Raw genomic sequence first — 113276 nt, 5'->3', positions numbered from 1 at the left:
GTCGAGTTACCGTACGAAAAATTTCAAATGAGGTCGGGGCATCATTAAATACTGTATATAGAATAAAACAGGAATATCGTGGTATGAGTTAAGTTAGTGCGCGATGGGTCCCCCCGTCTGCTGTCTAATGACGACAAGAGGAGACGAATGACAGCATCACGGGAATTTCTCCGACGCTACCGTAGAGAAGGAGATGAATTCCTGGACAGGATCATTACGACATAAGAAACCTGGCTATGGTACTACGACCCAGAATCAAAGCTCCAGTCATTTAGCTGAAAAACTACAGATGAACTTCAACCCAAGAAGGCATGTGTCTGACGATGTGGTGGGAAACACATGTCTGTGTTTTTCATGGACCGGCGCGGCATGATACTACAACATCAAATACCAGTCGGGGAGACGTAAATGCGGCTTATTACTCAAAGGTCAATACTTTCGAAACGTTTACTACTACTACTACTTCTGCTGCTGCTGCAGCTACTGCTTCTACTAATACTTATTATAATACAAATAATAATTATGATAATAATGACAATACTACTACTACTACTACTACTACTACTACTACTACTACTACTACTACTACTACTACCACCACCACCACCACCACCACCACCACCACCACCACCACTACCACCACCACCACCACCACCACCAGCACCACCACTACCACTACTACTACTACTAATGATAATAATAATAATAATAATAATAATAATAATAATAATACTACTACTACTACCACCACCACCACCACCACTACCACTACCACTACCACTACTACTAATGATAATAATAATAATAATAATAATAAAAATAATAATAATAATAATAATAATAATAATAATAATAATAATAATAATAATAATAATAATACTTATTATTATTATAGTAATAATAATTATTATTATTATAGTAATAATAATAATAATAATAATAATCAACCCTGCTGGAAATCAGTCTCCTGGAGTGTGCATCCCTCTTACAGTCCTGACCTTGCCCCGATGGATTTCCGGGTATTCACAGATTCCCAGAAATTAAACGGCAACTGAGGGGACGGCGCTTTGACGATGTCAACGAACTTAAAAATTGAAGCGCAGAGAATTGTTGGGTCATTTCAAGAAGACTGGTTGATGGGAACATATGCCAGAAAGATCTCACGCCAAAGCAAATCCGTGCAACTAAATGGTGACTATGTAGAAAAGTAAAACACGTGTTTGTTCTTTTTGACATCAAGATTTTTTTGCCGACGTCGTGTTCGGGTGTCGTTTATGTACTGTATTATTCCAGTGCTATTTGTAAACCATTTTATGTAACTTTAATTTGTATTATATTTAATCAATGTTGATAAGCATGCCCATATAAATTTCATAACGAGGCTCAGTTGTTTTTACCTTCAATAAACGTAGTCCGCGAACTTATCATACAGCCCTCCTGTATAGATATCACTCTTTATTTCAGTTCTGAAATGATTTTGAGAAAGGCACGTGCATAACGTGTGTCACTAGTACTAATCACAAGTACTTAAAGGAATGCCAAAACGGAAGATATTAGCAAAGTGTGGTTTCTTTTTGTTATTTAAAGTACAGGAACAGTCGGTTCGCAACGGCACGTCTGTTTAAGTCTGAGAGGAAAACGTATGAAGTCGCAGACGACATTTCACCTGATAAAATCCAATCACCAATTTTTCCTCCAAGGATAGGTGTGTCGGTGTCTGCCCCTCAATCAGACACTCTCTTTTTGGCATAAGCATATCAAGATAAGGACATCATTAACAACAATTTCATCTTGTCGTTTTAAATTATTACTTAAATGAGTCATTTATACTGCAATTTGTATATACTTGTTATTTTTATACCTGCTTCATAATTATTAATGTACTTCTAGCACACGAAAATGACATAATTCAGCTGCCAACCAAGCTTTTGGCTACCGGGGACACGTTTTTGGCATACATAATACCCGCCGGGGGCTGTATTCCGACAACCACCATATTGTCCACCGGTATCGCCATAAATGGGGAGCAAATGTTTTATCACATCACGCCGAAAGACGCGGTTAATAGCTTTTCAACGTCTTCCGGGTGGTTCCGTGGTTTAGTTCAACATATTTTAGTATCAATCCAGGAACCACATGACATGTTCGATTCCCCGCCGCAACACTAATATACTAATCATCTTCCGTGATAGACGTTAAATGGGGTCCCTTGGACAGTGCTATACTTTGCCGCACATCAAAGTATTGGATTGACTCTAACTAGGGTTTTATTGTGTCTGTGCACCATTCTCGAAATAATTTAAATAACAAACACTCTGACCAGAGCACTCGTCGAATGGGCAATGCCCGGCTGCGAGTGTAAAGAAGCTTACACACCAACGGGTAGTTGAAGCAATTAAGCAACCTCGTCATAATTGCAAACAATGCTGCTTTTTTACAAGAGTAATGCAATGATGAAAACGGCAATAGAGCATGTCATTGGACAAACAACATGTATGTGGTTAAAAAATAATGACATATATTTTGTTGTTATTGTTTATAAAGGTTCATAAACCTTCGTCTTAGTGTGAGAGTAAGATCACAACCTAGCCCGACTTTGAATTAAAATTAGCTTCAAATGTTGTCGTGAACACAGCAAACACAATGCAAGAATTACTGATTTGAAAATATATTGAAAGGATTGAAGAGATGGCTACATAAATCATGGTTACCGAACTGGCCTCTTAACGTTGTCAGTTGGACTAAAGTATTAGGTTAACCGATATTCACAGCTTTAATTCGAACAGGGTCTGCCGCAAGGCATTCAGACTGCTCTACCGACTGAGTTAAGTAGTCAAGTTACATTATATATCATATTGAACCTTTTGGCGACATATACAGTACAACCTTTAAGGTACTTCTCCCAAAGGTTGTACTTTTTCATGAACCTCCGGCGCTTTACCTTTAGGCGACAGTCAAAAATTGTATATTCTCGATGGCTAGTATTTTTCGAAAAAACATGATTAATAATGCTTTATTACATTTATTTATGCATATTTTATGAAGGAATATGCAAAGGATACGTTATTATAGGATATATAGCATGTTAATGATGATGTCTTCCAAAGGTTGTTCAAACAGGCAATATTTCCCAAAGGTTCAATTTGTATATATATATATATATATATGAGTTTGAGTTTGATTGCAACTGTTTGAAATAGAAAAATAATATTGTATACATTTAGAATTGACCAAGAAGCCTACTTTATTACTCCATGTTACCCAGTTCCAAACTAATCTAAGATTTCATCAAGGCAAACATTCTGAACAAGTTTCATGAAGGTTGGTCCAGATATATGCAAAAATATAGCCTCTAGAGTGTCCACACGTTTTTTTTTTAAGATTTGACTCAGTGACCTCAATCTTGACCCCACATGACCTACTAGTTGTACCCCCGACAAACGAAGTTTGAAGGGGGTATATTGGAGTCACCCTGTAGTTGGTCGGTCGGTCGTTTTGTCGGTTTGTCAGTCGGTCCGTTGCAATTTACCTTGTCCGGATCATAACTTAAAAACTACTGGATGGAATTGGATAAAGCTTCATACAATCGTAGAGCATAATGAGAGGAAGTGCAGTGTACAATAATCATAACTCTATTCTTGCTTATTACTGAGTTAATGCCCTTTGTTACTTTTTTTTGTCCGGAGTTTAACTTGAAAAGTACTGGATGGAATTCATTGGAACTTCATACAATGGTAAAGCACAATTAGAAAAAGTGCATTGTTCAAGAACAATAACCCTTCTTTAGCTAATTACTGAGTTATTGCCCTTTATTTGTTTTTTGCTGTCAATTTTTTCCAAACATTAACTTGCAAACTACTAGATGGAATTTATTGAAACTTCATACAATGGTAAAACACAATGAGAGGAAGTGCAGTGCACAAGAACCATAACTCTGTTTTAGCTAATTACAGGGTTATGGCCGTTAATACTTTTTTCTTGTCCCGAGCATAACTTAAAAACTATTGGATGGCATTTAATAAAGCTTCATACAGTGATAGATCATAATGAGAGGAAGTGCAGTGTACAGGAACCGCAATTCTATTTCAGCTAATTACAGAGTTACTGCCCTTGGTTACTTTTTCTTGTCCGGAGCATAACTTGAAAATTATTGGATGGAATTTAATAAAACTTCATACAGTGATAGATTATAATGAGAGGAAGTGCAGTGTACAGAAATCGCAATTCTATTTCAGCTAATTACAGAGTTACTGCCCTTGGTTACTTTTTCTTGTCCGGAGCATAACTTGAAAACTATTGGATGGAATTTAATAAAAATTCATACAGTGATAGATCATAATGAGATGAAGTGCCGTTTACAGGAACCGCAATTCTATTTCAGCCAATTACAGAGTTATTGCCCTTTGTTACTTTTTTCTTGCCCGTGCATAACTTGAAAACTACCGGATGGAATGCAATAAAACTTTATACAATGGTACAGCACAATGAGAAGGAGTTCAGTGTACATGAATCATTACACTATTTTAGCAAATTTCAGAGTTATTGCCCTTTTCTGTGTTTTTTTGTCAAACTTTTGTCCGGACAAAAACTTGAAAACTAATGGATGGAATTTAATAAAACTTCATACAATGATAAATCAGATGAGAGGAAGTGCAGTGTACAGGAATCACAACTACATTTTAGCTAATCACAGAGTTATTGCCCTTTGTTTCTTTTTCTTGTCCGGTTCAACACTTGGAAACTAATCTCGAAAAGCTGATGCAGAGAATTCTTCAGAACATTGCTACATTTATTGTAGGTGACTTCAACATTGACATAGGAAAAACAAGCCGAAGTACCAAAGACTTGTTGTTTCTTACTCGATATTACGGCTTTTGTCAGTTGGTACAACAACCTACACATCGTAAAGGCGGTATTCTGGATCTCCTGTTTGTGAATAGAGATTTAGTTGGCAGAGCTTTAGATATTATCCCGACGTACTACAGTGACCATTTGATTGTTTCGTTGGCAGTTCCACTCATAACTATATTATAAGGTGCACTAAACCCACAAGAGCACTGCAGTAACTGCTCCATACTTATTAACAGAGTGTTTCAAATATCAAAACTATGATGAACATATGCTATTTGTTGACATACAATTGCATAAATGTTCAAAACTTTCAAGTGCTTCAAAATCAATGTAGTATTGTTTGTAATACATTGTATACAAAGACTCCACAAATGCCAAATGTTTATAAACTGTCTTCTTCTTAAAAAATGGCCATCAGTGTTAACAGTTTAAATAAAGTTCATGGAAGAACCAAGTTGATGAATACATAAAGTTCAGGCAAAAGAGGTTTGTTTATATTTCACATACATTTTTAGTGCTCTTTTGTTGTTTCTCTTCAATCAAAATTTTGTCCCTCAGCATAACTGGAAATTTTATAACATTTATTGATTGCCATGTAAACTTGTGCAATGCACAGCAATTATAAAAGAGTTATTTTCTAATTTTAACAATATCAATCGGAAATTGTACAAAACAAAAATAACCCCATCCATAAAAATATACAAACCATTAGGCCTTTTTTTTTTTTTTTTTTAAATATTGAAAAAAGTAAATTAGTTGGTCTTTTGGCGCACATGAAATGATGTTAAACCTGTTGCCTGTTCCTTTGCAACATTTGGATACAGTTTTAAAAATTGTTTTCAAAATGGCGACCTCAATTGAGCTGAGATCATACAAAACAAATAAATTCTCATTTTCAACATACCATCTGCATTTAAATTGTTTTTTTTTGGAATAACTGACATCAAGGCTGATGTCTGTATCTATGGTAACAAATCACATATAAACCATCGAATTGATAAAATATATTGTCCTGTGTTTGTCCCAGGGGGCATAAATTGTTAAGCAAATTATATGGAGACTACTATTCAAGTAATCAAGATCTGGGGTAACTTAAATTTTGTTAAAGCTGCAGAGAAATATGTTAACTTCAAAGAATTCATTACTGAATATAAAGTAATTTTTAGCTCGACTATTCGAAGAATAAGGAGAGCTATACTACTCACCCTGGCGTCGTCGGCGGCGGCGGCGTCACACCTTGGTTAAGGTTTTGTAAGTAAGCACCTTTATTCTTGCATTCCGGACGTGTGTTTCCGGTCATGTGACCAATGCTGGAAAAACCCATCTTACATACCCCATGTAAGATGAGTCACGCGCAACAACGCGCCACTTCTTATTTCAATTATTGTATGGTTTATGAAAGATATATTATGCCATTTCAATAAAGCGCAATCAAATATATATGTTTGCAAGACGTTTAATTAAAATTGAAAATAATTCATCTTAAAAAAAACGAGAGTTTTAGTTATTTGAAATTACTGCCCTCTATGACGTCAGTAAACAACGTCGCACGCATTTTTTGGTGTAATTGTACAAAAGTTCGTTTTCTACGTCGTTTTTTCCACATATTCATTATTTCAGGTATGCAAGAACATATATCAATCATGTTTTTCCGGTCTGGATCGAAAAATCCGACCCTCGGGCACGCTGCGTGACCGTAAACTCGGCAAGCCTCGTTACCGGCTTACGCGCATGCCCTCGGGTCGGATTTTTCTATCCGTACCGGAAACACATGATAGATACTTATAAGTCATTATCTCAGTAAATTCATCAGTTATTGCATTGAAACTTTGGATATGTATTCCGAACTATCTTACATACTAAATTAACGAAGTTAGATAACAATTATTTGAATATAATGCAGATAATAGGCCTTTATTATTCGACTTAGAAATTCTGATTAAGGTTTTGCGTGTAAGCACACATAGGTTAATATCTCAGCAACTACTTGAGGTATTGCATTGAGACTTTATAAAATGGTAGTCAACCATCCAACCTACTTAATTAACCAAGTTAAATAACTCTAGTTTACATTTAATGCAAAATAATTGCCCTTTTTTATTCGACTTAGAAATTCTGGTTAAGGCTTTGCATGTAACCACACTTAAGTCAATATCTCAGCAAATATATCATGTATTGCATTGAAACATTAGATATGAATTCCCAGATAACATCTTTTTGAATATAATGCAAATTATGGGCCTTTATTATTTGACTTAGAAATTCTGTATAAGGTTTTGCATGTAAGCACACATAGGTTAATATCTCAGCAACTACTTGATGTATTGCATTGATACTTTAGACAATGGTACTCAACTATTCAATCGACTGAAATAACCAAGTAAGATAACTACAGTTTGCATTAAATTTAAATAATGGCCCCTTTTTTATTCGACATAGAAATTCTGGTTAAGGTTTTGCATGTAATCACTTTTAAGTCAATACCTCAGCGAATACATCATGCATTGCATTGAAACTTTACACACAGGCTCCCATCTATTTAACCTTCTTATTTAATCAAGTAAGATAACTCTATCTTTCATAATATATAACTTTTGCCCCTTTAATATGCGACTTAGAAATTCTGGTTAAGGTCTTGCATGTTAGCACACATAGGATAATATCTCAGCAACTATTTGATGTATTGCATTGAGACTTTATACAATGGTATTCACCCACCCAACTTAATTGAATAACCAAGTTAGATTACTGTATTTTGCAAATAATGGCCCTTTATTATTAGACTTAGAAATTCTCATTAAAATTTTACATGGAACCACATTCTTGTTAATATCTCAGCACACCATGTATTGCATTGAAATCTAATTTAACAGTGATCCATGCATGTTTCACCAAAACTTTTCAATCCTTACACTGAAAAGCGGAATAGTCGAGCGCGCTGTCTCTGTGACAGCTCTTGTTATTATTTACATTTCATATTCCATTTAATAAATAATTGAGTCAGTGAAATTTGTTGTGCTTTTTCTGTTGAGAAGAAGTAGTGCCTAGCCATAAGGAGACACAGGCATATTCATTGTAAGGTTGATATGTGGAAATAGTGTTGAAAATAGAAAAACTCTTGCAGTCAGGATGTGCTTCAAAAAACATCAACAGAAAGTGACGGTAAAATTGAAAGTATGTAATAATATTGGCTTAAAATGTAACACTATTATAAGGTGGAAGTGTATAAAATGCTTATATAATGATTACATTAATTTGAATTTGAAATTGGTAGGAGGGAAAATTTGACTATAAAGCCAAACATATGTGTATGACAAAGTGAGCATTTCAGCATATCAATATTCATTATAATATTAAGGCATTGAAGACATTGGCTCGATTGTTCAGAACTATGTTAAAGTTAACAACGTGATTTTCGACATTGTTGTTAACTTTCAAATCGTTACTGCTCTGGAAGTTTAATAGATACCTCTGTGATATGCAGTGTTATTAACAATGATTGAAATGACTGTTTTAGATGATTTAGTTTTATTTGAATATATGAACACGTCATGAAAAAGTTTGAGTTTAAGCTTTAACAACGATGTCGTTTATCAAGTTGTTAACTTTAACTAAGTTCTGAACAATCGGCCCATTGTGTTGCATAGAAATTAAAACATACTTTTGCATTTCAAATGTCATTCTTATGCATCTATGAATTAACATGTCTTTCCTGTTTGTTGTTATTTTGATCTTTTGGTTTTGGGTTTCGCCACAAAAGCTATGAAAAATACATGTACATGTATTGTAAAAGAATAAGTATGAGTATTAAATCCTCTTTTTTTTCGCACCACCCGTCCAACATTTAAAAAAAAACAATTAATAAAAAAATGGCCTTACTTTTAAACTACTGGTATAAAAATGTAACTTAACTCATTTATAGATGGTCATAGACAATCGTATATACTGTGCTTTACAACATCAAAAGTATCAGTATTAACATCTCAGTATTAGCATCACTGATATTGTTTAAAGCCTTTTTTCTAACTTTTAAAAATATAATCAAAACATGAATAACTGACGATAGTCCATTAAATAAAGTTGTCATTTATAGGTTGGCTTTCCAAATAGTTGACCGCAATTTCATATCAGGGCGGCGTTCGGGGGTATTAATCACCTTCAGTGATAGCTCTAGTTTCAAACTATTCCAAGATTTCATCGAAGCATTCTGATTAAGCTTCATGGAATTTAGAGCAGATGCATTGCCTCTAGAGTGTTCCCAAGATTTCTGTAAGATATGACCTAGTGACTTAGTTTTTGACTCATATGATTTTCTTTTAAACGCAGTCAAAATTTAACCTAATGAAACATTCTAACCATGTTTGAACTATATCAATCCAATCACCACCATCAAATAGTTTCGGGCAAGATTTTTGAAAGATTTGAACTGGTGACCGAATTTCTTATCTCATGTGACCCAGTTTAAAACATGTCCAAGAGTTCATCAAGGTAAATATTCTGATTTAATTTCATGAATATAAGACCATACATATTGCCTCTAATGTGTTTCAAAGATTTTTCTAAAATTTGACCAAGTGACCTAATTTTTGACCCCATATGCCCCACTTTTACAAACGGTCCATATTTCATCAAGGGGTACATCATGACCAAGTTTGAACATAATCCGACCAATCATTTCCATTCCGGACAAAACAAATGACATAGTGACCTCATTTTTGATCATTTGTGACCCAGTTTTATTTACGACCAAGAGTTCATCAAGGAAAACATTCTGATTAAGTTTTATGAATATTTGACCATGTATAATGCCTCTAGTATGTTCCAAAGAGTTTTCTAAGATTTGACCTAGTGACCTAGTTTTTGACCCCATGTGACCCACTTTTAAAAGTGGTCGAGATATGATCAAGAGGAACATTCTGATAAAGGTTGAACATTTTCTGATCAATCCCTACCAAGATATGGTACCGGACGGACGGAAGGACGGAATGACGGACGGACAACGCCAAAACAATATCTCCCTCCCGAAATCTTCGATTCGGCGGGGGATAATAACTATTCAATAACTCGCATTCAACTTAAAATTAATATATGTCTAGATGAAATATCTTAAATTTGCCCAAATTTCAAATAAAACAGAATATATTTCAACTGATAACTATGTACACCTTATGTTTTAAGGTTTTAGTTTAATAATAGCGTATGTAAACATTTGCAGAGAATCTGGGTTCCCCTTGCAAAAGAGAATGAGGGAGCATTGAGGTTATTTACTTCACTCTTTTGGAGGATCACATGCTAGAGTTTCAGTTAGCTTATGAGACAAGGCTGACTGGTTTCATGGAACTGATTTTGCTTCCGAGTCCTACCTTGACAAATGCTGATTAGCTGAAGGCAGAAAGAAGTGTTTATTTTCATATTCAACAAAACAGTTCTGACATCACCAATTTTGTCAAAATATAACTAAACAGCTCAGAATGAGACCCACGTTCTTCTTTAACACATATTTAATGTGTTCTTGGACATTTAGTATTGAACAACTAAGTTCTAAACATTATTGAACGATAAGCCGATTGACATTTTGTAATTTTAATTGTCTGCATATCCTTCATGTACTTTTTTAAAGATTGAAGTCTGAAGACTTTTATGAAAAACAGTCTCTATCATGGATGCCTAGAAATATTTTTTAAATAAAATATGATTTGAATAACAACTACATGTACTCAAAACATATTGTTTCGTCAACTTACAGAAAATATATTACAAATATTCTCCAGTTACGAAAATTGCTTTTGGACAAACATTTCGGTAGTTTAGTTTACAGTCCAAAACTAAAAGAAATAAATGGGACACTACTTTTAATAAATGATTGTTTACTTCAATAAAATTATTTCTACGAACTGAAAATATTTACTATTATTATGTGTGTTATGGAATTTGTTAGTACAAATCGCTGTAAAATACTTGACGTTGTTTGTTAAGCTAGTTTCACTGCTGGAATGCATTGATTTCTGAGTGAAATGCATAGATTATTGACATTTTGTAACATTTTCACCTTGCTACATGTGCTTCCTTCTACAATGTTTTTGTGCTTTCATGTGTATCATGCGTATTTAATTGTTTGCACATAATTAATCCACTCATGATTTAATGTCGATCTCATTTCATGCTAATTTGTTTTTGTCCAATACAAATGTTACTGGTACTCAAAATATTGTAATGGTGGGTGTACTTTCCAGCCCTTCGTGTTATGTGATAATTTTCAGCTGCATCTTTTCATTCAAGAATTGCTTTACCTTAATTTATTAGCAAGCCACCAACTCATACTTTGCCTCATATGTAATAATATGTATCATGGCCTTATGTGGTTGCTGTCAGAACAGGCACTAATATTCATCAACACAATAGTCAGTACATTAGGATTTTGTGATACTAGTTTTTTTTAAACAAATATTGTATTAGAGACGGGTCAATTGCAGTGTTAAAATACTTTTTTTCAAATTTGGCCTATTTTCCAAAACAAAATAATCCTGTGATAAATCCTTTATATTGCATCCGTCATTCACCAAGCTTTACATTGTCTTAGCACTTTTGACTTTTCAGGTACAGATTACTAGAAATAATTGTTATTTTCAGTTTAACTCTTCATAAATCAAGAAAATGAAACGATAAGTGCTGTTATCCAAATGGTGCTCATTTGCGTACTGACAGAAAAATATGTTACTTAATAAATTGAGAACACCTCTACTCTCAACAGTTATTCAGGTATTAATTCTTTAATAATTACTTTATTGTTGAAATACATTGCAAGTAAGCTTTTTGTTAATTCTGTAAATTAATCTAATAAACCCTAGCATAATTGATATTATCAAGAAATATGGGCTCTTCATAAGCAGTTGTGAATTGGGCTCATATTCAGACCCATAAAGATTAAGAGACAAATACTGGACTAAAACTTAAATCAGAGACCAGTTAAAATGCAGTTAGGGGAACCTTGCATGTTTATATATGCTTTTTGTTAATTTTTCATTATGTTGTTATAAAAGTTGAACTGCACTATGGTTGTTTAGGCATTGGTCTATCACAGTGGTCTATGTGTTTGGGTGTTATGAAGGTTCATTTTACATTCATCAACTTTTACTGGAAAGCATTTACAACTTTTTCAAATAATCTATACAGGTTTGCACTACACAGTCTCGTGAGTACGTGTTTTATTCTTATCAAAGACAAACATTTCAGTTGTTGTAATAGCCTTTGCGTAGTTTCTTTTCCAAATTTTTATATCCCCCCTTCGAAGAAGAGCAGTATATTGCGTTGCTCATGTCAGTTTGTCAATCCAACGGAAGACCAAAGCTTGTATGAGTGATAACTGGACAATTCATGGACCTATAGTCATCAAACTTTACCTAAGGCTTTGGTCTCACCAGTAGATGTCCCTATTGATTTAAGGGGTCATCGGGTCACGGTCAAAGTGACCTTGAATGCTTATAGATTCTCCGAGTGATAACTTTACTATGCCTGCACCCATGACCTTCAAACCTGACTTGGAGGCTGTGCCTGACGAGTAGATGACTTGTATGGATAATAAGGGTCATCAGGTCAAGGTGACCTTTAATGAAAACTCCACAATTACTGGACCTATGGTCATGAAACATGACACGAAGGTTGGATTTCACTAGAAGATTACCACTATCAATGTTTGGGGTCAACGGTCAAGATCCCAGTGACATTGATTTCAAAAGGTTGTCCGAGTGTTAACTTGACAATGCCTACTACCATGGCCCTCAAACTTAACTTGGGAGGTTGAGCCTGACAAGACATCTATTGATTGTTGGGGTCAAAGGTCGATGACCTTTAATGCAAAAGCTTGTGTTTGTGATAATTCGACAGTCACTGCACCCATGGCCCTCAAACTTGACATTTAGGTTTGGGGGATGACCAGTAGATGACCCCTTGTGAATTTTAAGGTAATAATGTCAAAAATCAAGGTCACAACTCACATTGCCATACAACATCGATTGTTCCTTCGAAACAAACAGACCAGTAATGTTGTTTAGTCCAAGTCACTATCGTTCTAGCACATAACATCATTTTCACTTCCAGTTGTTGCATTACTACTGCCAGCTTTAAGCAGTACCGTCCCTCCGCACTTTCAGTGCTTTGATTAAAATATGTTAGTAAAATACCGTTTACTTCTTACCATGTAAGAATTTAGTTTTCTCAGGCTTCTTTAAAAAAATGTTCTTGTAGAACATATATCAAATTAAAATACTAGTATGTGGTCTCATGTTTTGTAATAGTAACTTGTAAACATGAAAGGATAGTTGCGATCTGAATAAAACAAGAATTTATACAAAGAAATGTACAAACAATATTGTAAGGGGACATTGGTGCTTAAAACTGATGCATGTACTGTATCTGTTTGCCTTAAATATGATGACCAAAGATAATTAAATAATGATTGAATCGATTAATAATCGGTCATTGATCGGTTTCATAAACCGATTATCGATAGTAATTTTTGTGTCCGATTCCCATCACTATTCACCTATATACGTTAATGACATTAATCTGAATTTTGCTAGTTATAAGTATATTTAACAATTTATTCTCGATTCAATATCATGTAAAGTTGAACTAATATTTGTCAAATAAATAAACATTTTTTACAAGGACGTTTTGATTGTATTCTGGATAAGGCACCTACGTGTTCTGGTGGTACGGTTACTCGTTTCTCGATTCTTATACGGCCGACATGATTTGATTCTCATTTGAAAAGAAGTATATGCCCTGCCTTTGTTTCCCAAACTACAGCTTTTCACGTAAGAGTACGCCGCCTTGTCTATCAATTCATTCTTGTCCAACAATGCCTGCAATTTGCTATAAAAATTTCCATTGATAATTTTTTGTTTCTGTATCAAATTTTAATGTATGCTTGACATAAAATCCCCATCTTTGACATGTTTGCTACCGTACGATTGGACTCGTTGTTCTCTATTTTTTTGTCTATCGTCTGCTAGTTTTTTACACATGCGTTTAGAAATGATGCTAACTGGTGAACCACTACCTAGATTCAAGTCAAGTCAAAACATGTATCTCTCAAATTCATGCACAACATGAAAAAATTTAGGTAATTGATAAAGACAATACATTTCAGAGGCTCAAATTGAGGATTTAAAGACATAACATACATTCAAGTGTATCAAATATTTAAAGACCAGATAGTCCCATTTAACAGGATAAATATTGCACATGGATCATTGGATTCAAGCAGTGTTATAGTTTACGAGTTATAAAATGGATTAAGTACAATGGGAGAGTCAACTAAGAGTCTTAGATAAATAAGAACAGTAATGTTTAACGAAATTGTTTAAGAATAACACATATTCAAAAATCCTTTTTATTAGTTGTGTTTACCAACTGTTCAAGTTTATATATGTTTGGATGTCTGTTAAAATATGGTTTTATATACTGCTTACGCTCGTTATCAAAAATGTTACACTCGAAAAAAAAAATGGAATTCATCCCCTAGTTTGTTACATGTTTGGCATTTCATTTCATTGACTGGGATTCTATTCCAATTGCCCGTTTCTATTGGTAGTCTGTGGTTTCTTGTTCTAAACTTGATAAGTGGATATAATAATGATTTTGTTGTTGAATGAAGATTCTTTTCATAGCAGAATGACGTTTTCAAGATTTTATAAAATTGACTGTTTCTAGCATTTTCAATAAGGGAGTACCACGATGTTAAGAATAGATCTTTCAGCTTGCGCTTAACCGCAAGTTAAAGCCATTTAGGATTTACATCTTGTTGATATTCACAAGTTCCTATAAATCCACACTTTGTTAGTATTGACTTTATATTGAAGAACCATTGATATCGTGTTCTTATTATGTCTGGAGGTAAAGTCTGAACTGTTTTGTATATGCATTTATATATCATCGATGATAGTTTACTACTACTACTTCCACTATTCTTCTTCTTCTTCTTCTTCTTCTTCTTCTTCTTCTTCTTCTTCTTCTTCTTCTTCTTCTTCTTCTTCTTCTTATTATTATTATTATTAATATTATTATTAGTATTATTATACAAACGTACCCAGTATGACATCATTTTCTCTTCTATATCTAACGCTACTGGTGTTGTTCCAGTTTCGCCATAAACCATATAATTTGGAGTTGAACTTTTTAATATGAGAATATACTTTAAAATTTCAGCTGAACACTTTCTATAATATTAAGATTTTCGTAACCCCAGATTTTTGCGCCGTAAAGTAAAATTGGTGTAACTGTTTTATTGAATAAGTCTATTTGAAGATCGATCGGTAGATTGAGTCTATTAGAGTTTCTGAGGAGACTATAAGTTGCTCTAGTTGCCTGCGATGCAACATGTAATTTTTTTTTTATAAAAAGAACCTGTTGACCTAAACAGCACACCTAGGTATTTACATTCCTTCACTATATCAAGCAGATGATTGTTTGTTAAAAAAAAAAATTGGTTGTCGGCCTTTTGAAAAAAATAGTATTTTTGATTTTGTTGTATTGATCGTAAGTTTCCAGTCATGACTAGTAGATGACCCCTATTGATTTTGGGGTCACTAGGTCAAAGGTCAAGGTCACCGTGACCTTAATGTGAAGAAACGGGTTCCGCTCAATAACTAAGGATCCTTTGGGTCAAGGAACTTCATACTTGGTATGCTAGTTGTTCATGACTAGTAGATGACTCCTATTGATATTGAGATCAAAAGGTCAAAGGTCAAGGTTACCTTCAGGTAAAAAACGATATGTTGGTGGTGACCTTAAGTTTAAAAATGGTTTCTGCTCAATAACTAAAGAACGCTTGTAACCAGGAACTTAATACTTGGTATGGAAGTTGGTCATAACAAGTAGATGACTTCTATTGATTTTGAGATCGGTAGGTCAAAGGTCAAGGTCACCCTGACCTTGAGGTTAAGGGACGGTTTTCGCTCAATAAATAAAGAACGCTTGCACCCAGGAACTTCATTCTTGGTATGCTAGTCGCTCATGTAATATGGGTGAATAAACCAAACTTCACTGTTGGTTCGTTTCCAGTCCAAAATTGCAAATTTCATGTTCGTCATTTTTTTTTTTCAGCTACGACCACATAATAGGGGAGACAAGCGCTTTTTCAAAAAAAGCAATCTCTAGTTAGAATGGGCATCGAGAGCATTATGCCGGTCATGTGCCGTTTCTGGCATTATAACTGTGTCATCTGCATATAACAGAATAAAAAGCTTCAGGAACTGGGGAAGTTCAATGTCTTCATTGAGTCGGATTGAAATTCCGTTTACGGTTGGCTTTGACTGCAAGTATTCATGTCGATCATTAAGAAATAATGAAAATAAAAGAGGCGAAAGATTTTCTCCTTGCCAGACTCCTATATGGGAAGGAAAATAATTTGAATAATTTGAGTATTTTGCAGTAGATGAAGAGAACACACACGATTTGATATAATTGTACGTATTAGTTATAACCCTTAAGCATTTTCCTGAAATATTGCAATTTTGTATTTTTTCCCCACAATCCAGATCTCCATACTTTGTCAAAGGCTTGTTTAAGGTCAATAAATGCACAAATAACTTCTTTTTGTGGTGATTCAAATTAGCTATTAGATGCTGTAGAACAAACATACGATCTGATTTCGAGTATCCTTTTCTAAAACCAGCTTGAAAGTTATTAATGACATTATCTTCAACATAATTCGATATATATATATATATATATATATATATATATATATATATATATATACCATATATTTCATTGCTTTTTCTATTTTATCTTCTGTAATAGGTGAATTTACATTATTTTTGTTATTATTATTATTATTATTATTATTATTTTTATTATTATTAATATTATTATTATCATTATTATTATTATTATTATTATTATTATTATTATTATTATTATTATTATTATTATTATTATTATTGTTATAATGATTTTTATTATTATGATTATTATGATTATTATTATTATGATTATTATGATGATGATTATTATTATTATTATTATTATTATTATTATTATTATTATTATTATTATTATTATTATTATTATTATTATTATTGTTATTATGATTATTATTATTATGATTATTATTATTATTATTATTATGATTATTATTATTGTTATTATGATTATTATTATTATTATTATTATTATTAATAATTTCACAATCGTAGTTTACATTCTTGAAAAAATTATACAAGCCTTCAACAGATGCTTCTGTTTTACTCTCATTACCTTTGTTAATGATTTTCCAGAATTCTTCCGGATTATTTCCTTTAAATGTTCTTAGTTTGCTTATTTTATTATGATTGTGAATTGACTTGTATTTACTTAAAGTCTTTTTATATCTTTTACTTTCATTCTTAAAAGTATTTGTGTAGATAAGGATTCTATTTAGCTTGTATGCATACTTAGCCTTATGGAAACTTTTTCTGGCTTCACGACAATCGTGACCAAACCATGCGGACATTTTCCTATTTACAATTCTAGTACGATGGTATCCAACAGTAGATACAGCTGTGTCAACAAATAGATTAGTAATATCAGACACGATCTCATCAATTTGATTTTGGCAAGTGTTTTGGTGGTTTGAAATGCTCACTATTGTATCATATTTAACTTGATCTAAATTGAAGTTTCTTAAGTATTCGTTTGTCTTCTTAGTATCCCATAATTTTATACTTGGCGCCTTGTCGATTTGCGCTAGCTCCGGTCAAAACGCACATATTAGATATAGTGCGATTGGGTTATGCCCGCCTGAATAAAGGGGGCAATACTCTAATACTTCTAGACATTTAACTAACTTGAACAATGACGAACTACAAATAAAATAATCTACAACACTGACGCCTTTACAAGTAAACTGTCCGTTTTCATCGCCTTCGGTTCTACCAGTTAGTATATTGTAAAAATTCTGAGAATCGATAACCATAATTATTTGTTAATTAGTCGAAACTTTTCCTAACCCTGTTTACTTTATACGTTAAATCGAATTTTAACATTTCGTTTTCATATTCATCGTACACCTGGGGTATATTATGTAGTTCTAAGAACGATTTATCGGCGGCAATATAATCCTGTGTGTTCTTAGTAAGAGAATTAAAGTCACCAAAAATACATATGTAATCATATTTTTTACTCAGCTCGTTCAGTTCAATACGTATATTAAGAAACGGATCATCCCGGGCATAGTCGGAGTTTTCATGTTACACCACAAAGCAGATCCGAATCGGTTTTAGTAATTATTTTCGAGATAGTAAACCAAAGTACGAGGTTACTTTCTGTCTCGAGCGTTGAGACGTATTTAGAAACCGTTCTATGAACTGCTATCGCTATCCCTCCTGATTTCCTCCTAGTTATTTTCTTGCGTTTTTTTGTAAATAGTTCAAAGTTTTCACAGTCAAGGTCGTCGAGCTTTGTTTCTCGTAGCCCTATTATTAAGTACTTATTTATAAGGTCAATAGACTCAGGGCTATTGAGTTTACTTTTTCAGCCACAGACGTTTAAACTAAACACATTCAAATTAAATTGGTCATTATTGTTGCTTGTAATGTTGCTGCTATTATTGTTAAAAGTAATATATCATCATTATCATTATTATCATCATCTCCATTATCATAATCATTATTATCATTATCATTATTATCCTTATTTTTATTATCATAATTATTATTACTGGCATTATCATTATTATCATTATTATGATTATCATAATTATCATTATTATCATTGTTATTGTTATCATTTCCATTATTAATATCGTTCTTTTCATTATCCTGGTCATTATTATAAATATCGTTGATAATGTTATCATTTTTATCATTGTCATTATTATCATTATTATAATTAACATAATCATAATTGTCATTATGATTATTATAAATATCATTATTAATAAAACTATCATCAGTGTCATTATTGATATTAATACTATTTTTATCATTGCCAGTGACATCATTATCATACGTAACAATATTTTCTTGTGACTGATATGGTTCTTTGTAATAATAAAAATCTTTAGTATTCACAGTTATTGAATTGTAAAAATCAGTTGCAACACAATTAAAAATATTCATAAATTCTTGAGCATAGTATAAATTCATAGCATCATACAACATACCACATACACTGGTTGAGTATTCACTGATAAAAAAGGTTTTAAAGATTGCTAATACATCAACTAGTTCATTCATATGCACTATCAATTCCAAAGTATACATATTCAATGTTACATTTAAATCTATGTAATTAAACCATTCATATTTATAGAACTGCATTTTGTTTAGTAAATACAACACATTTCTAACAATTGAATACTTTAAATTTGACATATCAATGCTTAAAGTACAACTAATCCGATACATTTCGAACAATACGTAAGGGATGACATGCACTACTAAATTTACAAATATATCAAATGTATCTAAGTGCATTACTACTTTGTCAGAAATTTGGTTGTAAAGAAAATGATAAACCGTATTCAGAGATATATTACCAAATATTGTGCAAAACAATTCATAACGCGTGATTTCCCATCTGTTCAATAAGTATAACAAGAACATGGTGTTGTAAATTAAGTTGTGAATGCAGTAATACATAACATGGTTTATGTAACATTGAACACATAATAGCAATAACATAAATTATTATCAAGTTTTTTTATAACTGAATGTGTTTAAAGTATGCTTCGAATTACTGTTAAACACCTTAAATATGGATACATGTTTATAAATCTCTTGGTCGATTATATGACAAAAGAAACAGTTTTCACGATCACGGGTATCGTTCCCGATCAGTTCACACTTGGTCAGTGACTCTGCGTGCCTGGCCTATTTCTGTGTGGTCAAATGGTCAGTGGGATTTTGAGGTTCCACGGGGGTTCGTTGGAGGGGCCGTCATCAGAATTCCAGGGATAAGATGTGGCCTCCTCGTCATTTGCCGAGGTGATGGTAACGATATTGTCTACAGTTTGACGTTTAATGTTGTCATTCTCGAGCGGGGACCTCTCCTTTCGTTTTGCTGTTCTTTCGACTACTGCTGTTCCGTTATCAGCAAGTACTTGGTATCTATTTGGGGTTTCAAATAGTGTACGGGATTTTGGTAACGGATCAACTCTGGGGCCACCCAGTTGCTGTCTGGACGTTTGCTCCTAGTATGGTGGGACGCCCGTTCGATGGGCGTTCTTGTATTGTTCGCGCTGTTCGCCGTAGAGTGTTGGGTTCGACTGATGCACTTGTCGCCGGTCGCCGCGTTTGTCAATGTAATGACCCGTATCAATTTCGAAAAGGGAATGGTTAACATATAGTCTGTCTTTCACCAAGTTGACTTTTCCCCCTTGTTCGGCAAGTTTGCGTACCACTGGGTATAGATGCCTACATCTATCATAAATTTCTTTTGGGAAGTGTTCGTGTATTTAGTATTCTTTGGGTTCTGTTAAGTACTATTCCAGCCTTACTATCAGTAATGCGATCAAAAATGGCAACAATAGGTATATGCGTTCAAAAATGGCAACAATAGGTATATTTCTGTATGAATTGGCAGCTTTTTTAGGATCACCTTGTCTTCTAACCTTGTTGAATGTAATTTTATCAATGTCAAATGGGTTTTCGCCCGAAATGTACTCATTGTTTTGTAATTTTTCTCTCAGGAATTTTCTGAGTGTTGTTTCTTGGGTCTCTCTTTGCTGTTCTCTTTGCGTGTCCGGTGGATACGAAGGACGGGCCTCTTCAATATCGAAGAATATTAGATTGTTTTCCATGATTGTAGCCAATCGTAACAACTCGGCCATCTCCGGCAAGCTTCGAGATAGACCTCGTAAATAGTAGTAAGGATATACGAAAGTGCGATGCGGCTGCCGGCGATTAACACCGTTTTCAATCCGCGTAAAGAAGGCCCATTGTAACAACAAGGAAATGGATTGTGTTAAATTAAACGTGCTTGTTTTAGAGAAAATATTTATTGTAACCTCAAAGAATGTTCGTTTTATGAATATTTAGATGTTTCCTTATAGTTGAAGCACTCTATTTCCTCTAGAAAAATCGTGAGCACGCAGAAAATGTACTTGACAGTCATTGAAATGATCATACGGTTCATGGCATGCATGAATCATTACATCGGATTAAATGCATGCATGGACTAAATGTCAACATTTTCTCAACAGTTATAGGAATACCCTATGAAATGTAAGTTTTAAGTCATACTTTGCCGTGTTATTTTTCACACCATGCCTTGCCATTAAAACAACATTACTATTCTGTAAAATCATTGATTGCCTTGTGCAGAGTTTTGTGGGTTGTGGTAGGATGGGTGTGAGCTTGGCACCCAGTCAGCTTTACCAGCTGAAATTTATGCATGCCTTTACTTCAGCATTGTTGGGTTTGGGCTGCAGATTTTTTTTGTGTAAACAGTTCTGTGGGGTTGGGGTGGGGCGGTGACTATCCACGCAGTAAGCTCAATTGTTAGAGTACCAGTACAACGTTCATGTGGATATGCACCAGACAATTGTAACCACGGCCCCCCAGGTCTTGGGAATAGTGGGGACTTTGACTTTCAATACAGCCAACCCCGGCTAAAATCCCCACCCTGCGCGGACGATCCAATGGCAAAATCCCTGCCAAATGCCCCCACACCCCAGGGACTCTAGGTAAAGTCCATTCCCCTCTATATTTTAAGCGAAGATAAAACCACCGCATTCACCCAGCACTGCAGGGCCACCTGATAGGTAAAAACACGGCCCATTTCTTCGGGTTAACCCCAGTATTCTCCCGGACCTGGGGTGGGGGGGGGGGTTACAATTGACTGGTGCACTAAGTTGACAGAACTTGTATTTGTTCAAGGCAGATCATGCTTCACTTTACCTCCTAAGCTGTGGATAAACCCACTCATTAGAAGTTTCCTTACACATTATATTTGTCTTAATCTATAATTATTAGTCTCAATATCTTTGAGTAAATTGTCATTTTTTATTAAAAACAACAACACCAAAAGAGTAACGAATAAGATACTCAACTGATTTATCTTTTTGTAAATAAAAGCCTTAAACAAATATTTAGCCAGGTTACTAAGCTTTTCAGCAATGTATACCAGACTTTTTTCAATAATACTTAATCTATTTTGAATAATTAGCCTTTAGATCACTCTTCACCAAATGACTCTTTTATGTCCAACTCCATAAAATGCAAACAAGAATAATTACAGTTTGGATGAACATGTCTCTTAATTTTATTTTTAATATAAGTCAAGTAATAACAGAGCCATCTGTATGCAATCCAATGTAAAATTAATGATAAATTAGGTTTTGCTCCAATTTTTACTTTCATTTCTGTGCCAAGCCCTTTTAAGTGCATTGAGTATTTTGGGAGACTTCACAATATTTCTGGCGTTTAATCCCCATATATGGCTTTAAGTTGCCATACAAATTTAAGTCTTCATTATAAAAAATACTGTATGTCTCCACCTTCACCATAAACACACAATGAGAGGACTATTTAAAGCATTACCATGTGTCAGAATTATAGATCTTTCTTTGCATTTTATTTGTCTAAATGTATTACCGGTCTCTTTAGCAATATCCTTGTGCCTCTTTGACTTCTTGGCTTGACAGTTTGGTTTTAATTACATTGCTTTGAATGTTTTATTTGTACACAACAATGATGATGATGGTGATGACACTATGCTATGCCAAAACCTCAACACATTTTCTTCAAACAAAAAAGGACAGTCATTCAGAATAACTTTTATTACATCATTTGAGAAAATAAACTCATGCAATCAACGAAATAAACATGCATCTCATAAAGAAAATAAATCGTGGTTGCAGTAAGCAATGCGCATCACTTCTAATAAACATTCCAACAGACTGAAAAATAAATCAACACATGGAAAAACTGTTTGCAAGTCAGCTAGCATCTTATTTTATGCCTTATCAGATTGCTATGCAAGCTGGAAGCTTACAAGATCACTCTTAAGTCTGTTGCCTAAGAAGAAACAAGTATGGACATCCTTTTCCTGAGGTCAAGAGAAAATATCTTGGAGGTCTTGAACTCACAACCTTGAATTTGAGGCTTATCCTCTAGACCACTTTCACCTTTTCACTTTTTAAAGAGCCCAGTTTACAATATGGCATTTGCAAGGATGTGCCCTATTAACGGATTTTCTGAAGTCTTAAAAATTGAACTGAACATAATAGTTCTCCTTTATTTGGTCTGCCGATGCCATCTGTTTCTGTTTTTGTAGTTATCTTCCCTCCATAATATAGGAAAACCACTTTAAGCGTAGATATATCCTTTACCATATTACCCTTTTAAAATATATGTTCGGATTTATTTAATAATCACAGACCAACAGATGACTTTTATCTTCAACTTCACATCAGTATGTAAGTCATCAAATATTTGAGATAACAAGATGTTCCACTGAACGCTTTGTTTCCATCTTGCACTCATTTTTCCAAGGTAGGCATTGCAGTTGTGTTAGATGATTTCCATGCATTGCAGGTCAATCCTCATACCACGGCATTTTTGATTACATTCGGATTCCAGTGCCTGAAATAGAAAACAGAAAATACAACAATAATAGGAATTATATTTTCAGATCAATTATTTTAAAAGCTGGTACAACAACAGAAAAGTATTCACAAAACATTAAGTGCAACACCAATTTAAAGCTGCATCCTCACAGTTTTACTGTTCTGACACCTTTTTTATTTTTATCTTACGAGCCAATTGGCAATTATTGTGCAAATGTATGGAAACCAGTGATATTAGACTGCTGACATAATATCAGATCACAGTCTTTCATATACAAGTTTGAAAATTTGGTAAAAATTCCTCCAACTAGTCATATAAGGTCACACATAATAGAACAGATTTCAATTGTTTGGAAACTACTTTTTTGCTACTGCTTTAAGCCATATAATTAATTATATGTGTAAATTTAATTTAATTACTCCTTTGGGCTTTTGAAGAATGACCAAGAAGAACTGTCAATCTGTGAGAGAGCAGCTTTTAGCTGTGGACTACTGGTATATTAAAAAATATGAAATGAAATTGTTATCATGTTTAAATTCATCTACAATGTTGATATTTTAATACTGTCAATCCTTGTTGGTTAATTGTACAAACATGCAGGTACTTTTGGGCTTAAACCAATAGGATACTTGACTGTTAAATTATTGTCCGAATTTCGAAAATAGCACAACCATTACCTCATCTGCCTTTTTTCATTAGAAGAAGCCGGGAATCAGAGTCAGCTGTACCCCTGGTACCATACTCTTCTCTGAAAATGACAAAAAGATTAAAATTGAAATGTCTGCATTTCATTGGCACAGTAAAAATGTCAGCATTTTTCAATGTTTCTGCATCACCACCACTGGTGGATATCATAGAATTTAGTCTTGAAAGAAATGTGTGCTGGTTTATGCGTTCAAACTCATTTTGTTAAACCAATAGAATGAATTTCAAGATCTAATTTATTTAGAGAACTATATTAGTGAGCAGGCCGAGGCATTCAATTGTGCCATTACATTAAGTTGTTCGATACCAACACTCACGGCATATAAACCATACATCCTTGGTTAAAAGAATGTAAATTTTAATTATAATAATTAAAAATAAAGTTAATGATATGAAATGTATGAGATAAATACACTGAGAAAGAAAGTCTAACCTATTATCGATCTACATGTAAGTAAAGTCAGATTCAGACTGATTTGTTATTAAAAAAATCAAATAAAGTATTTGTTTTCTTATTTTTTGCCACTGATCACTGGAGCTTCAAAATTGTTATTTACTATATTGGAATCTGTCAAATGAAAGAAGACTTTACCCCACCCACTAAGAATTAATGACATTTCCAATTAGTTTCTCATTAGGGCTCTTTTAAAACTATTTTTATATTTTATTAAAATACAATAAGTATAAAAATAACACTTACACACAAATAAGTGGTAAAAGTTCGCTCCTCATTCTGTCTTTGGACTAACATATCTCTTGGTTGTTTGAACATCTTCTTGGTCGGCTATGATGGACTATTTTCTTACGACCCGTATTATATCCGAGGCCATATCTTGATACTAGCCGAGGAGTTCCGATTGGATTGTAGCATGTATATCAAGGTGGCGATTGTTTATACGCTGATTTTCTTGTTCTAGTTGTTCAATTCTTGAGGAAAAAAAAGTGTTATGCTTACTCAAAGAGCGGATTTCGTGTTCAGTGTACCTTCAAACGTGATGGTATGCCGTATCTTGATCCTGGTAAAACCAAAGTGCCTCGAATTTCGGTTACTATTGACAATAAATGTGTTGTGATCATGCTCGCAGTAATTGTTCATCAGTCCTAGCGCATTACGCTACTTATCAAAACTTTATCATTTAATTTCAATGTTTGTATACGTTCCATGCGTTTAAGGTGAATGCGTATAGAAACAATACCTAAATTGAAAACAATAAATCTTTGAAATTATATAAATCATTATCATGATACATATGCCACCCGCTTAAGATCTGTTTAAAAAATATAATACCATAGGCTCATATTAACCATCGGGAATATGCAAACACATATTTGTGCTAGCCGATATCAGTTCATTTTTGGTTCCATGCATTTCAGGTAATTCGATACTCAGTATTCGTTCGTCGTTGTAAATTCTATAACATGCACTTATGCATCTTTTGATGACGATGACTAGAATGGCAAGGTATAGTTTAAGGAATGCAGATTGCAATAAGATTATAGGGACTCGCTCATGCTTTTGTAAAATGCCTTTTTGTATGACGAAATAAAATATGGCAATTATAAAAGTAAGACACTCATGACTGGAACACTTCAACACATGTTGATATTTCCTTACATATTGTCAATGAAGTCCACGATTTTGATAAACGTTAGTAATTCTTTTCAACACAATTCTTAAATGTTAGGTTAACCTTAAGTCTGTGTATGGGTCCTTGTGGGCGTCTGCTTTTTGTTGTCTTTTTTAAATTTTTCCTTGACTGTACAGGCGTGGATTCGCTCCCAACGTAAACTGGAATATTATTTAATACTTAAAGTGTATTTTTCGGCAATTTCGGTAACAAAGAGTAAAATTGTTATAATAGAAGTGTTTTCTTTCAGATGCATTACCAGGAAACAAGTTTGGTGCAAAGCATGAGCGAGTCCCTTTAACAAGGCGACAAGAAAGTTCAGTTTGTGGCACTTCTGGGTAACAATCCTTCGGCAAATCGTTTGAGCCCCACATCCGGCACTCCTTTTATTAAAATTAAAATAATTATATGACACATTTTATACCATATTACAATAATAAATTGGTACGATGCAAGGACTATACCGTACGTTATTGGGTGTGAAAATATACATCTATGCACACAGGACTTCGATTGTATCTATAATAGCTTCACGTCTTTTTGCTTAGTACGTATTTTAACGTATTCCGATACCTTTTCAGAACCATGCTTTCAGGGTTTATTTTCATCAAATATACAGTGACTTGCACATAACCGGAATTAGCAATTGCTAACATTTTTGAAAAGGGTAAGCAATTTTATTTAACATGTTTTAAATATCAAAAGTACAGAACAATTTTGGTAAAAGTACCTTTTTGTCAGAATTCCACATTTTGAGACTTTTTAGGCAGCAATTTCTTTTGTATTGTATTATATATAAAAGAATAATTTTCAATAATCATTTTGCTCCATATCTTTTAGTCTAAAAGTTAAAATGGTTATTTCATTTACTTTGGTGTTGATCCACCTAAAACACATTTTTTTTGAAAATAACAAACAATTGTTTTTATTCATATTTTTGTATTTAACCCCCCCCCCTCCCCCATGGAAAAAATCTTTTTTTTAATACTGTTTTCATAAAGCGAGTATCAAAAATCTTTCCTCAACAAACTCACTACCAAGTGAACTTAACTTGATAATGTGTCTAGCGATATATCATTATTTAAGCGTGGCCTGAAAGATAAATACAAATCAAGTTGTCGTGTTTAAAAGTATAGCAGTCATCGTTTAAATTTGTATTCAGTATTTACTTCCTTAAAGAAGTAGAACTTTATGTGAGGTTGCTTATTTAGTTTGTGCGAAGATGCAGGCATGTGGTTGTAATATGGAGCTGTTCATATGTCTGGGAATTATTGTTCTTTGCCCTCAAGGTACCGATTAAGATATTTAAATGAACGTTTTAAATATTACGTTAAGCTTAGCTCAAGTAAGTTAAACTGTTCAGAAAGTACTGATTCTTTTTTAACTAAGTACTATGTGATACTATCTTCCAATACCCATAACGTTACTCATGTTTGACACTTTATAATTAGCTTCTAAAATTAAGTGATCTTCCTTTGCTTTTTTCCCACAAAGAATATTATTCTCAATTCAGCATATAAATCAGACTAAATCGGTTGGTAAAAATACAACTTATTTAAGAGGTAGAATGTTGAGAAGATGTGTTCAACTGTGCAGATGAGTTATAAAGCGAACCAAGATTATAAAAATGTATTTTTAAACACGATTTTGTTTTGATAGAACTGTGAGTTCGAAGTTTGTTTACATTTCGAAGTTGGAGTTTCTAGTTAGGGATGTTCTTTTCACTTCGCACCTAAGACAGTTTATTGTTTTTGTTTGAACACCTTTGTTTCGGATGCTATAAAATGTGCTTGGTGATCGATGGAAAAGCCGTTTTAAATCTTATGTCTTATTAAAATTTCGTCTTCTTTCTAGTTGGACATAGCATCACTTTCGTTTTTAAAAGAACTGGTAATTTGGCTTATCTTACATTATTTCATGCCTGTCATTGTATGTGACATTTTTGTGCAGCTAACGGGTGTCAAATTAAAATGCCAATTTAATTCAGAAATAAAAATGATTATACCAGTTTGAACAAAATACTTGCTCTAAAACCGTGTTTACAAGCGGAGGAATTATAAAATAAATGAAAGGTTAATGATCAAGATGTTTAAATGTAATAAAACACCAAAATAGTGAAGTTTCCTTTTATTTTCAGAATATGTAGATATGGAATCGATTTACCTTTACATATTAGACATCCTAAACATGCTTATTTGATATGTGTCAAGAATCAAGCAAAATGCTTTAATATTTTTGTGAGGTGTTTAGTAAAGGGGGATTTTTTTGGATGCCCAAACGACAATCGCAAGCAAAGCATTAAAAGCCATTTTTCAAATTTATAAGTCCACTTGCTTATCAGTCAAGCATAGACTTGATCTATTCGACAAACTCATTGCTCAAATTTTGTATTCATTAGGTGTTTGGGGCTTTGTTCAAGGTAATCCAGTTGAAAAAGTGCATCTACAATTCTGAAAGCGTCTACTCGATTGTTTATACGCTGATTTTCTTGTTCTAGTTGTTCAATTCTTGAGGAAAAAAAGTGTTATGCTTACTCAAAGAGCGGATTTCGTTGGTAAAAATACAACTTATTTAAGAGGTAGAATGTTGAGAAGATGTGTTCAACTGTGCAGATGAGTTATAAAGCGAACCAAGATTATAAAAATGTATTTTTAAACACGATTTTGTTTTGATAGAACTGTGAGTTCGAAGTTTGTTTACATTTCGAAGTTGGAGTTTCTAGTTAGGGATGTTCTTTTCACTTCGCACCTAAGACAGTTTATTGTTTTTGTTTGAACACCTTTGTTTCGGATGCTATAAAATGTGCTTGGTGATCGATGGAAAAGCCGTTTTAAATCTTATGTCTTATTAAAATTTCGTCTTCTTTCTAGTTGGACATAGCATCACTTTCGTTTTTAAAAGAACTGGTAATTTGGCTTATCTTACATTATTTCATGCCTGTCATTGTATGTGACATTTTTGTGCAGCTAACGGGTGTCAAATTAAAATGCCAATTTAATTCAGAAATAAAAATGATTATACCAGTTTGAACAAAATACTTGCTCTAAAACCGTGTTTACAAGCGGAGGAATTATAAAATAAATGAAAGGTTAATGATCAAGATGTTTAAATGTAATAAAACACCAAAATAGTGAAGTTTCCTTTTATTTTCAGAATATGTAGATATGGAATCGATTTACCTTTACATATTAGACATCCTAAACATGCTTATTTGATATGTGTCAAGAATCAAGCAAAATGCTTTAATATTTTTGTGAGGTGTTTAGTAAAGGGGGATTTTTTTTGGATGCCCAAACGACAATCGCAAGCAAAGCATTAAAAGCCATTTTTCAAATTTATAAGTCCACTTGCTTATCAGTCAAGCATAGACTTGATCTATTCGACAAACTCATTGCTCAAATTTTGTATTCATTAGGTGTTTGGGGCTTTGTTCAAGGTAATCCAGTTGAAAAAGTGCATCTACAATTCTGAAAGCGTCTACTCGATGTCAAAAAGAAAACGCAAAATGATTCTTTTGACGGAGAATCATGGAAATAACGTTTTAAAACACGTATATGAATATACTTAAGCACTGGGTAAATCTGCTCTATACAGATAATGACAAGCACACTAAAAAGGTTTATACTTTGCTTATAAATGTTATGGAATGAAATCCAAACAAACCAAATTATTGCTCACTTATCAGATCTTCGCTGTAGGTAAGATTATTTGATGTATGGTTTAATCAATAAGTAAGTAGTCTTGAGATTTTTTTGTATTTGTAAAACAGCGGCTGAAAGATAAATTAATCCAATATTGGCATGGTAGACTTTATGCACCAAGTAGAGCATATATATATATATATATATATATATATATATATATATATATATATATATATATATATATATATATATATATATATATATAAAAACCAATATATATATATATATATATATATATATATATATATATATATATATATATATATATATATATATATATATATATATATATCAATGTTCAAGTAAAAGACTTCAGCCATATCAATACGAAAGGGATTTATTTAATAAGCTCCCATAAATCTGACGTTCTTCTTCTACATATTTTTGCATGTAATGAAATTTTTCAACTATGTTCACCAATTCTTCAACCATTTACCAGCACATTGTATTCCAGTTTCTGCCTTTTATTTAAATGCACGTTCGTGGAGCAACCATTGCTTCCAGCGATACTCTTGTTTTTCTTTAGTTTATAATGAAGCCTAATTGCAGTTTTAACTTGCTCGGATAACAATTGGATAGTTTACACAATTGGTTTTCATAGCTGCGACGTGATTTGAAAGGGTATTTTGTATAGAACTCATTTACAAATGTAAGACTCTGTTAGGTTAATGTATCGTTTTATTATAGTTTTTATCTGAATTTATTAACTCCGTCTGAAAAACTTCTACAGATCAGATCTCAATTTGTCAGTAAGTTATATTTATGTGTATATTAATGACATTGTATATGAATATGCCGATATGAACACCAATTGACAACACAAAATACTACCACTGGACATTCTGAAAAGAATTCTAAGATGAGTCGAAATTAATATTGACGTCTCCAACGATATTAAAATGAACGATTTACTTTAGAAAAGGTCGAAATCCAGTCCTTAAATGAGTATAGAGGCCGATACACATAGTTGATACAAATGAGCGTGTTTAAGAAAATATCATTTTAATTCTAATTCATTTAATAAGTTTGTATGTTTAAGTCTTATTTGTACTTAAAAGGTATGGATAGTTTTATGTAAACGGGTTTTCCGCCATCCTTTTATCTCGACGAACAATAGCATAGTGCATAACAAATAAATTCTAGTCACTAATTACAACATTTACAATTGTCTCACATTGTCCTAAAACATCTATATCAAAACAGTTAAGTATCTCGTTTTGCCATTACAAATTATCGCGAATTTGGAAATTACTGCTTACTGTTAAAATTATATGGTCATTCAGGGATTTTTAATTCCATTTAAAAAGGCAGAGCATCTTGATCCATGTAATAAATTGATCTGCCTTCAACTTCACTTACCGAAGATACTTCCGGTTGAGCGGTTACACGGTTGTTTACGAAGACGGACCTCCCATGCAAATTTGGCCTCTCGCGTACACTCTTAAATTCCCGCAAGTGTTGCATTTAGTGTATCTAGAGACGTTTCGTTGCCAATAAAAAAAACATTTTTCCCGTTTATCAAGCAAAGTATTGCGTAAAAACGGGCGATTTCCCCTAAAGAAATTTAAAACTTCACCTTCTATTTTCTGCATTTAAGTGCACTTATTTTTCCATTTTCTGCTGAAAAAATGGTCGGTTGCAATTCGGAAAACTGTCTGTCTGTCTGTCTGCCTGCCTTCCCATCCGTCCGTACGTCCGTCCATCCAGTCATCCATAGTTGTTTTTTCCAGCCTCCTTCTATTTCCTCCATTGTTATAAAATAAATCCATGCTCGTGAACTTTAACTTTTTGCTTAAGGCTTTTGAAAACTGAATCGTATGTAACAATTGCTCTGTTCCGACATCCGCAAAATTCCTATGTGCAAAAGAGACAGATTACATATTTAGCTTTGTGTCTTTGAGTACCGTCGGTTATAACTAAAGACGTACATGGTATTCACTTATTAACTAAACAATGATATTGTTAACAGAACAAAGATAACATCCAGTGAAAGAATGATAACACTTCAAAATAATTTTATACCAGTTTTGAGATCAAACAAATGCTATTTTTACATCAAGCAAATGTACTGCTATAAATTATTAAATAAAAGAAAGAATTCAAAACCACAGTTATCTAGTTTTCAAACATATTTGCAAAGTAATTTCAAAATACCCTACGCAATACTTTCTAAGTTTAAGCCTGGACACAAGAGCGCCAATGGTCACAGCCACTTGCCCGAACGACATACCAAAATTTTATAAATAAGAATTTCCAAATTTTCTTCGGAAAACCTTGTTAAAAAAGTATATTTTAAAAAATGTCAAATTTCATGAAATATAAATGACTAGACAAGGTGACTTGAAAAATAACTATAGGCATTTGCAATAAAATATATACTACAGCTATCACTCTTGCAATGACCACACGAGTGGCTTTGGAAGTCATTTTAGTTCCGGTAGAATTTACAAAAAATACACCGTACTGTGAACGCTTTCGGCAGTATATGTCACAGAAAATTCTAGCCAAAGCCAGGTTTATTTTAGGCTTTCTCAGATTATATATGTGGACAGCAGTTCAGGCGACGAATCAGGATGCGATATCGACCTTGACCCGCAGGGAGGTACTACTGGACATGCGATGCCTCGCGACGGCACGGGTCCTGTCCATACAGCCCCCGGCTATCTCCTTAATGTCCATCCAGCCATGAACACACAGGGGAGCAAAGTGTCCACGTCGCATGTATCCAACCCCACGTAGACGGGCCTCAAAAGTAAAGCACCAAGTATTACTTCCGGTTCGAACCCCAATGGCTCCCCCGATATCGAGTTGGCTCAACCTACCAGTATTCCTCATACGGAGAGCTCCAAGCTCTAGGGTTGCGCGGGGAGTGTGGCATTCTGTGACGTTTGTGTAACACGCCCGTGCTCATCTTCGAAACTCCATTGTGCCCATATCTCTTCTGAAGAATTCCAATCTTTGATTAATTCCCATAACGAAACGATGAAAAGTGATTCTCGTAGTATATAGCATCCTGAAAATAGAAATAATAATTTGTCGAATGACCTCTGTTATGATGCTTTAGATTTAAATATTGGTTCACTCAACATGTGTGGCCTAAAGACAAGGCTTAACTATCCAGAATTTGTTGATCTAATTAAGAATTTTCATATTTTCTGTGTCCAGGAGACTAAAATTGACAATTTTGATATCATAAGTTTGGATAATTATCACTTTTATTCTAAACCAAGGTCACAAAAGTATCTCCGGAAATCCGGAAATTTTCTTTCACAGCTTGATTATTTAATTGACTCGCTTCAGAAAACCTAGACTTCGAACAAAATAAATACACCAACTTGCAATCAAAAGTTTATTCAAGACAGTTGTTAGTTATAATTATAACGAGCATTTATTCAGCACTATTCTAAAGACTTATATCATGGAGATCAATGGCCGCTTTTAAGGGTTCGATAAGTTCCCATTGAGGCTGTATCTGAACCCTACGGAAATTCCACCAGCCCCTGATTGATCCCATATATTGTATAGTTAACTGTTCGCTGCTATAACATTTTATGTTCGTATTACAACCACGTATTTACCACAACCACGTAATTACCACAACAACATATTACCACGAACCACACAAGTACCACAAACCACACAAGTACCACCAACCACACAAATACCACAACTGCATTAATAGCACCACCTTTTTAATATTAGCACAACCACATAAGTACCACAACCAATTACAGCCAAATAATAGCCAAACATTGAAGGGATACACGGGACTCTCCTAGTACATAGACTTTACGAGCGAGACCCTGGCCCCTAAATTGTTACATTAGATTTTGAATTTAGGAAGCAGCGATTTATTCCATAGCCTATATAATTCATTTTTGCCTCTCTAGTTTTCCTAAAGTAAGGACTTTTGTAGAGAGAAAATGTTCCTAATTTGGGACCAATCCGTCCGGCTGCTAGAATTTCCGCCACAATAAATTCTACGAATTTATCCCCAAATTCTAGCCACGCATTAAAATTATCGACTTAAATTGGTACCTAAGAATTCGCGTATAATGAAAAAGGAACATAATTTTATCACATGCTTACCCTTGTTTTCCGAGTAATATTCCCATTACGAATATTTTTATCTTACATATGTGTAAGATAACCTATCAGACATTTCTATTGGCTAGACTTATCACACGCAACCTAGATATCCCTCCGCATTGTTTGTAAACAAAATGGTTTAAATGCCAACAAATACTTACCTCAATAATGAAGCTGAAAGACTTCCTTGAGACAAATGACTAACGAATCATAGTGCCAGAAAGCATCTTGTACAAAAACTTTCTGATAACAATGTTCCGCCAACCAGATAATGAAGATCATTAGTCACAGAAATATCCAGTCAGTCAACAAATAGTGAAATACAGCCACATTAGTGACAAACACCACAAGAACATTTCAAACATTTCCATCTTGACCAACACAAGCAATATGCAATCAATGCCATTTGCTTGCCAGTTTAATCAGCTGTCGGTTACCGAAAACACAAATACGAATTCCGCAGTACAGACATCTCCTTACACATCCCATGGCGGCTAGAATATCATGTTCTCTGGAAACGTTCTTGGTGGAACTTTTTCAACATCAACATCCATGTAGTACAGAGAAAGGCTTCGTCGTAATCATCTGCATGTTGTGAAACTCCAATTACACTAAGAAAACGCTGCAAAATCATCGTAGAAAGCGACAGCGAATAACTTTTAAATCCGTGAACACAGTTAAACTTGACAGACCGATGTAGGTCACATAGACCGCGTAAATGCGTGTACTCTAAGTGTGACGTCATCAAATTGTGTACTTATTGGGGTTTTTGGTTAAAATCGTTCTTTATTCATGCTGTTGGATATTTTACAACACATTTTTATATTTGTGACTTGTTAAGCGCTTTATCAGAATTAAAACTTGATAACTGCTAGTTACTTTTGTCATTTTAATTTGGAACTTTTTATATGGCGCATCGTTGACATTCTACTCTGAGTACTTTGGCTGTCAATTAATCGGTTCAGAAAGTGGAACTAAATTGGAAATAAATACACCGTTTTAAGCATGTGATAATAAAGATCTGACACTCGTTGTCATTTAATACAAGAATTTTATTAAACTCGTCCATGAAAGTTGTTAGTAAGCTCGCTTACTAACAAATTTTATAAACTCGTTTAATAAAATCTTGTATTAAATGACAACTCGTGTCAGATCCGATATATCTATACCGACGTCGGACAAATGAGCCCCGTCTGGTCTATAAAACCCGGCAGTTGTGTAGTCAATATCTACTGAAAGACACCTTCACCTATTATTGGACATGACGGCCGCTTTGCCGAACCCATTAACCCTTTTTCGTTTTCTTTCCATTGTTTGGTTAGCATTTACTCCCACACCACGCCATGCCTGACGTTGTAGAATATCGCACCAAATAATCGTTGTATCTGTAAACACAGAGTATAAGTGACTTATTTCGTGCTTTATAATACGACGTAATTTGTAGAGGCTCACAGTATCAAGATCATTCCCCCCGAGATGAAGCAGTATTGCTTTTGGTTGTATGTCGCTAAATAATGTCTCGCGTTGAATAATATGATGGACGGCGGTCCACTTTATTCCACGCACACCGTTCCATCCTATTACATTGCCAGGAAGCTTAAGGTTCGCCATGTTCCGGTCCATTGCTCTGCGCCCAGCCAAGTACAAAATGGAGTCGCCTATCATCCATATGTCTATAATGAACAATTAGTGTATATGGATGCAGTCACAACGGGCTTTACATTTAGTATGAATTATTGTCTGATGTAACGGTAAAATGCATTAGACTTCCAACGGCCGAGCCGTTGAATAACGTCCAGACTAACGCCCTCATTAGCTAACTGCGTGGCCCTGCCTATTCTTAAGCTATGAGAACGGAAATGAAGATCATCCAACTTAGCAGTTCGGATAGCTTTTAAAAGTATACTAGCAATTATGACCTTTTGAGCGGGGATCCGTCTTTATGAATGAACAAATAGCCAGCATAGGTTGGACGACAGTTTACGTAGTGTCGTAAACTACGGATCGGACAGAATTTAGCGTCTGTTTCGCAAGGTATTATCAATTCAATTGGAGACCCCTTATTTGATGTCTTTGAGATTCGGATTCTAATTTTAACGAGCTGATCGTTGTTTTGGAATGATATATCATCAATCATTTAAGTGCGATCGCTATGTAAGATTGTCGTAAAAACCAATTCACTGATGCGAAACATTCCAAAATAAGCCAGAACAAATGCTGCATTGTAGAGTAATAACTCGTACTTATCATAACAAAGAAGCGGTAGTTTATTACATATTAATTTTAACTTGTGCAGTAATATTGGGGCCCTATTGTCTTTTGACGTTTTTAATTTTGAACATCCCTCAAGCAATTTCTGAATTAAGAATATACCATTCGGGTCGTACCATTTACATAGTTTATGCTGCTAACCCGTTAACATATGTTCGAATTGTACTTGATGCGTAACCTTGCTCAAAACAATATGATATGAACAATACTATTTGTTCCGGTGGTGCCGGCTTTTGCGTTGGCATATTGTAAAGTATCCTAAACAAATTAAAGCTTCAATCGCAACGTTGTATGTCAAACTGGTATTAATGGCTAAACTACTGGACAGTAGCTTTGGAATTCTGCTTTGAAGACGTTCCCGTTATTCGTACTCGTAACGGTTGGACAGTATATGCGTGGGTGGGCTTGACCACACACTGTGCATACATGTAAATATTTACAGCTTGGCCACGGACAATGACTTTTGTTAAACTCAAAAAACTTTCCTATGGAGTTTTGTGACGTACGTACGTCATTGCTGGATTCCCTCGGTGACATACATCTTAACCACAAGTTGTGATTAATAGCAGACCATGCTGAAGGGAACATCGATTGCCTTAACCGGAATTGTTCGTCGTATGTACGCCAAGCATACCCCCTTGCCTCCTAGCACATTCTCTAATGAGGGACATATATTGAAGCATTTCGCATGCGCTGTGTGGATGTGTCTTTATGTAAACAAACATATACACGATGTAAGCATCGGTCCATTTTTCAATAGAGTTCAGTTTATCCTTGAATGCATTAGACTTAGATTCAAGCACGCCATTCTCAGCCAAATGCAAAGTTTCCCCCCTACATAAATCAGTCAACTCGACTGCCCATTTAAGCATCAATGCCAAATTTATGTATTCGCCCGCTTGAATCTGATTAACCAATTTATTTGGAATATGTACCGCCAAATCATCCCCAATACACCGACTTGGTTCTATTTCGTGAACCGTAGTGAATGAAAGAGATCTGTTATCAACCAGATTTGCCGAATTAGGCTGGTCAGTCATATTAGGTGGACAGACATTTGCAAAGGAGTTGGACTTTGGTCAACAGTTTGAGAGCCCATGGGAGAGCCCAGATAATTCACACCGCCACACCCAGAATTTTTGTCATTGGTTACCAAAGTGCGAAAATCAACAGAATTTGAACAAGAACGCACTATACCTGCTGGAGTCTCTGCAGGGCCCGACGACAACACCACGTGCTCAGGTTCGACTTTAGGTCCCACGCTAGGTTCAACGTCCCCATCAGTTTTCTTTCTAAGCTGCCTGCCGTTTCTCGTTCACCAGATTTGCCAAAGAGTCATATGGTTTCCTTCTTTTTACACCTTTGCCCCTCATTGTATCGTATATCTGACGATTACTTTGGATTTCGAAGAGAACAATATTTTTCTTCTTGTTCGGCTTCAATCGGTATTGAAAAGGAAGTACGGGGTCACGTGATAAACACTAGTCTATGACGTCACTTAAATGACGTAATACTTTTGCCAGTAGGATAACTCTTAAAGCTTAATTCACATTACCGATAGAGGTAACCTCGCATAAGTTGCTAAAATTATTATCCCCTCTTAAAAAACAAATAATATATAATTACGATAGCCTTTTATCTAAAACATTTTGGCGCCGTTAGATACAAATATTGTCTGACCCTGGCTGACAACAATTCTTTAAAATACTTGTTACACAATTCCTGCAAAAAACCTGATGTGAATATGTTTACCATGGGCTAATTACCCATGAAACATACAATAACTAGCATCCATGGTCACAGTTGCAACTGAACTCCTGCTACCCCATTGCCCAAACTTTTAATGAAGTTAAGCAAACGAACGCAAGGCATCAAACTTATATTTGTCAGACTTAGACTAACACTAGTACATCAAAGTACTTGTAACGCAATTCCTGCAAAAATCTCTGATGTGGACATGTTTCCCTCGTGCTTATTGCATATGCCACATACAATAACTAGGTAGGGTTTTATCCGGGTTTGAAAAAGCACAGGGTGTTACAGAAAACAAACAGGGTGCTGAGGGATAAAAGGTGCGATTTATTGTTCATAGTGAGTATGGATCAACCAAATCACTGCCTCAATCACAACTGTTGACCACTTTGTCCTTATAAGCCATAGACGAACATCTAACTATTCACGATATTTATTTTGTTTTCAGTCAAGGTGCATGTTTTTCTTCATGTAACATATATGCATTTAATTGTAACAGACTCTTTTACAAATTTGACACCCCACGATCCCTTTTATAAACTGCATTTCATATGATTTCACATACATGTTTATTCCATCATTTTCATTTTGTATTTACGAGCTTTTACTTACTTGTAGTTATTTAAGCGACAAATAAACAATTAAATGCAGTCTATACAAATTAAAACATAAATGTATACACTGCCTGCCACCTCCCAATATTAAAACATAACAATGATATACACATTGGTGTAATCTGTGCATGTATAGGCATTGAAAAGGCACTGTTGTGGTTGACTGTTGGTATGGATTGACCAAATCTCTGCATCACAGACGTACATTTACTTTATATTCATGTCTTTTACATTGTGCTTTTGTGCATTTGTATCTATGTTCTTAATTCTTTCTCGTAAAATTTTCTATTTGACTAGTCGCCAGTTATCAATCAATTGATTGTTTGGAGAATGAAGTTTACTTTGTAATTGACTAATTACACATTCTTAATTTTCACATTTTTAATTGAAACATCTTGCATAACAGCCAGCCTCAAAGTTGCTATCGGTAACTGGTACAGTCTCTCCCAAATAGAGACGATTATGTCTATGTATTATTTGCCGATCAGTATTGTTATATTTCTTTATAAATATAGCGTTGAAGGTGACATAAAAGCTTTAATAACATGTATTGCCAAGTCCGCTTGTTTATCAGTTTGGATATGTTTTCCTTCATTATTCTTAATCGGTGTATTACAATTTGAATATCTATTCAATTTTTCTTGTACATGTTTTTGATATATTCAGTTGTATGTCAACATAACTGGCATACATGTTCTTCATATTTAAAAAAAGTCTACCAATAGCAGAACAGCAATGTCATTCCATTTATTGCTTGTTTAAAAAATTATTTCGTCAACATCATTCATTGAACATTTTGTATCCCCCGCAAACAACAGTTTCAAGTGTTTTAATTTTTTATTGGCAAATCTGCATCCTGCCTTCGGCCATTTACACATAGTTATACAAACTATATCATTATTAATTATTGTCATTACTATCATTATCATAAAAACCATTATAATCACTATTATTGACATTACTATTATTATTAACACCTGTTTGACTGATGAAAACCATAGTTTTAGCAACATGCTTGACAAAAACTGGGGCTTACATACGTGGTCGACTGGAAAAACTGAGATAAAACTCTCCTTCCGGGGAAAACTCAGAAACCTCTGCCCGTTTGTCATCCAGGTTTACAGAATTTGTCTCGTACCACTAGATGTCGGGCCTCATCAACCATAAGCTCCTTAACAAAGATGTATAGAAAAGATATCATTTTCATTTTTTATGTATAAGTACTATATAAAGTTATGCAAATGTATATTAGATTGCTATGTTATTTGGAGAAAAATGAAAACAATTGATCATCCATATGATGACATTGCAAAGTAACAGAAAACTTTCGCAATGAAATTTTTATACCGTACAATTTAACAATTAATTGAATCGATGTGAACGTATCGGCTCGCCAAAGCAAAAAAACCTTTAAATTCATATGTGCACGAAATAATCGTGCTTATAATTCGCCACCTGGCGGTTATTTCATTTGAAACAAGAAGAAATAATTTCCTTCTGATTCGTTTCACTCAAACGTAGGAAATTATATTTCCCTGAATACCACTATATAACCTCCTATAGAAAACAACAAAATCAATATTTTTCCGCCACAATAAATTCTACGAATTTATCCCCAAATTCTAGCCACGCATTAAAATTATCGACTTAAATTGGTACCTAAGAATTCGCGTATAATGAAAAAGGAACATAATTTTATCACATGCTTACCCTTGTTTTCCGAGTAATATTCCCATTACGAATATTTTTATCTTACATATGTGTAAGATAACCTATCAGACATTTCTATTGGCTAGACTTATCACACGCAACCTAGATATCCCTCCGCATTGTTTGTAAACAAAATGGTTTAAATGCCAACAAATACTTACCTCAATAATGAAGCTGAAAGACTTCCTTGAGACAAATGACTAACGAATCATAGTGCCAGAAAGCATCTTGTACAAAAACTTTCTGATAACAATGTTCCGCCAACCAGATAATGAAGATCATTAGTCACAGAAATATCCAGTCAGTCAACAAATAGTGAAATACAGCCACATTAGTGACAAACACCACATGAACATTTCAAACATTTCCATCTTGACCAACACAAGCAATATGCAATCAATGCCATTTGCTTGCCAGTTTAATCAGCTGTCGGTTACCGAAAACACAAATACGAATTCCGCAGTACAGACATCTCCTTACACATCCCATGGCGGCTAGAATATCATGTTCTCTGGAAACGTTCTTGGTGGAACTTTTTCAACATCAACATCCATGTAGTACAGAGAAAGGCTTCGTCGTAATCATCTGCATGTTGTGAAACTCCAATTACACTAAGAAAACGCTGCAAAATCATCGTAGAAAGCGACAGCGAATAACTTTTAAATCCGTGAACACAGTTAAACTTGACAGACCGATGTAGGTCACATAGACCGCGTAAATGCGTGTACTCTAAGTGTGACGTCATCAAATTGTGTACTTATTGGGGTTTTTGGTTAAAATCGTTCTTTATTCATGCTGTTGGATATTTTACAACACATTTTTATATTTGTGACTTGTTAAGCGCTTTATCAGAATTAAAACTTGATAACTGCTAGTTACTTTTGTCATTTTAATTTGGAACTTTTTATATGGCGCATCGTTGACATTCTACTCTGAGTACTTTGGCTGTCAATTAATCGGTTCAGAAAGTGGAACTAAATTGGAAATAAATACACCGTTTTAAGCATGTGATAATAAAGATCTGACACTCGTTGTCATTTAATACAAGAATTTTATTAAACTCGTCCATGAAAGTTGTTAGTAAGCTCGCTTACTAACAAATTTTATAAACTCGTTTAATAAAATCTTGTATTAAATGACAACTCGTGTCAGATCCGATATATCTATACCGACGTCGGACAAATGAGCCCCGTCTGGTCTATAAAACCCGGCAGTTGTGTAGTCAATATCTACTGAAAGACACCTTCACCTATTATTGGACATGACGGCCGCTTTGCCGAACCCATTAACCCTTTTTCGTTTTCTTTCCATTGTTTGGTTAGCATTTACTCCCACACCACGCCATGCCTGACGTTGTAGAATATCGCACCAAATAATCGTTGTATCTGTAAACACAGAGTATAAGTGACTTATTTCGTGCTTTATAATACGACGTAATTTGTAGAGGCTCACAGTATCAAGATCATTCCCCCCGAGATGAAGCAGTATTGCTTTTGGTTGTATGTCGCTAAATAATGTCTCGCGTTGAATAATATGATGGACGGCGGTCCACTTTATTCCACGCACACCGTTCCATCCTATTACATTGCCAGGAAGCTTAAGGTTCGCCATGTTCCGGTCCATTGCTCTGCGCCCAGCCAAGTACAAAATGGAGTCGCCTATCATCCATATGTCTATAATGAACAATTAGTGTATATGGATGCAGTCACAACGGGCTTTACATTTAGTATGAATTATTGTCTGATGTAACGGTAAAATGCATTAGACTTCCAACGGCCGAGCCGTTGAATAACGTCCAGACTAACGCCCTCATTAGCTAACTGCGTGGCCCTGCCTATTCTTAAGCTATGAGAACGGAAATGAAGATCATCCAACTTAGCAGTTCGGATAGCTTTTAAAAGTATACTAGCAATTATGACCTTTTGAGCGGGGATCCGTCTTTATGAATGAACAAATAGCCAGCATAGGTTGGACGACAGTTTACGTAGTGTCGTAAACTACGGATCGGACAGAATTTAGCGTCTGTTTCGCAAGGTATTATCAATTCAATTGGAGACCCCTTATTTGATGTCTTTGAGATTCGGATTCTAATTTTAACGAGCTGATCGTTGTTTTGGAATGATATATCATCAATCATTTAAGTGCGATCGCTATGTAAGATTGTCGTAAAAACCAATTCACTGATGCGAAACATTCCAAAATAAGCCAGAACAAATGCTGCATTGTAGAGTAATAACTCGTACTTATCATAACAAAGAAGCGGTAGTTTATTACATATTAATTTTAACTTGTGCAGTAATATTGGGGCCCTATTGTCTTTTGACGTTTTTAATTTTGAACATCCCTCAAGCAATTTCTGAATTAAGAATATACCATTCGGGTCGTACCATTTACATAGTTTATGCTGCTAACCCGTTAACATATGTTCGAATTGTACTTGATGCGTAACCTTGCTCAAAACAATATGATATGAACAATACTATTTGTTCCGGTGGTGCCGGCTTTTGCGTTGGCATATTGTAAAGTATCCTAAACAAATTAAAGCTTCAATCGCAACGTTGTATGTCAAACTGGTATTAATGGCTAAACTACTGGACAGTAGCTTTGGAATTCTGCTTTGAAGACGTTCCCGTTATTCGTACTCGTAACGGTTGGACAGTATATGCGTGGGTGGGCTTGACCACACACTGTGCATACATGTAAATATTTACAGCTTGGCCACGGACAATGACTTTTGTTAAACTCAAAAAACTTTCCTATGGAGTTTTGTGACGTACGTACGTCATTGCTGGATTCCCTCGGTGACATACATCTTAACCACAAGTTGTGATTAATAGCAGACCATGCTGAAGGGAACATCGATTGCCTTAACCGGAATTGTTCGTCGTATGTACGCCAAGCATACCCCCTTGCCTCCTAGCACATTCTCTAATGAGGGACATATATTGAAGCATTTCGCATGCGCTGTGTGGATGTGTCTTTATGTAAACAAACATATACACGATGTAAGCATCGGTCCATTTTTCAATAGAGTTCAGTTTATCCTTGAATGCATTAGACTTAGATTCAAGCACGCCATTCTCAGCCAAATGCAAAGTTTCCCCCCTACATAAATCAGTCAACTCGACTGCCCATTTAAGCATCAATGCCAAATTTATGTATTCGCCCGCTTGAATCTGATTAACCAATTTATTTGGAATATGTACCGCCAAATCATCCCCAATACACCGACTTGGTTCTATTTCGTGAACCGTAGTGAATGAAAGAGATCTGTTATCAACCAGATTTGCCGAATTAGGCTGGTCAGTCATATTAGGTGGACAGACATTTGCAAAGGAGTTGGACTTTGGTCAACAGTTTGAGAGCCCATGGGAGAGCCCAGATAATTCACACCGCCACACCCAGAATTTTTGTCATTGGTTACCAAAGTGCGAAAATCAACAGAATTTGAACAAGAACGCACTATACCTGCTGGAGTCTCTGCAGGGCCCGACGACAACACCACGTGCTCAGGTTCGACTTTAGGTCCCACGCTAGGTTCAACGTCCCCATCAGTTTTCTTTCTAAGCTGCCTGCCGTTTCTCGTTCACCAGATTTGCCAAAGAGTCATATGGTTTCCTTCTTTTTACACCTTTGCCCCTCATTGTATCGTATATCTGACGATTACTTTGGATTTCGAAGAGAACAATATTTTTCTTCTTGTTCGGCTTCAATCGGTATTGAAAAGGAAGTACGGGGTCACGTGATAAACACTAGTCTATGACGTCACTTAAATGACGTAATACTTTTGCCAGTAGGATAACTCTTAAAGCTTAATTCACATTACCGATAGAGGTAACCTCGCATAAGTTGCTAAAATTATTATCCCCTCTTAAAAAACAAATAATATATAATTACGATAGCCTTTTATCTAAAACATTTTGGCGCCGTTAGATACAAATATTGTCTGACCCTGGCTGACAACAATTCTTTAAAATACTTGTTACACAATTCCTGCAAAAAACCTGATGTGAATATGTTTACCATGGGCTAATTACCCATGAAACATACAATAACTAGCATCCATGGTCACAGTTGCAACTGAACTCCTGCTACCCCATTGCCCAAACTTTTAATGAAGTTAAGCAAACGAACGCAAGGCATCAAACTTATATTTGTCAGACTTAGACTAACACTAGTACATCAAAGTACTTGTAACGCAATTCCTGCAAAAATCTCTGATGTGGACATGTTTCCCTCGTGCTTATTGCATATGCCACATACAATAACTAGGTAGGGTTTTATCCGGGTTTGAAAAAGCACAGGGTGTTACAGAAAACAAACAGGGTGCTGAGGGATAAAAGGTGCGATTTATTGTTCATAGTGAGTATGGATCAACCAAATCACTGCCTCAATCACAACTGTTGACCACTTTGTCCTTATAAGCCATAGACGAACATCTAACTATTCACGATATTTATTTTGTTTTCAGTCAAGGTGCATGTTTTTCTTCATGTAACATATATGCATTTAATTGTAACAGACTCTTTTACAAATTTGACACCCCACGATCCCTTTTATAAACTGCATTTCATATGATTTCACATACATGTTTATTCCATCATTTTCATTTTGTATTTACGAGCTTTTACTTACTTGTAGTTATTTAAGCGACAAATAAACAATTAAATGCAGTCTATACAAATTAAAACATAAATGTATACACTGCCTGCCACCTCCCAATATTAAAACATAACAATGATATACACATTGGTGTAATCTGTGCATGTATAGGCATTGAAAAGGCACTGTTGTGGTTGACTGTTGGTATGGATTGACCAAATCTCTGCATCACAGACGTACATTTACTTTATATTCATGTCTTTTACATTGTGCTTTTGTGCATTTGTATCTATGTTCTTAATTCTTTCTCGTAAAATTTTCTATTTGACTAGTCGCCAGTTATCAATCAATTGATTGTTTGGAGAATGAAGTTTACTTTGTAATTGACTAATTACACATTCTTAATTTTCACATTTTTAATTGAAACATCTTGCATAACAGCCAGCCTCAAAGTTGCTATCGGTAACTGGTACAGTCTCTCCCAAATAGAGACGATTATGTCTATGTATTATTTGCCGATCAGTATTGTTATATTTCTTTATAAATATAGCGTTGAAGGTGACATAAAAGCTTTAATAACATGTATTGCCAAGTCCGCTTGTTTATCAGTTTGGATATGTTTTCCTTCATTATTCTTAATCGGTGTATTACAATTTGAATATCTATTCAATTTTTCTTGTACATGTTTTTGATATATTCAGTTGTATGTCAACATAACTGGCATACATGTTCTTCATATTTAAAAAAAGTCTACCAATAGCAGAACAGCAATGTCATTCCATTTATTGCTTGTTTAAAAAATTATTTCGTCAACATCATTCATTGAACATTTTGTATCCCCCGCAAACAACAGTTTCAAGTGTTTTAATTTTTTATTGGCAAATCTGCATCCTGCCTTCGGCCATTTACACATAGTTATACAAACTATATCATTATTAATTATTGTCATTACTATCATTATCATAAAAACCATTATAATCACTATTATTGACATTACTATTATTATTAACACCTGTTTGACTGATGAAAACCATAGTTTTAGCAACATGCTTGACAAAAACTGGGGCTTACATACGTGGTCGACTGGAAAAACTGAGATAAAACTCTCCTTCCGGGGAAAACTCAGAAACCTCTGCCCGTTTGTCATCCAGGTTTACAGAATTTGTCTCGTACCACTAGATGTCGGGCCTCATCAACCATAAGCTCCTTAACAAAGATGTATAGAAAAGATATCATTTTCATTTTTTATGTATAAGTACTATATAAAGTTATGCAAATGTATATTAGATTGCTATGTTATTTGGAGAAAAATGAAAACAATTGATCATCCATATGATGACATTGCAAAGTAACAGAAAACTTTCGCAATGAAATTTTTATACCGTACAATTTAACAATTAATTGAATCGATGTGAACGTATCGGCTCGCCAAAGCAAAAAAACCTTTAAATTCATATGTGCACGAAATAATCGTGCTTATAATTCGCCACCTGGCGGTTATTTCATTTGAAACAAGAAGAAATAATTTCCTTCTGATTCGTTTCACTCAAACGTAGGAAATTATATTTCCCTGAATACCACTATATAACCTCCTATAGAAAACAACAAAATCAATATTTTTCAATGTATTATTTTGGAAGTCTCACTCAGAGAAGCACTTGGGAAGCAGATGAAATTTAAGAACGGGTAAAATGATATAAATAATCAAATCATTTATGGTGATCCTTTCAAATATACTCATTGTTGGCTATGCCTGTCACCCAAGTGCCTGTGCGTCTGTATTCTCTAAGGCGTTTTGGCCCAATATGCCATTCTTTGAGGTTTTTCAACTGAACCTTGACTCAAATGGCATTCTAAGCATTAAGTGGGGCAGTTCTACACATCTTTCCGCACGTTTCAAGTTCTCGAAGTCGAATTTTCACAAAATTTGGACATTTTCAGTGCCCGTAAGATTGCATACGACTCATTCTTTTTATTAAAAATGCGAAAGTTGTGAAAACCAGGATATAGCATATTTTGATCAACCGGACAAGATAAATGCATTTAATTGTGAAATTTTGCCAGAAATAGTGAAATGCAATACATTTCTTACCAAAAATGACACTTTTTAAACAAAGCAGTTTGGTCCCTTTTACTAAACCCGTCCCTGCATTTTTTATGAAAAACACTTTTGATTAGTCCTTCATACATAAATTTACCCAAAGCTAGCTCAATCGGATAGTCTGTGTCTGGTTTTCGAGTTTCACTGCCTGTCGCCCAAGTGCCTGTGCGTCTGTATTCTCTAAGACGTTTTGGCCCAAAATGCCATTCTTTGAGGTTTTTCAACTGAACCTTGACTCAAATGGCATTCTAAGCATCAAATGGAGCAGTTCTACATATCTTTCCACACATTTCAAGTTCTCGAAGTCGAATTTTCTCCAAATTTGGACATTTTCAGTGCCCGTAAGATTGCAGACGACTCATTAAAAAAAAAGAGGCGAATGTTGTGAAAACCAGGAAATAGCATATTTTGATCAACCGGACAAGATAAATGCATTTAATTGTGAAAATTTGCCAGAAATAGTGAAATGCAATACATTTCTTACCAAAAATGACACTTTTTAAACAAAGCAGTTTGGACCCTTTAACTAAACCCGTCCTGCATTTTTTATGAAAAACACTTTCGATTAGTCCTTCATTCATAAAAACATCCAAAGCTAGCTCAATCTGATAGTCTTTGTCTGGTTTTCCGGTTTCACTCACTGCCTGTCACCCAAGTGCCTGTGCGTCTGTATTCTCTAAGGCGTTTTGGCCCAAAATGCCATTATTTGAGGTTTTTCAACTAAACCTTGACTCAAATGGCATTCTAAGCATCAAATGGGGCAGTTCTACATATCTTTCCACACATTTCAAGTTCTCGAAGTCGAATTTTCACCAAATTTGGACATTTTCAGTGCCCGTAAGATTGCAGACGACTCATTTTTTTAAAAAAATGCGAAAGTTGTGAAAACCAGGAAATAGCATATTTTGATCAACCGGACAAGATAAATGCAATTAATTGTAAAAATTTGCCAGAAATAGTGAAATGCAAATCATTTCTTACCAAAAATGACACTTTTTAAACAAAACAGTTTGGTCCCTTTAACTAAACCCGTCCCTGCATTTTTTATGAAAAACCCTTTCAATTAGTCCTTCATACATAAATACACCCAAAGCTAGCTCAATCTGATAGTCTGTGTCTGGTTTTCCGGTTTCACTCACTGCCTGTCACCCAAGTGCCTGTGCGTCTGTATTCTCTAAGGCGTTTTGGCCCAAAATGCCATTATTTGAGGTTTTTCAACTGAACCTTGACTCAAATGGCATTCTAAGCATCAAATGGGGCAGTTCTACATATCTTTCCACACATTTCAAGTTCTCGAAGTCGAGTTTTCACCAAATTTGTACATTTTCAGTGCCCGTAAGATTGCAGACGACTCATTTTTTTTTATAAAAAAGGCGAAAGTTGTGAAAACCTGGAAATAGCATATTTTGATAAACCGGAAAAGACAAATGCATTTAATTGTGAAAAACTGCCAGAAATAGTGAAATGCAATACATTTCTTACCAAATATGACACTTTTTAAACAAAGCAGTTTGGTCACTTTTACTAAACCCGTCCCTGCATTTTTGATGAAAAACACTTTCGATTAGTCCTTCATACATAAATTCACCCAAAGCTTGCTCAATCTGATAGTCTGTGTCTTGTATTCCAGTTTCACTGCCTGTCACCCAAGTGCCTGTGCGTCTGTATTCTCTAAGGCGTTTTGGCCCAAAATGCCATTCTTTGAGGGTTTTCAACTGAACCTTGACTCAAATCGCATTCTAAGCATCAAATGGGGCAGTTCTTCACATCTTTCCACACATTTCAAGTTCTCGAAGTCGAATTTTCACCAAATTTGGACATTTTCAGTGCCCGTAAGATTGCAGACGACTCATTTAAAAAAAGGCAAAAGTTGTGAAAACCAGGAAATAGCATATTTTGATCAACCGGACAAGATAAATGCATTTAATTGTGAAAATTTGCCAGAAATAGTGAAATGCAAATCATTTCTTACCAAAAATGACACTTTTTAAACAAAGCAGTTTGGTCCCTTATAACAAAACCCGTCCTGCATTTTTTATGAAAAATACTTTCGATTAGTTCTTCATACATAAATACACCCAAAGCTAGCTCAATCTGATAGTCTGTGTCTGGTGTTCCAGTTTCACTGCCTGTCACCCAAGTGCCTGTGCGTCTGTATTCTCTAAGGCGTTTTGTCCCAAAATGCCATTCTTTGAGGTTTTTCAACTGAACCTTGACTCAAATGGCATTCTAAGCATCAAATGGGGCAGATCTACACATCTTTCCACACATTTCAAGTTCTCGAAGTCGAATTTTCACAAAATTTGGACATTTTCAGTGCCCGTAAGATTGCAGACGTCTCATTTTAAAAAAAAGGCGAAAGTTGTGAAAAGCAGGAAATAGCATATTTTGATCAACCGGACAAGATAAATGCATTTAATTGTGAAAATTTGCCAGAAATAATGAAATGCAATTCATTTCTTACCAAAAATGACACTTTTTAAACAAAGCAGTTTGGTCCCTTTAACTAAACCCGTCCCTGCATTTTTATGAAAAACACTTCCGATTAGTCCTTCATACATAAATACATCCAAAGCTAGCTCAATCTGATAGTCTGTGTCTGGTTTTCCGGTTTCACTGCCTGTCACCCAAGTGCCTGTGCGTCTGTATTCTCTAAGGCGTTTTGGCCCAAAATGCCATTCTTTGAGGTTTTTCAACTGAACCTTGACTCAAATGGCATTCTAAGCATCAAATGGGGCAGTTCTACACATCTTTCCACACATTCTAAGTTCTCGAAGTCGAATTTTCACCAAATTTGTACATTTTCCGTGCCCGTAAGATTGCAGACGACTCATTTTTTTTTAAAAAGGCGAAAGTTGTGAAAACCAGGAAATAGCATATTTTGATCAACCGGACAAGATAAATGCATTTAAATGTGAAAAATTGCCAGAAATAGTGAAATGCAATACATTTCTTACCAAAAATGACACTTTTTAAACAAAGCAGTTTGGTCCCTTATAACTAAACCCGTCCCTGCATTTTTTTATGAAAAACACTTTCAATTAGTCCTTCATACATAAATACACCTAAAGCTAGCTCAATCTGATAGTCTGTGTCTGATTTTCCAGTTTCACTGCCTGTCACCCAAGTACCTGCGCATCTGTATTCTCTAAGGCGTTTTGGCCCAAAATGCCATTCTTTGAGGTTTTTCAACTGAACCCTTGACTCAAATGGCATTTTAAGCATCAAATGGGGCAGTTCTACACATCTTTCCACACATTTCAAGTTCTCGAAGTCGAATTTTCACAAAATTTGGACATTTACAGTGCCCGTAAGATTGCAGACGACTTCTTTTTTTTTTAAAAAAGCGAAAGTTGTGAAAACCAGGAAATAGCATATTTTGATCAACCGGACAAGATAAATGCATTTAATTGTGAAAATTTGCCAGAAATAGTGAAATGAAATACATTTCTTACCAAAAATGACACTTTTTAAACAAAGCAGTTTGGTCCCTTTTAGGTTACACACCACCATTGTTATTCCCTATACAATTCAATGTAAAATTATAATTTTTAGACAACATTTAAAGGCATTTCGAGCGAATTCAGGCTATGATAACCATATATGTTCTTAAAGTATAAGCTTTAAATTACCTTTTAAGCCAATAAAAGGGGGGGGGGGGTCAAGTTATTCCTAAGAAAAATCGCTCCACTTGAAAAACAAACTCTAAAAATTGCATCGTTCGTCAAGACAGTTCTTCCAAAATGACCTTTCAACTATAGGGCAGCGGTTTATGCATTTATCTCTACTCTAAATGATAAATCTAGCAAGAATAGATACTTAGGGTATAAAAGTTTCAGGAATAATGATATTTTTGATTTACAGTGTATTGAGCATGTGAACACATGTCTATCAATCATAAGAACATTTTTTTATTGAGAATTTTCCACACAACGGAAGTACATATGACGTAATTGTGACGTCATTCCTATAACTAAACCCGTCACTGCCTTTTTTATGAAAAACACTTTCGATTAGTCCTTCATACATTTATACACCCAAAGCTAGCTCAATCTGATAGTCTGTGTCTTGTTTTCGAGTTTCACTGCCTGTCACCCAAGTGCCTGTGCGTCTGTATTCTCTAAGGCGTTTTGGCCCAAAATGCCATTCTTTGAGGTTTTTCAACTGAACCTTGACTCAAATGGCATTCTAAGCATCAAATGGGGCAGTTCTACACATCTTTCCACACATTTCAAGTTCTCGAAGTCGAATTTTCAACATATTTGGACATTTACAGTGCCCGTAAGATTGCAGACGACTCATTCTTAAAAAAAGGCGAAATTTGTGAAAACCAGGAAATAGCATATTTTGATCAACCGGACAAGATAAATGCATTTAATTGTGAAAATTTGCCAGAAATAGTGAAATGCAATTCATTTCTTACCAAAAATGACACTTTTTAAACAAAGCAGTTTGGTCCCTTATAACTAAACCCGTCCTGCATTTTTTATGAAAAACACTTTCGATTAGTCCTGCATACATAAATACACCCAAAGCTAGCTCAATCTGATAGTCTTGTCTGGTTTTCCAGTTTCACTGCCTGTCACCTAAGTGCCTGTGTGTCTGTATTCTCTAAGGCGTTTTGGCCCAAAATGCCATTCTTTGAGGTTTTTCAACTGAACCTTGACTCAAATCGCATTCTAAGCATCAAATGGGGCAGTTCTTCACATCTTTCCACACATTTCAAGTTCTCGAAGTCGAATTTTCATCAAATTTGGACATTTTCAGTGCCCGTAAGATTGCAGACGACTCATTCTTAAAAAAAAATGCGAAAGTTGTGAAAACCAGGAAATAGCATATTTTGATCAACCGGACAAGATAAATGCATTTAATTGTGAAAATTTGCCAGAAATAATGAAATGCAATACATTTATTACCAAAAATGACACTTTATAAACAAAGCAGTTTGGTCCCATTTAGGTTACACAACACCATTGTTATTCCCTATATAATTTAATGTAAATTATAATTTTTAGACAACATTTAAAGGCATTTCGAGCGAATTCAGGCTATGATAACCATATATGTTCTTAAAGTATAAGCTTTAAATTACCTTTTAAGCCAATAAAAAGGGGGGGGGTCAAGTTATTCCTAAGAAAAATCGCTCCACTTGAAAAACAAACTCTAAAAATTGCACCGTTCGCCAAGACAGTTCTTCCAAAATGACCTTTCAACTATAGGGCAGCGGGGTATGTATTTATCTCTACTCTAAATGATAAATCAAGCAAGAATAGATACTTAGGGTATAAAAATTTCAGGAATAATGATATTTTTGATTTACAGTGTATTGAGCATGTGAAAACATGTCTATCAATCATCAGAACATTTTTTTTATTGAGAATTTTCCACACAACGGAAGTACATATGACGTAATGGTGACTTCATTCCTATAACTAAACCCGTCCCTGCCTTTTTTATGAAAAACACTTTCGATTAGTCCTTCTTACATTAATACACCCAAAGCTAGCTCAATCTGATAGTCTGTGTCTTGTTTTCCAGTTTCACTGCCTGTCACCCAAGTGCCTGTGCGTCTGTATTCTCTAATGCGTTTTTGCCCAAAATGCCATTCTTTGAGGTTTTTCAACTGAACCTTGACTCAAATGGCATCCTAAGCATCAAATGGGGCAGTTCTACACATCTTTCCACACATTTTAAGTTCTTGAAGTCGAATTTTCTCCAAATTTGGACATTTTCAGTGCCCGGAAGATTGCAGACGACTCATTTTTTTTTAAAAAGGTCAAAGTTGTGAAAACCAGGAAATAGCATATTTTGATCAACCAGACAAGATAAATGCTTTTAATTGTGAAAATTTGCCAGAAATAGTGAAATGCAATTCATTTCTTACCAAAAATGACACTTTTTAAACAAAGCAGTTTGGTCCCTTTTAGGTTACACACCACCATTGTTATTCCCTATATAATTCAATGTAAAATTTTTAATTGTAATTTTTAGACAACATTTAAAGGCATTTTGAGCGAATTCAGGCTATGATAACCATATATATTCTTAAAGTACAAGCTTTAAATTACCTTTTAAGCCAATAAAAAGGGGGGTCAAGTTATTCCTAAGAAAAATCGCTCCACTTGAAAAACAAACTCTAAAAATTGCACCGTCCGCCATGACAGTTCTTCCAAAATGACCTTTCAACTATAGGGCAGCGGTTTATGCTTTAATCTCTACTCTAAATGATAAATCAAGCAAGAATAGATACTTAGGGTATGAAAGTTTCAGGAATAATGATATTTTTGATTTACAGTGTATTGAGCATGTGAAAACATGTCTATCAATCATAAGAACATTTTTTTTTGAGAATTTATTGACGTAATGGTGACGTCATTCCTATAAGGTAAAGAACTATTTCCATGTAGAGGTCGATATTGGCGAAATGATTTATCAATATAAATATTTGAATTGAGTACCAATTGTCAATAAATTATACATGACCTTCTTCTCTCACTATTCGCCCAGATGTTTTAGAAAAAAAACTTTGTAACAGCCAATTTAAATCAGCTGTGTATTCAAAACAATGATACGAACTATTTACTGTGCTGATTTTGGCGTGCTTTGGCTGGTAGTTGGATCGGCTGATGTGCCTACTTAGGACGGGCCCTGAGGGGCACCGTCCAAAAATCAAACGCTCGCAACATATGATCATTTTAGCAATATGAAAACTTATGGCTTGTTTCGTTCTTTTGAACACTAATTTTTACAATAGTCAAAACACGACTATTATATAACGATGTTTCCGGAAATGCTTTATAATACAAAACAACAACCTCGAACTAAACTGTTTATGCATTTAAAGTATTAGTTAACACTTGAAAAACCAGCTGTATTTCTTCCAAGTTGTAATATAGTAAATAGTTATGTACATAATGGGGCCAACTGGTCAACGGGCGTTCGCCAAAATATCGTAAAATCAAGACTTTGATTTGATCACTAAGCGAATGTCAGAAGTCTAGTTAAAATTCAACATGCTAATTTGATTAAACCTAGATTTATAGTTCTAGGCACAGCATTTTCCAAAGAATTTCCCATTTCAATCCAGAAAAAAAGAATTCGATAAATCGATGATATGATACGCCCATTGATCAAAAACTCCGCTTTTAATTTACTATTTTAGTAAATCTTCATTTCTCTCTTACTTTCTGTCACAAACTATGACAGCGAAGGAAAGCTCGCCATGTAAATATATTTGTGTTTATATGAGCTCGCTGAAATACTTAATTCTATTTTACAGTTCTCAGCATAACGTTGTCGGGAAACGGGACATCTGGAGGTTTCACAGTCCAGGAAAACTCATCCCTGAAGCTGACATGCTCTTCGTCTACCGATTTGAGCTATGCTACCTTTGCTGTAAGAGAATTGAAATTGCTTAAAATAATAACCGCAGTAGGATACGGCCCATCAGGCTGTGTCATGGACCCCCAGCTCTCTTACCTCAGCTGCTCATGTGTTAGTAAGCGAGAGTACGTCTGTGTCATCCGGAACGTCACCAGAGACATGAACGGGAACGTTTGGTTTTGTTTCCCACCAGGAGGAGATACAAACGACAACAGTGGTGATAAAACAATCGTCGTAACAAGTATGTATCAAGTCAAAAGTTTTAGATCATTGTCAAAGAATGTTTTAAAAGTACGTTTCTAAACGCTTCTAAAGTCTAAACACTCATCCCTTTGAATCTATATATACTCAAGTTATCGGTTAAGCTTTAAAGTTTGATTTACCTAATTAGGTTAATAAATTGTGTCTTTGTTTTGGAATACTAAATATATTAATTTATGTCGTTTATGTTGTGTATTATGTTAAACGTGTGTACAAGATTCAGCTGATATAACAGAAAAACCAACTTTGAATTCAATACAATTCTCATATCCAATGCTTACCATTCGAGCATGTTTGAAAACTTATTAATCAGATATTTTGTTTGTTTATGCAAGCTAACACAGATATGTAGAGTTGGATGAAATAAACCACATGCATTTGCATGTCAAGAACACACCAAATAAGAAAATAGTTTGGAGAGAATATCGTGTATTTCGTTAAAGTTTGCTTCATTTTAAAGCTATCGGAAATGACCAAGACATGGAATATAATAATTTTAGTTACAATACTTTGGTCACAAAGGTACATGTCATATTATGTTTTAGTTCTTAAAGTCAAACTAAAATACCTTCTGTAATTACAGTTGATAAATAAGGACATCAGCATATGGTTTATTTTTGATATACGTTATAACTTAAGAATACTAGTATTGCAAAATTACTGACTGATGATTTCTTACAGTTTCTTTTAGCAAAAAAAACCAACAACAACGCTAGTTTTGATAAAAACGAGATTAAACTTCATATTTTACATCGAAATGCATACAATTAATACATAATATTAATATATAATTAATACAGTAAATGCTGACGAAATAAATCAAACAGGTATGTGTTTCTAGTGTAAATGGTCACTTCGACTCTAGGGCAAATAACGTAACCTCTTCCACCGAACAATGAATTGGCGAGTGCACCCGTTTTTTAACAGGCAGGTTCGGGCTCGAGTATTCAACCAGCTTGTGTTGGTTTTGTTTGTTCACATTATCAAATATAACATTTCATGTCATGCATTACATGTTACATGCTGATCGTGATATGTACGTTTGTGTTTATGATTTAGTTTCGTTTAGGCTCTTGCCTTGTGCCTCTAATTTGGGTTTATATTTGAACGTCTGACTACTGGGTAAGCCCTGTAGTTTTCATTGCCTGAGTGATTTGAATTTCGTTTAAATCGTATATGAACGATACATTGTAATACTTTTTAACCAAATGTTGATGTTTATTGTGATGAACTGTATAAGTGGAATGATATGCATATACACCAATTTTCGTATTGCCTTAAAAATATAGTTCACCTTCTAATAATTTCATAAATACTTTGGATACTTGTACGATTCAGTCTGTTAACGACGCAATAATCAGTAAGCTGGTTCTGTGCACAGTGTAGCTGACTCCTTATTTTCAAAATGCTTCTAGTTATTCTTTTACTTCCGAGATATAAAACTAAATGAAAAAAAAAAACAGACTGGTTTGACTAAGACTGTACACATACTGGAAGCTTTGAATACTTAATCGTATGAAAACTGACCTTCACCTTTGTGTGAAAGCCTTTAAGAATACTGTTCTTAAAACGAAAAATATTATATATGTTATAAACGCAAAATGGGTGAAGTAGAGACCTTAAAGGAAAGTAAACCTCGAAAATTTCGGAAATATGTTAATAAAAAAATCACAATGTTAGAATTTTAATCACATAGTATACTTGTCTTTTTTCCTTTTATATGACGTTCTTGGAGGTGATGTTTTTAAATGTAAGAATGATGAAACGAATAAGTTTTAAAAAAAACCCAATATTTTTCTTCCAGAATTAGATCAACCAACTGTTGCCAATGAAATTTTAACGCGGTCAGATGTTTAAAACGAGGAATAGCACATGTTATTGATTGTTTCTTAAATGATTTACAATACTAGTAAAACTCTGAAAATGAGCATGACAGAAACATATTTTTTATTTCAGTGTAAGATCGTATTTAATTTTTACTCATGATCAAAGAAAAAGTTATGTTTTTTCTATGACACTCATGAAAAGACTATGATCTTACAATGAAATAAACATATTTCATCTATACACGTTTTAGTCAGGTTAAACAATGTAAATTTGATTGTGCAAGTGAAACGTTCTATTTATTTTGTAAGACTCGCTTTACAGATATCTGATATGTTTGATCTGATTGGTTAATGTACGCTCGTTAAGAAGATGACCTTAATTCCTATAATTTATTACAACGTGTTGTCTACAGTCGGTATAACTGCGGTGTCTATGATATCTCCGGCGGGCAGCTCCGTGTCCGTCATAGACAATACCGCCCGGCAGTTCCGGTGTGAGACATCTGCCGGAAACCCCCAGGCCATCGTGGAGTGGTACAAGGATAACGGTACACTTGACAGGGCGGATGACACTCGCATCACTACCGGGACAGAGACAGACACTAGAGCAAGTCGTACTCTCATTGTGACTATCGGTAAACTGACGTTGACTGTGCAGAGAAACGATCATGAGGTGGGCGTGTACTGCAGGGCAAACAACGGCGGGGATTGGGTATACTCGTCCAGTGTTAACTTAGATGTTCAGTGTAAGTACGTGTTGCTTTGACTGTTAGTCACTTTTGTTATATAGCACAATACCAGTCGTGCATTGCTCAGCAAACAACAACGGGAATTGAGTAAAATCAGGTTCAGTATATATTAATGATTTGTAGTTATTCTGGTTGTAAATAGGCATAACAAACAGAGTGTGACTGGCTGGGTTAACAAAGGCGAAATTCATTGGAAGTATACTATGTAGATGCATTCTGTTCTATATTTTAAATCATAAAACATTTTAATAGTGTAAGCTCACTATGAAGTTACTGACTTATTTGGATTTTTGAAAGGCTTTTACTTTTTATAATCATTTTTTTTCCGCGTTTGTTTGTGCATTCAAGGTTTTATGCAAGTGCAGATCAATACTGTAACGTTTGTTTTCATTTTTCAAAACGTTATGGTTTATTGAGCAAGGGACGAAACGGATACCGCTATGAATTTGATTTCCCACGATCCCTGACAAATACTGGCATTTTTGTATTGATGCTCAACATAACAACTTAGTCTACTTTGCACACACTGCTTGACGCCAATTCTGTACAAGTTTCTAAATGATGCCTATGGGCATGATGTGTGTTGAGCTAGTATATCATTAGGTTCATAATAAGAGACAGGAAGCGAAATATTTACTTAACAATACAACATCGAAAACAAAAGTATAATTACTGGTGATGACAAATCTTACGTTCTACATCTGTGCGACAACCTATTGAATAAGTTCTAATCTCTACTTAAATAATAATCTTAATAAAAAGACAAAATGCTTTCACCAGACGTGTTATTGCGTCAATACCGGCATGTACAAGAGACAAATAGTAATGAATACGTATTCGTTATACAGAAATGTATATGAATTCTCATAAAATTATATTTTGTATTTGTATTTGGCCAATTGAGCCAGTTTAATAGATCAATGAGAATGTAAACAAAATATATTCAGCTCTGAATCGCATCGCCCATGAAAAACCAGATATAAGGGAGGCTTTATGAAATACTCACTCTGGAAACGTGTTCCCGTTTAACCCTTACCGCCGGTGAAAGGTTTTAAGTCACCATGTCGAGCCTCACTTGCTGAATATGTTATCAATACGACAAAAATGAACTATCCAACATACGATATGAGGGTCTATGTAGATTATGAAAACTACAGAATAATGAAACATTTGATGTGTACTGTATGAAAGTCGTCCAGTAGAATGAGCAATAGCCAATAATACCTACCGGCACGAAATCCTCGTGCATAAACCTAATCCTTATTATAATACTGTACCGAATAAGATAATATTTTCATCGCTATTTCACGAAACACTTGACAATTAAATTAACAAACTAAATAAACTATCAATTGCATAATCTATGGCTTTATCTAAAAATTTATTGAAATGAATGTGCTTTAAATAGGTTAACGCGTTGGTCAGTAATGTTAGGTGTATGTAAAATAGGGCTTATTAAACACGTTTACATTAAGTAATCATACTGGTCGTAAAAATACTACTACTACTACTACTACTACTACTACTACTACTACTACTACTACTACTACTACTACTACTACTACTACTACTACTACTACTACTACTACTACTACTATTACTACTACTACTACTACTACTACTACTATTACTACTACTACTACTACTACTACTACTACTACTACTACTACTACTACTACTACTACTACTACTACTACTACCACCACCACCACCACCACCACCACCACCACCACCACCACAACTACTTCTATTACAACTTCTACTACTATCACCACCACCACCACCACCACTACTACTACTACAGCTACTACTACTACAACTTCTCCTACCACCACCACCACCACCACCACCACCATCACCACCACCACAACAACAACCACTGCCACTGCCACTGCCTCTGCCTCTGCCTCTGCCTCTGCCACTGCCACTACTACTACTACTAATATTACGACTACAACCCCCACCACTACCACTACCACTATCTCTGCCACTAACACTACTGCTACTGCTACTGCTACTGCTACTTCAACTGCTACTTAATAATAATAATAATAATAATAATAATAATAATAATAATAATAATAATAATAATAATAATAATAAACAAAAACGACGTATTATACCATAGTTCCGAGGCAATCGCCCTTGTATTGGTTTCATCCTGACTTTACCATTATCCTTAACATATATACTGTATAATACTTTATGCTCTATTTACAGATGAACCGTCCACTCCGACAGTATCATACAATGGTTCCGAGGTTACCTCCCCAGTACGGGTAATTTCCGGGCGTTCCATGAGGCTCACATGCAGTAGCACGGGGAATCCGAGCCCCACTTACACCTGGACATACCCTGGAGGAGGTTCATTTACTTGGCCCACGCTCACAATGGCCAGCGTGCAGTCAACACACGCCGGAACTGTAACGTGTACAGCAAGGAACACGTTGTCACCTACTGAAGGTTCAGCGGTTGATAGAAGTCAACAAACAACCATCAACCTTCAGGTTCTGTGTAAGTGAGACTTAGTTCAACAAAACAGTGTAAGTTCGTTGAAAAACAAGCGCAGCATCATATAAACAAAAATGATAGAATTGTGTAGAAACCATGGTTTTTATAATTTAAAATATGTTTCCATTAATACGTTTAAAAATATACTTTCAAACTTATAAATCACTCGGGAAAAATTTAAGATCTGTATGACATCTATAAGCAATAGCATACCTTTTTAAATGTATTGATTTGTCTGAAAGGCAACGCTTACCTCGAAACGAATCAATATTAATACGGAAAGATAAACTGCTTTCCGGAGATATATCCTCTCTTGAAAATAAGAACAAAGATACAAGTGTACTGAAAATTTTGAATTTGATAGTTATCCTATCAGCAGATTTGTAGAATGTTCGCGATTAAAGACAAATTATGAGATTCTTAATTATCTTATGTGAAAAACTAACTGTGAATATAATTAACGTTCTACTACAGGCTAATACGGACTCAAAACGACATTCGGAAAAGCTCGGTTCTGCCGTGTTTTTACCTCTTAAAACATATGCCTTCTTCCTTAGTAAGTTTATGTTAACCTCCTGTTCTAATTTATCTTGAGACTCAACGCCTTCGTCCCAACGATAAAGTAAACCTAATATTAGTGTTGGGAATCGGGCAGAACAATTACTATCGATAATCGGTTTATCAAACCGATCAATGATCGATTATTAATCGATTTAATCATTGTTTAATTGTATTTGGTCATCATATTTAAGGCATACAGATACAGTACATGCACCAGTTTAAGCACCAATGTTCCCTTACACTATTGTCTGTACATTTCTTTCTATAAATTACATTATCTATTGAGAACGCAACTATCGTTAAGAGTTTACAAGTTACTATTACAGAACATGAATGAGACCACAGACTCTATTTTTTGTCTTACATTTAGTATTGTATATATGTAATAAATATATCAATTTCGTTTTAATAATCAGTCAGTAACAAGTACAATAAGAAGAATATTCTATATGTTTTACAAAAACATTTTCTTTCATGGTAAGAAGTAAACAGTCACATGTTTTAAAAATCACTTTTAAAGCACAAACATGAGAAGTTGAGATCAAATCCTTTAGCAGTCCAATGACAAAGACAATTTGTAATAAGGTACTGTTGTGACTTACATACTTGATAAGAAAATGACTAGATAAATTAACATCGACACACCTTAACATTTCAACATTAACTAGCATTAACCAGAAAAAAATTCGGTAGCAGTTACGTCCTTTGTTTTCTATAATCGATTGTTCAAATTTACCTTTCGATTGTCGTCAACGTAGTCCTTTTCGATTAATTGTCGATTATAATCGATCATCGGCACAACACTAGCTAATATCAAATATTTATTGTGAGAGTAAGCCAAGTCGGAAACAAGCACATACTGCTGTGTTGGAAACTTGCTAGTTTCATTTTAATTCCCTTCTGAATTCCGTGAGAATTACACTGTTAATTCAAGCACGAACGTTTTAAAAATCTTATTAGATTTATGTTCGAGTAACTGATACTCGGCATTTAGATGTCTTAAATATTTAAAATTATTGAACATTAACTTGTTGCAAGCGAAGCCATTTTCAGTTGTAAATAATCAATGATGTCGGAATTTATGGACAGTGTTCTTAATTTATGGAAAAACTTAAGGTTGCAGCTTTGTTTTGATTTGGCAATGTCAACACAGCGAGGAATGGTGAAAGTATTTTCGTTGCAAACTATTAAATGCCGTAACTCCACAACAATATTGTACACAATAATGCACATGCAAATGTCTGTCAACGGAAGCCTGTGTACATCCGAGTATCTTAAACATTGAAGTTACAGGCAATGTCAAAGTTTTGCAAGACATAGGCTATGACAATACTGTGATTTTTGTGGGGAAAAAAAAGACTAATGAAACACATTGCAGCATCGATCTTAAACCGATGGTTAAGGTCATGGCGATGGGTAGCCATGGGTTAACCTTACCCGTCGATGAACTTGGAATCAACTTAAATCATTGTCTGCTTGCATGCATGACAAGCATGCACTCAGTACTTTTGCTACGCTCCTGAATAACGTTTGGTAGTTGGTCACTGATGATACCGTGCCTTGATTTGCCATAATAAGACGCATTTTCCCGTGCTAAGATTTACCCCGGAGAGCGCGATCAATATAAATATTGTTTCATTGTGTTCAATTTTCAGATCTTTATCACTGAATAATTTTGATTAAATATTTTCTTTCCCAAAGTTGGAGAAAAGCAAATTGTCGCGCATGGAAAGTGACTGCAGTTCAATACTACTTGGTATAAAACAGTTTATTTAAGTTTTGGATGATAACGTTTGATATCATCACAGATTGGGTTAGTTTTCAAATTAGGCGACCTTGACTTCTACTAATGTGACCGTGCCTGATACAATTTAACACTTTCTATTTTGATCAGCTGTCTGGCAAGTTTCAATGGAACACAATTTGGTCATAATTGCATTGAACTGCTCATTGTACATTGGGGCGTGGTCTGTTTGAAGTGTGTACTAACTGCGGAGTAATGTGCTAATTTGCGGAGTAACAGGCGTAACACTAAGTTACTGGAGGCTGTTTAATAAAGGATTTTGATCGTACTTTCAATAATCTTATAGCTGTAAACACGTCACAAACGGCAATATGTCATCATAGTTTAGTCTGGTTTAAGTTCAGTACACTCAAATATAACTTTGATACTAAGATAATTTCAATTTACGTATAATATCGACTAAGATCTTTATTGAAACGACCCCACGTATCCATGGAGATTGCTTTTGTAGTAAGTAAGGAACTGAGGTTCAGGTTGCATGAACATGCTAGCTAATGACGGAGAGGAACCATGGAAAAAACGTAGTTGATGCAGTAGGTGTACTGTCGGCCCATACTGTGAACCTTGTCAGGTTGTATGCACTCTTCCTTTGTTCGCCTTATTCCACTTTTTTCCCAAGGTTATTTTAAAAACATTGGCTAAATACAATCTAGTACACTACTCTTTCATTTTTGAACAATTTTGAAACGCCGTATTTATTTTAAAAAAAAACTGTCAATAAGTTGCCAAGCTTTTAACAAATTTCAGAAAGTTGGTAGAACAAACTGCAAACGTTTAGCAACAACCTGCCCTGTTAATATGCATAACCAATTTAGTTTTCACAACGTTTTCAGTAAAGTAAAAACAAAATATAAATATTATAAAGACATACATTTAAATAGAGAATACAGGATATCATTAAAGCATTTAATCAAATTGGTAGCAGCATATAGAAAGAGTTATAAACCATGTGGAACTGAGAGAACAACATAAAAAGTAAGAAGTGCTTAAATTGGGTAAACTGCCGTTTTAGCTTAATAACAAGCGATACCAATTGTAGCAATCGCGGTGCTATTCCCGCAGGCTTTACCGTTTTGTAAATAAAACTCATATTAAAGAGATAAAAGGCATCATTGAAAGCTCAGCACAGAATTTTAAACAACTTCATTCAAGCACACAGAAAATTCCAATGCAAAAGGATATTGACGAAAAGGAAATAATTAAATCGAATTTTGATTCAATATAAGAACCTGAAAAACAAACCAATTATGATGTGCTACTTGAAAGATATTATAGGTTACGTAGGTGACCGGTAATGGGATATACGGGACCAAGGAAACCATATCGGGTGAGAACGAAGTGAAACCAGTGAAAGGTTTAGCTCAACCACACTTATATACGGTTTCGCTAATCCACTCGAGTTCACAACATAACTTGTAATAGAAACATATCAAACCACAGAGGGTCATATGACGTTATAAGGACCAGTCGTTCAGTCCCCGAATTTGTATATACACCGAGGTGTTTGCGTTTGGGAGCTCATCCCACTGTCGATTGGCCATGTTGTATTGTTGCAATTGTTCGCCGTTGTGAAAATCGCATATCTGCACTCTACATTTTTATGATGTAAGCGGTCAATTTAAATCTAGTTTTTTTTTAAAAAAACAATGAAAGACGGACTGCTCGACACTATATATACACACAGAAAAGACACATTTATGTAAGGTATACTGTAGTGATTAACGAGCCGGTCGACCTGATATAAACAAAGAAGGATCACATTTATGCAAGATGTACTATCAATACTTATATTCTATCTGTAGATCCGCCATATACACTATCATGCAATATTATTACTCACATAAATGTGATCCTTCTTTGTATATATAAACTCGATCGGTCAGTATATCACTGTATTTTGATGAAAATCCAGTTTTATGACGTCAGCGGTCCATATCATAATTTTGGCCAGTCCGGACCTCGCCAAAAGTGTAATATGGACCGATGACATCATGCAACTGGCAGGCTTGCTTTTCTTTTTCACAACGACGTAGATTGGTCGCAAGTTAATATTATTAGCTTTGTTCAATAACACATCTTAAGTACATTACAAATAATTGATGGTACTATCAAAAGTTCGGTATAATATCTACTAGAATAACAGAGCTTACTATTAAGAAATATTAACACACCACTTCGGGTCAAATGGCATTATAAGGACCGACCAGTCAGCCCCCGAAGGTGAACGGACCTCGGCTAACGCCTCGGTCCATATACACTTTCGGTGGCTGACTGGCCGGTCCTTATTATGTCATATGACCCTCAGTGGTGTGTAATATTTCTTAATAGTAAGCTCTGTTATTCTAGTAGAGGATACATCAGCAATATCAGTTTCGCCCCAGTTCGTTCCAGATCACACCTATACAATTAAATGTAATCTTACTTTTATTCTATCCCTAGATCCTCCAAGTAGTCCATCATGCACTATCAGTGGAACTTCTATCTCGGGCACTGCTACACTAGTGGAGGGCGCTGACCGCACTTTCACCTGCACCAGTTCCGCCTATCCGACTCCAATCACGTACACCTGGTCAACTCCGGGCCGTGGACAAGTTACCGGAGCCAGTTTAACCCTGACAAATGTCCAGCACACCGCCGACCAAGGCAAGTACACTCTGACAGCCACAAACGCAATGGACCCTACAGAAGGAAACATGGAAACGGGAACAAACAACACAACGTTCTATGTGGATGTACAGTGTGAGTGTCTTATGCGTTGCTTAAATATTTGGTGTTGTGATGTCTTATCTACATCTTCAGTTTATCAAAGTGCGTTACAGCCTAGCTTTCAATCTTTAAAGTATTGTAAGATCTCCGAGATTACTGCCTTGATACAGATATTTTCTTGGGGTATATAGAATACCAATGTAGAATAACAATTCAAACTCGTCCTCCACCCTGAATGTATCATAACAGTACAATCGATCAAAGGTAACTTCAACTCCATATGTACATTCCCGACTTTCAAGAGTGACAATGGTGTATTTAATGAACATGTACATGTAAACTTCATTAGTAGAGTCATTTACCATAATTAATTTAAGGACGTGCATCATTATCAGGGAGATATGGAATGCTGATTCTAATTTTAAAGATGAACCGTCTTTGGGCGTTTAGCAATATTATAGATATATACATTGTGCAATACACTAACTGTATTAACAGATGAACCATCCACCCCAAACGTATCCTACAAAGGATTCGAGGTGAGCTCCCCTTTACGGGTAAAATCCGGACGTTCCATGACACTCAACTGCAGGAGCACGGGAAATCCGAGCCCCGCTTTCACGTGGACGTACTCTGGGATAGGGTCACAGGAAGGCCCAAATCTCACATTGACCAACGTAGAGACTCAACATTCTGGAAATGTCACGTGTGCAGCAAGGAACAAATTGTCACCTACCGGAGAGACGACGGAAGATAAAATTCGACTTACCTCCATCATCCTTCAAATTTTGTGTAAGTTAGGCTAAGTAAAAACAAAAAGTGTATTGTTCGTATGAGAAACATATCAAGAATCTATCTGACATATAATTCTTATATACATGGTGAAACAATTGTATGAGTCAGATAAATTGGTTTTAGGTATTTGAGCTCTCTAAACTTACTTTCATCTTTCGTTCAATTTCTAGGGAGATATCTTTATAAAAATCAACGCTAATCTCATATTATATCAACATCCATCCAAACCTGTTGAAGAAAGAGAATTTTCAAAATATAACAATAGTATTTCTACTCCAAACAACATAGTAGAGCAATAGATATTATCAAAGTGAATTAAAGTTTTGTTGTATGAAATCATCTCACTTGAACGAACCTGCTTTGTTGTGCAAATAAAATATTGTTGACTTTTGCACTTGACTTATGATTGGTCTCTTTAAACCTAAGTATTTGTATTTGAAAGATATAAGAGGAATTGTTTGGTTTTTTACGAGTAATAATAAATCATGAGAAAAACCAGTTTATACCAATTTATATGTAAGGAAACTTGAATAATCTAGAGAAAAAATTCAAAATGAATTAAGTATATAGCAGATATTTTACTGTTTGCTCAATTACTGTATTCATTCAAATGTATGTTAAAATATGTAGAAGCAAAACAGGCAATACTATATTTAAACACATTCAGTTAAAGATACACGTTGATGACAAATTAAAGATTTACCCTCTAACATACATACGTCCTTAAAACGTCCGTGAAGTACACAATTGTATGACGAGTGAGTAGACTAAACAAAAATTTTCCATGTGTGGGAACAAAGAACAAAAAGACAATGAAAACTATTTTTTTTGGTAAAGTGTTTGAAACAAATGCTTATATATGCGTATACAGATAATAAGCCAACACCGGTTTCATTTCATCCTGAGCCAATAGAATCTAATCATATAACTCCTTAGTAATTTTCTGATAGGATTGATAACAGGCACTAAGCTTTCCATGCAACACAAAATGCATGTTTGTAGACATATCTTAATTTTTAGTAAATGTTTTGGTTTGTCCCTTCAGTCTCCAGTGTATTATTGTATTTTCGTGTTTCATTGCCAGATTTAATTGGTTTAGGTTTAAGTATAGGGTATATACATTTTCATGAGCATCTGGTTTAACAGCTGCGCAAACGTAACATAATTTGTAAAATTTATAATACATGGGTTACAAAACGCTAATATGCCATTAACAGTTAAAACTGTCTAATCAAATCAAACACCTGTAATGTTCTGTTTATTGAATACTGAATAATTAACCATGGCTTTTGGTTGATAATCTCCCTGGTAAGAAAAATTGCCCGAGGGTAATTATTTTTCACTGGGGCAATTATCGACCAAAAGCCATGGTCAACCATGTCATATCCTGTATAATACATATGTTTTGTCATTTGCAATGATTTAAACTGGTTTTGAAAAATATTTTGTAGAATACATTATATAGGATTTGATTAGTATGCAGTCTGAAAGGTACACAAATGTGACCTAAGAAATTGATTTTAAATTGCATCAGCTTTTAAAAAGAACGAGTAATTGGAAATTAAAATAGCAAACCTTTTCTAATGTGTATTCGGAATACGACGGCAATATTACAATTCAGTTTTTTTTTGTACATCGGATTTTTTGACGTTCATTTCAATATGTGAACTCAGGGCTTGAATGACTCTAGTCTTTTCTCTGGAATAATTTACATTTCTCAGCATAAAAGGTAAAATTTTCTTTTATAAAAAATCACTTTTTATGTCACACTAGTTTCTAATCTTCACTGAATGTAAACTTCCGGTACTGCGATTCCCGGTAATACTCGTTACTGAAACACGGAGTGTGTCATTTACGGGAAAAATAATTTTACTTTCCTTGCACCGATAGAGTTCCGTTTAAATTTCTTAAAAATCGTCATGGTGCACGTCCTCGCCTTCGTCGTCGGGCAATTATGCCATCATCGCCCTCACGTTACGTGATAGTCTCACGGTCGTAAACGATAATCATTTTTTTGCTGGAACGACATTCTATAGTAAAATATTTTCAACATTACCATAAACGATAATCATTTTTTTGCGGGAACGACATTCTATAGTAAAATATTTTTAACATTACCATAAACGATAATCATTTTTTGCTGGAACGACATTTTATAGTAAAATATTTTTAACATTACCATAAACGATAATCATTTTTTTGCGGGAACGAATTTCTATAGTAAAATATTTTTAACATTTGAATTATCATTAAAAAATAATTCCAAACCCTTGCTTGCTTTAGACAAATTAGGTTATCATTCTTAATTTGAGTAATTTAACATCGTTTTATGGGTTACAATACGCTCACTAGCCATTGACATTTAAATGTATACATTTGTTTTCGTTTTGTAACACAGATAAGACTATAACTTGCGTATGAGGCAGTTTATCGTGTTTGAACGTATGTATGTAATGTTTGAATGTATGTGTATCTCGTTCAATATCATTGAGGCCCTTGTTTTGTGCCTCTAAACTTTGTTTATTTGTTTTGTTACTTGGCTTGTCCCTAGTGTTTTCAATGTATTACTGAACGTGTCCCTTTACTTTCAGTATGTACAAGTTGAATCTAATTACAAAGACCGAATAAAAATGCTGTATGTGAATTACTTTATATCAGTTTTTGGTATAATTAACCTCCATATTATTCACTAATATATTTTGGCGTCCATAATGTATAATTTAAACTAGTTGAGGTCACATACTGCATTATCGGCTGAGCTAGCTTCTCCAATCCGCCCAATTTATCTAAATTCTATTCCACCCGTAGATCCTCCAAGTACACCAGCATGTACAATAAACGCAACTACTATCTCCACCACCGCTGTACTAATAGAGGGAACAGACAACAATATAACATGTACCAGTTCCGCCTATCCGAATCTGATCACGTTCACTTGGTCAACACCAGGCCGTGGACCAGTTTCCGGAGCCAGTTTATCCCTGACCAATGTCAAGCATCCAGCTGACCAAGGCCAGTACAACCTGACAGTCACAAACACCATGAATCCCACAAGAGAAAACTCGGAAACGGGAACAAACAACACAGTGTTCTCGGTTGACGTTCAATGTAAGTGTCTTTATGTATTTGTCTAGATATTTTGTGCTGGGAGTGTACTTCTATTCTTATCGCAACATGTTACTTAGAGATATTATGATGCAGATTAACCTGTTTAATTGTGTAAGCTGTGTTACTAGTTTTCGGAAGTGTTTTTATAAGGGTTAACTCAGAACGTTCGCCATTATCACAGTGCTTTAGGGACAAGCTTTCCATATCGGACATATGCTTAATTAAATACTTTCGAAGTTACTATCCTGGTACAGTAAATAAGTTATATATCCAGACTTAGTCATTATATGAGCATATAAGACATTTTCTAGTGACACCGTCATCTGATTTCAAAACAAAGTCGCATGTACAGGTTTAACTACGACATTCATAAATTAACAAAAAGTCCAAGGGTAAATATCTCATGAGCGGAGCAGTATCAATCAGCGACATTGTTCACTCATATTTTGTTCTGTGTAATGCATATGCGTGTTACATTTTAAACACAATTTTCAATGTGCCTTACCAGTAGGCGAGTAGTTCTCGGACACTTTTAGAGGTTTTATCGATAAAGTATCCTTATTTTAAAAGATATATGATATTCCAAAGTTTATAACAAACTTCAGCCCTTCTTCTGTTGAAATAATGCAAAATCAATTGAAATTGAACAATTTAAGTCCATTCTCATAGGCTCCGAATGTGATGCTCTAAAGGGGTTAAATTTTAGTTCGACAGCACATGTGTAATGTAAACGCTTGACTTAACATGAATATTTTCGTAAATGCAGAATGTCGTCTGCGTCAAAAAAGGAAGTATACTGAACTTATAGTTTAACCTAACTGTTGCCCGTATTTTAGGTTGTGCTTTTTGCGCATGCGCACTAAAATCGTGATTCCTAACGGAAGTAAAATGTGAGTTTGTAAACAACTGGAAACTTTTGGAATTTAACGTCTTAAAATACTTACCTAATGAAAAGATTTGGTACCTGCTGAAACTTTTCAAACACCTGATTGATTTAAATCAGATGCTTGATATGTAACTTCCAAAATGAGGCGAAAATTGCGAGTGTCCGAGAACTACTAGTGTCCCAGAACTACTCGCCTACGGGTAGTGTAAAGCAAGAAAAAAGTCAGTGAAATAGAAAGTGAAAAAAACAACAACACATTTACCGTGTAGTTAAAAATATCGGTTTACATATGTTTTATCAATCGCAGTATATAAATGCTTCATTGAGGCCGCCATTTTGAAAACAATTTTAAAATCTGCACCCTACTGTAACATAGGGTCAAACAGCAGATTTTACATGAGCATACATCAATTTCCACGTCTGCAGAAAATCACAGATTTTCTTTTCATTTATTTTTTGAGTTTTCAAGATAATTGGACGACGGATCCGTTAACCAATTTATTAAAAATGGCATCATGATTCAATTATTGTGATAAAGTCTCGTTTCGTGAAAAATATAAACAAGTGAAAGAATACAATAAATCCAATGTTATGGCATGTCATGATCTTTTTATTTTAACATGGCATGTATTGTGATTTTAGAGTTGTAAACTTCAAATAATTTTATTAACAAGACAGTGATATACAAATATGTTCGATACAATTTGGTTCATGGATTAACCGAAAAGCCGAACTAAAATAAATAAAATAAAGATATATAATAGTGTGCTGTGGGAGGAGGAGAGACCAGTTGGTATTTTTAATTGATTATTTATCTAGTTTTCCGAGCAAATTATCAATCAATGAATACATGAAACAAAACATACAGTCTCATCCAATATACAAATAGTCACAATACGTAAAATTATGTTGTGCAGCATCATGATAATATATTGAGTATTATGCATGTGCATGAGTCCATTATCCTATCTCTATTGACAGCAAAGATTTACACAAAGCAAATGTCTAGTCATTATCTACGTAAGTGTATATCAGAATAATATACTCCATTATTACTGTTATAAACATTAAACATTGAGGTATGGCCAATAAAATACCAACATAGGACATCAATGTCAACATGTATGTATAATAACAAACAATGTTGCAAAACGAGTATACAACATGTTTATACAAACATGTTAATACGTTACAGCAAATAGCTTATATCATTGTTATAATTGATCTAAATCAGAGGATGGACCAATTTCAGTATAATAAGTTCTAGCACTATATATTGTGTATCCCACTTTAAGCGAATCTTTAACAAACAAACGGTTTAATAATTGCAGTTCTATTTTTTGACTGCAATACTTGAAAATATGTAAATACAGACGGTCTTGTATAATAGCACTTCTTTATATATTTCTTTCTAAAAGATTGACACACACAGCCAATGTGAAGTTCATCTTCAAGATCATTGGATTTACAACAAAGACAATATCTTTGGTTTCGTACAAAATTATTTCTAGCGTATCTTCCGGTCTGCATATAAAGTTGGTGCACAGAAAGTCGTTGTCTATAAAAGAAAAATCGTAAACTTTTCGGTAAAATGTTTAAATAACTTTCATTAAAAGTTCTATACATATCTAACGCTCAGTTTTTTTCTAAAGTCCAATTCCTATCTTGTTGAAACGCATAATGTATTCTACATTTGAAAACTTAATTTCTTAACATTAATATAATCATAAACATTACTAAAACCAAAAACATTTAATACTTTTCTAATGTTATATCACCAATTGCGACAACCTTTTTCACAATCATACTTTGCTTGTCTATATAAAGTTTTGATAATAATATTATCAGTGGTAGCAACCTCAACTCAATATGACAGCATACGTACATGTCTTTGAAAATATTTAACGGGTATCTACCTAATTCGCCATAAACAGTCGCATTGCAAGTATTGGTTTTGACTCTTTAGAATCTTTTACAAAACTTTAAATGCATTCTTTCTAACTCCTTGGATTTAGTGCACCCCAAACCTCTGCCGAATAATTCAAGATAGAACCAACAAATGCATCAAATAACTGATACAAATCATACTCTTGACATTTACAAAATGAAATATTCATTATCTTAGGGGCTTAACCAATAAACTATTCTTGGATAATGCTAAAATTGCCAGTAGTATAAAACACAACACCTAAATAGTTAAAGTCGTTAACAACGTGAATGTCATGGCCAGTATTAGTATTTCATTTGGAAATACCCTGCCTCTCAAACGAAACACCATAAGTTTTATATTATTAGTTTTGACTTTTAATCCCCAAGTGTTGCAGTAATGTGCTTATTAGAAATGGGTTTGAATTTCATCAGGAGATTTGCCTACAATAATTCTGTATAAGAACTTTTCAACACGCTTATTTATAACATTTTCGTTAACAAGCTTACTGAAGTCACTCCCCTGTTATTATTAAGATCAGTTCTGAACCTTTTTATGAAGGGGGTAATAATACATTCAGTCTATTTCTGTAGGAAAATAACCCGAAATTAATGTATTGTTAAACAAATCGCCAAAAATACGAAGATAATATATTTACAATTATGAAAAATATTCATTCAACATATTATCACTGCCGTAGGATTTACATAGTTTCAATTCTTTAACAGCATTTATAATATCTTATACAGTTATAGGTTCATCCAGTTCTGGAAATGAATTATTTGGTTTATTAAAATCATTACTATTATTAAAATATTCTGCCTTGTAATTAATACGACCAAAAGTGTTATTACTCAGTGTTTTTAAATATTCAGGAACTTCTTTTGGTGGTATTTTATTTGATTTATTAGAGAATTAAGACTTAAAATGTTTCGAAAACTCTCTTCGTTTGCTCTTTCTTAAGTTTCAATATCAGCCATTGTCTTTTTGTAATCAATATTCTTCTTTTTACAGGCAATATTCTTATAATGAGTTTTCCGATGATATATAATAAATCTGCTAACATCTGATTTGTCATTACTGAAAATTCTGAGTGCTTTTAAATACAGATTTCGTGCAACAATACAATTATAGTCAACTCAGGTTTTATTACTATTTGTATATTTTGTTAAATCGACTTTATCGTTATAAACATTCTATAGAATCAATGGGTCGGCTACACTCCGTATTGTGTTTGTCAACATAAATAACATATTATAACCGTTATGTAACACAAATGTATGTTGATTTGTATTACAAATACGAACGTTAATAATGCGAACACTTGACCCTTTACATACATCTAAAAGTGTTATCCCGTGGTTATTATTTTATATGTCAATTATCAGAAGTGCAATGAAATTCGTTATCGTGGCTATCAGTGGGACAATTACGTTTATTATAACATAGTACTTTTTTATTTGCATCCCTACCGTTCAAAAACAAGCATACAAAAACACAACCAAGACTGTCGTATGAGAACGATCATTTTCTAAGATGACATATAAATCATATTAATCAACAGTTTCAGTATTGTACATAGGCGAGTCCTCAGCCGCTAATGAAAGTTCCTCATTAATAAATATCTACGGTATGCTTAAAAAGGTGTGATCAAGTTTCAGCGAAATAATTGTATCAAAATGATTTTTAATTACTTAAGTTTCCATTACTTACCATATTTTTTGTAATATAAAACTACTTTATTATTACTGCGCTTAGCGTTCCCATGTTGAAATTAACGATCAAAATTATTTAAATCTATATTACAAGTAGAATTAAACCATGACTCGTATTGAAAATCAATATCGTGTTTTTCTAAAATATTTACAAATTCAAGAATCCATTTCTTCTCCCTCGTGAGTCCATGTACGTTCCTAGAGAGGACCGATAGTTCACCCCAAAAGTGCCCCTTCAGCAGCACCTGCTTGCCGTCCACGGATAGGGTGTCATACGCACTCCATGCCCGCATGTGCCGTCTTTGCTGGCGTTCTTCGTCATGAGAACCAGTCAGCGATGTTTTTCAAGCACTTTCGGTGGGAACTGCTCGTATATTTGGCATCCCGTCCCAGCCAAATGTTTCCACTACCGCCGAACTACCTCCCGCTAAACTATAATTTCGTAACGATATTGCGTACTTTATCCTGCCTTGTTTGCCCCGGGGATCGGTGGACGCGCTTAAAGCGCATAGACTGTGCCATCTCTTTCGCAATCTTCAGGGTCTCCTGTATGTGCTTGCGAAGGTTGATTTCGGCGACATCGGCTAGCTCGTTTCCTGAAGAGTTATCCTCAGGAACATTTCTGAACACTTAATTATTTTTCACTTATTGCGACTTTTAAGTACGCAACATAGTCCAGAAGCTCCCCCGTTGCCTTTCCAACACGATCATCCTGTCCGCCATCATCTCCGCCTCCACGTCAACCTACCCAACCTTTTCCTCAAGCTTGTTAAAGCGTTCGTCCGAACGCTTCACATGATCCTCGAGGGCTATCCGTATTTTCCTTAACTCATTTTCAAAGTCCGTTAGATGATGTTGAATGGTTTCAATTGAATTCAATTTCTTTTCCATTGCTGTTAATTTTTCGCCCATTGCCTTCATACATTCTAGTCTTTGTGTATGGGTTCGCTGCCGCCTTCCGCCATCTTGCAACTGCTTCTGTCCGAACCTGACACAGGAGTTTTGTTGAATACTTCGCGAGTGCTCTCCTCATACACAGAATCGTTTGTATCCTGAAACACAGCACTAGCCTTCCCCAAAATATCACTGATAGAAAAGCTAGTGTCAGAGACCTCGGGCGGGCCTCGCTGTTTGATCACTTTGTTTTAAAATATCATGTTTATAAGCATAAATTGCAATGTACGAACACATGCGAATGTGTCTTGATTGGTGTGAAGGTAAACTTTCCTATTTGATTAAATAATCAGTGAATCTTCTTATATTTATTTTTTTAAAGATTGAAATGCGATATAAATTATCGAACGACCATCTCAATTCTGTTTCTTTTGATGGATTCGTTTTTGACATAATTTGCAGTGTTTGCAAAATACTTTTTTAAATGCCTACGGTATAAACACATTTGTTATACATTGACTGTTTATGTGTAATTTGAGGCCCTATCATCGTTATACGGGTACGTTTTCATAAAGACGTTGCATGTTAACGTACAGTTTGCAATACTTAAGTAGCATCATTTGTTTTTTCTCGTCTCGAATGGCAAAACAAATGGAGAGTCACAGTGCAGGATAAAATCTTAACCTATTCATAGCTGAACGTTCATTTTGATAAGGCATACAAAGCCATAATCAGCATATATGAGCATATTGAGCCAAATAGTAGTTACGTACCTAAATAATGCTACGAAGTTGAATTTTATTTTGCTATAAAAAGGTCAAAACGGAAAATTCCATCCAATAATGCATATTCAATCAGCTCTACGTATGACCAATTCCACATGTTATATCACATCTAAAGTATATATGCACACGAAAAGGATACCCGTTATCTCCCAAACATCTGTCGCCGTCGTCGTCGTCCTCGTTCTTTACGTAAATTCTTATGACAGATGAAAATTGCTCTCCTAAAATGTGATACAAGAGGTAAGCTCCGCGTGTTTATCATTATCACATACATGGATACCTAAATTTCGCTTTATTTTCAGTTGAACCTTCCACCCCTATTGTATCCTACAAGGGTTCTCCAATAAGCTCCAACGTGCGTGTAATATCCGGACGTTCCATGACGCTCAACTGCGATAGCACGGGAAACCCGAGCCCAAGTTATAAATGGACGTACCCTGGTGGAGGGCCAGATAGTAGCCCAACCCTCACACTTAACAACGTGCAGACCACACACAACGGAAATGCCACATGTACCGCATTGAACACGTTGTCACCTACTGGAGGAAGCACAATGGTTAGGACTCGACAAGCAACCGTTAGTGTCCAAGTTCTGTGTAAGTTTGTTTCTTAATATGTTAATTCTAAATCAATAAGAGCAAGTATACATACTCATAATAGCACAGAACACTGAGGAATTTATGTTTTGGACTAGGTCTTCAGACGTTTCTGGCCATGAGTGATTCTGGATATGGGGTGATTTTAGATTCGAATGATTGTTGTGTAGGATGATTCTGGACCAGGATTTATTTTTACCATAGTGATTCTGGACCATGGCGATTTTCGAATGGGCTATTATGGACTTTAGTGATTCTGAACTGTGGTGTTTTTTACTAGGTTGATTCTAGACTAGTTTAATTATGGACTAGGGAGGTTCTAGACCAGGGTGATTTTTGACTTCGTTGATTCTGGATTTGGGTGATTCTGAACTAGGTTGATTCTGGACTGGGGTGATTTTTGATAAGGGTGATTCTCGACTAGGTAAATTCAGGATTAGGGTGATTCTAAACTAGCTTGATTCTGGACTAGGTTGATTCTGGACTAAGTTGATTCTTGACTTAGGTGATTCTTGACCAGGATGATTCAGGGTTAGACTAATTATTGACAGAGTTACTTCTGGACTGGGTTGATCTTGGAAAAGGCTGATTCTGTACTCGGGTGATTCTGGACTAGGCTGATTTTGGACTGGGGTGATTCTGGATAAGACTAATTCTGGACTGGGGTGATTCTGGAATGGGGTTTTTCTGGACAGGGGTGATTCTGGATAAGACTGATTCTGGACTGGAGTGTTTCTGGAATGGGGTTATTCTGGACAAGGGTGATTCTGGACAAGGATGATTCTTGACTGGGGTGATTCTGGACTATGATGATTATGGACAGAGATGATACAAAACTAGGGTGATTCTGGACAAATATGATTCTCGACTTGGGTGATTCTGGGCTGGGTTTTGTTCTGGACAAGGTTGGTTCTTGATATGGGAGATCTTGGACTAGTTTGAATCTGGAATAGGGTGGAGTTAAGACAAGGATGATTCTGCACTTGAATGAATCTGGACTAGGTTGATTCTCGACTACGGCGATTATGGACTAGGGTAATTCTGGAATAGGATAACTCTGGACAATGATGATTCTGGACTGGGTTTTGTTCTTGACTAGGGTAAATCTGGACTTGGTCGATTATGGACAAGGTTGATTATGGACTAGGGTGATTATGGACTAGGGTGATTATGGACTAGGTTGATTATGGACTAGGGTAAATCTGGACTTGGTCGATTATGGACTAGGTTGATTATGGACTAGGGTGATTCTCGACTACGGTGTTCATGGTATAGGTTAATTCTCTACTAGGATGGTTATGAACTGGGGTGATTCTGGATTAAGATGATTCTCGACTACGGTGTTTCTGGACTAGTGTGTTTCTGGACTAGGATGATTCTGGACTAGGGTGATTATGGACTAGGATGATAATGGACTAGAGTGATAATGGACAGAGATGATACAAAACTAGGGTGATTATGGACTAGGGTGTTTCTGGACAAGGAAGGTTAAGGACTAGGATGATTCTGGACAAGGGTGATTATGGACAGAGATGATACAAAACTAGGGTGATTCTGGACTGGATTGATTCTGGACTAGGGTGGTGGTTAAGTATGATTATGGACAAGGATGATTATGGACTTGGTTTTGTTCAGGACTAGGGTAAATCTGGACTGGGATGTTTTAGACTTGAATGATTCAGGACTTGGGTTATCTGGACAAGGATGATTCTGAACAAGGTTGATTCTGGCCTGGGTTTTGTTCTGGAATAGGGTAAATCTGGACTGGCCCATAAAAACATAGTACTGAAAAGCAATCTCCTTAAAACTAACACACATTGCCTCTGCTGCTTGGAAAATTGCAGTCAATTGTATGGTGTTTTTAATTAAGTTCAAGATAAGAATTACAAATAAAAACGCAGGAGAACTTTTGCCACACAGGATACCACTTAGGTAAGAAAACATTGTGGCTGGTGGTGGCCGTCAATCATACTTTGGATTTCTTTACAGATACCCGATACCAAATTAAATGTCGTCAGAAGAAATACACTTAGCATTGGTGTTTAAGTCATTTATATGTATGTGATTGGAGTGTCAAATTAGTTCAATGTGATAAACCCACCCGAACTTGATGATTTAAAGGAGGATTTGTTTACCAATCGTGTTTTGACATGTTCTTGTTGCGAGTAGGCTGGAAATTGTGGTTTTATATGGTTGTACATTACAGTTTATATCATGTTTTCAATGGCCACTAGAGATATTCTTACAGGACATTTTTCTTGCTGATGTTATGAAATAAGCTTTGTTGTTTCCAAACTTAAGTGTCGCTCAAATGGTATTTTTTCTCTATCTATAAAACAACGACAAATGACGAAGCAATGTTGATTGGCAAGCTGTTTATGTTCTGGCGTTTTCAGGCAGAAATTATTTATTTTCAAATATTTCCGGCGATCAGGGAAACATGATAAAGCCGTTAAACAATAAGAGGCAGGACCGGCGACATGGAGTTAAAAGGGAACATATATAAATATATTAAATTGTATCAATAAATAATTGCAAAATGAGCACCATGTTGAGCAGACCACTGGTTATGTTGATCAAGCAAAAAAGAAAGAAGTATTACACAACTGGAAAATAGTTTGGCACGAAGCCACTTGAGGCACTTTTGAGGGATAATTATTCACTTTCGGCAGAACATAAGTGGATAGGGCATTTAAGTGTAATGCGGCTTGTATGATAGCAGCTGGGTGTGAGGAGTAATGGTTGATATGATGCAAACGAATATTTATAACAATTATTTTATTTTTATTCACTTAGTTATAATGCTAAATTCTAATGCTATTCAATGACATTTTGTTTTTGCCTTTTCATTGTTTCAAGCCAGTTAATTGAATATAGAATGGTGGCTCTCTATCAGCTATTTTGTATCGCGAATTACCTAATGCCTATACGTCACCATTATTCTACAGGGAAATAAAGTAATTTTTCCGTTTTTCCCCCGCTTATACTTTTACATATTTTGATATTTAATGTAACATAAAATTCTGATAAAAACAGATAATTTTAATTCAACGGTTTTTGAAGGGTCATTTCAGCAATAAAATAGGCAAAGATAAGCGAGAAAGGACATTTGAATGTTGAAAGTAGCGAGCAATATAGCAGATTTATTTTTTGCCGACAAATACAATAGTCAGGCCAAGGTCTCATATTGCTGCTTAAAACGGGCTACATGCTGTTTTTTTTATATCCACTGCATAGCACGTTGGTTGTCGGTAAGCGCAGAAAACGTAGAAGTATGTTCTTACCTATTTTGATATTGCAAGCAGATACAAAGCAACCGATACTTCTAAAAAAAGTAAAGTAGTTTCTTGACGTTCGGGGAAATATAAAGCCGCCATCCTAATTTTGCAAGTTTAATACAAGTTGAACCTGGACGGTAAAACAAGGGTGCTGTAACAAAGTAAAAACACGACAGAAATATCAAACGTAGCAGGAGAAATACACAGATCAAACAATTTGTAAGTATTTAACTGGACACTGGCTGAAAGATTGATTTGTTATCAGTATGCAGAAGTAAAACTTCGCGTAAACGGAATATAAATTGGGTCAAGGGATAACCTAATAGTATCAAGGCAATACATTCAAACACAAAAAGCCCTATCTTGTCGAAAACAAATACTGTTGAAACAACAGTATTAAAAGATAACCCTATCTGTGCGAATGCCAGTGAGAGGTACTAAGTAATACAGATAAATCGGCATATGTTGGCTATTGTATAGCATTCAGTGCCTTGTTTGGCATAAATTGCTCCTTTTTGTGAGGTTGCAGAATATATAAAAAATCAGTAACCATATCATATTATATAGGTGATACTTCTTTAATCAAAAATAAATAAATGTTTTAAGTTAAGTACACAAATTTTAATGTGCGTTCATGAAGTTGGCAGTCACGAACCGTGTCATTTGCGTCCTACAAACTATACAATAGATTCCAAGCAGCATCACCATTTGGTGAAAACCCTCCTTCAAGTGTGGTTAGGGCACGTATGCAAACTTCCAAATGTGCGTTTCGTATGGGCCACATTAAGTGCGGTTAAGGTACGATACCAAGATATAGTGCAGCCTTATGTGTATTAAGCTGCGCAGCTTAGACATATTCGTATATTGTAGTAGTTACATGCTAAACATATTTTTTTGGTTTGATTTCAATAATGTTTTTACAAAGATAACACTGATACACATTGACACCGCGACATGGAAAAATCTAATTGGTGGCATAAATGTGCCGCTAAATAACCCCATGACTCCAAATTTAAATAATCATCTAATTCAAAATTAACATTCATAAGCATTTCATCATACATTTTTTCTAACATACGAATATCTAATAGTCCCCACTTGTATGATATTCATCCAAAGACTTATTTCACTTGTCGAACAATGTTGTTCTTCTTTTCATGGCAGATGCATATTTTGTATAGCAACATGTCGTATGTATAGTTTATGAAGATACATGAAAAAAATGTCTGTTAAATGGCTTAAATGCATGCTAAGTTAAGGAAGACAGTTTCGCTACTGGGTCATATCCAAATGATCTTTGCAAAATAAGTTTTCTCAGAAGCAGTAAACATATCGTTGGCGTCTATAATCTTTGATGTAAACTAGTTGAGGACATACACGGCATTATCGGCCGAACTAATTCTCCCACCCTGCTAAGCAATCTATTTTATCCGTAGATCCTCCAACTGCACCAGTATGTGCCATCAATGCAACTAATATCTCCATCAGCGCCGTACTACTAGAGGGATCAGACGGCACAATAACCTGTACCAGTTCTGCCATTCCACCCGAGATCACATATATCTGGTCAACTCCAGGCCGTGGATCAGTGTCTGGAGCCAATTTATCCCTTACCAAAGTACAGCACTCCTCTGACCTAGGCAATTACACCCTTACCGTCACAAACATAATGGACCCCACTAAAGGAAACATGATAACGGGTACCAATACTACTGCGTTCTCGGTGGATGTACAATGTGAGTTGTATTTACAAAATAAATGCTATATGTATTCCTTTCAAAACCTAGTATTAATCTAAGTATTTATTATTCAACATTGAACTAGTTACTATATCATCATTGGTTTTGAATGACATTTTAACTAAAACTCTGAGTAAAATACTGTTTATATATTTATATCGTTCTCGTTCAAAGCTGATAGAATGTGCTAAGAATGTGTTTACTTCTGTAGTTGGACCTAAAGTGAATCTTCCGCAGACCTTTGATATTTTGGAGGGCACGGACTTAAACTACTCTTGTTTGTTCACTCCTGGGAATCCTTCCCAGACATCGTTTGTCTGGACGTCGTCAGATGAAATCAGACAATGGAACAGCCAGATTGTCAAAATCAGCTCTGTGAAGAAATCCGACGACGGCATGTACACATGCACCGCTACGAACCAGATGACGCCTACTGGATCGCCCGCCATAACTGGAAATCATAGTGGAACCTTTTACCTCAATGTTCAGTGTATGTAAATGATTTCGTATTTATTGAATTCACGTTAAAAATAGATGATCATAGATGGCTCTTTTGTTAGGTCTAAACTAAGTTACAGCAAATGAGCGTAATGGTATTTTTTCATTGTAAAAATATGACTCTCTATAGTTTATTATATCGCCGTTTTTAGGTGTTTGGTTTGTCGAATCAAAAGTCTTAATGATAATTTGCAACATCTGTGACCCAGCATTTCTAGCAAAAATTGTCATCACATTTAACAAGGCAATTTGTCCATCCACTCTTCATAATATATGTCTATAAAATTATAGTTATGTAAATGTGTGTGTCATATGTATTTGTCGAGTAGGCTACTTGGTGAAATATACGAAGAACGTTACATTCTTGGTTCAGCCTTTTAACCATGCATATAAAACGTAATTACAAAATTAGTCTGACCAAGTCAATAGTGAAATTTTCGAAACACCGATAAAACTTTAAATGCCATGTTTGTGCTCCTTGAAGGGAGATCATTAAGTTATCACGTTATCTTTCCGTCTTGCCCTTTTTACGCCCTTCCGGCAGACCCATGTCCGGAGATTACTTCAGCAAAACTAGTGATGGGATTCAATGAGACTCTTAGTATAATGGTAAAATATGATATATAAAATATGAGTGCAACGTGAAACGTCTTATATAATTATGTCTGTTGCTTGTCCTTACCAAAGGTCAAAACATACTGAAGGGAAGTTTGATTATGGGCAGTAAGCAATAACCGGAAGCACAGTGCCTGCAGAACTGCAATACAAACTTCCATATTTACTGAATTAACTTCCCTTTACCATTTGGTTGATGCTTGTTTTTTGTCCGGAACATAAATCCAAAGTATTTGAGGTATTGACTTCAGTCTTTACGTACAGATATATCTATAACGAAGTGCAGGGTACAGGAATCATCACTCCGTTTCACTATTTTTACAAAAGTTACTCCTTATTTTGTATACCCTTTTTTGTCTGCAGCATATGCGGTCTATGACTGCTCCTTATCCAATTTGCACTTCTCATACAAAACATTTGTATTTGCTATTCTATTCCTCAAATGATATACACAAATTAAAATTAACTTGACATAAATCCTCTCAACCTTCAACAGAACTGTTTATTATCGTGCTTCTGCCCCACATCCATCTTCTTTGACATATTGAAAACAGTAATATTTTTAAATTTTCGTTTTTGTTTTCGAATTTGATCCCTGTCTGGGAGCAATCATCATTTTCAACGATTGCTTTGCTTTTATTGTAAAGGAACTTACTTAAAGGTATTTGTTAAACTAGGTGATATTTGATTGTGGGTCGTGAGTGTCTTTTTTATTTAAGCTTGGTAAGAATATTAAATTAAGTACATTTTTATCTTACTGTTATCGAGTTTGAAATATTATGGTGTATTGGTTTGATGCAAAGGAATTGGTTCCTAAGACTATGGGCTCAATAACCTAAGTTTGCATAAAGCAGGTACACACATACACGAAGGTCATAAGGACAAACTCATGCACAGGTACAATGTACAACGGCGTTGTTTATTCATTACCAACATAGTCTTAAGGTAAATATTATATATGAGAGGTAAAATCATCCCAAGGTAGTGCGATAACAGATACAAATTAAAATGCACGTTCACATTAATTGAAGAAGTAACAAGTTTCCCGTTTTGAAATTTGATCCGAATTAAGTGTATCAAAACGTATGCGTACCGAAATATACCCACTTTCTGCGAACAACAAGGTATCGCATATTCGGTACAGGTTCTGCGTATAAAGGGAGGTTTCAGCTTCAAGTTGATTTCATTCAATATGTACATTTTAGTCATCAACATCTCATATTACCAGCAATACTCATTTTCCAGATAAATCTGTCGTAAGGGACTTCCACGTTACGGAGCACATCGGAACTTTCAACGTAACACAAACAGAGCACAGCAATGCGACGTTTACCTGCACTGTGGATAGTAATCCTTCAGCATCTATCAATATTCAAAAGGACGGTGAAATAAGGAGATCCGTCAATCATTCAAAATACCTGGATTATACCATTGTTAAGTTAACATGCTTGGATGCAGGGCTCTACACATGCGATGGCAGCAATAAGTTTAATAACGAAACTCCTTCGAAGAAGGACTTAAGGTTGTTTGTAACATGTAAGTTGAAAACACCTTTATTTTATGATAAAACAAGCTGCTTTCTAAGCAATCAATTCTAGGCATTCAATTGTTTTGAAAAAAAAAAATAATTTCGGAGTTCTGTAATTTGTAACAATGTTATGGAACATATGATTCATTTATTACTTAAAAAAATATTATTTTCATAGAAGTAGATACACACTCTCTTGAACTAAGACGTTTATTTTCAGGCACACCAAGGCGTCCACCTGGCGAGGATATAAAGCTGAACTTTACAGCCCGACAACACGAAAATGCAACACTGCATTACACGGTGTTTGCGTACCCAGTCCCTAGTCCGTCGCAGTTTGTCTGGAAAAGATGTTTAAGCAGTACAAAATGTACAAATTTATCAAATCTCTCCACAAAGACTGAAATTATAACAATAGGATTATCGAGTAATTTGACCATTTTGAACATTGATAAAGATGATTACGGCTTGTACAGAATTTCAATTGACAACGGTATTGGTGAGGAACTAGTCGAAGTAATGTATCTTCAACCCGCAGGTAAGCTACTGACTTAAGATGCTTCAATTGAAAACGTATGGTTTGATATCTATTACAATATTCTTAAAAAGACATAACTCTTTACAGTAAATATTGAAAAAATGCAATGGTTTCCTGTGTAGGGTTTTTCAACGATATAGCACATGTATCTTTTTAAAATACGAAGGGTATCCCAGTATATCAGGGACAATAACCATTGCGAAACGAGATAGGCAAAAGTCAGTGTGGGTATACCACGTGATAAATTAGGTCATAAATGTTACGTCGGAAGGCAATATTTTGCTTCGATTGAAGACTTTAAAGTGACATTCTTATTCAAAATCAATATATACAAATGCATAACAAACATAAATTTTGACTGATAAACCTTAAACTGCTTACTAAATAATGCATATATGGAAAATATTAACTACTGATAAAAGATTGCGCCCGTGAATTCAATAGCGGAAAGCGCTAAAATTTTAAATGATTGGTGAATGCTTAAAGATTAACTGTGGTATATTAAAGTCTCATAAGGTAGAAAATCCGTGTTTTATGGTCATTTCTTTCAAATTCAACATGGTATCCTTCATAATAACCATTTTATTTTACATTTATTCATCCTTCTTCGAATTTTAAACAATATTATTTATTGTTGTAAATATTATTTGGGAGTAAGGGTGCATCTTTAAACAAAGATAACTTTCCTATTTCTTAACCAAATAAAATTACACATAGCGCAGTTTATGCCACTTACGGAGCCCCGCATTCGGTCTTTTACCAAAACTTTTCACAATACGGCCGTCTGACGGAGCACTGTCAAAACATTGTTTTGGAAACAGGTTTGTCGAAGTGTTTGGTGAAACTAATCGCCTTATCAAACTTCGGTAATAAAACGAAGGCAGGGCTCTGTAAGCGGTATAGACTGCCCTTTGTTTCATTTAAAATAGTGTAGTAAAGAAAAGTAATCTTTGATTTAAGTCTTCATTTTAAGCAAAATATTGCCTTCCGACGTAGCATATATGACGTAATTTATCACGTGGTATACACACACACTGGAAGAGCCAAAAGTTCGTTTTCATTTACAATAAAAGCGCTGAAAGCATTGAGAGGCTGCAGGCGCGACATTCTAATTTTATTTTTCTATTAAACTGTTCACAGGGAAGAAATCGATTCCAGATAATCGTTTTAGTGCCTCCAGACTGTTATTGATAAGTGCATGTTAATGTTAATTGGCGATTTTGTAATACAATTAAATAGTTTTATAACAGTGACTGTTGAACCTTTATGTACTAGGTTATATAATCATTGCTTTAATCTTGCTAAGTTTATTAAATGAAACCCGATATTGGCTGATGATGTTTTGACTATTCGATATAGGTTACGTAAGGCAGGGTCTTTTAGTCAACACATTTCCATTTTCTACGGAATTTTATCTAATAATCTATTTCTCGGTTCCTCACTTAGATTCTTCGGATTGCTTTCAAATTCATGTTAACTATAATAAACCGCATATTACAATTCATTTCATTTTGTAATCCATGTACACTAATTCTTTACAATGAAATGTGCGTTTGACATTTTTCGACTTATGAGCCAGTTTTAGACGAATAATTGTAAGGTTATCGTTTAGATTATTCTTTTATCGCACAGACAAATAGCTATATTGCTATAAACATGTTTTTGAATTTCTTAATAAATGCTCATTCACAACCTTACCTGGTAATTTTATTTCAGTTTTAACTATTAAAACTATTTAACTATTTATTTTTATTGAATTAACACACTTTGATAAAAAAGCGTTCCTTAAACAGTTGTTCCTACTACCTTACTGTTGCCATATCCGTATTTGTTATTGAATTTAACAAATTTTGCAGGACCACCAGATTCACCAACGGACTTCTATGTTATTGGTGAGTCTATCGGTGAAACACAAGCAATACTAACATGGGCACCTGGACTAAACAACGGTTTTCGTCAAACTTTTAAAATATCGTATGGAATATTGAACGGACTCTCAAACATTATAAACGTGAATGTTTCTGATGACGAATTGGCGGAAAAAATGAATTATACAATAAACAAACTGGAACCTGGAAAGCAGTATTATGTGGAACTTTTTGCTTCTAATGCCGAAGGGAATTCCATGACAGTCAACGCAACATTTACAACATTGGTGTACATTGTCAGTAAGTTATTCAGTTATATTTTCCATTGCATTCTTGAAATTCAACCGTATGTCTACACATGATTTTTGCATGCGGCATAATTCAAGAATGTTATATTTATTGTTTATATGTATCGTGTAATATGTAAAATATCAATTCTTCCCAAACCTCTTTTTAATCGCTTACATCTCGTTCTCTGAAATGACGTCACCTGTGGTAGTGTTATTCTCAAAACCGCCACAAATGGTATCAAGTAAACGGTATTCTTAGACAATTATTATGCGGGCAAATCAAAGCTGAAAAAATTGAAATATTTTCGTCGATAAATGCCTAACACCAATCAGAATCTGCTTATATCTGGTAATGTTACCTATTTGGTTGAGATAAGCAATACTATGTTCTGTTGTAAGCTTTTTGTTAGATTCCTTTAACATCCTTTTCTCTCTAATACTTAGCGTGTAGTAAGTTGAAATGCATGACTACCCGTTAAGCGTTTGATAAAATCTCGCTTTCAATGACGAAACGTGGTTATTCTCCTTTTTAATAACGAGCTTATAACATTTACGTTATCTGTGTTTATTATTTTGTGGCGTTGTTGGTCTTATTGTTGGATCTGAGATACATCAAAGAAGCTTATTGTTAATCTCTTACCTGCTTGTCTACATACTTCATAATCATGTCTACTGTCCTGAACAGATGCACGTTTCTTATTTGTACGTTGTAGATCCAGTGGGGCCTTCAGCCGCTTTAATCGGAGGATCAATCGGAGGTGGCATTTGTGTAATTTTGATTATTGGAGGCGTTATATTGGGGGTTATGAAATTCAGAAAATTCGGTAAGTGATTGAACAAATAAGTTTCATTTCACGTTAAGGGTTGGAACACGTATCAGATTAGTATCTGTCTGAATACCGTCACTGTTGATATCTATTTCTATAGTGTGTAGTATTTTTTCCAGTCACGCATATCACAACTAGGGTGAAGGAATAATTTCACCATGTATATTAATGATTTACTGCGTTTGTTTTCACGGTTTGTTACAGAGTTACCCATATATAATTTTTAAAGCAATACAATACAAAAATGCAAATTTATCATATATTAAATGTAAATCCCGTTATGGGTTAGTATTTAGTTGAAATTCTTAATTGATATGCTACTTTGTCTCGATAGTAGACTGTGTTTTATTTACGATTGGTGTCGACGACCCAAACTTTCTAACAAATTGACGCTAAGCTTAGAACAATCAGGCTTGATCTAATTACATACTTATGTGCAATTTGAAAACCGGTTGACACGAAATTTCATTGTTATCATCTAAACGGTATTTGTTGACGAATTTGCAAAAGCTGAAAATTCAATGTAATCACAGACAAAAAAATAACTAATTTGAGTACTATTATCCATTGTCGAAGAATTTATCCAAACGTAACACACGAAAATGATAAAAAGTGATAATAACACGTTTTTGTTTACAAACGATACGTCATGATACAGGAGGGAACTTAAGTATTCCAACAACACCAATCCCTAATATAATTTATTCACGTGGCTACTATATATTTAGCGTTAAGCTTGTTTTGACTGATGTGTCTTAAATCCATAATTAGCACGCTACAAATGGTATACGCACGGCCAAGCGACATTGGGTAATCCCCAATAATAAGTACTCATTAAAAAGGTAAAGTTATTCTTAATTCCATCGTAAAACCTGCTTGTATCTATGCTTCATCACAAAAAGCAGTATAATTCTTGTTCCAGTGGCTTTGCATTTGACCAATCCTGGTTTTAATAGCTCGTTTATACAAAAGGGTTTCATGTAATACTATTTACCTTAACAACGAATGTGCCGGAAGTGGTACTTGAACAATTGCCCGCCGGATTACTAGCTAAAAGAGCTACCAAATGAGTTATCTTGTTGACCTGTTAATGCTATCGCAAACTTAACTTCTTTCTTTTACATTGGCATTTAATTCGTCGGAATAAAAAACACGCATAACTAAACTAGATGCTTGCGATTTTTACAATGACGAGCGATAACTGAGTAGCAAAACATATCAAATTAAAATTAACTTATTCAATTCAAAAATCACTTGCATTATATTGTTGCATTGAGAACAATTACTAGTAATAGTATGGTAGTTTTGAATGGCATTGAATAAATAAAATAAAATTCATTCATTAAATAAAAAACAAATAACTTTGAACTGAATGTTCGAATTTGATGAGTTGGCTGATGTAAATAAAACTTTTTGGATGACGTTCATCAAACGTATTTGACATATTTAAATGTTTAACGCCCATTTTTCAAGGCCTTAAAAGCTTAATTGATATATTTCGGTATGACCTATACAATTTTCTTTTGCACACAAACTTGTTTTTTTATAAAGCAGCACAGTTTCTTATCCATCCCTAATAACCAAATGAAGTCGGTCCGCGTAAAAACAGTCCTATACAAAATAGCTAAATAAAGAAAGTATATGTATTTGTATGATTTTCGTATGTGTTTTAAACAATAATGTAACATCATGCAAACTCTAATTTAAGGACACACCAAATTAATGTTTTGGTCATTTAATTTTTGTAAAAAATTATTGTAGCGAGCGAGCGAAAAATAAAAGCAATATCAATAAGATAAGATTGTTGAATATAATATCCCTTTAACCCATTTGAATGCAATCTTGAACTGAACCTCTACTGGTCAATAAAAAATGCCTGTATACATACTATTTATTCATACGTTTTTAGTAAACATTACAGGTGTATGGATTAACCAAATTTGTTTGACGATCATTCATAATAAAAAATAACCCTGCTTTTAGGAAGAAATTTGAACGACAAATGTATCTACCTGAATTGTTTAAACATCATTTGCTGTATTTAGACGTTTATCAGGATTGATTTCGGATGTTTAAAAAATGATGTTAAACACAAGCAGCATCAAAAATCAGACTTTAGATTTGAATATCGCAGTAAATGCAATTGCATGTGCTAATCGAATTGAATTAGGTTGTATTCAGAGTACTTTTATGGTCAGGTAGTTGTTTATATAATAGGCAGTGGTTGAAATGAACACAATCCGGCAGGCCCTGCATATGTTATATAGCAGAGCTTATTAAAATATTGATGCCAATAATAGTATAAGTGTTTGGTCTTGTTCATCCCAAAGTCTAATTTTAATAAATCCCAGATAATGTTGTTAATGAAAATATAAATTTAGTTATAAATTAAGGTTAGGTTAACCTATTTTTATATCTTTTCGGACAAGTGTGATTTTGTGAAAATATCTTTCTTCGAAACTGTTGGTTTGCCACAATTTGGTCAAAAATGACTTTGAAACATCAATTTGGACCAAACAATGAAACATTTCCTGTTAAATTAAGCTGTCTTCTTCAGTTTCGACGACATGAGGTCAAATTCTGGTCATGTGTGTCTTGACTTGAATCAAATAATACTCATTGTTCGTCATTCCGATTTCCATCTAAAAACAATATATAATTACTCAATATAATCAGTATCAGATTAACATGTAATGATATATATTGCATAATTAATGATTGCATTGGATGGTGAACAATGACTTCAAGCATTATCACAACACTTTCTGTCGAAATTAAGATTACATTTTAAAAATTCGAGCCACAGTGTTTAAACCGGAAGCCGCCGTTTTGATTGAATGTTTTGAAGCAATGCTAAACCGATCAATATAAGTATAAAACGCCACGCAACGGTTACTTCCCTTTACAAATCCGCAGTAAATAGCGTAGGAAAATAACAAATAATTATTTTTCAGCCTTTAAAACGAATACCAAAAAATTCTGGTCGGCCGTAAAAGTATAAGTGAGGACGAATGGTTTCCAAATTTTCAAAAAAATAGGAGCGGTAAATCCGCGGAACGAAACATCAGTTGGTGTGGCCTAAAATAAAATTAAATTTACTCATAAATGCCTTTTATTATTGGAAGAAATTTTAAAAAATATTAACGAAACTTGTTTTGAATTCCAGAAAATAAAAAAGAAAGAGAAATGTTGACAGGCAAACAGTGAGTAAATATTTATCAATCATATCTCGATATCCTAACAAGGTATTGTGTTATTTACTTAACAAAGTTGCTTTGCTTCGCTATTGGTATATATTCAAAATTAAGGACAAAACGCATTATATTTCAGATTCATGTTCATCAATGTAGTAAGACACCATTTTATGTTCCGAAGCGAGGTATATAAACGTCACACTATCCGATCGTTCATTCATCCGTCCGTACCTGCCTACGTCAATTCGTCCGTCAGTACGTCCGTTTTATTGTGTCTCAGCTGTACTTTAGATTAGTGTAGAAGCCACATAGGCACATGCACTATCAATAGAGTCTGAAATTCATTTGTGTCTCATGAATAACCTTTTCACTTCAATCCGAATTTGCTGCAGCCTTACAGAATTGTAGCTCAACCAAACTAAATTCTGTAATGAAAAAGGTCCTGAATACCACATAAATAACGTTTACAATCATGATATCTGTGCGACCTTGTTTTCGTGTATCGCTTTCAGTAATTGCGAAGTTAGATATGCAACCTGCAATACATTTTTATTATGTTTCTGGATCAAACTTTTCAAGCCGAGTGTAATAGTTTTATTCCTTACGTTTATGAAGGTCTTATAGTATTTCTTATATTATGGGTTAAAACCAAACCTGTCGTGGTTCGTACTTTGTCCTAGTTTGCACAAAGAACAATCGTTTTTGATAATGTTCATGTCTTTTACAATTGATTCTACACAAAGTTTATGGAATTGAGTGTTCTCATTGGTTTTCTCAACTCTTACCCATGGTGTCTCTTAACATTGTTACTGTGGTTAGTACAAACATGGTCATACTTCCAGGAAATGGTTAAAACCATAAAACTCTAGAATGCACCAAAACGCTACAATCCATGAAGATTGCTATTCTCACAAGAAGAAATCTCAAGTGATAAGGGCAGCAGTCTACACACAATATTAGAAATGGAGCTGACAACACTTTTAATAAATGCTGAAATGTTACTGGGCTATCTACAACCCTGCCCTAAAAATGACGTCACGTCATCTACTTTAACTTATTGATTACGACTGTTTGTACCTTATTGCTCTTCGTTTATAACATTATAACGTATTCATATATAATGCTTATCTCTTGCGAGTCAATACTTACATCACATCTAACATTTAGTCAAATCTTTTTGACTGATTTAACATCCATGAATACACAAAAATTCAAATTTTATATAAAATTTTCAAAAAAATACTTATTAATTCCAACTGTTACACTTTTCTCCCTTCTCCAAAGAAAAGCGTTCACGCGTTATGCATTTAAATAATTAATTTCTTAAAACAGTTTAAAACAGTAGAATCACCCATTTTTACCTATAATTTATAAAAAGAACATCAAAATTATTTACACACTGTATCTACCAATTTCTGTGCAATTGAATTATAAATAGCTTCCCAAAATTTCATACCATTAACTGTGGCAATGCATTTATTCTTGAGTCCTGAGGTCTCACCACCATCTGATTCTTATGGTATGTATGAAACGGCTGGTATCTTCCTTGTCCTTGAAAATCTTTGCGGTCCAACTTCTTTACAGACTGAATGTTTCGCATCATATTTCTCTCTTCTCTGTACTACATATTCTGTTTCATCTGTAATTCATTCTCTATCTCTTCTTCTTTATTCCACTCGTCTATATTTTTCGTGCTCGTTGTTTCTTGTTAGTCTCTCTTCGTATTCTATATTTGAGCGTTGTAATTTTTTTGGGTTGAGGTTATACCACGCCCTATTTCAGTATCAGACCTGATCTCTTCTGTTATGTATATATATAACTAATTTAACCAAACATTGTTCAAATGTTATTTCTTTATTAAAATGTTCCTTCTTAATATAATAATATAATTCTAGCTAAATTACATGTGAGTCAATCATAACTTCCGGACTAAACCCGGACTTCATTCGGGCTCCCGACTCGCTAACACACAAATAAATACTAGGATACTGAATATAGGTCAATACTGTCATAAACACAATTGACCATAGAATATGTTTTGACAGACACTAACCTACGCTTTTAAATGCTTTATTAGCTACTATACGACATATTTCGTATAAAAATAGCAATTCTTTATACAAATGTTTACAATGAACTGTCAAAAATCCTATACTCTAAATATTTATGTTCATATTAATTGTTTTGAATGGTCCCATTCCATTAGACAACCACATGTAGTTGACAATTATATGCCTAAGATGTGCGCCCTATTAATAGATTATTACCCATTAGTTCTGAATTAATATCGGTATTGTTAAGTCAATGTTACTTTAATGAAATAAATTAATCTTAAAACTTTAAAAAGACTCTGTTGCATTAACCATTTAAACTCAATATTTTAATCGCATTATGCGACAACTTGCACCAAGTATTCTTTAAGGTATCATCATATGGTTCTTTCTCTACCTGTATATCATCATTCATGTCTGCTGATGTCTCTCAAGGCTTATAATCAATTGTCACTTCCTCATCTAACTATTTCTTGTATTTCACAGGGACACTATTATTCCTGTGCAGTGCGTTTACTTTCTCGCTCTTTTCACTTCTAACCTTTAACACGGATATGTTTGGTCTGAGTTGTTCGATATTCTCAAAATAATAAATCATAGATTTTACGCCGGCCCTCAAGGACTCGTTCCCCTGCCTGTTGCTGTCTCTTTATTTTCATAATATTCTTCTTTGCTGTGACTTTTCCGTATGCTGATGTACGATCTCTTTTGTATTGATAGTGTTTTTTCCATTTCATTCATATAATCCTATGTAGCTTGGATTCTTCGGTTGCTCTCCTGTATTTAGGTCAAATTCCGCATTGATTAGCAAATTTTGGCGCCAATCAAACATCCACTCGAATGGTGCTTATCCTGTCGTTTCGTGAGGTTTACAGTTGTGGTCATATACAAAATTCTTCTCATCTTGTTTATCGTCTGGTTTCAACTTCCCCATCATTCCTAATAAGGTTCTTTTTTCTGTGATTCAATTGCCAATTGGATGATAAAACGTTGTTATCCTTGACCGTATGTTCATACTTTTACATGATAAAGCGTTGATCTCCTTGCCCGTATGTTCATACCTTTACTAAGTTCTAGATTATTTTTCAAACTCGAAGTTTATTCCCTGATCTGGATGAGAGATGGTAGGTATTCCATGGTGTAAAATAAAATTGTAATAAAGATTATCTGCTGTACTTTAAGCTGTTTGATTTCTGAGAGGGATGGCTCGTGTAAACTTAGTAAAAAGATGAGTGATTACCTTCGATGGCTCTAAGGTAAAGAAGTCCATGCACACCAAATCGAGTGGATATAATGAGCTGATGGAAACCAGTGGTGATGTGTTGTTAGTTGACGACTTCTTTCCTATGCATCTGTCACATTTGCTTACCCATTTTGACACATCCGCTGGCTTGCCTGGCAAGTAGAACCTTTCATATAGCAGTAAAACTGTTCTCCTCCGTCTGGGATGACCTACGTCGTTGCGTAACCGTTGAAATATCTCTTTTCTATATACCTCTTGCAAAACAATATGTTCTTTCACCTGATCTGCTTTTGTAACTTCCTTGTTCAATACTTCCTGCTTCGTCTTCATATTCCGGAAAATGCCGTTTCATGGTTATGTCGTCAGGTCCTTGATTGTATCTTGGCAGCTTCTGATCGATCGCCGCGATTCTCCATCGATTAATGAACTGGTCTTTCCTTTGCGTTCGTCTTACTTCTCTAAGCCTTTCACGGGTCATAGTCTGTCATGGTGCTTCTGTTGTTTCATTAATGCTTATATTCATCGCTGGTAAAGATTCAAAATATGTTGAAGCAATAATTCAACATATAGTTTTCACAGTAATGTTTTCGATCTTTCGTCCATCTTCATTTTGTTCGTCCTTCTGGGGGTATCTGCTCAGAGCTACATGAGGATATCTTACATAAAAATTTAATCAAATATTGTGTACAAGCAGATTAAGAGACAAAACAGAACATAATGGATCCTTCCTTATGTGATTCACCCTTTTTAAACAACGATTTAAATGATCGTTTAGTCCTACATAGAATATTATTTTTTCTATTGGCACTTGATTATCTTTGTATAGTATTTCTTTAAAGAAAGTGCTGAGTCATTGATAGGTTGGTATTAACACGAAAGAAGATTTATCCACTGCCTAATAACGGATTTTAAAGGTTTCAGATAAAACTATTGTTTAATTTATAGGACAAATGACATAATGAAAAAGCACGTGAGTCAATTCATGTTGTTGATTGATGTATAAACAGAAACTATTGAGATTGAATCAGTGACACTTACATACATTTTTGAATTATTGGAGCTCATAATATAGGTGGAATCGATCAGTTGGCTATAAAAGCATTTTCTACACCTAACGCATAAAATTCATGTTTTGGATTCCCAATAACATAATAAATTGAAAGCTCATTAAAAACCTTAACCAATGCTTTATACATTTCATATCGATCAATGCAATGGTTGTTGCTTTAATATGAATGGTAATGATATTTTTCAAATAAGAGGTGGTGCAGTAGAAGCTCGTCTCAGTTGCAAAGTACAACAAAATACCCGCCATATTTTAATTAACACTGGATTTCATATACTGAATGACACAGTATTGAAAGTCAGTGCATATTGACTTGATAATACCAAACTTCTCCTACGAAAACATGTAATCCTTACGAATCCTTCAACTATTACGAATTGAGTTACAATGTTTTGTTTTAAAGTATTGTTTATTGGTGAACGAAAAAAACAAACACAACTAATTATCATTTCGATTTACTTCATATTTATAATAAAGTAATCATGTGTAAATTTTACATAGCATGCTTAATGCTTTAGTTTATATAATCGATAAACAGTTTAGCTGAAGATGTCAACATGTCCATAACCATATGTACGTTGTTGTAGTAAGTCTACTGAGCATTGACCATGTATAAAGTAGATATTCTTCTTGGACGTCGATTCGTCATCCGTGCTCCCCTCGCCGACTAAATATCTAATAGCATTTTTCGTTCGCCCATTTCTGGTATCTCGTCGAACGGCCTAGTTATCTTAAGTCTGTCGTTAAGGCTGCACACTCACATATATACCATTTTTACAACTTTTTTATTTTTTTGTCTTTGAAGGAGCAACAATTTGCGTAAATGTCTGCAAACCAATGATATAAGATTGCTGACAAAAATCAGATCGTAGATTTTCATATTTCCGTTCGAAACTATAAATTTATGGCTTTAACCGTTACTGACGGTTTAAGAAAGATGCATAAAACATCATTTTTTGAACATAAATATAAAAATCTGCGATCTAAGTTTTTTGTCAGCAGTCTTATATAACAAGTTTCCATGGATTTTCACATTGGCTCGTTCAAAGACAATTTTTTTTTGTCAAAACGTTCAATCTGTGAGAGTGCATTTAAATCTACCTATTGCACTACCGATACCATAGATATTGTCTATGTTACCACTTGCCAAAGGACATTGTCGGTTTTCTATTGAATTGAATTATGTGTGTTTAATGAATATACCATGTTTCAAAACGTCGAAATGTAACATAGAAGATGATATTTTTATATATGTCTTTAATTATCGTGTACACTTTTAGCCCTCAAATGTCAGAATTGCGCATTTTTTATCTTAAAACAAGTGAACATTTATGTGTCCCCTGTATATCATTGTCCTGTGTCATCGTCATATATTTAATGATCAATTATGTCACATCTTTAGCGATCTCTGGTTTTAAGTCGATGTACGCAATTAATGTGGAAATGTTTTAGATCCAGCATACAAATTTCCCCCCGAAAAAATGTATGCACGTTCTGCTCAATTATACCTAATATTTAACCATTAGCACCTCCGACCCTTTTAGTATGATCAACAGCGATCCAATCTCTAAGGTAAAGGTCACACTAAGTGGTCAATTGGGCCTGAACATACTTATATCAAGTTTCTTCGACAACTCGTATTAAACAAGTGTTAACACGCGTTTAAGGGGTTTTAACATTATGCATTTTTTTAGATAAAATATACAAGACACAAGAACCTTTATTCAATATCGGATATATGCTTACAAGAAACATTAGCTCAGTAATCTAAGTTCCGTCATGAATAAAAACACACGTATCATATCATATCAAAACAAATTGGTGGAATTAAACGTGCTCTTGTTCCATGGTCGGAACAAAAATGCTCTAGCAATTCCTCACAAAAAGCTTGCTATTTAAGTAAATAGCATGAAATCAGAATATACGGATGACTTAAAAGTATGGAAGCCTGTCGTCAAATGTAAAATATGTGCACACCATAACACTTTAAAAGCTGCATTTATTATCTGATACCGGCATTAAATTGTTAAATCATCCGCTCGGAATTCAGTTTTGTCTTATATACATATTATTGTCCAAAAGCATTTATAAATTTTTGCCCTCTTCAGCGCCGGCGATAAAACATTCTCACTTAGTTGTAACTTAAACATCGTATTAGATATGCAAATGGAACTAAATACACGTGTAGCCCTGACAGCGCGCTGTGCATAAGTATAACAAGCAATAAAGCTTAACATTATATGTTTTTTCTGGTTATGCACAATTACCACTTGAGAACTATATTTCTTTGTTTCGTGAGTAAAGCATTGTATATACGTCTAAACAAGGATTCTTACCGGAAGGCAAATTAAATGTGTCAATTCATGCTTAGAATTATCTTTGAATTTGTCTTAGTTTCAACCAGTTACGTCAATTGTGAAGTTGTGTTAATTATATATAAGAACCCGATCTATATCAAGCCACTAAATCGTGGCCAATCACACAAACGTGGCCAATATTGCATTAAGCACCATATAAATGGTGTCAGCATGATTTATATTCTGGTAAAATTATTACCTTTCGAGAAAATATATTCTTTTCAATTTTGAACCGTTTTAGGGATTTGCAACACCATAAATCTGAGTATAACATGATAAAGAAATATGAATCTTTTACAAAAGTAATTTCAAAGTCACTATTAAATGTTTGCTTTTCAATACGAAAAACCGCTACGCGAAAACCACAAAAATGCTACTAAGTCGAGTTTTTGCGAGGCTGAGTTTTTGTATTTTAAACTCAAAAAGCAGAAATACGAAATGGCTGAAATCAAATACCGTCAAAAGTGTCTGTGGATTTATTTCCACAATTGTCTTATGGATTTAAAATACCCGTCCGACAATGTTCCAACAAAGATATCATTTTGAAATGCAATACATTATATATTAAATTGAATGCTTTTTCGTTAAAGTACACATTCAATATGCTCTGTTGGGTTCTTACCAATGACACGCCATTTGCAAACACTTACAGATTAAGCGGATCAATTTAGTCTTGGTCAACTGATTTTCTTTGTGTTTTGAATGAAATTGACCTTGAGCATATTAACATATGATGCATGTCAGATTTTGCCTCACGAATGCAAGTTGATAGCACGATTCTCAAATTTAATCAAATGTCTAGCGAAGACGCTCGATTTGCCAAAATATTCTGTCGTGTCATGGCACAAACGTATCGTGGGCTTGTTATGTCAAAGGCTTTACATAGTGGTCATTTTCCCTAGATGAAAATACACCTGAGTATTAATTGAGAATTCAATATCTTTTGTTACATGGGTGATGTTCAAATACTATATATCCCAATTTCTATTGCATCCCTTGCAAATAAAGTTTATATGAAAATAACACAATACTATTACTTAAATGCTTCATTTTTGTTGCTTGGAATTTATTAATTTTCTTGTTAAATTGTTAAATACGTCAGACGAGACATTCGGTAGTTTATTATGCAATTTATAAAAAAATATGTGAGTGATGTATCGTAATTGAATGAGTTAAAATGATCTTATATTATAATTGATATAATATTTACATTTATTTCGTACTAAACAGTTTTATCAACAACCGTTTGTTAAACTGATATTGATTTTATAGTTTCTTGAAAACATCAAATATAATCTTTGTCATAGTGACATTCAGGTTTAATTATCGATCATGTGATTACGTGTGTATTTCAGAGGCATAGATACTCTTCAACATCAGGTCGATGAGGATGATGGTACGTTTAAATTTAAATTTAAAGTTAAATCACTTTTACTTCTATAAACCAGTATCATTTTTTAATTAGAATAGTTCTTAACATATTTAAAGCAAATTCCAAAGAACCCCATTTTATAACAGCAATGTATGTTTTTTTTTAATTATTTTTGATATACATGTATCTCTTTTAAGAATATTGCATATTGCTACACTACCTTCACTAAACAAATGATTGTGGGGGCATTTTTCGTTTTAAGGAAACTTCTACTGTTTTGTTCTTCTATATTTGATGCACACATAATTATAAGCAAATTTAAATCAATTACATGTGGTCGAAATAGACAAAAACACATAAAGAGTACATTAGTAATGGAAATTAAAATGCCAATTACGTGCCACTATAAAACACACCTCACACAAAGGCCGCTACAAATCACCACGATGAGGTACGTGATTGCACGTCAGCTTTAGTTTGATAAGTGAGGGCGCCTTTAGCCACATGTAAGAAAATTAAAGACTACTAACGCGCAAGTGTAGAAAAAAAATGCTGCTAGAAAGCCACCTTAAAAGAAAGTGGACTAAAACTCAACTCACAGGGGATTCCACTAATACACAAGTGTTAGAAAAGCAAAGTCTACGATCTCACCACTGTTATGTAACCGAAGGCTGCTGAGACACCGCTGTTAGTGAACGGTTGTGAGAAAACAGCATACGTTCAAACCGAAGAAGAACATCATATGTCCTTAACAAACTCAAACGCATGTTGCTGTCTCTCGGCCCAAAACCAAGGAACATGAGTTCTGAGTTTCGTCTGCTTGGCAGAAACACAATCCAATAAATCATTCAAGGATTTCGCCAGATGCGGAAAGTTGTGAATCAAACGCAGGTTATAGCTGGCGAACCCAAATCAACTTCATTGAAGTTATTCGAAACCTTACACCGTCTAAGTGCAACAATTTTGTCTTGGTCAGTCTCTACAACCGACTCATTAACAACAGGACCAAGATACTTCATCTGCAGCTGGAGATACTTACAGTGGCTGCTCTTCAGCTTCAACCCGGCTGATTCCAGTCGCTTAAAGACATGATTGAGCATGACAATGATGTTTTAATGTATCGCTGAAAATGATAATGTCGTCTCTATATATATATATATTTCTTAAGATAAAGATGAGATATTTCTGAAGATGTATGGCTCCAACAACACTGGAATAGTCAAAGGGTCTATTGCACTTGATTGAATGTTAATATCGCACCAGCAGCTCCGGTAATATTAAGTGTGAAATCTAAAAAATCTGCAAAACTGAATAAATACTTATGTGAAACAGTACAGAAACAAGCTCAGTAGCCAAAAGTTTAAACATAAACCCGGTTTAATGGCACTTGGTAAACACCAAGGCATAGAACACAAAAACAAAAAATCACAAACATGAAACATGGAAGAACAGCAAAAATTCCATAAAACAGCAAAGTGCATATATACTATATAAAAAAAAACTTTATCAAGGATTGATAGGTACCTTGGAACGTTAAAGTTAATGTAAGTTAAACAGCTTTTCAACAATGGTGGTTACCATTGAACCAGAATCTAAAAAAGCATAACAAAAGTCGCTCTTTACCAGAATCGTCGTTTCTTTAGTCTTTATTTCAAACGGAGCCATCACACGACAAGAAGGGCCACCCGTTTCAAAGGGGCCCCTTCTTGTTCAAATCAACCAGTTTAATATTACCAATGTAAACAGAGTTTGAATCTGATTTAGGACCACATCTACCTTATCCAAGCTTGCATTACTACTAGTCAAGCTTCCCTATCCTTGTACTAAGCTGAACCATCGTTCTCAGTTCATTTTCCTGCCGAAGCATCTGGTGTTCCGCAACACTCATGTGGACTTACAGTATTACTCGGCTGCTTGTTATCAGCTGGCTAAACAAAATCAACTGAAGCTAATTCCTGTTCAATGACCCTCAAATCTTTCCAAATAATATTAAACCGAAAAACAGTTTGGACTCTTGACTGCGTATACCATACGGTAGATTGTTATGCAGCTTATCACTTTTGCTAAAAGGATCAATTGTCCAGTTGGAAGTACTGAGAAGCTGCTCCAAAGAAAGACTATAATCAGCAATATCCTCGATGATCTTTAGAATAAAACCTATCAATACCTTATATATATTGTCGTTTTCGTTTTAGTTTCACTTTAAGGGAATACTGCCGTAAACGCTGTGACGAGCAGTTTCATATAACTGTAGATCTTTTCTGTAACTTTGCTTTCGTTATAAGTGTAATTGTAAGAAAAAAACGCCATACAATACTGTATCGGGCAATTTATATAACCCTTAGGGTCTTCATAAACTCACCAAACATAATTAAAATGAGTGTTTGCATCATTGAATCAACAGTTCAGCATTTATCTATCTTAAATCAATAGACGTCATTAAAATGGAAGGACGCGCTTTCATATTCTTCTGCGCGCGTCGGTATTTTTGTCTTTACTCAATTTAAACAGTTTTCTAAGTCAAATTGAAACGTTAAAGAAATAATAGAATGTAAACTACACGGAGAAGCCGCAGGGTAAAAATGAAAGTAAAAAATAAACCCTGTTAAGGGGCACACGGTAAGGTCCCAAACAACATCGAACGTTCAATCACCACAAACCTAATTACACTTATTATTGCCTTATTTTTTATTGCATCTCAAACTTTTGTAATAATGCATGCGAATAAAAATTACGATAATTAAAATAAATGACGTTTTCCTGTCATTTTTTAAATGAAATGAAAATGTTATCTCTAAAAACTATATTGAATTTTGCAAAAACTGGTATGAAGAAATTAAATTGCGGTTCAATATCACCAGCAAGTATATCAATATACACTGCATAACCAGTATTGGTATACCCACGAAGCTAATTGAGTCGAATTGGAACGAAATTGTTCCCCAGAAATGTGAGTCCCGCCCCGAATTATACCAGATTATAATTAAATGTTTCACACAAACCTCCGGCAAAGATGTTTGATACTGTTAAAATTGAAATAACCTTTAGGGCTAAATAACACAAACATACTTTCGTGTGATCTTTTGCTGCACTGTCCACACACGCACGGGCTGAAACCCCACTCCATGTATTCAGTATTCAGGGCTCAACGGGATATAATGCGATATGCAGACACTCACAATTTGTCATGATTCGGTACGCAGACTCTCAAAGTAGTTTACTTTGTTTTTAAATCCAGGACTCCGATTCAAAATGTATGAGCTACATTTCATTGTCATGGACATTGTTCTGTTGAGTATGTTCATGATATTTGTATATCTGTAATGGTACATGTAGATTGGAACACATCTTCACATTGCTCACATGCATGGACAGAAAACTGTAAAATATATTGTCATTCGTTGCAATTATTTCACACATTATGACAGTTTTCTTTTGGCATCGACTAACAAAGCTGTTTTCAAATCAGACATCAGCGAGTCTTTTTATTAGATTATACAGTCAGATTATAAAATTTTGCTGAAATATCCCTACAAGAACTCGATCAACAATAACTCAAACACTACATCTTCATTTCAAAATTAAGAGAAGCACTTCTGTCTCATTATTGCTCAATGACATACCAATTTATTTTCGTTTTCCTCATAAATCATGTTTAATTAAATTCCGAATTCGTAAATAATCCGTTTGGCCTTTAACACTACATGGTTAATGTTTAACCAATGAAAGTAAGACTTTCTTGTCAAGTTAAAGGATACTTTAAGACTTCGTATTGAGAATATTCAAGACAGTGTCTATATCTTTTATTTGGTATTCAACCCTCGATTATAAATCGGCATTAACAATTTGCACCGGCATGTCAAGACATCACCTTGCTTTTTTTCCTTTGTGTACATTGCACAAAATCAAAGCCAGTGCATTTGGTGTCCGGAATTTTTTTCTGCATTCCAATCGTTCCAAAATCCGATCAAAAACATTGATGTTTCTACAGTAAAACTGCGGTCGTTTGAACAAGCGGTCGTTTGAGAACCGGCGTTTCCTCGAGGTCGGAGCTTTGTCCCGAACAGTTTTCCTTCTATTTTCATATAAAAATTTACCTACGCTGCATCGAAACCTAAATATGTCGAGGAGTCGAGCAATATAGTCGGTCCCAAGCACACAAATCATGCACAAAATCTTATGGCTCCCACTTGAAAACTTGAAACTTGAAACCCTCGAGGTAATAATTTCACACCTTTTCCCGAACGCGTGTTCCAAAATAAACAAATAATTGCTAGTTCTTAAAATTTTCGCAAAGTGTAAAAATTGTAATGACAGTTGAAAGGCAATTTTAAGGTGTGAAAAGCCGTTTATCACTATTTACGCATGACCGATCGTAGTTAATAAAGGCATCTGAGAAGATAATGATGAGAAGTTAATTATGAGAATTGTAAATGAGTAATACAAATATGAATTAACACTACCATATCGATCCAACATCGGAATCTCTGAAAAGAATTCCTTCGTGTCACTTTGCTTTGCAATATGGCAATTTTGTAAAAATAAGCATTTCTACTTATTCATTTATTGATATTTCTTTTGCATTTTACATTTAGTATACATTTAGTATACGACAGCCTTTGAACATATGAGCGATTTCCACAACGCAATACATAATCGGTGTCTTAGTACATTATCTGTGGAAGTTGTATGTTAGTAAACAGTCGGTTTGACGACTTCAAACTTAAAATACACTGAAATATAATTCATAACAGACTGGAAAATTGAAATTCGGTTCGTTCGAAACATCGGTTCCCTCGAGGTTTTGGCTCGGCGTTCTCGAGCGATCGCAGTTTTACTGTAAATTGGGCCATATATCTATAATCAGCTGTAAAAATAACGACACTGTTTATTATGTGTGTTGAATCGTAGGCTTATTTCGTATCTTTTACGACTTGAATGTATCTAAATACATATCTTCCAGGCACTGGAAGTAATTCATTTAAACCAACCACCCTACCCTATTTCTTCTCTCTTATCCTCTTTACCTTCTTATTCTGTTCTCAAACAGAATCAACGCCTTTTGTATTCGAAAAGTGAAAATAAACTAAGCTTATTATAGCATTGTTAATCACACAAAATTTGTAACTTTTAGCTACTATCTTGTCTTTGTACGTCGTCTATAAAAAATCTTTAAATATTTAATAATATTAAATGAAGCCAAATCACATTAAACACTACCACTTGATCTAATTCAACAATATCAACATCATTGTGTCATCTACATTGTAAGCTGTACAAATTATTCGTCATTAAATATGTACTTCTGCTAAGGTTTGGAGAAGAACTTTTTAAGATATATTTATCTTTTGTTCTAATCCTTTTCTAGATTGTACATGTGTTTTCTGTTTGTCTTAATGTTATGTGTGTATACGCTGATGAATAAAATATGTTTACACTAAATACATTAAGCTTGTATAATGTTAAATTCAACAAAGTAGAAAGAATCTAGAAGTGCTTCATATTTTATGTTACGATTTACCTTAACCTTATAAAATCGAATCAATTTGTTCATATCGCGGAAATGGCGCATTGTTGCACATAAATTGCCTTACCATAGACTGTTATAAGCTCAATATCTTCATGAATATGCATGCTATGTATTGATAGCGATTGTCTTTTTGCAGATCTTCCGGATGTTGTTGAAAATTCAATGTATGTTCCTGCTGGAGACATATCAAGACAAATCAACAATTCAGGCGCAGATGCCTTGTATGCACAACCAAATAAAACAAAAACATCCGATTCAGCAGGTTCAGAGTTATACGCGGAAGTCAATAAAGTAGCCAAAAGGAAGGGTAAGTCGATACGATGAACTGTACGACAATAAAAGTTGTACTCTTATGATATAAGAGTCGTCAAATTCATATTTTGTCTTCGTGCAAACTATAGAGATCGATTTATGTGTTAATCGTTTGACAATTATTGCACAGCGGCATTAGTTCAGCGGGTGAAAATTGTGATATATTGTTCAAATTGCAAAAACCATTTATCCCCTTAAACTTTAACTTAAACTTGCATTAGTTCTGTCGAGCAAAATATTTCATAATATTGTCAGTTTGTGGTCATTAATAGATATTCGTATGATATTATTTCAGCTGCTGCAAAAAAGCACGGGAAGATGACTTATGAAAATAAAGCGTTTGAAGAATCAACGTATGAAAACCACGAACTTCCAGAAAAGAAGGTACATGTAGTTTATCTTGATCCAATGCACAAAAAATCATTCACGCTGCACAGGCTGAAATTCTGCCTCTAAAATGTTGAAAAGCTTATTTAAACCTTCTACAATCCATTTGAAATGAAAGCCAAATATCAGTTATTTTGTACTTTACTAAAATTGTCATATTTAAGCTATATTTAAATATGAATAAAACCAAGGCAGCCAAGATGTCTGTAGGCTATAACGCATTATGAGACAATAAGCAAATTCAATATAATTATCACAAGCGAGTTTGGGGAAAACTCCCCACCTATTTTTGACAAACGGAAGTTGCATCTTTTACAATGCCGAATCCTTAAGTCTTATAAAACATCATTTTAAGGAATTACAATTTATAAACCTACATAGACAAAAATGTTACAACAGTTATTGGCTTATTTTGGCCTAAGGACAATCATCATCTTTGAACAGTCAGATAACGACTGCAAGTTATGTCAAATAGAATGCGGTTTTGCGGTAAATACATAACGTTGTATTGCAACATATTAAGACGCGGACTCCATGACAACAACCAGACGTCATATCTTGATTTTTTGAAAAAGTTTGCACTTGAAAATTGCGTCAAAATAGCTTCGAATAGCATGTTGTTATTGGGTAGTGTGGCCGTTGAAGTCGTCCCTGGAATCAACGCATTATCATATATTATCATGGCCGTTCCCGTTTTCAGTTTTGTTCATCAATCGACCTTTCAATAACATCTCATGACTCCACGCGGGACAACTAATCTTTGACCTTATCTTGTAATGCATTTTTGGGGATGCAATACGGGTTAGGTCGTGTGATCAATACTTATATTACATTCCCCAACAAATACAACAATACCACCGATATTTCTTTGTACTCCTTTAAGACAATTGGGTCATCTTATCAACAAAAAATCTATAGCCAATGAATGATTGATTAGCTTATTGAGGATACTGTTCCTAAGCGGGTTAAGCGTAAATCAGTGCCATGTGTTAAACTATATAATTTTAGTTAATTCCAATGCTACTTTATGTGGAATATATCATAGCATAAGTACTTTTATACGTGTCCGTATGATCACAAATCTAATTAATCTTCCATTTTGTCTTAGAACAAGACAGGCTTAAATATCAGGCAATATTAAATCATACAAAATTACACGAATTTGTCAGAACCCAAATTATTACAAACAGTTACAAAGTATCTTTAACTTCCAATACAACTGATAAGGCCATATGGAGAATTCAGCAATAAAGAACGAATACATATCTATCACATGGAGTGTACCATTTCGCATTAAAACCATAAAAAACACAAATATGTCTGCCTCAAACTACTTCTACAAAACCATGAAGTACCAACAAGTCATGTGAAACATACAGCAGTGCTATTTTCACAACTTCAAATTATGGCAGGTTACAAACCAATTTAAAGCATTAACGCATCTGGTTTTTACAAAATTTAAAACATCGTTTAAAGTATATAACCATTAATGGAGAGGTCATGAAACCCCTGAGGTTCAGATGAACTGTTTGTGAACACGTTCATGGATATTTTATGCATTTTTTAAAATTCTTTAAATATGTATGAATTGATTAAAATGTTCATGAAAGGTTACACAAATTCATGTTTTTACCAGTTTGTTGGTAATGAACAGTTCATGAATTGCTGTCATGAACATTTAATGGAATTAATGAGCGTTTCAAAAATTCATAAACTGTTCTTGAATGTTCATAAAGTCATAAACATATTCGCAACAGGAAAGCTTTAGTCAAACATATGTGTTTCATATTTTAGAAAAATGTGAATAAGGATGGACTCGTCTATGCAGACTTAGATTTTCCTAAAGCACGAAAGGGACAAAAACTCTACATACACGGCCTTGATGACATGACATTGTATGCAGAAATTGATTTATCACGAAAGGCTGATCCATTGCCAGACAGTGACGACGACGCATCTGGCGAAAAAAATAAAAAATAAAAGCAATTGATTGGACTATAGACTTTGTTAACTAGACACGTGTTGTTAAAATAAGAATTTGTTGTGTTTGTTCACTTGCATGTGTATGCTGTTTTATTTTAATGATTGTATGTACACGGTTTTAAAATAAGATAATAGGAATAAGATAACTGCATTTATCACATTATATGTTATAGTGAAATGCGTACAATATCTATCTGAAAAGGTCTCATATAAGCAGTTCAATATTTAAATGTTGGCATGCCAATGTAAGAAATACTTATAAATCTGATGTTTTCCCGTGATTATAAATTGCGATTTGAAATGCCAGGAACAGTAAGTATGACTGTCCGTGCATTTTATTGCATGAATATAAGGGCGGGTCACCAAATTAATTCAAGATTATTTTTTTTAATATCGACAATATCTTTTATTAAAAAATAATATTTAAGTAAGATGTAATTGATTTATTTCATAGACTTAAATGTTATCTATAATCAGATTTTTTTAACATATTTGTATTTAATGTTAATATATTTATGTCATATATCATCCGTAAGAGTATCATAAGTAAAGCATAGCTAAAATTCAACGTTTTGGATTTATTGAACAGTGTTCCGTACCATACGGATTGTTATACATCCACATAACAAAGCTTTGGAGTTTATGGAAGTGAGCTTTTCGGAAGGTCGGTTGGTCAGTCGGTCGGTCTACTGGCTTTTCCCGGACGTCCAACCATCCAAGGGTCGATAGATTGTACTAATGTTTGGAGAACATGTTTAACACCATACAATAACGGTCAAATTCGACTGTGGTTACAAACTACGTTTTTTATGATCGAGTAATGGCTCCTTTTCAAGTTAGAATTGGCCAAAGTGTCCGGACAAAAACTCATGAAAAGTTGATGGATTATAAAAAATATGGTGAACATGTTTAACACTATAAAAAACAGATCAACTCAGATGTTGTTTAGCTCTAATTTTCTAGCGGAAGGGAAAACATTTACCAACTATGATCCGAATATATTATTTTCTTCACTTGACAAAGTATATATATATATATATATATATATATATATATATATATATATATATATATATATATATATATATATATATATATATATATATATATATATATATATATATATATATTGTACCATAACATGCCATTAACATGCAAGATATTTTACGTCCCTCATTATTGTCATTATATCGTTATATTCTATGTCTACGAGATCATCAGACATGCCAAAGAGTCGCTGCAGTAAATAAACATCGACAATATCATTATCACACAGATCTCTGATTTCAAAGAATATTAGTCCAGTCTAATTTATTTTGAAACAAACTTACAAGTTTTGATATTTTAGAATATATGCACAGCCACACTTTAAAGTCAGTCCCGCAAATAATTACAAACATATTTTAATTATGTATTGGATATTGACGATAACAGATTTATAACAAAAACGATGATGATGATGATATTGATGATGATGATGATGATGATGATGATGATGATGATGATGATGATGATGATGATGATGATGATGATGATGACGACGACGCTCAATCAATATGACGACGATCATGTTCATGTTTGTTTGTGCGTTTTAGCCAAAGCTACGCCCCTGCAATCCAAAGTTCCTTTCGATCTTATTGGATACAGGTCATTGTTTTTGAACATTTATTATGCCGTGCATTTCCAGCAACTAAATGTTTATTTTTTATGAAATTAAAACATAATTGTTAATATTTCAGGTGGCTATATTACATAAAGATGGCATTTCCTTAAATATTGATTTCAAATATTGAAATTTCTTTAAGAACACATAATGACCAATTATCACTTCTAACATCTGGGGTTGAGACAGGATCTACATACTCATTAAATGATCTTTTAATAATTGACATATTGTGTCAGTTTTTTGCTTGAAGACAAATAATTTCATTTTTGATTGTTCTGATAAGCACATTCATCTGCTGCCATATTCTTTTTATCAAACTCTGTATCACATTTATGAAGTTTAGAAACACATACATGTTTCCATTTTAAAAGTGAATATTAAGTATTCAAAAAACGGAACAGCTTTGTCCAACTTTGTGAACGACATTTAATTTGATATATCTTTCTCTGTGAAACTGTGTGATATTATAATACTTTGCGTGCATCTTCAACTGAGTGAACATTCGAAGTGACTTGCTTTAATTGAACGAGCTAATAAGTTGACAAGCATATTATAAGTTAAAATAATCATATTCTTCTTTTGTTAATGAATGCAATAAAAAGTGAAAACAAAATGTTGCTTCTCGTTGCTTTATGTCAGAGTAACGCGGATGCGAGGCTAAAAATGCCGCGCCGCTAACTTGTCGCATAAAACAATAAACACAAACATGGTAATTGAAAGCATTAGCCAAGGATCATCTCCATATTTTTAAGCTAGCACAAGTTACCCCTTTTTTTTAAAAAGTTGACCCCTTTATAGAAAAGAACTATAGTCAGTATTGTACCATCAATGTCAAAATTATATGGTCCGGTCATAACTGAGCAACTAATAAGTCATTTTGATAACATTTTATATCCTTTCCTGGCAGCTTTCAACACTACATATGGATGTCAATCTTCCCTCTAGTGTAGGTTGATTCAATACAGAGCTTTAAAACTATTTTTATTATTTACACATCACTTTACGAACATCTTTTTCATAGAGTTCAACTGCCAACATGACATCTGAGCAGGGTAAGATGTATCGCTATTGAAACTTACAAATGTCTATACGGTATATCACCGGAATATGTTCAATCCTTGTAACTTTAAAGACGTTTAATTTTAATATCATATATAAAGTTGTGTAGATGAAAAGTCAGTAAGAACAACTAATTATTATGGGAGGCACTCTTTCCGCTTTAAAGCCAATCAGGTATGAAACAGCCCCCCAAAGGAAATAAGGTGCTCTCATAACTACCTGGAATAAGGAAGGCTGCTCCGCACCTTAACATTTTCATCATGTAAATGAAGAAATTGAGAGTTAAAATTTACTGATTATCCTTTATCCGTTGTCATTAAGGAATATGAGATTTGTTTTCATTGGGATGGATACACACACTGGATAAGTAGTGGCATTCAAATACCTGAAAGGATTTCAAAGGGTTTTTATCTATTAATGATTTGTTTTGAAATTTATTTATCATTAAAATATCAAACAACTGCTTGTGTTATTTTTGACAAGTATTTGCTAAGTTGTAAAAATTTGACATTTTCATTTTTTGTACTTATAATATCTGTCATGTGTTTTCGTTCTGATCGAAAAATCCGACCCGAGGGCACCTGCGTTGCCAGGTAACGAGGCTAGCCGAGTTACCGGCTACGCAGCGTGCCCGAGGGTCGGTTTTTTCGATCCGGAACGGACACACATGATAGATATTTATTCTAGCATACCTTGAATCACACTTTTTTTGTGGAAAACACATTGAAAGGCGCAGTTTTGTAAATTTCACCAAAAAGCACGTGCGATGATGTAAGCTGACGTCATGACGCGCAGTAATTTTTATTTATTGCATACGTCAAGAAGTTCCTTCAGTATCACGTCTTTTAAGGGTTATTTTGTTTTGTTTTGAAGATGTGTTTTTGTAAAGTTAATAGTTATGGAACTCATCTATTGAAATCTCATAATTATGGTTACATAAAATGTAAAATAAAAGAAATGAAAAGTATTACGTCACAGCACGTGACTCATCTGGCATGGGGGATGCCAGATGGAGTTTTCCAGCACGGCTGAATTCACCGGAAATGCATATCCGGTGTGCTAGAAACAGTTGTAGGTGCTGATATTGTCAAGGCGGTGGCCGGGCACAAATTTGGATGGTTACCTGTACGTAGAGATTGACCCTATCATACAAGCAACCATGCATTTGTATGCTATTGTTTCTGATAATATCATCAAAATCTAGTAGTATTTAAATTACATGATTAATAAAGTACCTCAATTTAGCCATACTTTCTTAAAAGATTTTCGAGCAAACTAAAATAATTATAACATCTTTAACAACAACACATCATTGTACGAGTACAATGCTCTAATTCTCATGTACATAATGCTACTTACAATTTTGCTGCTTTAAATTTATACAATTATCCATTATTCATACTCTTAAAATAACTAACCATTTTCAGTGATATGCCAAGTAGAGCCATATAATACAAGAACGGTTATGTCACGTACTAGTTCTTACTTTTCCTCCTTCCTTCCTTCTTCTGTACGTGCATGGTATGAACTTTCTCGGGATGTGCGGGACAGTCCTTCTATTGCTTCTTTCAAGAGATCTATTTCAAATCAATCATCAGTCTGCCCTTCATACTATTACAACGGTAGCCGTCGCTTGCAGGTACTCCACGCTCGACTGCGTACCAGTTGTAGTGCCCTTAACTATCACCTGTTTTGCAAAAACATAATAATTTCTGCTCTATGCGAATGTGGGGAAGTTGAAAGCAGCACTCACTTCTTCCTGCATTGTCCCTTGTACACGGTTGTACACGGATATATGACAAACTTTAATTCGTGATATGTCTAGAATCACACGTGTTGACATTGATATCATTCTCAATGGTGATCCCACCCTTAACAACGAGAGCAATCTTCAGTTTTGTTCATATTTTCGAAACTAATTATGCTTTATTCCCAGACTTGACCCTTTCCATCAAACGGTATATGTATCCAGTTATCATCAATGTAACTATCATCAAACTTACATATATATATTCTCACTCTGTCTACTTTAATTTTCATCCATGCTCTTTTTTTTCTCTTTTTTTTTGCCAAAATCATCATATTTATACATGAATTCAAACGCATTATTCCGTTCTCTTAAGATATTATTCTGCATGTTTTCATTAATAACATATATACATGTAATTGAAACCTTCTAACCTTCTCATTATTCTGCATAACGTGTAATTTAATTCTCCGGGAGAGAAACTTTATAAGCTATGCTTTCGTTTCAATCCGTTTCAATATATTAATGCAAATATCTAATTTGTATTTAAAGTGTACGTCGACTATTATTATTAAATATATTTATATAGATATGTTGAATAAAATTTGACTGTTCTTGTTTTCATGTATTCAATGTCAGAGTGTTATTATACATTGTATTTGGATATTTATTTTTAAAATCACGATCATACTTTTTATAAATGCCAAACCTGAACATACACCAATTGTTAATTGTCAAAAAGTCAAAACAATCACGTCCGATGATTCTAGTTTTATTATTAGCAATTATTTATTTTCTTATTTGTCAATTAATTTGTTCTATTAAACTAGAGCACAGTTGCCTATCAGATATTGACTAGGCAGACTACCTCAACCCGATCCGTAGACCTCAAGATTTAAACCCAATAACATTATTTAAGATTTTAACGACTTTGCAGGATATGATCCCAGACTCAGACTCTACTCCAAACTTCTAACTTACTTACCATCTCACTGTCAAGCTTCGGATAAAAGTTTTATACTTCCCAATTGACCCGAATTTCAGTTGATTATGCAGAAAGTGTTTCCTAATTCCCCTTTATAGTTTAACGAGATCATGTGATACCTTTAACCGCATGTAACAATTGCGAAAGGATTTTACTAGCCTTCGTTACAAAAAGGAGCCTCTCAATCAATAGTTTAAATGGAGTAAAATTTAACTAACCTTTCCTTAACAGTACTTTAATTAGCCATAACCGGTTAGCCTAGGGTTGAACTCGACTAATCTTCGATGGAACCAAAAAAGATATGAGTTTAACAGAAGGCAGATCCTTTGAAAATTATGAATCATATATTAGGGTAATCCTAAACATATACTAAGGATATTGACTGTTCCATCTATTCTTAGAATATCTACCACTGCTGGGTAACGGTAATGATGCTCCAATGAAAAAAAAACACGGTGGCTTTTGACAACCACTTAGTTACTTAAGAAAGAAATGATGACATTAACAAAGCTAAATTAATATAGGCGAGGGTCATTGTGTCACAACCTCTTGGGTCGATATCGCTTGGATCGAAATCCTCGTTGGCGCGAACTGGTTTAGAATAAATGTTTTTGTTATTATATGTTATATAAATATGATTCAATCGGATTGCTCAATTTTTCGGCTGTGGGTTTTTCGCCTCACCAAATGCCAATGCCAGAAATGTAGAAAGAGTTATCGGTCTTCTGAAATGCGCATTGTCATCCTGAACATTATTTACAAGTTACTTGTCCATATCGTCTTGCCAATGGAAAGTTAACAACTATGTTCTAAGCATTGAAAGATATCGGCTCACACCACAAGGGGTCACTGTTGTTTGGGCTAGTTTAAATGTGAAAAGTCTCGTTATGTGGGAGGGATAAAGGGTTAAATCAGATAAAGTCATAGTTCCTTTGAATTTCTCAATGTCGTAAAATCAGACTTATACCAATAAATTTACGTGGTTGACGTATGATAACCAAAGTACACATAATTCTTTATTTCCGAACAGTGTGTATTATAATTTATAATGTTATTGCATTAGTTTTACCTACCTGAAAACACATGCATACATTGAAGCACTAAGTGTGCTGAATGCGGCCATGCCTTAATTAAACTGACCGTCAAGTTTGTTAAATAAATCACTCTTGTGATGTCACATCATAACAAGTATCTTTACACAATGTTAAGATGACGTCATTAAACCAGAGAGTGCGTCTGTAAAATGACATTTATTATCAAAACATGTGATCAAACCAGTAATGTATATAATAAAATGGTTATTAGTACTGCGTTTTGATCCGAAATGTCGTATTCGACTCTCGTGGATTTTTGCAGATTTTGATTTCAGTCGGCTTGCACCTTGTGAAATCCGAATCTGCAAAAATCCACTCGAGTCGAATACGACCTCCTGGATCAAAACGCTGTACTTATAACCCTATTATATAGAAAACCTGTCTCCCCTTGGACAGAGCATCTTTAAACCACAGGGCCATTCTTTGCACAATCTTTGTAAAAGACAACTACATTTATGTCAGACTGCATTCAAAATGCTTAGGAAGTAGTTTTGAAAATTGAAGAATTATTTTCTCCGTCTTAAATTGTATGCATCAGATGGCTCAATAAATACAAAGGGTTGGCCATTCTTGTATTGTCCTCTGTAACTGTCCTGATAGCTCCCTACCTCATTAGTTGCAAAAGGTTGTAGGTTCATGATCCTGCTGGTCCAATGTGTCATACAGAAAGAAGACATTAAAAGTAGAATCAAGTAGCTTTCTTTTCTGGCACTCCAAATTAAATAGTACTGTAACATTTGAGTGCCTAGAACTTGTTTAATTCTCAGGCAACATAGGCAACATGTATCAGGTGTTGCAATACATACTTTTCACCTGTCTTTGTATATCTAAAACAATAATTCATATAAGGTTACTAAAACAGTGTTTGAATACTTATGATATCTAGATGTGCCTTTAATTGCAGCAATTTGAACTCATGATGTCAATTGAGCTGGTTAATTCATACTTCAGTTCCTGTGTG

The 113276-nt window shown here is 34.5% G+C and overlaps 1 protein-coding gene and 1 long non-coding RNA gene across 3 annotated transcripts; one reads left to right on the top strand and one right to left on the bottom strand.

The window, feature by feature from the left end:
* Nucleotides 1-22910: 22910 nt before the first annotated feature.
* LOC128236140 (uncharacterized) lies at nt 22911-24919 on the bottom strand. Its single transcript, XR_008261267.1, has 3 exons — nt 24811-24919; nt 24083-24153; nt 22911-23420 (listed from the first exon to the last, which is right to left on the bottom strand). It is a non-coding gene; the product is annotated as an uncharacterized LOC128236140 (long non-coding RNA).
* A 1963-nt stretch (nt 24920-26882) lies between these two features.
* LOC128236297 (hemicentin-1-like) lies at nt 26883-106781 on the top strand. 2 transcript variants are annotated; one of them, XM_052951184.1, is made up of 19 exons: nt 26883-27027; nt 53861-54205; nt 56465-56797; nt 59021-59314; nt 64116-64415; nt 64881-65174; nt 67986-68285; nt 74795-75088; nt 79803-80102; nt 80317-80595; nt 82464-82754; nt 82967-83284; nt 85141-85452; nt 86156-86266; nt 89436-89472; nt 97536-97576; nt 103219-103389; nt 103690-103778; nt 105576-106781. In XM_052951184.1, exons 1-19 carry the CDS (start codon nt 26961-26963, stop codon nt 105759-105761), a joined length of 4362 nt encoding a protein of 1453 aa, XP_052807144.1. In that variant the 5' UTR covers nt 26883-26960; the 3' UTR covers nt 105762-106781. The 2 variants fall into 2 exon arrangements, with proteins under 2 accessions (XP_052807144.1, XP_052807145.1); XM_052951185.1 differs by lacking the exons at nt 89436-89472; nt 103690-103778; nt 105576-106781 and having other exon boundaries at nt 103219-103281.
* The last annotated feature ends 6495 nt before the right edge of the window (nt 106782-113276 follow it).

The sequence above is a fragment of the Mya arenaria genome, chromosome 5 (genome assembly GCF_026914265.1).
Source record: "Mya arenaria isolate MELC-2E11 chromosome 5, ASM2691426v1".
Lineage (NCBI taxonomy): Eukaryota > Metazoa > Mollusca > Bivalvia > Myida > Myidae > Mya > Mya arenaria.
Note: the sequence above shows the minus strand (reverse complement) of the source record. Positions and strands in the feature narration are given on the sequence as shown.

Excerpts from the sequence above, each read along its gene's own strand:
- LOC128236297 (XM_052951184.1), top strand. The coding sequence starts at position 26,961 with ATGCAGGCATGTGGTTGTAATATGGAGCTGTTCATATGTCTGGGAATT. Across the intron at positions 54,206-56,464 it reads TAAAACAATCGTCGTAACAA|TCGGTATAACTGCGGTGTCT; the intron begins GTATGTATCAAG and ends TGTTGTCTACAG. Across the intron at positions 80,596-82,463 it reads CTTTTACCTCAATGTTCAGT|ATAAATCTGTCGTAAGGGAC; the intron begins GTATGTAAATGA and ends CTCATTTTCCAG.